Source organism: Falco peregrinus, chromosome 18 (assembly GCF_023634155.1).
Source record: "Falco peregrinus isolate bFalPer1 chromosome 18, bFalPer1.pri, whole genome shotgun sequence".
Taxonomy (NCBI): Eukaryota; Metazoa; Chordata; class Aves; order Falconiformes; family Falconidae; genus Falco; species Falco peregrinus.
The window spans coordinates 2103155-2238786 of record NC_073738.1 but is presented as its reverse complement, the minus strand read 5'-3'; the positions used below and the strand labels follow the sequence as shown (position 1 = coordinate 2238786).

Below are 135632 nucleotides of genomic sequence, written 5' to 3'. Positions count from 1 at the left end.
TTTCACTCCGGGTTTGAACCCCAAGGGCTCGGTTGCCCTAAGCCTGGGAAGCGCAGCCCTCACCGCTGGCTCCCTGGCACTCTCGCTTTACGAGAGCTGGGAAAAGTAGCTGTTCTCTCTTTTCTTTCCAGTCAGATGAGAAGACCTGTGAGGATTTAGCAGAAGGCAACTACTATTCAGCACCTCCTGAGAGCTCCTTCTCACCGCTGGATGAGGATGTCACCACCTCCACGTCCTCGCTCTTCATTGACAGCCTCACTACGGAAGGTAGGGGCAGGTGGGGTGAGCAGGGACGCCCCATCCTTGACGCTTATCCCCGGCGAGGTCTTTCACTCCGATGCCTCATAAAGCCAACTCACATCCAAATAAATACAATCACGACCCCATCTTTGAAGCGCAAGGGCAGGGGTGAGGACAGGAGGCAGTGGACAGGAGAAGGAAGGGCAGCTGAAGAGGTGGGACTGAGTGATGTGGCCAGGGGGGAGATGAAACCCTCCAGTGGGAAGAGTTTTACAGTTGCAGCGCAGCCTTCGGACACGTTTGTGAAGGTCAACAAGCAACTAGTCCCTGGTGGACAGACTCCCCAGCATCGTAACAGAGGTTAATACTGTACATCGAGGCTCGTGCTTTTAATGTGCCTGGTCTTAGCTGGTGGCTCAGGGCTGCCAGCACTCTCAGACTGGCAGTAATACAGCACAGGCTGGTGATTGCCCTCTGCTTGGGAACGGCGTTCGTTTCGGCATAGGAAAGCTCCACATAAGAACCCGAGTTTCCCTCGAGACACCCATGTTCTAAAGCTTGATAATCCTATTAACACAGGGCTGGCTCCTCAGATCCTAGCGGCAGGTATCACTTCAATTTTGCTGCTTAATAGTCCCTAACGCAAACTGCTAATTAGAATAAATAGAAAGGAACATTAGTAATTGTCCTTCAGCAATGGGAAGGAGTTGGGGGGAGGAACGGAGTGCCTGCCTGACAGAGTTGACTTTGAAAGGAGCAATTAAAGGAAGGGGGAGCGTAACACCACCACTGAGATTATTTTCCAACTCATTGCCAATTCTTGGAAAAAGAACAAGAGGCTTTCTGTGACATAGTCAAGCATGAAGTTAATTTGTAATCTTGGAAGGAAACAAACAGCCAGCTGCATCAGGCAGCGAACTTTATCTGGAGAAGCACAGCGAAGGAAGGAGTGAAGCAAAGGAGTGGACCCACCCCTCCGCAGCCTCCCCAGCCAGCCAGCCCTGCTCGCTGGATCTTGTGGAGATGTTTGTGGATGTGTCTGGCTCGCTGGTCATGTGTCAGTGCTGCAGCGAGCAAACGCGTGAGCCAAGCAGTAAGAATCCTGGATCAGGCTTTCAGCTGGACTCACGAGGTCGGTGATGTGGAGGCCATCAAGGCATAAAGCCTTGTACGATACGTCCTGGCTCTTCCGGAATGAGGTGAAGAACGGAACTGGATTTTGGGCTCCTGTGGAAGACAGCTACAGGGTAACACCCATCGATTTGGGATGTATTGGCGGGGTATTGCTGCAAATGCCATAGTCTGAACACAGACACCCACCAGGGCTGGGGCCTCATCCAGCATTCCCTGATTGTTCAGCCTTGCACACTGAGCATCCTTAATGACCAGTTTCCCCAGGTGTTTGTGCTCCAGGAAGACAACCAACCATAAGCCACAGGTTTTCACTATTGTTTTCTGTGTGCCTTCCTCTTCTGCCAAACTCAAGAAGTTTAAAATTGTCACTGGCCACGTAAGTGCTGTGCAAAGACGTGCATTCTGTCAGTGGCCCCATTACAGAGGAACAAAAGTGGGTGGGAAGCATGCAGAATATCATAGAAAGCTCCTAACTTTACTTTTTTTGCCTTTCTTTTCTTTTTTTAGATGATACGAAGCTCAATCAGTATGCAGGAAGCGAAGGTAAGGCCTTAATCTTCACTCTTGCCTGCTTACAGTTGTTCCAAGCGAAAACATGTTACACTGAAAGCAAATGCACCGGGGGAGTTGCGATCAGTCAGCAGGGTGGACAGGTGAAACCGAGATTGGAAGGATGTAATCAAGATAAGGCTCCTATTATCCTTACTCTGATTAATACCATTTCAGATAGTGAAAAGTGAGAGTCGGGACCAATCTGCTTTACCCTGACGCTGTTTGTCTACTTTTCCCACGTAGTCCTGCTGTGCAAACTAAGATGATGAGTTTCCTCTTTCTGTGTATTTCCCTTTCTTTGCAGTTTTTTGCATAGACACAAAGTCCTTTTTTTCTTTTGAATTTCCCCAGCTGTGACAAAGAGCAGTGTAAAATCCAAACATAAAAAGCATCCTTAGCCCAGCTCTGCCTTTTTTATCTCTGTTCCCTTGAATCTTTTCTCAGTCCAAGTCTGTGCGTCACCCCCGAGGGCAGGGAACCAAACTGTTGCCAGTAATGCTCTTACTAATTTCAGAGTATGGGAAGGAGCCGAGCCCTCTTCACCTGATGTCAGGTTTGCAAGAACTTTGGTCAAACCACGAGCCTATCCCTTGTACCTGAAATCAGCTCAGGGAGTTAAACTGGCTGAACTGGGTGCAGGATCAGTTCCTTTGCAGACATGGGGCCTTTGAAATGCATGATCTTCCCAGTTTCAGCCAAATTGCTCCCCAAATGGCTGGTAACGTCACTGTTAATATATGCCACATCCACCCTCTGTAGCTCTGTGCGATTGTATATTCATAGCCGAGGAGCGAGGGCAAGCTGGAGGGCTGTGGGTAAGACACACTGAGGACCCCACTCAGCATATGGCTAATGGCTTTCTATCAGAGTGAGCAGCCAATATATAAAGAATATGGATTGGAGAGGGGGTTACTGCATGGTGGTGGTTTAATCTTCTTTCAAACCAGCTAACTGCTATCAGCTGAAAGGAATGCTGGAGCTCAGGCAGCTCTCCAGTGCATCTTCCCTTCTTGTGGAGCCAAACAAGGGCAGGCCGAGTTGCTTAGTCAGCCATGCGGCGCTCTGGAGGGTCTCGCCTCGCTTTGCTTTTCTGTCCTTTCTTTTCCCGAGGTCTCAACACAGTTCGAGACTCAATGGAATCCTTTTTTTTTGCAGGTGTGGGAAGCAGCCTTCCTTCCAAGAAAGCAGGCGCCCCGATTCACACAGGTACTATCGTGGGGATCGTTCTGGCCGTGTTGCTCATTGCAGCTATAATCCTTGCTGGAATTTATATCAACAGCCACCCCACCTCCAACGCTGCCCTGTTCTTCATTGAGGTGAGTGGAGAGCCTTATCCCGGGCTGGTTTTTTCTTCCTGTGCTATCCACGCAAATCCTAACCTGCTAGAGGAGAGTGGGGAGCAAAGAGAAGAGGAGAGGGGAAACTTTGGTAGGGTTCATATCTGAGTTTCTTTTCATGGTCCTACAGTCACGGCTAATCCCCCAACCTCCAGTTGATGATGTTTTAAACTTAGGCTCTCTCCCTCCCACACTGTTTTATTTTGCTCCCTTTCACATGCTCCCTTTCACACATCGCCTTTTTTTTTCCCCGTGCAATGTTAGACTCTTCCACCTGCTTGCATGAGCAGTCGCCACGCAGCCTGGTTGGAGGGCTCAGTTGGAGCTATGGCATAATTGAGATCGCTGCCTTTTGAATTGCCCAGCTGGATTTTGTTGACTAAATTTGTCAGACTTTACTGATAGATGTGATGCCATCAGCTACTCTGGAAGTGGTGGCGTGAATGCTCTAAATGGAAGATTTTAATTCTCGGAAAGATAGGGGGTCCAGCAATCTCCATCTGCTGTTAAAAGCTAGAAGACCGCTTGGTGTAGGATCCCGAGGCAGTCAGAAGTGGGCTGAATCCTGGCACAGGAGCTGCTGCGGAGGGAGTGAGCAACACTAAGCCCTCAGCCTTTCCTTATCGCTCCCTGGCTTTTTCCTAGAGCACTTGTCTTTCCTCCATCTGCCCTGTTTGCAGAGACAGGCTTCAGAGGATTGATCTACGTGGCCTCTACCAGTTCAGTACCTGAGGACTTGGCAATGTTTGATGCATTTATCTACACACGGCTGAGAAGGGGCAATCGGGTGTGCCTGTTTTGCAGATCGAGGGGAGACACGAAGCTGACGTGTGTGTGGTCGCACAGGAAGCCTGTGGCCATCCTCGGCTGCTACCCTGGGCACAGGCTGTCCTTGTTCTGAGGTTGATGTGACATTGCACCTAAAGTTTCCACTTCCTCCCCGCTCTCCGTTTTAACCTTACTAGTGGGTCAGTTCAGCGAGATTGAAGCATTGTAATGAACTCTTTTAAGCATAAAGTGATTTTTAAAATTTTTTTTTTTATTAAGAAAAGTCAAACTTTCACAAAGACAGCATTGTTTTTATTTCAGGACTGAGTTTTCTATTTCCCTACAGGCTTGGTGTGAAAGGCTCTGTCATAGCTTCTGATGGGTCTTTGTTTCCATCCACAGAGAAGGCCACATCACTGGCCTGCCATGAAATTCCGAAATCACACCAACCATGCAACATACTCGGAGGTAGAGCCAGCCAGCCAGGAGAAGGAGGGCTTTGTCGAAGCAGAACAGTGCTGAGCGCTTCTACCCCTGCATCTCAAACCTCCCATGTCTCAAGTGTTGGAGTTGTCTGTTATTCTATTGCAAAGTCTTTCCCCTCTTGGAAAAGAAACAGCAAGTAGAGGAAAAAGACCCAATGGAGTATTTGAAAAGAATGAGTCAGGGCGAAGCGAGGCTGGACTTGCCCGGATTCCTCCTGGGACAGCAGAGCCTGCAGCGGTGGCAGTCAGTTCTGACATTGAACTCTGCCTGCAGCCTGGCACCGAAGCCCTGGATGTGGCGGTAGAAAAAAGTGCAGTCCATTTTTTAGCTTGGTGTGGGGTGTTTTTGTTTTGTGGTTGGGTTTTTCCTCCCACTATGTGCGGCTGACCTCCTCCCTCCTCCACCAGGAGCCTTAACAGGGGCAGCAAAGCAGGGGCAAATCTTGGTATGGGCAAAATACGTGGATGCCTCGAGCAGCAGGCTCTTGGGGACAGCAAAACCGATGCTTTTTGCTGCACACTGGCTCTGCCTGCATTCAGGAAAGCTGGGCGGGTTGCCTCTGCCGCTCTCCACGGAGAGGCTGGGTAGCTGGGGGTAGATGCTGCTGGTGGCCCAGGAGAGGCCAGGTTGGCTCTCCATCCCCTCTTGCCCAGCTCTGTCCTTTTCTCCGCTCTCCTCTTTGCCTTCTTTTGGGGCAGGTGACATTTAATTCTGTCTTTGTGGCTGAGAAGCCTTGTGCCCTTGTCTTTTTATCCTGTAGCTGGTCTTCTACCACCATGGCTTCAACTCCCTGCCCTCCTCTCCTTTCAAAGCAGCAGTTTCTTCCCCCTGCTCCGAAGAAAGGGAAACCTGATCCATTTTAAGGGTAAAACCCTGCAGAGGATTCACCTTCAGGCTGTTTGTGAGCCAATGGCTTTGATGCACTTTTTGGCATCTAATTAGTTTGCTAAATTACTAATGATGACCCTTTCTGTAAAGGAGACAGTGTGTGGAAAAAAATTCCTAGATTCCTTCAAAATATGTCCTAGCGGCATGGCTGCTAATTGAGCAGGAACAGAGTAGGTTTTGGTGGACAATGATGGGGACAGAGCGCTAGCCAAAGTAGTGTCCTCCCATGGGCTAAATCCTGAAGTAAATCCAAGCTCATTCATGGGCCTGTCACATAAATAAGGAGTGAACCCCTTCACACCATTGAAAATCTGAAAATCACCTCGTTAACATCATAGTTTTTAGAACCTGCTAAAGTCAGTGGAATTTTTTGTATTATTTTATTTTGTTATGTCTGTGACAGGCCCCTGGTCTGGATTTGTACCTACGATTCCAGAATCTGACCCTAATTAAGGGTTTCGACGCTAGACCTCTCAGGATTTTCTACTCCTCCTGTGCAATCAGAATTCAAGATAATCTGCAGAAATATCTACCCTACTTCCACAGACACCAGCCACAGGATTTGGCCCTAAACTGAGGAAAGCCTGTATAAAAAAAGAGAGTACAAAGTCCAGTGTAAGGTAAAATTTTCTTTCCCTCACCAAAAAAGGTGTTGGTTGTAGGGGACTTTTTATCTTTTTTTTTTTTTTTTTTTAATTTTCTCTTGATCCTCAGTTATTTATTCTGATAATCATGTTTGGTGCATATTTTATCCACTGGCTGGTTCAGCTGTCACTGCTGGTGATTACTGCCAAAGGCAGGGTCTGTCTAATTAATGTTTTCCTTCTCATCTGCTGAATTTATATAGCCATTAAAGATAAATATGGATGCTTTGTGGCATTTAGACCCCAGATTATACTTTCTCATACATAGCCACTAGGGAGACTTTTGCTGCATTTTATGGCATAAAGGCACCAAAATGCTCAAACAGGGTAAGTCAAATAGATCGTGCCAAGTTGTTATGGCCCAGACAGTCCCTCTTTAGACTTATTTAGAGGAAAACTTTATTTCCAAATAAAGCTTTCAACTGGAAAGGGTTTTTTAACCCCTGCTTCCCTGAAGCAGAAAGAATTCAAAAGGATGCTGTCATCTAGTTTTTGCCCAGAATCGATCTCCTTTGACATAGTTATGAGTCCGTAAGGAATTTTCTCTGGAATGAAGTCTCTTCAAATAATGCCCTTGTTTTTACTGTTTTTCTAACATGCATACACAGTAACAGCAAGATTTTGGGTACTCCTCTTCCCCCTCCAACCCTTACAAATGCTAGGTAGCATCCAAGAGTTCTGAAATGCTGCGAATTTCAAAGAAGGCAGGCTTTAAATAGTGTGCAATTGAGCTGTATAAATCACTGGTGTATTATTGCAGCCAGGATCAGTAGAGGATTCAAAAAGGATCAGATACTCAGGTGGAGAATAACAACATCCAAGTGCCACTGCACAGAAATGGCTGAGATATGTAAAACACCCATACTTTAGGGAAGATGTCAAGTTCTGAGTGTCTGGAGTAAAAAAGGCTTTTTTCTTTTTTTCTTTTTTTTTTTTTTCCCCACTAAGGAAAGAAACAAAACAAACCAGCCTATTCTGTAGCTGTGCACCAGATGTGCACCTTGTACCAAGGAATATGGTTTGAGGTATTGTCAGGTGGAGCCTTTAACAGCTCCAATTCATGATCTCTACAAGGTCTTAGAGTAGGTGAAGAAGTTACTGCCCATGGTCATGTGTGTGCTCTGAGCTGAAGGTTTGGATCTGACCAGCATCTCCCACTGCTCAGCCTGAAGAAGCAAGGCACTTACAAGCTGCCTTTCAAGGAGGAGAAGAAAAATACTCTGTCCTACCTCTTGACATGAGGTCTGGCTCTGGGCGCTTGAAGTTCACATCTGGGAAGCTCACGAGTCAGCAGGAAGCAATCTTTTCTGAATATTCTTTGGACGTAGCTTTGTAGTCGAAGAGGTTGGTTGTGAAATTCTGGAAAGCCCAATGGTAATGTTGCTGATGCCTAGAAGAAAGAGAAAAATGTCTTTACCAGCAGCAAGTACTGCTCTAAGGTTGAAGAGGAGAGTCTGGGTGCGAATATAATGCTGGCAGCACCACGTCAAACGCAGCAGGTTTGATATTCCTTTCCTATCAAACTCTGACTTCAAGATGCCGGTTAATCTTGCTAGTCTCAAGTGCTGAAACAAGAACATGATAATGGCGACTCTGGCGTAAAAAGAATTTGATTTTGCTTTTAATCATGTGGCTTCTCTAGCCACATCCGGAGGTTTTCCTCTAGGTTCTGATGAACCCAGCATTTGGGCTTGCTTCAAAGCAGACTGCATAATGTACATGTGTATATCGACCTGTGTATTTTATAGCTATAAAATGGGCTGGGGCTGTTAGCTGTGCTCAGTCCGTTGCTCAGCTGGTTAAAAGAAGATGCAAAACACAAACTGCTACGGCTCCTCATTTGTCTTTCCAAGCACCGTGCCTTGGCAGTTTGTGGCAACTGCTGGGCATGTCATTCGGGCATAAGGCAGCTGCCTGTCATCGGGCAGAAATTGGCATCACGTAGCTGCTGCCTGGCCACTCATCTGCGTTCAGCAGTTGGGAAAACACAGCACGGGGTTGGTTCTGCTCCCATGAAAGTTGGGGGCTAACCCCCACCCCATTCTTGAGATCCATAGGAGCAGGACTCAGATCAAAAAATATTCTTTTAATAACTAAAGGCCTACTTTCCACATACTTGAATTTACAGCACAGTTGGACTATTTTGAGGGACTAAAGGCACTTTAACTGTCTTTTAATGCAATGTATTTACTATGGATTATCTGCATGGAATACAGTCTTAATATTAAAAAAAATATCTTCCTTTTGGACTGCTTTGTTTTCAAAATAAAACATGCAAAGGATTATTGGTCATGTTATGTGAACTTCTAAGCAAGATGGGATTTTCATCATGTATTCTTTTAACTGACACTACAAGAATACAAGGATTTTTTTCTTTTAAGACATCCTTTTCTGTCTTGGTAATAACACATCATTATCAGGAGCTGTTCCCAGGACATATCTAGGATAAAACCTAATGTAATTGAGGTTTGAATTAAGACTGTAATTTTCTTGTTATATTCTGCTCAGCTTAAGTTGTTTTTTTTTCCCCCAGCCTTCTCAGCTTGAACAATGAAGTTTGCTTGGCCTGTTTGACTTTTTGACAGTAGTCAGGTTTAGTGATTTGATCTCTGCATTAGCACCAAATTATTTTTAAAATGTAAATCACTTTAAAGGTCATTATCTGAGACTTCGAGGTTAGCACCTCCACTTTTAGGCTTCCTTTGCTATTATACAGTAAAAGTATGAACAAATGGGCAAGAGCAGTAACTGAAAGGAGATAATGAACTGTCGGAAAAGGCCCATCTTGCAATTGGTTACGGTATCAATAGGCTGATTCCTGTGGGAGCTTTGATAGCACTGCTTCCATCAGTGTTACACCTTGAGTAGCTGCTAAGAGCATAGCCCGTAACCCTTTCCATGCGCTTACCTTGCACGCTGCTGCATCGTGTAGAAACATCCAAGGCAGCACAGAAATTGCAGCGATTCAGTCCTGCTTCTCATCCCCTGCAAGAGGCAAGTCTGAGCCTCGTTAGAGATACAACGGGGTAGATGGATGTTCACAGAGGCAGGACGGAGCTGTACTTAAGGCATGGGCTGTGGTCCAGGAGTTGCAAGTCTACGATAGTAAAAGCAGCTCCTGTTATCTCAGCTACTCATCTTAATATATGAACAGTAACACACCCTGTTTTGCCTGTGGCTATCTAAATTGTAAACTCCCCATCCTGGGGCTGTCTCATAGCACGTATATGTCCTGTTCTTGGTCTTGATTCTGCTCGAGAATCGAAATGCGTAATTTTCTAAGCATAACTTTGTCCCTTATGCCCTTCTGGAATGAAACACCGCCCCCCCCCCCCCCCCCCTTTTTTTTTTTTTAACTGCCTTTCAATGGTTACAACTATGTTGCAGTATTAGAAAAAGAAGTAATATACCAGCTTCTTCTCATTTCCCCTTCCACCTACCCAAGCCCCTCACATCATCCCCTCTTCCCCAGGAGTCTTTTACAGGTTGGGAGAAACTGTGCTAATACAATACAAACTATGACTGAATTTAAATATTTTAAAAGAATTCTGCTGTCCCGATGCCTTGTTCTATTTTTCTAAGCGGAGAAGTAGCAGATATATAATTAGAATATATATATATTCCATATATATATATACACACACTTATATGCAAATACTTCATAACATACAAATAAGAAAAAATGTAAATAGCTGTCAACAAATCGTTTTCATACCAAACAACATCTCAGAAACAGGGGGAAAAAATACCTTAGCCATTATGCAAATAAACAAGGGTTAGTACCCTGGAAATGCAACCTCAGGTACAACAGCATGCTGAACCATAATTAATAGCACTGAAAGCAAGTCGGGAGCAGATTGCTACAAAAGGGCCTGTGGGTGGTGGAATAAAATCTCAAATAGATGCACAGCTCCAGATCTGCACTTTACAAGTGCTGTGGAATTAAGCTTTCGTTACGACTGGGAGCAGGGAATTAGGGCTCCAGAAGTCCTCACCTGGTTGTATATTAAATGTCTTTATGCCTTGGGGTGCCTCACCTTTTCTCGGGGAGGATGGGAATAATTTCCTTTCTCACAAACAAACTGTAAATTTGCTGATATTTGTAGGATACTTACAGATGCTCAGGGGAGAGGTGTTTTCAAGGTGGGGTGGAATTACTTGCTGAGGTGACTGCAAGCATCATACACGTGTCCATCTCAGAAGCAGGTTTTTTTCATCTCTTATGCTCACTAAAAGAATTTAGAAATCTTGAGTCAGCTTTGGAGACGAGGAACGGGTGCTGCTGTAGCCAGCCTGTCTGACTGGAATACATAAAACACACTCGCCACGGCTGGGGTGGTGGGCAGCAGCACTCGCCCAAAGTGGGGCTCATAGAAATTCTAGAACAGGTTTTGGGGAAGCCATGAAGCTGACTATCATGCTGGGGTTTTTATTATCTTCCTGACACATTTTTATTAGTACGCATAAAATATATTTCTGGCCCATGGATGTGAGAAATAGATTTTTTTGTTGTTGTTGCATTTGGCAAAGGGAACTGTATTTCCACACCCCCTTCTCTATCTGACACACCAGCTCTGTGCCTTAGTGGCTGCTCATCCACCTCTCCCAGGAGGCTGCATCTGCCTCCCCATCACCAGGGCTCCACAAAGAGCTAAAATGTGCCTTCAAACATCTGTACGGTCTGCGGATCAACCTGCTGGGTGCTCTGGGTGCTTGGCAGGACAAAACTCAGCTGGTGCCTGCAGCAAGGGCTATCAGTATTTCAGGCAGGTAGTTCCATAGAAAACTTAGAGCACAACTCTTCTTACCATCCCTTAATCAGACCGAATTATAAAATTACTAATCAGAAGGCTATGCTAAAATCGCAGGGATAATGCCACCACCCACCCACCAGTTGCCTGCCTCACCAACCCCTGCTGCAGAGGTACTTTCCACCCTGCAACACTGGCTTCTGCCAGCCAGGTTTCAAACGGCTCAAGTGATGTTTCTGCCACCACAAATTACTATCAGAAGCTCCACATTACTCTCCTGAATGGCAGATAGGGGAAGATTAGAGGGTGGCATCATGTAGTGCGATAATTACCAGCGCAGCTCCCAAAAAGGCTCAACTAACAGGCTGGATCTAAGGAAGCAGAACACACCTGCACATTTCCATTCAGCTACCACGAGAGGATCTCTGCAATAACCTTCATCTCCTCCCACAGTTTTCTCATTACAAAAGGATGAGGAAGAACCTGTGAACCTAATTCACATGCTGAAAACTTTCCAAAGGCTGGGGTTTATTTTTCTTTATCTTTTTATACAACAAATCCTGGTTGTTCAGCAAGTAGGTCAGAGCAGGCAGAAATATTCCTTTTCCTCAGAAAAACTGAGCTAAATTTTGTTGGTCCCCTCCTCAATTTGAACTAAAGTTATAAAAACTGGCAGGTGGTTTTGTTACTTTTTTAAAAACCTGATAAATCTTCAGCATGTGCTGGCAGAATGCATGTAAAGCCCTTTTCCTCTGCACAAAATACATAACTCATAAAATTTCAGGCTTGCTGTGATAAAGATAAAAGAAAGCATTTTCTATTTGGGTTTGTGGTTTGTTTTTTTTAAGTACTGAAAAGAGCGGGTTTGCTGTTCTTTTAAGAATAATAGTGGGTTTCATGCTCTGCAACAAGCTGCATGCAAGTACCTACAGGCTTCCTGGTGCCTGCTCTTGAGGTTATTTCCATGACTCCACTTCGCTGCAGAAGGATTTTTAACTCCGCCAGCCTACAGACCTACAGACTAATAAGAAAACCCAGGGTGAGAATTTTTTAACTCCTTCACCCTTTCTAGTTGACGGAGGTGGGGATAGCTCAAAGTGCCTGACTGTCCACAAAGACATGAAGATCTACGATAGCTCCCGCTGATGGCAAAGCAAGCAAGTGATGCCTGGGGGTGTCTGACAGCAAGAGATGCACGAGTTTGTGTGTGAATGTCTGAGAAACAGCCTGTGCCACGAGCTTGGGCACTGGGAACACAGGACTGCTTAACATGCAGCTGTGAAGAGTAAAACAGAAGCTTGAAGCAATCATCAGGTTAAGGTTTTTAACATTAATGCTATCCCTTGTTACTGCACTTTCTTGGTATTTCTATGCCTCTGTTGCAGGCTCGATTATTTTCCCTCCCCAGACAGGACAGACGCCTTGGCTTCTGTGCAGTTGCTCCGCAGCTTTGAAGAGAATCTGCAACAGAAACAAGGTTTTTCTTGGTGTTTCTTCAAAGGAATAATAGGGCCTACCAATATGCTCAGCCTGAGAAAACCGATAAGATCATAAAGCAGAGTGGTATTGGCTGCAATAACTTCCTATCTGTTATGAAGCTTCCCATGGCTCAAACGGGTAATTATCTCCACGTTGTGCTGACAGGTTCCCATCTGTTTAGGGCAGAACATTGCATCTTAAAAAGAAGCAGAAAGGAAAAGCACCAGTTACACTCTGACAGGTTCGCTGGGCTCTTCAGAATACCAGAGGAACTTGATTGAGATGCTAATGAATTCCTAGTAATCCACTTCTTTATTTGTGCTGGTCTCTATTTCTTCTGCAAAACCGGAAGATGGAGAAAAGCTGAAGACAGGAAAAATATAAGTAATATTTGTAAGGAAGGAGCAGACTGGAAAACCTAGAGGCCAGATCCTCAGCTAGGATTTGGCAACGGCAGAGGAATGACTGATATGAGGTAAACCTTCGAAGGATGAGCAATATACACAGGGCACAAACCTGTACTGCCTTTGCATCCACCTTATCCACCCGCTTCCTTGCCTTGCCTCTTTCAGTCTTACATTTTCTCCACCCAGATGTTTAGTACCATCATCTGAGGCAGGAAGCAAGAGCTAGGGCTCCGGATTCTGCCTCTGGTGTCTTTCAAACAACCTTGAAGAAGTCCCTCGGCTCCCCCTGCTTCAGCGTGTTTAGGTAGGGCTTACCTCCTCCGCAGGGCACGCTACACAGCTCTCTGATTTAACGCACACAAAGTATTTTAAGATCCTTGGTTGAAAGGCACAGAGTGTTGTTAATTTGTCCCAGCCATCATCACTGTCCAAAATGAGCTGGAAAAGGCAAGGAGAAAATGGCAAACCCTGGCATTAAATCTACTTCTGCCCCACATGCCCCAGAGCAAGACATGTATGATCCCAAGAGGAACGAGGATATTCTGTGTGCTGGTGAAGATCCTGCCATGGCTCCTTGCAGGTTCAACAGGATGCCACTTCGGTTTGATGTTGCACAGTGAGGACATGGATGATGCAGCATCACAGAACTGCAGCGAGGATCAGAGCAGCCAGGCCATGTAGTAACCTCAGTCCTTTAGGGCGCGGAATGCATTAAATAATTATCTCTTGCTTTCTTCCCATTTACCTATCTTTTGTTAAATTTTCCATTCTCTTCTTTTTTTCCTTTTAATTCTTCCAGCTACGTCTCATCCATATCACTGCACAGTTCCGCAAGCAAAATAAAAATAAAATTTAACTTTGCATTTATAAAATTCTGATCAGCTTCTCAGTAGATCAAAGCCTTTCCAAGGTCTGGGCCAGGATGCTGGATGTATATATTCCTGCCCCTTCCTAGCCCTCTGCCATTCATCAGCCCTTCCACACTCTGTCAGCAGTCCCTAAATAGAAATGCCAGCCAAGGAAGGCATGGCGAATTTGTCCTGAGAATTCATTAAGAAGGATGATACAGCGCCTTAATTTGCTCCATATCCTAGCACAACACATAGCAGAGCTTGTGCTGGATGAGTCAACAAGCCCCCACTAATTATATACTTTTATCATTTTGTAACAAGCCTTAAACTGCTTTCTTCAAGAATAAATGAAAGGCTGCTTCTAAGCTCCTTAATAACATTTTAGAGTTTCAGTGAAACCTCAGGAGAGAATAAACATTTGGCAAATGAGGAAAAATTTTATTTAAACAGAGAAGAAATTTTACTGCTTAAGACTGCGTATGAAGTGACACAAAACTTGGAAGCATCGTGCCTTTCTTCTGCGGTTTATTATTATTATTATTATTATTTCCATTTTGTAATGTTTATAGTGCACTAGATGCTGTTCTTATTAGTCCTGCTCCTAGTGGTGCAATTTTTCCAGCATTCTCTTTCGACTCCCACCACATTTTATGTTTTGTTTTTATGCCCCAGCTCAATTCAAGAAACTGCAGAAGAACGCCAGCTTTCTGCCTGTTGCTCAATAGCTTTCTAGTTACTTACATCTAGCCCTTGGGGTGGCAGGGAAGATCTGAAGATGTGAAGAACGCATGTTCTAAAAGAAAGATCAAAAGAACACCTTAAATAATATATAAGGCCAGTTTTGGGAGGCTGAACACACTGGCTTGGCACACACCTCCTGTCCTCAGAGTAGTAAGCGCATGAGCAGGATGGAGGGGAGCAAGACACAATCCTGCCCTTGCAAAACCAGATGCAATTTGTTCAGGCATGACAGACTGCAGAGTGCCTTCGGGGACCCTGGAATCATCCGGAGCTGGACAGGGCCTCCAGGGGCTTCTCCAGCTCCCCACCCCAAAGCACACAAGTTTCCTTGCTTCTATGTTAACATATTCCTATCTAACCGCTCTTATTTCCCATCTGCACCCAGTTCTACGTTTAAACACAGGTGCTGATTCCCATTGCACGGATCTCCCGCGGTTTTTCCTGAAAATCATGCATGGGATTAATGAAATAACAACTGAAAACTGTGCTGTTTTAATAGCACGAAGGATTTAGATCTTGCCTACAAAACCATGGCAGAGGAATTTAACTACATGCTTAAACACTGCTTCAGTGACTTTACGGCTACCTGCCAGCTTCCTGCAGATTCAAGATGCCTCATGTGCTTGGACTCTTTGGAAAAATCCCACTAGCAACTGTCTGCCGTCTAAACCCCAGGTATTTGAAAAGCTGACTCCATCACAGTCCTGCTCTTGTCATTTAAATGTTGCCCCCCTCCCTGCCCCCACATTTCTGCCACTTGACAGTAGCAGACACCAGAGCCAGAACTGATATTTTTACCGAAGTTACTTAATGTTGCTCACACGTTCAGTGTAGGCAGGGAAAAGATAAACCGGGTACACAAGGCAAAGCCACTCATGCATAGAATAAGCTGTTAGCACTTTAGCAGAGCCATCACCATAGTTTATAACTCAATCGTACTTTTTTCCTTATTAGCTTTCATCCCATCATCTCAAAATGGTTTACAAACATTGACTAGATTACAGGGCCACAAAACAAAAAAAATAAATAAATAAAAAATTCCACTGCCACTCATTCAACCAATTTAAAACAAACACAAGATAATACTTTTACCCCACAATGCAATTAAACTGCGGAACTCAGTGTCACTGTTGCTAGCATTAATTATGCCAATCACTACGTAGTTATACGTATTTATATAGGTCCACCACTGCATATTAAACACAGGAGCCTGAAACAAACCACTGTCAGGCTTCAGAAAACTGCACCAGGAGGAGGATACTCCATATATATCCCATTTTATTATACCCTTCCCACAGGCAGTGGTATCTGGGAACTACTAGAAACACTAATATTGGTGTAAATAAACAAATAGGGCAGTCTGACATTCTTTACTCCGGCATTCCTGAAATGCAACTCGTTTTGGCAGGACACAGGGGTGCAAACCCTCAAAACCGTTAGGAAAAATCTCTTCACGGGAAGGGTGAAGCCCTGGCACCGGCTGCCCAGGGAGCTGGTGGAGTCACCATCCCTGGAGGGGTTTAAAAAACGCATGGATGCGGAGCGGAGCGCCGTGGTTTAGTAATGAACCTGGCGGTGCTGGGTTAATAGTTGGACTTGACGATCTCCAAGGTCTTTTCCAACCAAAACGATTCTATGATTCTAAAACAGCAACAGGGGTGAGGAGAATGATACCTTACTGTGTGTGACAGAATTGCTGAAGGGTTTACAGAGGCAGAATGCAATTGTGTGAAGAGATAGTCAGCCGTTCCCAGATGGAAAAAGAAACAGGGACAACGTAAGGTCTTTAGGCGCTACCTAGCTGGTGCTGCTCAACTGAATAGTCAGACTACGCAGAAATGCCTTGGAGGCACGTTATTTTTGTACACTTTTCTAATTCACCTTTTCAGCAAAAATACTACCATCGTGGTTACATCATCAAGGCATTCCCGCTCTCATTGCTCTTAATTTAAGCAGCAGTTATCAGATGAGGCCACATCATTATATTTGGGGTTGATTTTTGTTTTGTTTCTATTTCAGTTTCACTAAGTTCTTCCTTCAATAAAGTTCCAGAAAAATAAACAAAACAAACGAAAACAAACAACTGCCTTTCGGGGAAAAAAAATATGAATAAATACTAAGGAAAAGTCTTTTAAACCAGCTGCAGCCCTCTGCTGCCATCGTATGGGAGCTGCTTTTGGAGCAGCAAGAAAACCTCTCTTGAGAGGTGCAGTTAACTAACCCCAGGAGAACTAGTTATTTATAGTCATCTACTTCAGAAGCCGAATTTGTAAAAAGAAACAGTTATTTTAAAACACAGTTTGTGAGTGAATACAAACTGTTTACTGCTCTAAGAAAGAATGGCAGCTCGCCGTGGTTTTTCCCTGAGATTGCAGCACCACAGAATGACGCAATTTTAGTGTAATGCAATAGCGTGTAACGGCTGCACGGCGATCAGTAACTACTCCTTGTAGCACAGCCTCTGCTACCAAGAGTTGCAGGTGGTATTGTGGCACATTTTTGTTTTACAATGCTACAGCTTTGCTCCTAGACATATGTCATGGCATGCTGACTTAGTGTCGTGATAGCTTTCCACCGCACCGTGATATCCATGCAGGCTTCACGGTCCTGCGTGAGCTCGGCCCACAGCATCACGTAGCGAGAGGCACGCTGCAAACTTCTGCTCTGACATTAGCACACGCCAGGGCCCGGCAGCGTTGCTTGGGATCACGTTTTCCCTCAGCAGGTTGAAGATGGAGCTGGGTGGGCCTGGTCGGGCTGCGCTAAGGGGTGGCACAGAGAGCTGGTCACGGCACAGACCTACTGGGGGGGGAAGCCCTGCTAGGGGGGAAGAAGAAGCCCTGGGGTGGGGGGGGAGCCCTACTGAGGTGGAGGCGGGGGGGGCGAAGAAGAAGCCCTACTGAGGTGGAGGGGGGGGGGAGGGGGGCAAAGAAGAAGCCCTACTGAGGTGGAGGGGGGGGGAGGGGGGCAAAGAAGAAGCCCTACTGGGGGGGGGGGGGGGGGAGGGGGGCGAAGAAGAAGCCCTACTGGGGGGGGGGGGGGGGGGGGGGGGGGCGAAGAAGAAGCCCTACTGAGGTGGAGGGGGGGGGCGGGGCAGAAGAAGCCCTACTGGGGGCGGGAAGGGAGAAGCCCTACTGAGGGCCCGCAGCGATGTTCCTTGCGGTACCCCACACAGGCCCCACCGCACCTCACGGCCCCACGCCAGCCAGCCAGCCACCCCCCCCACCCGCCAGCCAGGGGCCACCTCCCCGGGCCTGGCAGCCCCACAGCCGACGTGGCCCGGCCAGGAGGGGGCTGCCAGCCGCCACCTACCGCCAGGGCCGGGCCGCGCCTCACCGCGAAATGGAGGCCCAGCCGCCGGCGGCCTTAATTATTCATGAGGGGGCGGGGCAGTGACAAGCGATGAGGGGCTTTCAGCCCGGGGGGGCGGGGTCTGATTAAATATTCAAGAGGAGGGCGGGGACAGGAGGGCGGGGACAGGAGGGCGGGAAAGCCCCGCGCGCGAGGCCCCGGCTTCCCGCCGCCCTCCCACTCCGCGCTGCAAGGGGCAGCGGGCGAAAAGGCGGGAAAGTCACTATTACAAACAAATTACCACAAAACCCCACGGAGAGGGGCGGAATTATTAAGAATACTAATGACACGCTACTGGAGCAAAATATTTGTGTTTCCTGTAGCGATTTCTTCCCTCCAACACGCAGGTGACTGCCTTTGGCCCCATTGACAACCACCTCCCTGAAGCTGAACTTTCTTCTTTTTTTTTCCAATTTTGCAAACATTTCCACTGCCGACTAAAGCACACAAACACAGGCAAGCACGCCTGTGTGCACCTGCCTGCGGTATATACCATAGATACTCAAACCCTCCTTTAAACCCCAGTAGGGAGTGTGGCTTGACTGAAAGCTTTAAAAAAAAATAATTTTCAATAATAATAATAAAAATAATGTATTTTTCTTCACACACACACCCTGGGACACGGGGTATGGTGCTCAGCAGGGTCTGCTTGCCCCAAAGCCCCCCACTCCTCTGCTGTTCCCTCAGGCAGCCCAGTGGGCACTCCAGCCAGAGGTGTTTGTACACAGGATTTTTCCTGAGGTAAAACATAGCTTATAAAGCATTGTCTGTAACTAGGCATCATCTGCAAGACCTTCTCTATTAACTATGTGTAGGTTTGGTTAGGTTAACTATGTGTAGGACCCCGATTTCAGCCCTTTTGACTGAATTTTGGCGGGCTGCGGGGAGAGGGGCTGCAGAGGGCTGAGAGGAACGCGGCCTAGCTGGTTGTTTGGCCTAAAGGTCTGTCATAACCCAGCTAAATCCAACCCAAAAACGCAGGTAAAAGGCCAAATACAACTCACTCCAGCAAATACTGCAGCCTGAGGAGCAAACTGAGGGAAATAAAAGCAGGTGCTGGCATTTTCCTTCTGCCTCTGAGGGCTGAGCTGAGCCAGCCCTCCCTCACAATAAAAATTCCCCCTCGCCAGCAGCAGCAGGGTCAGGATTCCCTGAGCTGTGCTTTCTGCTCATGCTTACTCACTAATTTAGATGCTTACGGGACTGGTTTGTACTACCAATTTGATGTAGAGCCTTTAGCATAAATAAAAATATGTTTTTTGTAAGTTGTCGGTGTAGACCATGGAGTAAAAAGTACCAATGTAACTCCATGGCTGTGCTCAGTGCTTTAAGCTTTGACATCCTTCACGTGAAGTATGTTTTTATTAGCACTGACAAGTTAAAAGAGAAAATTTAAAAGAAAAAAAACCCCAGAACCTAAAAAATCCCCTGTCAAGTTAATATTTGAAGCAATTCATTTGATGCTCTTTGTGAGGAGGCAGGGAAACTGAAAGGTTCCAAACCAATCTCCAAAGTAAACAACCTTTTACAAGAAATGTTTGCCAAATGCTAACAGGAGGCTCAGAGAAATATCAGGACAGAAGTGCATCCATTAGCAGGAGTTTAGCAACTGCTTAAGGACAAGAAACATTCAAATGGGGTTGAAAGTTGATGTTTTCTGCCTTGTAAACAAATTAGCTTATAGCAACAAATAAGACGACCCTTATTGGCTAATATTATGAGTTTAGCTTGTTAAATATTTAACATTTACCTTTCAATTTCCAGTCTGGATTAAGCAGTTCTCTAAACAAGTGGTATCCCAGCAGCAGATGGAGATGCACAGACCATTGCCTTGCTCTGGCTGAACTCCCTAAGAAATAAAAACCACATTAAGTCAAAGATGAAGCAAATGGGAGCTTTCAGTAGCCTCTAAGCTTTGGCTTTGAAACTTGATGTTTTACTCCTTTTTATTTACATTAATTTTATCTAGCTCTGCTCTAAATTAAAATAGTAGTAGTCAATTCAACTTCAATCAGATTGAACAGAAACAGACTGGAATTGGCTGAGTACTTCTGAAAACCTCCCTTATGGCAAAGTATTTTTTTCTTCCATATAACAGGATTGCAGACCCAAGGTAAGAGTTTCAAAAAACACTTAAAAGATGCCATAAATCCTTACAGTACTGTCCTGCTAAAGACAGCAAGGGGTGTGAGGGAGGAAAAGAACATATCATAAGATTGCAACTTTATTTCTAAAGTATGAATCAGAAATACGTATCAGATTTAGCCTGTTGAACAAAGTTTAGTGGTGCCCTTTTTAAAAAAGGGAGTGGAGCTGCTTTGTGTATTGTACACAAGGAATTTGCCTTGAATCCACAGTTGCGTGTATAACATTTCCACTGACTTCAGACTTTGCTTTCTTTGCTTTTAGAAGATAAACACTTTTTCGTATAACAGTGTGTTGATCTATAGGTGGTTTCTTGATTGTTCTTAAAGGTGTTACCTCACTTTTCTGTCTCCTGCCTGAGCAACATAAAAGCCTAATGAAACACTAATTTTAGGAGCAGTTACGTTTGCTCATGAGCCTTGTGAGAGTTTAAACTATCAGCTTCTTTAGCTAGCTAGAATTATACCATACCTAAAATAAAAATACTTCCAGTGAAGTATAACTTCCTTAAATGTACAATGCAAACTCTCTCCAGCATGCAAGCACAAGCCAGCCAAACCCGTTTGTAACACTTTTAATGAAATGCCCCGTATTCTTCCAGTTGTCAGTACAAACAGTGCTTCCATTGTGGATGTGGTAATTTTGCTCAGTGCCATATTAGAGAGGTCTGGCTTGCGTGCTTTCGTAATAAATATGAAGGATGTTTGGAACTTGTTTTCTGTAATTTCGGTAAATTTTTAATCTTTGAAACAATGAGGTCTATTCTCTGAGTGCATTTCCCACTGATGGTAACTGGGATGTTGCACTGCAGCTTGGACGGGTTCCAGTTATGTTACTACCACCACTGCTGCCAGCTCTTGTAATTATACTGCAGCACTCGTTCTGTTTGGCAATCTCCCTGAAGCCTCAGCTGCTCGAATCAAGAAATAGTGTGAAAAATCTCAGTTTAAAAAAAATATTTTTGAGAGGTAGTGAGTCACTAACTCTCATTGTTGCCTGACAACGTGAAACATACCTATTCTAGAGACTCAGAAGCCAGAAGGCAAATCAAAAGAACATATTTACTGATTTTTTTAAAGCTCATTACTGTTCAGACCCTCATGATTTTGGGAGAGCCTGGCTCATGGAATTTTTTCACATAGCAATACTATATAATTTCTTTTTGTATCACACATATAGTCATTATATGAAATCAACCTAAATGCTGCAAGAAAAAATGGTTTGAACTATCACTTTGTTACTGTTAATCTTTTTTTGGTCATACACAAGCATACATATAAGTAGTTATCACTCTAAAGGCATCAATAACATGAAAATAATTTCGATAACATCTCTATAACTTTTTCAGGTTCAATAATAAGTGTAACAAGTTAGAAGAATGTTAATTACTGTAGCTGGTACCATTGCATGTACTTCCTCAAGAGTTTCCTTTTAGAACTGTTTTCCTAACTTTATGACATCCCCTAGTGCTTTTATTTTTTCCTCCTCTAAGATCAGCTGAATACTTCACTCTCCAAGACACAGAATTAGAAAATAATTTAGTAAATCGCATGTCATTGCACTAAATTCAAACAAAAAATTATCCTGAGCATATGGCAAGATTTTCACACTCCATCACAGTGTCCACAGTGGAGTGATTCCCTCTTAGCCTAGTTTTGGATATAGTATTTTCCTCCTCTGAAAACAGGACTGTCATATTTTCTCTCCAGCTTAAATTTATGGGACTAAGGGAACAATGCCGTCCACTGCAGGGAGCAGCTACACCCTGATTCCGAACCAGAAATACAGACGCAGTAACCGTCGCTCCAGACAGTGCTGCAATGTCTTGGACGAAGATTCCCAATCTCTGTCAACACTTGGCTATTTTCAAACACTTCCATTAGAGATCTTTCAAATGGTATTGAATTATCTTTCAGGTGAGACTCTAATAAGAAAAGGTATTACTTCCAATATCTGAAAACTACCACAGAAGTTTTCCATTTACAAAAAGCCATTATTATTTAAAATGTTTAGCTTTTATCTGGCTGAAGTCATTTTACGTGACTTATTCTCTGAATTTTCAGCTTTTATGTATGAAGAACCAAATGACCAAAACTTAAATGATAACTATAAACTATTTGAAGTGGGTTTTGCCTATTATGTGTGAAAATTATTCCTTAGATCTGTTCTTTTCTAATTACTACAGTTTGTTGGCAAAGGAGATAAATGGTAATTAAATTTCATTTTATTTGTAAATCTTATTTCTTGGCCTATTTTTGAAGTAAGATAAAGTTACTGACTAGCAATCAGCATTTTTCTTGCAGTAAAGATTTACAAGTATACCGGTTTTTGCTTTTTCAGTAAAGGATATCAGCCTGCTGAGCATGGTATCGAAAACCATCAGCAACCGCCTTATTAATTACATCTCAACCCCATCAGGAAACCGAAGGCTTTTATTGCAAGACTTCCATAACCTTGGGCTACCTGGCAAGAGAGAAGGATCCTATATTTTAGAGCACTACAAATCTCTAGGTGATCCTTTAATGCAAATGGTAACAATTAGAGGAGAACCAAACTCGCTTAAAAGGTTTCTTCTGTTATATGCATTGATCGGTAAAATGCTGAGGATGTGGCCCAAATCATTTGCGCAGCTCTCTCTGAAAGTGAAGTTCCTCACCGTGCCAAAGAGCCCACTCAAATACCATTAACTGGCAGGGGGAGGTGGGAGGAATTACCTGAAGCAATTCCAAAAGCTCTTAGTTATGGAAAAAATAATGTATGTTCTGCCTCCCCTATGTTGATTTCTTCCCATTAAATGGTAAGCAGGGGCTGGGCAGAGGATCAGTTCTCAGTAGTAGGTGTTTCCAAATTTAGTTTGTTTGGACACCACCACTGGAAATTGCAGCAGAAACCAAGGCTCCCAGGCCCCACACTAGCTGAAGGAATTTGGCTGCCTGGACTGCCTTCATGTATCCCTTCGGAGCAACTCACATTCCTCAGTCTGGGAAATGTAGCTGCAGTACTTAAACCCAGCCTAATTCTAAAGTGACCAACAACAGTTGCCATCAGAAAGACTCCTCGATAGTCTACTTGAGATGTGTTACAGATGACATTCCACTTAGAAAAGAAGTATGCTCATCACAAAAATGTTATCACAGTTGTCAGTGACTAGCATTCCCTTGGGCAGCTTTGTATCAGAGTTCAAAGGCTGAAATGGGCATGAAGAACACATTTTCCTCTCACTCTTAGCTTAAGGGCAACGTGAAAATGCCTACACTTCTGCTGTCATGGTATACCATGTGCTAACTAAACCCTTTCTGCGTGAAAAGATTCACCTGTTCTTTCTTTCAGCTGCTCAGACCTTTTTTTGGCGCAGCGTAATAGAAATCCAAACCAAATATCACGGGTTCGATGGTAATGAAGAGTGTGGTACAGCCTCAAATTCAAAAGTGTTTGCTTTTTAACTTTTCTGCTAATTTTAAAACCACACTGATTCTAATTCATTCTAAAGCATTCTATCAGAGAAACAAATTAAATTAAGACATAATTTGATCTAATTACTGTTACCTATCTGATTAAAAAAAAAGTTGTTTATTTGACAGAGAATAAAATGATGCCACAGTTAGATGCAGAATTGTAAGTATGGTTTGAACTCAAGACATTAAATAAAAGGCATACACAAGGTAAAGGAACACTGTTAAAGTAATTTAGACCAAAGACCTCCTATTGTAAGCAAGCCATGTAGGCTTTGAGGTATCTTAAAATAATCTTAGTGGTTTGTTTTTAAAATGAAGCCTGAAACCCCTACAATTCTTAAAAAAAAAAATATCAAAATTAGTTTGGGCTTTGTAGTAATCACATACAAAATGGCAACAACTTCTTTAAATGGAGGTGTGAACCCATTGCTGTAGCAGGCCTAGTAGTAAAAACATGACATATTCAAAATATAAAGATCATTGGCAATATCTGTCTCATCAGTGGAATGCTCAAGAGAACGTTTTTGGCAAGAGGTTAGTTACAAAATCAATATTTACTTTACAGCAGGAAAGACAGGACTCAATGGGAAAAATTCATTCCCATTCAGAGAGCCTGATCAGGGTCTATGTATTACATAAATCTCACTTGAACTTGGAGGGGTCTGGCTCCACTCAATTCCATGGTAAAAATGTTCCAGTACTTGTAATTGGGTCAGAATTTCAGTCACTGTTTAAAATGGACTTGAGCTGTGAACGATGGTGGCACTGTCCTTCTGCACAGCGAGGGTTTTGCTGTGTAACACCAGGAACAGTACGTTTTTCTCAACCCGTTTTACTCAATGTAATATTTGCAACTGATCTGCAACTACACTGTCTTAACGGTTTCAACTGTTCTGCAGGGAGTTCTCTCCAAAGTCCAATCTAGTCAATAGAAAATTGACTTGACTGAGCTTTGGACCATGTCCTAGCCTGATGAATAAATTCTGTCTGTCATGTAGGAATGCTACCGCACTTCTAAATAAGGAAAGAGTCAATTTAGAACCACGGTAAATGCATAAAGTAGTTTTTTACATTGGAGGAATTATGTATGTTTTGAGAGACTGACAATTCAGACAAAAAAAGGCCCATTCCACCGCTGCCCCCCCCACCCCCCGCACATGCTCTTCACTGAATGTCTTGGTTAATTAACAAACGAGATGTATATATTTTATTCTGGTAAAAGTTTTTGAAGAGCAGGTTGTTAACCCATTTTCTCTCAGTACTATAGAAAAAAAACTGCTTAACAAACAGCTGTTCCACACTATAATAAACTCCAGACTTTAACATCCTAAACACATACCGGTTCGGTCCTATATAGGAAAATAATTTTACCTCTTAGCTATGTTTTACATTAACACAGTTTAGAATATTTTCTTTTTAGAGCATGTGGCTATCTTGAAAAAAGTTTTGGAAGCTTGGCTTTCCATGATGTAAGGGGAAAACCAGCGTTCCCCAGGGTACTGTTAAAAGAGGTGCAACAAGTAACATTTATTTCCAATATTTTTAACAGCTGTAATTCTAAAACCAATATAGTAATTTTAATAGGGCTCCAACTGTGATGAACAGGGCCTTTAAAACAACACAATAAACAAGTTATGGCATAAGTTGCCATACTCCCTGACAACATTTATTTAGTAAAGGATGTCCCCTCTACAAAAGCATATCCATCCCTTCTCCAAAGCACCGATTACTATTTGTGCTGCTCTTTTCACCTTGCAGTAGCAGCTTTTCCTCACTGGTGCATGCATGCATGTGATGTGAATGCTTAAGCTAATTCAGCGACGGATGTGCCATGTATGTATACTCATAGTCGTGTATGTATTCATTTTGTTCACAGGATTGTTGCTTAAAAGATGCACGCTTCTATTACCTACCAAAGATAGGCTGAAGTATACACACAAGATTCTCTCAGAAGTAAGTTCACATTCCTTTAACTGATGTTTCGAATTGTCCCTCGCGCTTACAATATGGTTTCTATAAGGCAGCCACTAGCTGAATTGTGCCTTTTACTATCCTTTTGCTGGAGTTCATTACTACTGTGTAGTATTTATTGATTTGAAATCAGTCTCTTTTTAATAACAGAAAAGCCTAAGCCAGCATATTGAACGCAAGGCTGTTCTACCGAGATTTCGTATTCCAAGGCCTGTGGGTTTCAGTTTGGGGACTACCAGAAATTCTGTGAGAGCACAGCTCTTCATAGAAACGTTACCCTCCTGAGAACAGGATTGCTCCTCTTAGAGACATTTTACACACCCGTTTGACCGCAGTTTTGAACTTAATGCTGAGCTCTAACACCTAAACACTCTAAACCTAGGCACAGTAACTTGTTTCCTTATACAATAAGGGAAGGGAGCCTTTCTGTAACTCTCTAATCGGTATCGAAGTACACAAGCAGGACAGAGCATTTTCGATCACAGGAATTAGCTTATGGGCAGTGACAAATTACTAGTGTTTTGCATTTGCAGGTTTCCTGTTTTAAACTTAACGGGTGTCCGAGTCCTTTGCATTGTTTAGGATTACAGTGCTATGGGGTGTTTTTACAGGTACAGTATCTTTATGGAGAGAAGGCAAGTATTACAAATAGAAAAGAAAATTAAGATAATTTTCTAAATTTGTCTGCGTTTTTGCAAGATACTTAGAAGCATAAGATGGTTTTGAGCCTTGGGGTGTAGCAGGGGAAGGTATTTATTCACACAGTTCTCTGAATTTCCTTTCTGGTTGTTAAAGTTGCTGATGTGACTCTTGAGAATTGCTTCGTCTGGATTTCCCTACCAACCAGTATGGATTTTGATTAGTGATTTATTATCTAAGAAGACATGGGAGAAGTGCAGCATTTTATTTCACAGCTTCAAATTCACAACTCAAGAGCAGAGATGTTTTAGTTTAAAAAGGAAATGGCTATACACATCATATGCCAGAATATTTTTGTTAACTTGTGGTAGCTTAAAATTAATTAAAAATAAAAATCAAAATCAGTGTCAAATGAATTAGTACAGCAGGCTACAGCTTATGTACTGTAATAACTACTGTGATTGCAAACATGCAGTAAAACACTACGGGTAGGACCTTTTTAACACTACTTGAGGTATTTGATTGTGAGGTGTTAGAATTGTCGTAATGGAGGCTTTACTGGAGAGTAACTTTGTTAGGGAAAAAATAAAATCTGCAGAAACAAATTCTGTCTTAGAAGAACAGGCATTTTGAGCACATTTTAAATGCATTTAAGTCATAGAAACTTGTGCATACAGGTCCTGTATACATATGCAGCATTAAAAAAAATTATTATCTTTCTGTGGTTTAGAGTTACAGATAATTATTTGTGCTGGGACATTTGTCTTTGTAGCAAATACCTTTGTGTACTTTTTCACATAAGGTTCAAAAATAAGGTCTTGGCCCTGAATGTGGAACAGCATTAGCAGCTTTTGATTCTGGGCTGCAATAAGCTTAAGTAAAACCCCTGCCATAACATACAGCACCTCTGCAGCAGATAATGGTTTCCCTGCACTTGTCAGGGAGATGCTGTGCAGACACCACACTCCAGGTATGACACCTTCCCTTTCTGCTCTTCTAACAAATTGCAGGACAGACTGTATTTAGCTAATGGGAGAAACGGCATTGTGACCTAAATCTATGGCTCAACAGCTTCATTTTTACCCCCTTTCTTTTGCCATCTTCAGATCCTAACAGCAGGCTGGGATGAATTAGAGTGCCACCGGGTTTTTAATTTCCTCTGTGAGCTGAGCAATTTAGCCCATAAAGTACAGACAGTTGTCAGCAGCAAACCAGGTAATCATCAAAGCAGACAAAAGTTCTACAAAATCAAAATGTGCTATCACAGAGAAGGTAGAAAGTGGATCTTCATTACTGCAAACAAAGTGTGTCTAGAATTGAGAACTTTTCAGCTCAGCTAAGCCTTGTAGTGCCAATCCTTTCCTGACTCTCACGTATGTTCTCTTAGCTCTGATACTACGCGGAAAGTGGGCACTCTAAAGCAAATACTTGGCTTTCATATAGATGAATACAGCTATCTTTTCTTCAGTAAAAGCAAAGATAAATGCTTTTGTCTTTGACGCTTATCCTGCAGTGAAGAGGATTATCTTGAGAGGTGTTTAGGTTTTTTTTTTAATCAATCCATTATCAAACCAATGCATATGTTATGTATATATGTAAACAGTAACATGGACTCGAAACTTCCCTACTGTACACCAATGCCAGTGAAATCAATGGGAATGAAACCAACACAGAAATAAAGCGATGCAGTAAAAAGTTAGGTTTAATATTTCTGGAACACTGATGTGGCACGTGCCTCTCAAGAAATTCTCCTGTTACCCAGCACAGAACTAGGTATTTCTGCGGAATACTTCGTACACAGCCACATACACTGTTCCTCTTTCCACTTACTGATGCCAAAAACCAGAAACCAAAAAACGTAGCTGAGCGCCCTTGAAGACATGCATGAGTTACTGCAGAAAGGTATCAGAGGGCGCATCGATAGATTCTGTGACCTGAATTAGTGCAATGTACCCAAAAGAGCCAGACTCAGGAAGTAACAGCTGAGAATTTCATTAAATCCCCCTAGATGTTCTTAGGCAGCTTTAAGAAAATCGTTCTTTCTCTTCCTATGAAAAAAAAAAAAAAAAAAAGAAAGTGATCATCTGTATCATGCAAGGCTTAATGGATTTATAATATCTGCATTCTTTTACCCCAGGAAGTGCCCGAAAGCTAGAGCTGCGGATAAGGTTATACTGTCGTAGCGTCTTGTTGAACCACTGGAATCGTCGAAGTGATTCTGCATTTTGGTTGACTCGTATTTTAAAGCCATGGCCTATGGTTAATCAAGCTCGCCTGCTGTATATCATCTTTGGACCAGTGTCCTCTCTTGACGGCGAGTAGTCTGGGGGGGTTAATTTTCAAAGTCTGTTGCCTGAGAATGAGGTTTCCTCGCAGGATGCAGCATTTCTGAAAACTGAGCTTTATGCAAATAAAGTGTAATTATGTTGCCTAGAAAAAAATAATTCTGCTTAACCAGGCCTCACTAACATACATAAAATACAGAAATTATATATATGTGTATTATATATACACACACCCATATATATATATATGTTATAATTCAAGTGAAGAAATTGCAGCTCTGTTCCTCTATTCTCCCCTGCTTAGAGTTAGCTCAAATACACCTCAAAGCAGTATCTGTTTCCCTGAAGAAAAGCATGTTTTCTTACTTAATTATTAGACCTGGGTTTCTTTAAATCACCCTTTGATTCATGCTGCAGCTACCACCGTCCCTACTAAAATGACGTATGGAAAAAAAAAAAAATCTCGTGTCCCAAAGACGGAGTTGTGTTACCTGAATTCCTCTCCTGATTCTGCTGCAAGGCCCAGTTTAGCACCTTCCTTGTTTTAAAAAAAAAACAAACAAATTACATTGTCACTTAATAGCAGTTGTGATTAATATATTGCTCAGGACATGTGGTTTGGCAGAGAATGATAGAAGGACCAACAGATGAGACCAGTCTGAAAGGTCTAGCAGATGCGATTAAACTGCTGTACGATACAGAAGCTAGAGAATGGACAGCAGATGATGTTATCAGTCTTGTGGATGAGCTGTCAGGTGTGTTTTTGCCTTTGTCATTAACCCATAGGATTCTGCGATCGTGCCCTCCAAATCTGGCAATAACTGTGTTTCAGACGCGCAGGTGCCTTGCGAAACCGACTGCCATATTCCTCACGGTAGCTGTGGCATAACTGGAAAAGTCGTTACCCTTGGAAGCCAGGCAGTAGCTGGGATGAGAGAGACCCAGCACTGCTTACAAATTCAGGCTGTCTTTCCCCACGGTGAAATATTTTAAGAATCTGTGCAGGCCTTTAAAATTCAAGTCTTGTCTAGCCATTATTAAGGAAATGTCCAAGCTGTCTAAGCTGAAAACATAATGTTTGCTCAAGCCAAAATTCTACTGAACAATGTTAATGGCTCCATTGAAAGTTAGTTTTGGGTGAGATTGTATCACATAAGCTGTCGTGAAGAGCTCTAACTGTATCGCCAGTAGGAATTGCTTGTATGAGTTCATCGCTGCAATTGTATTCCAGAGGGTATCCCCTCACAAATTCTGGGTCAAATCAAAGCCAACAATTCATAAATTCACACCTTCCAGAACAGTTATTATGGCACTCCTTTCTTTTTGTTCAAAGATCACTAAAATTCTGTTTTATTACAAAGTCATTCCCCGGGAGTGGCTCATGGAGAACAACGCTCGGCTTCTAATTCTGAGTGGAAACAGCATTTGCTTCACTTTCATGGCCAGTAAAGCTGTGAATGGGAGAGCCGTCGAGTTAGCCAGGCTCATGGTCTTCCTGGCTTTGGTGAGTACTACTGAACAGAGCAGGCTCAGCCCTTCTGTCTCCTTACCCCGGGATTTGCTTTTTCAGACTTGAAAAGTTTCCCCACCTACTCCCACACACCAGGAATAAGTCCAGCAGAAGGCTCGGGACTCTTCCACTCCCTGGTCCTGTCTGGCACATCTCTGCCAGCCAGCAGGCCTGTCCTCGAGCAGTCCCGCTAGCAGCGTCTCTGTTAACAACGCAACAGTAAGAACAACCTCTACGTCCTCGTAACAAACCCCGATTTTCCAGGCCACGACTGCTACTGATCCAGTCATTCATTAGAATAGTTAATTCTACAAATTAATCTTGCCTTTTATAACCTTATGCTCCTCATGAAAAGCTTGTTTCTAATATTTCCTGTCTACGTCAGGTCTGCGAGAAGGACCTATACTGCATGGACTGGGCAGTAAAAATGATGCAGAAGGTCTGCAAAGTTTTCAGCACTCCGGGGGAGAGAAACAACTTCCTGCAGTGCGTGGAGAACGCCTTTGCCCACATGATCATGGATATGTTACAGGCAGTACTGTCTGGTAAGCCCGCGGGTCTGCGAGCTGGGACAAGCTCGTTAATCAGGAGCTGGCACTGACCGAGGCATCGAGCGAGGCAGCATGGCCTTGCAGCCTGTCCTCCCTCCATCCTCCCCAGGCGGAACAATATCAGAGCGCCTCAAGTTCTTTTGGTAGCGTAAAATAATCAATCAAGTGTCAAAACTGGGAGAGACATTTATTTTAAGCGTTCTCTCTTGTCTAAGAGATTCCTAGTCCCTCCAGAGCACTGGGCCCGAGGTCCTTTTGGGCTGTGCCTAAACGCAGGCGCTGAGCAGCCGCCAGCCGGTTCAACTCCAGAAGCTGCAGTTGCTCCCTGTCCACAGCTTGTCAGCCTTGATAAAACCTCAAAACTGATTACGATGGCAAGCTGTAAAGATGAACAGCCTGCTCACTTAGGACAGATTTTTGTCTTAACGCACAATTGTTCTTGTCCATCTTTGGACAAGCTGGTGAAGGAATTTTGGAGAGAGTCGCCTGTGTTATCTCACAGCTGTCCTGCCATCAGGTGCGGTAGTTGATGCCTCATAAATCTAAGCAGAGGCTGCTGATTCAGCCTCTGCTGAAAACACTGAATGAGTAAGATTTATCTCCTTTAGTGTTAGTAATAATTTAAAAAATGTTTTCTTTGGCCTAGTAGGGGATCGTGATGAAGAGGACACCAGCTTTCTGAATTTGTTTCACCTTATAAACGCACAAGCAAACTTCCATAAAGAAATCCTGTACCTGACCATGAGAAACACCACCACCCCCCCTTGATGCTCTGAATTTTACCAACTCTTGCTCTACTCCTGCTGGATTTTTCTTCCTTTTTTAAAAAAAAAACATTTGCAAAGCAGTGCCCAATTAAATTTTAATTTTCCATTCCAGTAAGAGCTGGAGTGGCAGTGGGAGAAGCCAGTGACATACATGTCAGACCAGCTGAATGAGCTCATGGAACCATTGGGGACCTCTGAGCGTTCACAGTGGAGTTGTGTGTGTTTTGCTCCTCTGAGGCTGCATTAAGACACGCTGAGGAAGCAGGCTGGGGGCCTCTCGTTTGGGAACATAAACCGCATTCTTTTCCCACTGTGTATGTTTGCATACACAATAAAAGTGACATGGTTTTCATGTTTGATGTGCATACACAAATTGAAGAATGTTAGCTTAGTTCAGAACCAAAAACATTTTGATCTTTTAATTTTGTTTTCTCTTGGGAATCGGAGGAGAAAGAGACAGACATAATTAGAGAAGCACAGCCACATTTTTCCAGGATCTCTCTCGCTAACTCTTACATTCTGCGACAGAAGTGCTCCGTAGATTGCACATGCAGTTTTAGCAGAAAGAGGTGATTCTTGAAAGCAATTTAACTGCTTTGATCAAGCAAAGCCATTTTCCCCCCCTCAAACTACAGGTGCCTTTTAACCATAAAGCAGAAGAAACTTCAAATCCTTCTCCCTGCCCAGCCTCATAACGGAACTGTTGAAGTGTATTTGCCTTTATAGGACTTAGCTAAGTTGAAGACGCACGTTAAACACACATAGGCTAAGATCACCATTTCATTGACGTATATAAATGTTTGCTACTTATAAAAGGTTTTGATTTTCTGCTGTATTGCCTTCAAAACAAAAGTAAGTAACACATAATAAAAAGCACTTACTTTACTGTGTGTTGTTTACAACTTGGCTGTTTTCTTCACATTATTAAATAGCCGCCTTCTCCACCTGAACTACTTCCCAAATGTTTTAGTGTTCCTTCAGGACCAGATTTTAGCTGCAGGGAGCCAGGTTTCGCTTTGGAAGCCGGTCTTCAACTGCTGGAAACAGCTAAAGTGGTACCAATTTATCTCAGCTGCCCCCACCTTGATTTCATCAGTAATGACCTGACAGCAGCTCTGTAATGATCTGCTTGGAAGTTTGCATGTTAAAAATTCTTGTGACATTTGTTGAATGTACAATTACAGGCAGGATTTGACTACATTAAGGAGTGGATATGGGATATAAATTTGCTGAGGATCTTTGCAGTGTGCCAGTAGATGGCAGAGGTGAAACCTTGCCTGAGAGGAGTGTCTGCAAGCAATTCCTTCTTACATCCCTTTTTTTCTGGCTGTTTGAAGGTTATGTTGAAGAGCACCCTGCAATCCTACAGTTGTGCTGCAGCTACGTATTATTTCTGAAGTAAGCATGATGCAAGACTACTTGTCTGCTACCTAGCCAGTGAACTGAATGCCTCCAAAGTGATCCCTAAGGAACTCAAAATATGAGGAGAACACGGACTCACAGTGCATAGAGTGACAGGGAAATACAGCCAAGAAGCCGCTGAGGTGGAATGCTATGGCCCAGATCGTTAGCTGTCCCTCCCGTTATGCACAGGAATCGCTGCCGATAAATAATCTCCATAGCTGGAATCCAGAAGAATAGAGTGGAGCCTTGAGCCACCGCATCTTCTCAGCCCATTGTATTTCTGGTGTGTAATGCTGCTTCGCCGCGCTGCCACACAAAGACCACAGGGCTGGCGAAGCTTCTCTGCCTGTCTCATCTCCCGGGACCGAGGACACAGCGGCAATAAATTACAGCCCGTTACAAGGGATGCCATTATGTGAGCGCAGCAATACAGGAAAAGTAAGTTCTTTGATTCACTGGCAGCAGTCAACAAAGACGAAATGTCAGCTCTGCTGGCACTAGCTCGGCCTCACAGCAGATCCTTCAGGAATGGAAGTTTTACTTGGCTTCCTATTGTGAATTATTGATGGCATTATTAATTATTATTAACTGCTTTTTTTCTTACATACCTAATAGCTCAGCAAGTGTTTGGTGTTAGTTTTTACAGCATTCATATGTCCACCGGTGTTTCCGCCACATGAGGACTTTCCTCCCCAAAGGATCAAAGCTCAAACCCACCCCAGCGGTACTTCCCAAACCAGTTTTGTTCCAACTGGACAATGTTCCAGTTCCAGAGGCCTTGCAGCCTCCTTTTCCAGTAGCACCCTCTGATGGGCTCTGGCAATTAAACACCACTGGGCTAATGGTGTCCAGGTGGGGAGCCCTGGGCAGCACCGTGCGCCAGAGGAGCTGGGACAGTGATACTTGACAAAATGGTGTTTTTCTTCTGCTGCCAGATTTTAACTGCTGCCGTGGGGAGCCGATAAAACCCTCCCAGGCTGAGAAGCAAAATTCCCCCTCCCGTGCCAGTGTAGCTCTTTTCAGTGCTGGGCTGCACCCTGACTGCAATCTGAGCTGCGGAGAACCCTACCCCATCTGCTAAAGAGCTGTCCCTGTCTGCTGCGGCCCTTTGCCTGTCTGTGACCACCTCTCCTGCCTGGCGTTTCAATCCCATTGCAGGGCTGAGTCGCTTCACCTTCCAGCACGGAGCTGGCTGATTTGGGACATGGAGGAAGGGATTGTTATGCATAGCTGATGCATTTGTAAGGCCCTCTGAGGGGAGAGGAGCCTTCGAAGTAAGAGAAAATTATTGTTCCTGGTTTCACACTCAGCTGAGTTTCCATTCCATGCATTCCTCGTTACTCACTCTCTCTTAATCACTGCAGATGTTGACATCAGATACAGACTCACGAAGCGGAGGTTATTGAGAACATGACTTATGCCTGAAGAAATTCCTCCCAGAATATTTCAAGCTTCTGATTTTCGACTATATTTGGTGGTGGAGAAAGGAGCAGCTTTTCTGCATCTCCAGGGCTCAGCAGTGTGGGACCGCCCTGGGTAGCTGGGGCTGAGGCTGGTGCTCTGAGAACACGCTCGGGAGCAAAGACACCAACTTCGTGTTTCTCCCAGGAGTTTTACTAACAGGAAATTGCAGTGTCAAATATTCAGCTGGCAGCACTAACCGCATCCAGCATTCCCAGACTCTGAAATCCTTCTTCTTTCTGTAAACACCGTCCTCTGAAAGTCTTACCCACCAATTCCCATGCACCCTGGCCGTGCCCGGCACAGCCCCTGCTCTCCCTGGATCCTGTTATTGGATGGTGCCATCGTTAACTAATGGGACACGAACAGTTTTTCCCATTACAGATGTTTCAGGTGTTTATTGCTTAGGAAAAAAAAATATTGCAGGGAGAGGCCAGGCATATGAATATTTTGTCTTCTAGGAGGATGAAACTTGCAGCCTGAAAACCCCATTGCGTGTGACTGACAGTGTAAGGGCAGGGATTGATGCGGGGCTTCATAAAAGGACAGGAAAAATCCTCCTGATGCCCCACATACCTTCCCAGACCTCTCTAAGCTGGGGGAAATTAAGCTCTGAAATGTTCTTTCCATCCCACAGAAATTTCCATCCTATTAAAAATGTTCCTTTTTCTGTGCTGAGATTAACCGAGACCTCCCAGAGTTTCCCTGTACATCAGTGAGGGACCTGGTGAGGGTGAGCCACAGCTCGGGCAGGGCACAGCCTGCTCCAGATCCCTGATCCGGAGAGGATCCAGAGAGGATCAGGGACCCCTCTGGAGCAGCTGCTCATGCTGGGGGATGCAGAGGTGTCCTGGCACGGGTTGCTGCTGTCTCACCGCTCCCAGGGCTCACAGACTGCCCCGTGTCCCCCCGCAGAAGCGGGGTGTGCTCCCGGAGCCGTGCGTGCCCCAGCCCTGCAGTCGATGCATGGGGACGCCTTTCAGCAGAGTCAACCCCAGCGGACACGTTCGCTCTCCCGCATCATTCCTCTTTATTTCATTTCCTTGAACGGTTTTCATTAAAAATATAACTGCTTTTCTAAAATAAAACTCGACCGACCGACCTCGGAAGCGCTCATCCCAAGGGGCTACGCCACACGGCGGGGGGCAGAACCCTTTGTATCCCCCTGGGATGAGGCGTGCGTCACCGGGATCAACCCATGTCTCGGCAGCGGGGTGTCACCTGGCAGCCCTCTCCCCTGCCACCCCATTGTCCCCTTTGCCCCACGTGGCCGCCCCGCTTGGCCCCCTCCGCAGCGCCCCGGTGCCAGCCCAGCCACGGCGGCTCGCTCCCCGTTTGCTCGCAGAGGGTTAACGCTTTTCCAGAAGGCTCCGAGGGAGACGGACAAGGCGGTGGCTGTGGAAGAGAAAGGAGAGGCTTTGAGAGCTTCGGGACATGCCGAGATGGTGAAGGGTGGGCATGGCAGCGTGTGGGAGCACAGGACGCGGCAGCAGCCCCCCCTCCTCCCGGCGTGGGGGGGCAGAGGCACTGGGAACCCCTCCCTTTGCCTCCTTTAAAATGATGCAACTGGGATCCCTTCTTGCTTCTCCCCTGAGCTGTTTTATTTCTCTCCCTCTTGGGCACAAAAGGCCCAAGTTCGTGCTGTGGCGCTATCAAAGCCAGAGAGCAGCTTTTCCAAATGGGGAAGGGCTGATAAACCCGGCAGGGAGAGCCCAGCAGCCACACAAGAGCTGCCGCACGTTCAGCGGGCTGATTTATATAAAATCATGTGGCCTGATTTATAAAATCAACCCTGGTGCCCTCCTTCCAGCCCTGAGCAGGAAACAGCTCGGCTGCCTCGGCCAGGCGGAGGGAGCAGCAGCCAAAGAAAACAGCATTAAACCCCAAATCATCCCCTCTCCCCCCCGCTCCCTGGACATGTTTCTGCCCAGAAATTAAATGGGATGAGGAGCAATCGGCTCACCTGGACGCTGTTTTGCTTGCGAGGCTGATGCTGAGCTGCATCTTCCCCAGCATCGCTCTAGAGCATGTAAATGATGTAGGAGAGGATCACCAGGCCGATGATGGCAAAAAACATCAAGATGAAAATATCCAGCATGGTGGGGCAGGGGCTGCCGGGCCCCCCGCAGCGTGGGAAGGGGATGCTCGGCAGAGAGCCACCGCTTGGCTCAGCGTCCTCCCCTCCCAGCCGGAGCACAGCTCGCTCTGCTCAGGGTGGAGAGATGATGCCGGAGCTGATGGAGCTGCTTTCCTGCTTGCTGGAAAATAAAGGGATAAACACAGGCGGTCAGATGGGACTTCAGCCTCGCGCGGGTGGCGGAGCGCTCGCTCAGCCCAGACCTGCGAGCTGGGCTCCCCAGGGGCGCTGCCTGCTGCGGGAGGGTTGTTATTTTATTTATAAGCACCAGTTTATTGGGGTTTATTACAGTGATGTGACCCCCCCTGCCCCCCGTCTGCAGCTGGGAGAGGGCCCACCCTGTGGGGAAAGCAGCAAAAAAAGAGCTTTGGCCATCGCAAAGCCGTGTCGATGGGTCAGGACCGCTCTGTGCTCTCACCTTTCAGGGTCTGGTGCTCCTGGTGTACCCCAGCGCCCTTTGCCTTCAGTGGCACACCACCTGCTTCAGTAGTTTAAAGCAACAGTTTCCAGTGAGCAGCTACAGCCATGGAGCCTTTTTAATTCTTTTGGCTAGTGCCGCTGAGGCAAATAACATCCTTCTCCACACACCTCCAAGATTTTCTTTTCCCAATGCTAAATGCCGTAGTCGCTGAAAATCCCACCTTGAGAGGCTGCAGTGGCCAAGCCAAGGAGTCGCCCGCTGTGCTCTGAGCACGAGGGCTGGCTGGGGTCCGGGGGACCCGGCTGTCGTGATGATGTGGTCCTGGAGAGACTGGGAAAAGCTGGGACCTGGTGCCCTTGCTACGCTGCCCACAGCAAAGTTGACCATTTCCCTGGATGGGTCTGGTCTCCGGAGCAGCCCCCGGCAGAGCTGAACCCCAGCAGATCCCAGAGCCATGCTGTAGCCGGCGTTTGGCCTCCAGGAGCAAGACCCCCCAGTGGGTCAGCAAGCAGGGAGGCATCTCCTGACATCAGCTGGACACGCTGCAGCGGGTCCCTGAACCCTTTGAGCACATCCCTTGGCTTCAAGCCATGCAGAGAGCGAGGGACGGACCAAGAAGCTGCATCCCAGGTCAGTTCCCAGGGATGCCAGCATTTCCCACTCCCAGGGAAGCCAGGCAGAAGCGAGGACCCCAGCTCCGGCAGCCACCCCCAGACCTGAGATCCCCACCATGTCCCAAGGGAGCAGGAAAATGGCCAGAAAAGCGACCACAATCAAAGCCAGCACAATTGGCAGGTAAAAATTATACTTTTATTTTTAATTCGAGTAAACCGGGAAGAGAATTGGTTGGTTTGTTCCATTCGATGGTTTGGTTAAAAAGGCCAAATAATGTTTTTTCTTGGTGGGTGCTCAACCCGACGGGAAGGAGTACACAAGGACAAACCCCAATCAAGCGACGGATCCGGAAGAAAACACGTTCTAAGCTCAGCATTGAGACGCAACCAGGGAAGCTGGGATGGACAAGGTCTATTTTACACGTGATGAGAAGCAATTTAGCTTTTAATTACTTTTTTTTTTTAACCATCTCATTTATTTATTTATTTTAAATACAGATTTAGGTGCTTTTCAGCTATGAAAAAAGGCAAAAAAGTGCATAAGTTGAGAGAAAAGGCAGAAATCAAGCAGTAAGAGGTTCGTTTCCCACGGCAGGGGAGAAGGGGCAGGGCATGGGAGGGGAGAATTAGGACAATGGTTTCAAGGTAGCATTAAAAAAAGGTCTGTATACCAAAACCTAATTGCCTGTGTGATTTGGTCCATTAAAAAACGGTTTATTCACATTGATACGCCCCCCCCATTCCCAGACAAGAACGTGATTAAGAGGATTAGCAGGGAGATGCAGACTGCCCCCCCCTCCAGCCCAGCTGCCCCCTCTCCCTTGCTCTTGTGCTTGCTTGTTTTAGCACCAACCGGGATTCCCATCCCGTAAAGCCCATCCCGGCTGCTCTGGGATCCCGCTTTCACCCCGAGGGGACAATGGTGCCAGGAGCCCCCGTTACTCTCCCCGCTCCCGCTGGCTGGGGAACAGGCCAGGAGCAAAAATGCTCCCCTTTCCCCGGCTCGTGCCCTCCCGGCGGGTCTCTGCCCTGCCAGGAGCCCCCTCCCCACCAGGACAGCATTTGCTGCGGCAGCGCCCAGCTCCGGTCCCCCCAACCTCAGCACCAGCCACAAACCAGCCCTGCAGCCCCATGAGCTTTGAGAAAGGGAACTGCAAGTGCGAGGCAGCGGGATTCTTTCTTCCTCTGCCACACAGTCCCCAAAGGAGGTGTCCCCAAAACAGAGCCAAGGAATGTCTCAATTCAGCTGCTTTGGTCCCTATATTCCCTTTTTTCCTTTAGGAATTAGCAAAGGCAGCAGCTTTCCCATGGAAGCATCCTGGCCCCATGGCACAGCCCAGCAAGGGGACGGTCCCCTCCGGCTGCCCCGTCTCCACCTTCCAGGCACAGGGCAGCGGGAGCACCAGAGGCAGTATGAAGGCATCACTGCTGCCCCAGCGTTCGGCTTCTGTGACCCGGGAGAGGAGCATCCTGCTCCTGCCCTCCCTGCACAGGCTTCCAGTTATGCCCCTGCCCAGCTCCAGGACCTTCGGAGCACAAAAGAGAAGGGGACACGGATGTGCTTTGAGATTTTGGTCCATGATGTGATCCCAAAAGCCACCGCCACTGGGTACCAAGAGGTGCAGGGTGGCTCGGGGTGCCATACCCCAGTCTCTGCCACTCAAGACCAAGCTGCGGAGGGGACAGTCACCCAGGATGGTCCCCAGCACGGTGACAGAAGGGGAGGACGTTTCACACGTGGCTCAGAAGAGGCAGAGGGATGGAGCTGATCCTGCTGGCTCCCCAGACCATCTACCCAGCAGGTGGGGGGCTCAGGAGGGTTCCCAAAGCCCAGCAGCAGAAAGAGAAAAGCAGGAAGATTCTCGGTGAATCTGGTGAGCGACCACTGCTAAGAAGAAGAGGCTGCCCCAGCACACGGCGCCCAGGAGACCCCCAGACCCTGGCCCAAAGAGAAATCTGGTGCCGCAGGGGGTACATGAGGTCTCGGTGTCGCAGTGCTCCCCCCTCCCAGCCCAGAGGAGTGGGGAGCTCAGCCCAGCTCCAGCCCTCAGGTGGGAGCAGCAGCCTCCAGGTGAAGCAACGCTGCGGCTACTCCTTCACCTGCGCCAGCACAGCCCCAGCTCGGCCCGGAGGGATCAGGGAGGGGGAAGGAGGCAGCCGGAGCCCCAGGTAGAAGTAGCGAGAGCCGCCTCCAGGGATGCCCAGAGCAGCCGCTCTGAATCCCAAGGAGAGAGAAAGATTTTGTGTAAGATTTTGACTGTGCACATTTTTAGGACTAAAGGGAGCAAAGACCGAATGGAAACGCTGCACAGAGGAGCTGGGAGAAGCAACGGCACAAGCCGGAGCGGTGCAGGGTGGAGGCTGCCAGCTCATCCCTCCTGTCAGCCCTTGGGACGAGCATCCCTCACCTCGTCCAAGCAGGCATCGCTGCCCTCTGCCCATCCCTGCCAGAGCGGGGGGAATTTGGTCCTAACAGATGGTCTCCTCCTCCCTTTGGTGAGGTCCCGGTGACTCCGGCTGCTTCCCCTGGCCAGGAAATGCTGGAGTGCACAGGAAGGCTGGAGAGGAGGGGGACCGAAGGAGAAGGAAAGCTGCAGTGGTTTGGTCTCTCAAGCCCCCAACATCCCTTGCAGACTGTCCCTCAATCCCGACAGAGCTAGAACAAAGCTAAATTGGCAAGAGAAACTGGAGGCAGCTGCAGAAACACGGAGTAACCGAGATGTCAGGACGTGGCTCCGGCGGGCGATTGCCAGAGCACATGGGATAAGGGATGCTGGGGCAGAGAGACGCGCACACACACACACACACACACACGGGCCGGCGCAGGCTGGGGGCTCGGCTGTCAGCCACGTGCCCTGTCCCCTCCCGTGGCTCAGATGGCCTCCACGTAGTTGGCGGGGAGCATGCCTGTGTCACCCGTGCGCTCCACCGTGCCGTACATCCACCCGTCGTCAATCTGCTGCACGTTGATGATGGTGTCGCCGTCCTGGAAGGAGACCTCATCCTCGTCAGCCGCGTTGTAATCGTAGACAGCACGGAAACGCTTCTGTGGGGAGAGAGGGGTCAGTGGGCACAGACCCTCCCCACCTCCTGCCCTGGACGAGCAGAGCGGCCACCTACGGGGGGTGTCCCAGGGCGAGGAGCCACGCTGAACCCCACGCAAGAGCCATACTGGATCCAGGAGGTTGTTACTGGGCACTGCGCAGGGATGCTGGTGCCAGCTGTGGCGAGGAGAAACCAGGCACCCAGCATCACACACGCCAGCCCCTTCCAAACTGCTCCTCCCCTGCACAGGAGCGGGGGGCAAGCAGAGCAAACCCTGCCCCACCGGGGGGGCAGTGTGGGGGTGGGCGCTGCGAGCCCCTGGCTGTACTCACCCCCCCTCCAGAAGCCGCGTTGCGCTGTGTGGAGGCTGGTGCTGCCGGCTCCTTGTAGCCGTAGGACTGAGACGACGGCTGCTGCTGCTGGTAGACTGGGGGGAGGGGGGGAAGGATTGGGCCATTAGCTGGTGCTGGGACACGGTGAAGCCCCTCGTGAGGAAGAGCCGGTTGCAGCCCCAGCCCCCCAAGGGCCATGCACCAGGGCAGGCTGCAACACCCGCAGCCCCCCCGCCCCCGCCGCCCCGCTTACCTGGGTTGCTGGGTTGGATGTGATGAGACGGCTGATGCTGCTGCTCTGCAGGTCTCCGGTAATTAGTGCTCTCCTGGGAGTTCCTGCGCTCTGGCTCAGCACCTTCGCTGGGACTTGGACCCATCCTGCTCCTCTCGAACTCTTCGTGGTATTTTATCTACAGCGAGAAGAGAGAAAGGAGAGGTCAGAGCGCAGCTGGGACAGCCCTGCAGCGCCAGCCATGAGGCTGAGCCCAGCTCCAGCACCAGCTCCCACAGCCCTTCAGCACCAGGAACATCCTTCAGCTTGTCCCAGCTCGTTTATTTTTGCTACCAAGGACTCAGCACCAGCCATCTCACAGCCTCCCTGCCGGGCCCTGCGGGTTTCTGCTTCCCCCACCTCTCCCCAGACCAAGGTGACATTTGCTCAGACAAATCTGGGGCACGGGAAAAGGGCTGTTTAAGTGGCCTGTGGGTGAGAGAGGTGATTTTTTTCCAGTCTGGGTAAGATACAGGCCCCCAAGCCCCCAGTTTGCAGGAGCACAGAGAAAAAGCACCACTGGGAAGTGCCCCCTGCACTCACTGAGTTCCGAATGTGACTCCCCAGCCCATCGCCAGGTACAGCTGGCACGGTGAAGGTACCGCTCCAGCATCTACCCCCAAAATCTCTCTTTAACCCAAGTGTGAAAGGGCCTCGGGGGGTTTCGTTGAAGGAGGCTCAAAGCAGATACCACCAAAGACACCAGCTGCATGGGACTAAGCCCTCCCCCACAGCGCGCAGGGTTAACCCAACTGCCTGGGCGTGGGTGTAAAAATTAATAGCCACTTGTGTTAATGAATGCATTGGCATCGGAAAGCGCCTGGAGCCCATTTGGCTGCTGGTTAAACAGTTATTTACTGAAAGGCACTACAGCCGGCGCTCTGCAGGGGCAGGAGGCAGAGCCTGGAGCCCAGCCACCCTCCTGGGAAAGGAGAATTCCCAGGGGAGCACCCAGCTCCCCCAGCCGGAGCAGGGACAGCATTTCCCAGCGCTCCGAGGCTCAGGCTTTGCACAGCTCCACTGCCAGGAGGGTTTTCCCCACATCTGGGATCGTACTGACATCCCCCAGCCAAGGATGGTTTGGGGCACCCCTGTGCTGCGGAGGTGCCCATGCCCCAGCAGGTGCTGCCGTGCTGGGCACCCCGCTTTGCTGCCCGTGGGGCTGCTCAGCTGCACCCTGGGGTGGGAAACGCTGGCTGCTGAGCCAGGCTTTCTGCAGGGGGGGGTTGTTTCGGTGCCTTTATTAAGTGGGTCACTGCAACCCCAGGCTGGCAGCCAGATGCCCATGGGGAAGCTGCTGCTACTGTGGCTGAGAGAGGGAAGTGGGATGAGCGGAGGGACACGGGCTGGTTTCATCTCTCTGCCGTGTTATTTAATGCCCCCCCAAACCTCTACAGATTCCCTCTGCCAGCTCCGACTCCACGGAGAAGCTGCCCCCAGGGGAAAATCTCCCTGCCAGGTCCCTTTCCCAAGCGGCAAGCCTTCTCCAGCCCTTGCTGTCCCGGGGTTCGGTGTGCCGATAACATCCCGGGGCTCCCCAGGGAGAGCTCAGCGCTTGCCAGAGAACCGCACAATGGGATCAGGAGAGGGAATAAACAACCTCCTCCTGCCCTGCTGGGTATTCTCATGTTTGTGTACGTGTGCGAGCTCCCACTGCGGGTGCAGGCAGGATCCTCCCTCTCCCTGCCAGCCCAGACCCCCCCTCCCCTGGACCCCCCCGGGGGGAGCAGCCAGCAGCTCCCACCCCAGGGGCTTTGTCCCTAAGGGAAGGATGCTGGAGGATGGAAAAGCGAGAGCAGCTCTGGGCACTGCGGTGCTGGAGGCAGGAGAGGAACTGGCAGAACCACCTGTCGAGCGGATGCCCAAGAGGTTTCTCATGCAAAGCTGCGCTCCAGGGGTGGGTTTCCTGGTCAGGGAGAATCCAGCCCTCCCAGGGTTTCACAACAGCTCCTGGGCTGATAAGGAACACACATTCCTTTCACCAGCGGCTAAAGGTTAATTAACTCCCTGCCTCCTGCTGAAGGCAAATGCTGCTGGGGGCTCGCCGGGGGGCGGGGGGGGGGAGTTTGGGCAGAGGACAGACCTACCCCCCCCCTCCTTGCCGCACCCAGTGCCGCAGCTATACGTGCGACTGTGCATCTTCCTCGTTCACCATGGCAACACACAGCCGTCCACATCCGCCACGCACCGCACCACCAGCACCTGGGTACGGATGGAGGCTGCTGGCTGAAGCGCAAGCTGCCGGGCCAGCTGCTGTTGAACTTGGCCATGGCTTTAATAGCATTTTTGGAAATGGGAGAGAGCTGGGCCTTTTGCAAGCACAGGACAGAGCTCCCCTTCCAGAAGGTCCAGGGAGGATGGAGCCGCTGCTGTGCAGCCCCCAGGCATGCGTCCATGTCAGCGCGGGGGCAGGATGATGGCAGGAGGGAAGCTGCACCTCAAGGAGCTCCCTGCAAGGATGCTCTGGTGCAGGGGCTGCCACAAGCCGTGGGCTGTAGGTAGGAAAGGGGATGCTGCTGCCTGTCCTACCTTCTGGGCTGGTGACAGCAGGCGGTGGGACCCTGGGGACTGTGTGCAGCCCCGGGACAAACTAACAGCTGCAGCGGCCAACGCTGCCGACAGCTGGATGGCTGGAAAGGGCTTTGCAAGAGTCAGGAGGGGTCAAGGCAAGTGGAACCTGGCAGGGGACAGTCACAGCTGCAAAGGGACAGGAGGAAGAGGTGTGCCTTTGGCCAGGCTTTCCACACACCAAGACAAGGCAGAGGGAGCACAAGAGGGGCTGGAGTCCCTCGGGGGAGCAGCGTGGGGCTAGCACCAGCGAGCCTGGACCATGCAAGTCCATGCTGGGGGTGACAGTGACAACCAGGGGTGGCTGGGACTGCCCCTGGGCCACATTCACTCCCCCAGATGCCACTTTCTGCTGCTCCCCTTCTTGTCACAGTCAACGTGGGCTTGAGCACCTCAGGAGAAGCGAAGGACTCGGACACCCCTCTGGACCCAGCTGCAGCACCGGCCAGCACGGACGAGCCCAGAGAGGGGTGAGAGGGTCACAAGGTGCCTGGGCAAGTGGGTTGAAGATTTAAAGTTGCCCGGTTTTTGAGATGCTGCAGCCTGGCGTGCTCATTAGAGGCCATCAGCATGCGGGTCCGCTCCCGGCTGCGTGGGCAGAGCCCCCCCAGCCTCCTCTGGCAGCAGGAAGGTCACGGCAATATCACATGGCGAGATTAGAAGCTACTCACGTTGCTGATCTGATCCTGAGTCTTTTTGATTCTCTGCAGCTCCGGGGTGTCAGCCACCACGCTGAAGCCTTTCCCCTTGTTCTTCTCAAATTCCTCCTTGTAGCGAATCTGGGTACAAACAAGGGAAAAACAGACTTAGAAAAGGAGGAAGCTGGCGTGCACAGCAGTGGATTCAGCAGCGGACCCTCACGCCGTGACCCACACGCTACACGAGATGCAGCATCTTCTAACAGCACCTCTGCCTTGCTCAGGAGACACACCCCCCCCCCCGACATACCCAGTAATAGCAAAACAGGGCATTGCCGAGAGCTGGGACAGCGTCCTATGCATCGGCTGATCTTGTTTCTCTTTCAGCAGGGGCTGGGGTCATTCTGATTTATTTTGAATTTCCTGTGGGCTACAAGTGTGCCCAAGTCACGTGCCACGGAGCAGTTGACCCGTGGCAAGCTGCCTGCTCGAAAGCCCGTGGATTTTATGAGCTACACCCATACACAAGCACTTCCACATCAGGGGACATTTAGCTACCTCTGGGAAGGAATACACCCAGAAGCCCATAATAAAACCAGAGGGTGGAGGCTGGCAAAACACAAGCATCCTTATTTCTGTTTGCCAGACACTGACATCAGCATCCCTTCCCATCACACCCAGGAGCTGAAAAGTCCCAGTTTTGTTTGCTTTTATTTTTTTTCCTTGTTTTTTTTTTTTCCTTCTTCTTCTTTTTAATATAGCTCTATATGGCTTGAAGACTGAAGCATCCAGCTCTCCCAGGAAGGAGCCAACGCAGCAGAGCCATAGCCCAGATGTGCCCCCCAGCCCTCAGCAGCTGGAGCTCGGCACAGGACCGCTGACCCCCCCACCCCCCCCCCCAGGTCACCCAGAAGCAGAAGCAGCTTCTGCAGACTGAAACCCGGACTCGAGGGCTCCAAGAGGGAAGGAAGCAGCGCCCAGCTGCCTGATTTTCACATCTTTGTATGTGAAAAAAAAGCAGCTTTGCTGATTTTCAGATGCGAGCGGCCAGAAAGATGCCCCGTTTTCACGGGGGGGGGGGGGGGCGGCGTGAAGCAGATGTGCAGACTGACACCCTGACCTCCTCCATCCTCTCGGTGGGGATCCAGCCCTGCACCCATGGCCTGCAGGAGCTGTCCCTGGCCCACCTAGGGAGGGAAGAGCAGCCTACAAGTGCCTGACCCAGGGGTTCACCCCCCTGGAGCTTGTCCTATGCACTGCAGACAGTTGGATGTTCTCATTAAAATTAAAAGGTCACCACCGCCTCGCACGCCAGCAGATCAAACCTCCAGGCTCCTGTGCGAGCAGCAGGGACAGACACAGCAGCCGGGCTCCACGTGGGACCGATGCTCACCCCCTCCCCGGGCTGGTGGGCGGCTGTGGGGAGGGGGTCAGAGCTGCCAGCGGTGGGAGAAGCAGAGCAGGAGCTGCCTTGGATGGAACACGCTGGGAAAGCAGCCGGTGCATCGTTCCCCCCAACAGAGAAATGCTCCCCAAAGCAAAGGGGCCAGACTTTGGGGTGTCTGGCCAGCACAGGCAGCTCCCCGTAACCCTTCCCATCCCACAGCTGGACGGCAGCCTGTCAGGGGGACGGTTGGGAAGCCAGGCTGGCCCTGCAGAGACAGAGCCTGCAGGATGCAGGCTGTGCTGGCAGCTTGCGTGCCGTGCCAAGATCAAGCTTGGAGGCAGAGAATCCAGCAGCACGGCGGGGGAGGCGGGATAAAGCTGATTTCATCCCGACGCGCACTCCTACGGAGACACTCCTTCAGACCTCACATATCCGCCTCCCATCCAGACAGCGCGGCCAGCTGGGCCTGGAAACACCTTTCAGGGGAAAGCTGCCAAACATTTTATAATATTTTCTGGAGAAGCCAAGATGCACCTCTGCTGCCATCTGGGCTCTCCTAGAGCTTTGCCAGGCTCTGGAGTGGGACCTGGCACAGCGAGCAGGAGCACCTGGGCCACACTGCTGTGCCCAGGTCAGCCCCCTCCGGTGCCGGACCCAGCCAGCACCCCACTGAGCAGGTCCTGCCCCTTCTCTGCTCCAGGACAGCACAGGAAACAAGGGATTTCCAGGGGAAAAGGCTGTGGTTTCCATTCTGCAGAAGGGCTGCAGGCTCGGGCCAGCTCTGAGCATCCCACCCCTCAGCTGGAGCTGGCGGGCGGGGGGCTCCGGGACCACCGTGCCCGCAGCTTGGAGGGCTTTGCCTGGAGCAGGGAGGGATGCCAGACACCAGCACATGGGGGCTCACTGCTGGCTGCATGGGTTAGCGGTGCAGATACCCCAGAGCTCGGTGCTCTGCTTGCAAACACAACATTTTCCCTTCCCGACCTGCAAACCAGGAGAAATTCAAGCTTCGGAAGCGCATCAGAGCCCCTGCACCTTCTTCCCGGCCATGCGGTATCACAGAAACCCTTAGGTACGTGGCTTTATGAGTCACGTTAGATTTCTAACTCTAATGTAACTTTAGAAAGCAAAGGCTTAACAAACCAGGCTGCAGAGCCCACCCTGGGAGGATGTTAATACAACCAAGTTAAATACAACCAAGACGACAAAGCACAGAGGAACACCAGAGACCGATTTCAAGGTAGAAGTCTCCTTTTGCTTGAAGCAGTGAGAAGAAGAAGAACAAAAAAACCAAACCAAAAACCACAAAACCAAAAAACTTTTGCTAGCCGGGGGGTAAAGCACACATCTCGAACATCACCCGTCAGGAAGGCACAGCCCCAAGGTGTTAAACATCAGGCATGAGGAACCAAACAGCTGTGACATAAACCCCATGACACACACCCAGCCAGGGGGGGTGTGGGGTGTCAGGAGGGGGTGACTCAGCCCCACCACCCCGCTTTGCTCAGCCACAGCGACAGGGGGGCAGGGGGAGCTGCGTTTGTCCTTGATCCCATCTGCTTTCAGGAAAGGCTCTTTCCCTTCCGAGCTCTGCAGCCGAGGTGCGGGATGCTGGCCCCGCCGCTGTGCTTGGGGATGCTACGCAGGAGAAGGGGGTTTATCCTGAGGTGGGGGCACTGGGCACGTGTGCTGGCTGCAAACACACTGAGCTGTAAGAAATCCAGGCTAGAAAGGTAAAAAGCCACGCAGGCAGAGGCTCATTGCAAGCTTTTATCCTCTTATATCCCATCCATCTTCCTTAGTTTTGTTGGGTTTTTTTACCCCTCTAACTTTCAGGATACTGGTAGCCCTAAAAAACTGCCATACGGGGATGCCCGACAGCAGGGTGGACCCGATCCCGGAGCCGTGGGGCAAGATGCTGGTACGTGGGGGCAGATCTCACCCCAAACACACCCCCAAGGCTCGTGCTCCCAGTCAGTTGGGGTTCCTGTACCCCAGCACAGCGGGCCATGGAAATCAGAGCATGGCCCAAGCATCAGGGCAGTGCGATGGGAGGAAGCAAGGGAGGCCACCGGGCAGGCACGCTCCCCGTCAGCACGGGGGAATTGCAATTTAACCGGATCCATGGCGCTTCCAGGCTTTGGCACAGGAGTGGCCAGGTCTTGCCGGGCTGTGGCTGCCACCAGGGCTGAGCGAGGCGGATGGGGAGAAGGGGGGAAGTGTCCAGACAAGGCGCCTTTCAGCTTCTCCCTGCCCTGACAACAGGCACCGGGTTGTGCAGGCAGGAGCCTGGCAGGCAGCGCCGACCCGCAGCCCACGGGAGCAATCCTGCTTCCAGCACAGGCTGCCCTCGGAGAAGCACGAGTCCTTGCTCCAGCCCCGCTCCCAGCACCCTGCTCCCTTTGCTCCCTTGGAAAGGCGAGTGCAGGTGACCCTGGGCGACGAGGAGGGACAGAAACGCGGGGTTCGGTACACCCCACCGTGCTTTCCCAGGGCATGTGAGCACTGCTGGGAACTGGCTGGGTGCTGTGCACGGGGCTGCGGGGACCAGCGCTCCTGCTGAGCCCCCAAACCCCCAAACCCACCCCCCTCGCTCTGGCTTGCAGCTGCCTCTCATCCACACGCTGCATTAGAGAGCAGGGTGATGCAGACCGTGCTGTAACCACACCTCATCCCATAATAATAGTAATAATAATAATAATAAAATGGGATCCATCATTAATTTCCCCGGAGAAATCACTCCTTTCGCGATAGGAAGGAGAGCGATAACTCAGGCATCCGCGTGCTATCCGCGGGGCGCCGGAGCACGATAACCCCTTGCAGGTCTCAGCTCAAGCACATTAAACCCCCCCTTGCACCCACGTCCCCACCAGCAGCTCCCCGAGGTGACAGGAGGGACAGCAAAGGGGGACCTGCCTCCCACCCCACGGCACCCCCCCACCCTCTGGCAGGAAGGGCAGCACCCAAACCCACCCATCGGAAGAGTTTGGCAGAGGAGCCCCAGGATGGGAACCTGCAATTTTCTTGCCACACGTGGGCTGTAAGAGGCGGCTGCAGGCGCAAAGGCTGTCACTTCGGAGACTCATTTAGCCACACAAGACATCATTAGCCAGGATCTACCGGTGACCGGAATGGGATACGCCTTCTCAGCAGACACAAATAACCGAGGGGTCGGGAGTGGCATGGAACTGCTCCGGCTCAGCACGCAGCTGCCCATCGCCACGGCCCCGGTGAGCCGCTGGCTTTTTCCGTCACACCAGGGTGGATGGATGGATGAATGGATGGATGGACAGTGTATTTTTGGTGGGAGGAAATAGAGAATCAGCCTCTTCAGGGTCATCCACAAGGAGAGCGGTCCTCCAGCCCCATGGGAGCCACGGGGCTCCAGGGGAACAGGCAAAACTGCTGGGGAGCATCACGCTTACCACCAGGGAACAACCCCCTAGCAGTTCGGAATCCCTTGCAGAGGACACAGAGCCAGCGATTTCTCTTCTCCTGCTGCCAGCCACAGCTTCTCCAGAGGGACACAGGCTCAGGGTGAAGCCTCGCACCCAGGACCAAAGTCAGCCGGGGCTGGGCTGACAAATGCAAACTTGACAGCAAGATGCGACTGATCCCGTAACCCCGATCCTACTCCACCAGGAATCACCGTACTATGAGTTCCATGTGCCGAGCTCTGCCCGTCCCAGCAGCCTTAGCCAGGATGCGCTTTGCAGGTGACCAGCCCTTCTCCACAAGCCTTTCCCTCTCTCACCTAACAGCTCCAGCTCATCCAGATCATTTTGCAAGACTGAACCCTGCTGCCTGTTCTGCAAGGGCTGAATTGACCTATTCCCATCCCCCAGGGTTTGCTCAGCTCCTGCAATTAGTAAGAAAAGATTGTCAATAAACCAGAGTGCTTCAAGAAATACAAATGTTTGCTGCTTGGAATGTAGGAGACTCCCTTTGTAGGCAGAGAGGAATTAAGATCTTATCTGAAGTGTGTTTAGGATCCATCCTGCCCAGGGCTCAGGGAGATCCAGCCTGGCAGTTCCCACCTGGCTCAGCTTTGCCACCTCCCTCCCACCGCTCCGGCATCCCTCCCCGGCCCCTCCGCAGGCGCTGGGTCAGCACGCAAATGCAGCCAAGCACCCTCTGCTCCCTCGCATTCAGAGAAGTCCTACTTTTGCAGCTCATCCTGGTGGGAAACCAGCACCGAAGAGGTGGGGTGCTGGTATCTGGCAGCCTGCATGACCCTGCCTGCACCCCAGCCCCTCTTCCGACATGCAATTCCGACTGCGCTATCCCAGCTCCAGTCCCCAAGTCCAGGAGACCACCTGGAGCTGGGCATGGCTGCTTCTCCCCCAGGGACAGCGGTCCCGATGGCGTTTTGGTTGTAGTGACCGACTTTTGGAGATGCAGGCTCGAAAGACTAAGACCCCCCTGCCCCCTGCAAGGCAGCTGGCTCTGCCCCCAGCCACCTCCCGCACAACACGAGGAGCTGAAAGTCCCCAGCAGCTACAGAAAAGCCCAGGCAGCAGAGCACACGCCCTCCCCAGGGTCTCCTTTAATAAGCAACAACTAATGAAGAGCCTGAATTAATTGTAAAAACAGCACCGGAGACATCAGACCACTCAGCGCAGCGTTATCTCGCTGGTTCCCGAGAAAAAGCAATGGTGTCCCCTTTTTTCCTGCGCCCTCGGGACCACAACGCCAGCCCCAGGCTGAGCTTCGAGCCAAGCTGCGCTTGTGCAAGCCAGGGAGCTGTTGTGCAACTCGCTTCGAGGAAGAGACCTTACAAAAGCAGAGGTTTCAAAACTCGATGCCAGCTGCACCGGCACCACCGGCTCCATCCGCTCAAGGTGAGGTCCTGAGGTTCCCCCTCCTCCGCTGCCGCGGGGTGCACTCCCAGGCAACCTGCTTCGCAGCTCCTGACACTCTCAGGCTAGTGGGAAAAGCACGGTCGCCCACCGCATCCTTCACAGGAGTGCACTGGTCCCCCCCAAACCGACTGCTCTCCCTGAAAACGCCACGGCAGATCCGGAGCTGCCCTCTCTCCGCCCAGGACCAACACCGAGCTGAGTCACCGCACCTCGCTGGCAGCGCTCTGGGCAGGCTTTCTGCCCCTTTTCAAAGGAAAACAGAAATTAAACAGATACCCAGAAGAGTTGCCACATCCTGCATTCTCCTGAGAGATGCTGACCCCAGCTAAAATTGCAGCCAGATGCGTTTTCCTCCGGTGCAGCGTACGTGGAGCGCACGCCCGCCGCTCCGCGACGTCAAAGCTGGTGACAACGGTCCAGGGCATCATCTCAGATGCTTTGCCAACAGCCTCGCGGCAAAGTCCCACCAAGGATGGGCACCCCCCAAAGCTGCCCTTTTCTGTGCTAACCTCACCCTTCCAGCAGTTTCTCTGCAAAACTGATGCTCCCATTTCTGTTCTCCGTGTCTGGGACAAGAGAAGGCAGCCAGGGACGGCTCCTCGGCCACCCGAGGGACCAGCTCCCACCGCAGCACTGGGAGTTACCGGCGCCTGGACCCAGCCCGCAGCCACCCATCCAGGCTGGGGACTTTTGCTGATCCAGGGACACCTTCAGGGTCTAAAATGGGACGTGTCTGGACAACACCCTTCTCAAACAGGCTCTGCTCTTCCCACCAGAGAAAGAAATCCTTATCTGCGCCAGTCCTTATCCCTTCTATCTGTTTATTTCTGCTTGCCGGAGCTTTCAAGCCCTGCAAGCTTTGGGTTTACCCGAAATACCCGCCTAGAGAGCCAGCGCCTGTCCACACGAAGTTATTTTATTTGCTGTTTCACCCCATCGTGTGGCTGGATGTCAGCTGGGAAAAGGTAAACTGGTGCAAGGCGTGGACTGGGAGAAGCGGACTGCATTGCACTGGGGGGGTCCCAGCAGCCACAGATGAAGGGACCCGACGGCGCTGAGATGGGTGAGACCCAACAGGAGGGACCCACCGCCCAAACCTCCCCCGTGCGAGGCTGTGGGGAAGCACCAGAGCACGGGAGGCCGGCGGGCGATGGGGTGAAGCACGGTGGCCCCCGGGGTGAGGAGACCCCCACGCTCACCTGGCTCTGAAGCTCGCTCTGCTGCTTTAGGCGCAGGTTCTCGGGAGTGTCTGCCACCATGGTGAAGGACTGCTTCGGGTAGTGTCTGCGGAGGGAAGGGAGATGGTTAGCCACGGCGTGCCCACGGGCACGCTCACCGCCCTCTCCCACCCACCCCACGACCAGCACCCCCAGGAGATCCAGGTGCCCCCCCGCCGGAGCATCGCAGCGAGGGGCAGCGCAGCCGGGGCTGTGGGCACAGTGACACGCAGGTTTGGCAGGAGCCGTCTGGGATGACGGGATTTCTCACCGAGCGCCCTGGCAGGTGCCTGACACCTTCCCCAGCCCATTCACATTCCCCACCAGTTCCCTCCCAGTCTCCATACACTGGCTTAAGCTAAACTTCAGTTTTATCAAAAGAAAGGAAGGGGAGGGTTGGGTTGTTTACACCCCAGGGCACAAAACCATTCCAGGTTTCTCCTCTGATTTCTGGAGAGACCTTAACACATCTTCAGCGTTTCATTAAACACTCCTCGGGGTAACTTAGTCCACGCAAACGCTGCTAACGCGCTGGTTTACAATGACTTTGAAGGCTCAGAGGGCAGCAGGGTGGTTTCACTTGCTTATTTTACTGAAGTTTCGGCCACACAAGCCTCACTTCATGGTTTCCTGGTGCTGCAGAATATCACAACCCTGGCATAAACCAAGCTGGCGTAACTGTGCCCGTCTTGGGGCACGGGCTGTGCTACTCATCCGCTACTCATCCGTGCCAGTTCGGGGTGTTTGGTGGATCCATAGGATACGCCTGGAAGGGGAGTGTAAGGCAGGAGACCTCCGGCGTGGTCTGGCTACGAGCCAGCAGCTTTACTGCTCGGGTCCTGGTCCTTCAGTCGGGGTCACATCCTGCATCACAGGGTCAGTCCTGACACCGTGGTGCTTTACCGCTCAGGTCCCGGTCCTTCAGTCGGGGTCACATCCTGCATCACAGGGTCAGTCCTGACACCGTGGTGCTTTACTGCTCAGGTCCTGGTCCTTCAGTTGGGGTCAGCTCCATCCTGCATCACAGGGTCAGTCCTGACACCGTGGTGCTTTACCTCTTGGGTCCTGGTCCTTCAAGGGGGATCAGCTCCACCCTGCATCGCAGCGGATGCTCTTGCCCGTGGTCAGATCCAGCCCGGGCAGCCACCCTGGCTGTGTCCACACACACTGCAGAGGAAACAGTTTGCAAGAGGAATGTTCCCAGCTTGCTCAGCACCAGCGGCCGCGGAGGCAAAGCCCTCAGCACACAACGCTCCCCAGGAAAAGCCCAGAGAGGAGATCTGACACGGAACAGATGGCAGCTGCTCTCCCGGGATGGCAAACCGAGGGCACCCCACAGCAGCACTTCGGGCTTCTACCGCAGGCAGACAGCAAGAAGGGGGAAAACTGCCTTTTGAAACTGGCAGGGGTTTCTCCTTCACGAGGCTTCCAGCAGGATTCCCAAACTGGGTGGCGGGACCAGACTGGGATTTCAGGAGTCACTGCCTAGTGCGGGAAAGCAGCTGGGAGGCAAAGCCAGCCCCAGCCCCTGGATGCACGGGGCAGCACATCACGCTGCATCTGGGTTTCACTGTCAAATGCACGGAGAATTTCAAAAACCTGGAGAAATTCTCTCCCAAAGCCAGGCGATCCTCCTGGAAGAGGTGCCCAGAGCTATGCGGTCCTCCCAGCACAGACCGCAGCCCTTCCCAGAGGACAACTGGGGGTGGGGGGTGTCTCACCCACTCTTGGGGGTCTGAAGGCTTTGTGCCCCACGCTGACACCCCCGTTTCAGGGTGTAAGTCGCCCAGCTGGTGGCTGAACCAAGCTCTCATCCCAGTGCTACGCAGCAAACTGGGATAGCTGCTCCCATCCCTTCCCAGGCCACACGGAATGGCTCTTTGTGGATCTCAAGCAGCCCCTGGGCTTCTCGCTTGTCTCCTCCAGCCTTAGCAGTTATCTATTTACAGAATCAGCATTAGCACCTCTGAGCAAGGCTAATTACGGCGTGGTCAGGCCTTGGAGCAGCGCAGCACCAGAGAGGCAACCACAGACCTGCAAGAGCAGCACATACCTCAGTCAAGCAGCAATGCAGGAAACTCCGAGAATAAAAATAGCTGCCTCAGCTTCACTGAAAAAATAAAGAGAACCCCCCCCCACCACACACACACACAGGCAGAGACCAAACAGTGCAGATGTGGTTTGCAGAAAGGGGAATGAAAAAAAAAAAAAAAAAAAAAGAGAGAACTCAGCAAGCAGCTCTTGCCTGCTCTCTTCCCCAGTGCTACTGGCATGGGACCCCCCCCCAGCCAGCTTCCCAAAAAATTGAAACACATCACTACCCCCCTGCTCCAGATGCCTATCCTGCTGGACATCACCTGCTGCCGTGTCCTGTCACCAGCATCCCAGCTGCTTTAGGGGAGCGGGGGGACCCTTCTGACAGGGACCAGCCCCCCCTCATCCTTCACCGGCACAGGGGGTGGGGGATGCACAGAGGATGCGGCCGTACCCACACCGTAAGCCTAAACAAACCCCCCACAGCCCCCCAAAACATCCAGCAATAAGATCAACAATGACAAGAATCAGTTTTATACAAACAGATCACCGGCTGCTTGAAGGATGCGGCTTAATCTCTGTTTAGATTAATCTGATTAGGGGGGATATAATACTGTGAGTCCAGGCTCCCTGCCCCACTACCTTCAGGCACTGGTGTGTCACAGCTTCACACTGGGATGCACCATCACAGCCAGTGCCTCACCGAGCTGCCGCCCACTTGCTGCCAGGAATTCCGGCGTCAAGACTCCGATAAGGATAAAACCGATTCCCCAGGCGGGTCCTGCGCTCACCAGGAGCGATGGACAGCGGGAGGACCCCCCCCCTCCAGACCTGGGCATGGGTTTGCTGTTGATTTAAGGCATTTTGGCCACGGTTCCTGCTCTCCCAGTGCCACTGGAGCATGGGTGTCTGGGTGGGTGCTGCCCTGATCCCCCCCCTCTGCCAGGCACCTCGGCAAAGGCTCGGCTACCGCCGCTGCTGCAGGGGTGAGTGATGCTTTAGAAGCAACAAAACAGCATAAGGCACCTTGGGACCAAATCCATCCCAGCTGCTGTCTGCTGCCGGCAGGGATGAACAGTCCGGGGGGGCTGGCAAGACAGGGACTCCATCTAAATAATGCTGGCCCAGCTTGGGCTCTGGTGAGCCAAGATTGCTCCTGCGAGGGCTGCTGCACCCGTGTGAGTCGCTGAGTTGATGCATCCGTACCTTGAGGAGACGGCACGGAGGGAAGCAGGTCCTTTTGGCATTGCAAAGATGACAAAACCCCTTTGTAGCAGCCGAGAAGCCTTGGTGGCTGAGGGGGTTTGCATGTAACAGCCCCCCCCCCCCGCCTCAAGGGGGGCCGCACCTCAGCTGCTCCCAGGGACAAATCCTTCCCCTTCCAAAGGGGCAGCGCCACGTTACAGCTGCGGGGAGGCTGGTACCTGCTGGGCAGCCGGGAGCAGCCACCATCGGCAGGAGACGGGCATTGGTTTTGGCCAAACCCAAGTGCCATTAGGCAGCTGCTGGGGGAGCTGGGGCTTAATTAACAGTAGCGCTAATCCAATAAGTGCACTACCTCAGCTTACAGGGGCATGAGAGGACAGTCCTGAGAAGTGTCTCTTGTTTTAGCCGAGTTGCCGCTCGCATCCTGGAGCCCTTTCCTGAGTTTCTTGGAAGTCACTGCCTCACTCACGCCAAGGGCAAAGAAAACAAAGCCAGCTTGGAAGTACAAACAGCTCAGACCCCAAATGCTCCCCCCCCAGGTCACTAATTCTCTATTTGCAGAGCAGGTCTGGAAGGCAACGGGCTATGCAGAGCAGCCCCAGACCTGGCTCCAGAACGGGAACAGAGCTCCATCCCGGTCCCACGGGGAGAGCCAAGAGCCATCACCACCGCCCGGGGTCTTTGCACATCCAGAGGATTTTCCTGCTGCTCAGCAGCAGCTTTTATAGAGATGCCCCATTTTAACAGCCCCATCCCCTGAAGGGTGCTGAGCTGGGGGGCTGCAGGCAGCCCCCAGGCTGGCAGGGAAGCCACACAGTGGGACACACGGCTCCTGCAAAGGGCAAATGCAAATTTTAAGTTGTGTGCATCCCCAGCCAGAGCTGCATTTACGGCTCAGCCACGGCCCAGGAGCTCCCGTACTATCTGCTGGTGCTGCCAGTGGAAATCATCCCGTTGCCGTGGCAACCGCATCCCATGCCCTGGGCATGCTAATAACGCTTGGGAGAAGACAAGAGTCCCCAGCAGCAACCTCCAGATACAAGGAGGAGGGAAGCCCCAGTCGGTGCGAGGGCTGGAAATGAAATTCATCCCCGTGGAGAGCTCACAGAAAACTGAAAAGCCACGGTCATTGGGAGAAAAAAAATAATTTAAATAAAAAGAAATAAAAATAAGCTGCAAGACAGTTAACAGCCCCGCTGCTTGCATTTACAGCAACACTGTGCCCACAGCCGCTCTGCCCTGCTACAGCTGCAAGGGAGAGGAAGAAACAGCCATAGACTGCACAGACCGAGCTGGAATGAAGTTTCTATTTCTGTTTGATTTTTGTGGAAAACTCCCAAGGATTTAAGGCAGCTCCTTGAGCCCCCACGGCCCGGTGTTAGCGGGCAGGAGTAACCTGTCCACCTGCACCAGGCGTACGTAGGATGAAATGCACAAGTTGAGCATCTCCCCCGAAGATTAGGCATCGCTTTTCTGCCCAGCTCATGGGATCTGCCTGATCAAGAAAAGGCATTTCAACCCCTAGGGAATTTAAGGCTGGGAGATCCCTGGAACAGCCAGCCCCCCTGCCCAAACCAGTGCTTCCCCCTGCCCAGCACAAACACAGACGCCCAGATCCCTGCCACACACCAGAGAGGGGAAAACTGGCTCCTCTGCGTGAGAATCAGCCACAATAAGAGTCAGCAATAAATTAAATCTTAATGAGAAGGCAGCGAGCGAATTGCATTGGGTTGGGAGCGCGGGAGGCGGCGTGTGCGTGGGAACGGGGCACCCGCGGGATCTGCAGGGGGGGTGGGCTCGTCCCTCCTGGCGTGGGGATGGTCTCCTGGCGGAGTGGACCCGCTTCTCCCCCTTCTCCCAGTGGAAAGGGAAGGAGGAGCAGAGCTGTGGGTCCTCGCTGCCCTCCCCCAGCCTTCCCAGAAATAGGTCTTGGCTGGGGAAGCAGGGAAGGGGGGAGGGCGCTTATTGCTCAACCTGCCTCCCTCTTTCAGAAGCAGCATGAGCAACGCACCAAGGCCACCGCTGCGAGCACCAGCCATCCCCACCACCAGGCACCACAGCCCAAGCTGGAACCAGCAGGAATTTCTGTGCCGGCCACGGCAGCTTCCACTAAGCACCGAGCCCAAAGTCCACGGAGGAAGGAGGCTGCCTGCCAGGAGCCGCAGGAGGGACCATGTCACGAGAGCTCGCCTGGCCACCCTGCCAGTGTCACACTGGTGTCACGCTGGTGTCTGCTCCGGTGACATGGGCACACCTGCCCTGCTGCCCTTCACTCCCTCCCTCTGCTGCAGCAGCACTTGTTTCCCAAGTTGGTGCAACAGGTGGAGAACTGTGCAGGGAACAAAAGTCCCATAAGAGAAGATGGAGCCCTGAAGGGTCCTTAGAAAAAAACCACTCTGGGCTCCGCAGGCTCTTGGTGCAAGCAGCTTGAGATGACAAACGGGGCGAAGCCGCTTCAAACCATCCCTCTCCTGACAAACTGCAAGGAAATAATTAGTCCCACGCACCCTCAGATGTGACATTTGTGTAAAGTCTGCTGCTAAGTAATAGCTGTTCAGGCAAAACCAGTAACCTTTCAAGAACAAACGGGAGCCAGGGGAAAATAAAATAAAATAATAAAATAAAACCCACCCATGCAAGCTACCTGTAGGGAGGTGGCCCCGCTTCTGGCTGACGCTACAACAGCATCTAAAGGCTTTGCTCCTGTTTTGGCAGGAGCGTCACGGTGTTTTCCCCGCCGGAGGGGATGAGGAGGGAGCCAAGTTTCAGTGGGTCTCAGGGACCACCTGGTGCTTTGCAGCTTCGTCGATGCAGCAGTGGCTGCGAGGCAGGAGGGATGAGAGCCCAGGCAGGACGAGCAAGCGTCGAGCCCTCGGCATCCCCCCCAGCTGCTCCGCCACCCCGGCAGAGATGCGTTATTTTAACAAGTGATGGAGAGGAGCCTGCTGGTCTCGGGGGCAGAGCCGCCAGACAGCTGGTGGCTCAGCCTCGCGCTTCGGTGTCTCTCCTCGCAGACACCGCTGGCATCCATCCTCCGCCTGATTAGAGTTGAACGGATGGGACACATGGGATCCCTCCCCCCACCCGATCCCCCCCGCCGCGGGGGGCTGCTGTCAGATTAAGCCAAGCGGCACGCGAGTATGTGGGGCAGAGGGACACGTGATGGAGCTGAGGCTCAGGGCAGCATCGCCAACGTCGCATCCTTGCTGGGAGCTGGCAGAACCCCCCCCCCTTCCCTCTGCAGCCCCAGGACCTCGGGTGATTGCACCCAGCAGGAGAGACGCTAAGAAAAGCCACCCCAGATTTCACACGCTGCAGAAGTCATCGAGCAGCCAGCTCGGGGGGGGGGGGGGGGGCGGGGGGAGCACAGTGACAGCAAGGGCAGCCCCACTTCCCAGCGGCTGTTTGCCCCCCCACCCCCCAGAGCCATTTGCTTTCTGCATCCACAGAGGGGGCAGCCACTTGGCACCCCCAAAACCCCAGGGCACACGGGTCATCCTCCAAAGAAAAGGAGCGTTACGGCCCGTAGCAGACCCTGCGTAGGTGCCCTTGGCAAGACACCCCGGCGAGGCTGCGCCAGTCCAGCCGCAGCCCCCAGCCGCGGCGGGGTTTTTTGTTGCGTTGCTAAACCAGGTCAGTCGAGTCTCCTCCAGCCAGATAGAGCCCGTCTGGCTCCCGCATTAGGAGTTCCCCGACCGCAGCAACTGCGAGGCAGATGGGAGCGTACCCCGCTGCTGACGGCCAGGTTCCGTGCATCCCTCCCCCCGTCTCCCCCCAGCATCGCTCCGGGCAGCCTCACGCTGCCAGGGCGGCAGGAGCCCACCCAGCTCACGGTGAGGAGCCACCAGCAATAGCTGCACCACCAGAGGCAAGGCTACATTAGAGGCTCTTCCAGCAGAGATCTTCTAGAACGCCAACACAGCCCACCCCTCCCCATACACCCACCGGAGACAGCCCCATATCAGCACTGGGGGCTCAGTTCTGTGACCCCTCAGCTGATGGCACCTTGGCAGTATTTTCACCCCCCCGGACCCCGAGGTAAAGGGTTTGCCAGTGATCCCACTTCCAGACCAGTGTGACTCCAAGCACTTGCACCCCATCGCATCCCAGCCCTGCCCTACAAGCAGCATCCACCCCCCAGCACTGCCTTCCCGGGAAGCCAAGCGGCAGCACTTGAACTTCGATTTCGGAGCTTCTCAAAAGCTGGAAACAGAGTTAAACTTCTGCAAGGAATAGCCTGGTGGGACACGGCTGTAAAAACCCGCTGAAGCACAGCATGGCACTGCCCAGCCGCTCTGCAAAGAGCCAACTGATGCAGGTCTGCTGGCTACGGGATGCGGACGCTGCGTCTTCAGCGTGACTCAGACACCCGTATCTGTTCTCCCAGCGAGGCGAGTTTACACCACAGATCATGTGTGAGATGACTGAGTGTTTAGAAGAGCCTTTCTGGCTCAACGTGTCGCTTGTAGGCAACACAGGCTGCTTGCAAGCAAGTGCTTTTGGCAGACTTGTCCAGGGAGCAGCGACACAGCCTTCACCACTGGATGCAGATACACCATTCCCCCCCCGCCCCCCGACACCCCCAAATCTGCAGCCCCCAGAGGTGATAGTCACCTTTGTGCAGCTGCACCAGGGTTTTGGGAAAGAAGAGTTAAACAAGGGAAGCAATCAGCTCTGCTCTGCCAGAAGGCTCCCAAGTTCACATCCTGCCTTTCAAAGAGTTGCTGATTCTTGGGGACAAGCTAAAAAAAAAATAAAAATAATAAATTGTTCTTTTTGTTAATAATAAAGGCAGCATCATGCCGCTTGCATAGGCTTTTTTTTTTTTTTTTTGCATTGCAGAGGGCTTGCAAACATCCTACTATCAAAGAACAGGCTGCGAAGAACGACTTCAGTTCCTACCAGCATTTTCAGGGAAGACGCTGCCAAAATGGCTGGTCCAGCCCTCCACGTGTGCAGCTGCATCCTTCTCCCAGCATCTGCTCCCAGTCCGCCTCCAAACTGGCTTTGCACAACCTAAACCCGGAGCACAACTTTGCAGGACACCGTTCCCCAAGGACCCCCCCCTTTGCCCACCCAGTGTACTGGGGCCAGGCTGGCACAGGGCTTGGGGGGGGGGCCTGGAAAAGCAAAACCCCATCACTACCAGCTCCAGCGTGGCTGGCTACGTGGGACAACAGCGGTTTTGCTCTTCTCTTGATCGGCACGGGCAGCTCCCACCTCGCCCCCCTCCCCAAAAACTCCGCCAGCAGCTCCCAAGGGTCCCGCACACCCGAGCAAAACCCAGCCTGTTGTCACAAACCTGCTTTAATCCGGAATGGAAAGATTACAAACGAACACAGGGGAACAGGGATTGCCAAGCTGTGAAGCCAGAAGTCACTTCTGGCAAGAGCCCCCCCGCCCCCATCACTGAGCCCCCGAAGCAGAGCAGTGCCTGTCCCACCCTCCCCCCCATCGCTGTTTCTGGGAACAGAGCCGGCATCGCAATGGAGCTGGGTTTTTCCACAAGGTTTTTTGGCCCCGGGCATGGATAAGCAAGTTTAGGAAAGTCAACATTCATCTGCAGCCTTTCCCCCCCCACCCCGGGCAAGGTCGACGCTGGGCAGCCCTTGCTGCAGCCTCAGCCCAAGCCCTGCTCTCCTGGCCTGGGGGGCACAGAGGGGCTGCCACCCCCCTCACCTGGGCAGGGCTGCCGAGCCCTGGGGTCCTGCCCAAACCCACCAACCCCCCTGGGCTGGGTTTTGCTGGGCTCTGGGTGCAGCAGGACTGTGACAGCGGGAGGACCCCAGTGCACCAGCGCTGCACACCCTGACCGCAGGGAATAGCGTTCTTGGAGAACAAGCTCACTCGCCATCCGCTTCGTCAGGGTGGTTCAGTCTCTAACAATAAGCAGGGACCAAACACCTGAAGCAGGAGCACGTTCCCCTGCTCCTCACTCCAGGAGCAGTTGAGAAACGTCTCCCAGAAGGGTGGAGAACACCTGGAGCTATTGGGAAGGAGCAACGCGGCAATGCAGGGTGAGGAGTCACCTGCACAGAGTCACAGTAAGATTTTTTTCCCCTCACTCTCCCCCTTCCAGAGGCTTCATCCAAAAAAAAGAAACAAAAACCAACAAAAAAAACCCTAACAACTTTGGCTTCTGCACACCAGGGCATCACCAGTTAAAGCTATCACGCTGGGCTGCAGGGAGAATCAGCCACGGAGAGGTGACCCCCACGGCTGGGCTGGAGGAGGGCACCAGAGCCCTGCAGAAGGACTTTGGGTTTCCAGGAGGAAAAGTGTCACGGATGAGAGGTCTGTGGCATGGACAGCACTTGGAATAAGCCCTTCAGAAAATCAGACACTCCACCCTAAAGCAGATTCACTGCTATTTCCAGCCATTAAATCACAGCATTCCCATACCCCACACCCCAGAAGATGCACCAGGGAAGCCCTTCCCCCAGTGCAGGAGCATCCTGCATCCCCCAGCAACTCCAAGCCATGAGTTGGGGGGGGGTCCTTGCCCCTCCCCCATACAGGGATGCCAGCTTGCATCTACACCACAGCAAAAAGCAGAGCCTGCTCAGAGCTCCCCGGCACGCAAAGTGTGTGCAGCGAGACAGAAAAGCAGTTCTCATCCAGAAACCCGGCACAAATAAAGCACGGGATAAACACCTGGACTCCGTCCCAGCAACACAGTTGTTCCCCTTTCCCTTCCTGCCCCCCCCTCCCCCCCCAGCTCCCTCAAAACTTGGAAGATCACTTTATTAACGTAGTAGGCTGCTACCAGATGGAGCAGGGACGAATGCCAAGAACGGATCTCGCTGGCTCCTTGCAGAGCTCAGAGCCGCTCGGTAACTTTTTCCAAGCGAGTTAGCCCAGAGGTATTGGACCGCTCGCGTTGTGCGGAAAGGCAAAAATTTTAATGGTGATAAATCCACCAGGGAGGTTCTTTGGGTCATCCGCAGGAACTGAAGGTTTCCCAGCTCCCGTTCGGAGGTGCTGTGCCCAACGCCAGGTCTAGGGAAGCAGCTGTGGAGCCAGGAGCTGCTCCCCGATCCCTGACTCAGTGAAGAGGAATGTCAGCCCCGAGATCCCAATCCCTCGGGATATCCCCGCACGCCCACCGCCACGCCGGGTGTGGGTTCTCCGCAAGGCACGTCAGCTCCTTGAAGGCAAGCTGAAGGCACGCAAGCACGGCAGATGGAGACAGCAGGGACCCTGCCGACACACCTACGGAAGATATTTTTGGCAGTCTTGCATCGCCTTTAGCCCCTTTTTGAGGAGAAAAAAAAAAAATGCAGTTTAGGAAAGGGGATGCGGAGATGCAGCAGCAGCACCGGGATTGGGGTTTCCTCGTGCTCTGCACCGGCAGGGCAGCCGGAGCCAGGACTGTGAAGGTTTGTGGAGGGTCTGGATTGGCAGCATCACCTCCGCGCGCAGGATCAAACAAAGGATGCTGCATCTCAGGCCAGGCTGCTTCTCCTTGGTGGGGGAGGAGGGACTGCTGAGCAAGGAGGCCATTAACTTCCTGCCAGCTAGGCTGCAGCGGTAAGGAAATAATAGTAATAATAATAATAAAAATTAAAAAAAAAGCTCTAGCACTGTGGGGTGTGCAGGCAGCCCCTCTGAGCAGCCACGCTCCAGCAGCTGGGGATGCATGTGCGCAGCCAGAGATGCATCCAACAGGGCAACTGCTTGATCAGCAGCGCAAATCCAGGCAAAGGAACAGCTCTGGGATAAAGCCCAGCCTCGGGTCTCGGCTAGATGTCCTCCAGGAGAGGAGCAGGACATCCTGGTCACCAAGACGGAGGCAGAAAAGGAGCTTCTCACGCTGGATATTGCTCCTTCTCCCCACCTGGGCACAGCCCTGTGCCCAGGCGTGTGCCAGCTCCTCTGCATCTCAAGCGGCCGCGCTGCCCAGCGATGTCTCTGAGGATGCAGGTGAAGCCTGAAGTCCCCCCAGACCAAACACACGGCTTCGGATGCTCAGACAGGATTTCCAAGGCCCCGGCTGACGCCGCACACCGAGCTGCGGTGAGGCAAAGCGCAGAGCTACCAGCCACGGGGGCTGTCTGGGAGGAGGGGGCAGAGCCCTGACCACCTCCATCGGGACTCAACGCCGATCCCCCAGCCCGGCCAGCGCAGCACAGCGCTCAGCTGTGGATATAAACCTATATACAACGCACATTCGGGAGCAGCTGGTCCCCTCGGATGCGCGGGCAGCCTTGCCTGCCCTTTGCCGGCTCCCCCCCACCCTTCATTTGCAGAAACCCTCAAACTTCACCGGGGTATCGCCCTCCCACCCCTCAGTGCTTGTGTCAAGAGGTGAGCCCAGCCTCCAGCCCACAACCAGACACCCCAGCACCCAGCTGAAGTCAAAAGGGGGACGGCGAGGAGGGTGAAGAGAGTGACATCTGCCACCCAGCCAGTTCCCAGTGCCGATGGGCACGGAGAGAGCAGCGGGCAGCGTTCACCAGCCACCTTCTTGAAAGGCTTCACACAACTTATTGCTGGGGTAACATCAGATAGGGAGGAAGCCCAGCCCTCTTCCTCCTGCTCTCATGAAGAAAGAAACTCAGGAATTTGGCAGAAGGCCACGGCTCAAACAGAGGGGACCCTGTGCTAAGGCATGTTCACAAAAGCAGCCTCTTCCCTGCCAGGATAAACGTTGCTTTTCCACCCCCTCCTCGGGAGATAGAAGAGGTAGGTTGCCCCTCAACTCCAACACCAGCCAGAGCTCTTTGGCAAGGGTGGGCTCCCCCGGGGCTGCCCTTTGGGGGACACACTCCCCCCTTGCCTGGATGGTTCCTCCTTCCCAGGATATTCCCTTCCCAGGATCTTCTGGGGGGCAGCAGCTGGGAAGGAACCAAACCCACCCAAACCCACGTTCCTCTGCCTAGAGCATCTTTCCCTTCTCCCCACGCCTGGGCACCAGCACCTTCCAGCCTCCACCCCGGCAGCTGCTGGAGGCAAAGCCTCCCCATGCCAGCAGCTCTCAGCTGCTCCTCGCTTCTCTCTAAGGCACCGCCAGCTGAAGTAGGGAGGAGAAAACATTTCACACAGGTTTCTGAGAACATCCAGGGCTGCCCTGGGGTACAGGCAAGGCAGGCAGCTGCCTCCTCTTCAGGGAGGCTCTCAAAGGGTTAAGACAGCAAGCCAGCATCAAAGGGAGCTCTGGAGCAGAGGGGGTTGAGAAACTGAGATGGGTCGAGGTTGCGCAGACTCCTTGGAATCTCAGGAATTTCCCATTATTATCCCACTTCCCTTCCAGCAGCCTGGAGGGAGGGAGCACCAGCACAGGACCCCAGCCCCAGGACCAGGGCCACCAGGGATGGTGGCACATCCCAGAGCTGGCACCAGGCTGCCCACCGCCCACCCACCGCAGCACGCTTTGGTTCGGGGCGCTAAGGATCAATCGCTCAGGGTCTTCTCTCCTCCAACTCTCCACAAACCCGGCTCTCAAGTTCCCACATCCCAGGCTGGCTAGACCACCGTGGTGGGCTGAGACCCCCACACAGCCACAAGCATCCCTCTAACCAACAGTTCACCCCGCCGGTTCCCCCCCTCATACTGCTCCAGGAGGTTCCCCATGTCACCTCACAAGCTGGAGCTCTAGTAGCTCCATAGTAACTACACCGAGAGTTACTTCCTACTTGTCACACGATTGCCACCCTGCATTTCAGGCAACACCACCACCCGACACTCGAATGCTCCAAGTCCTCCTCTCAGTTCCACAGAAATTCTGGACTTTGGACAAGCCACAGGCACCACCAATGCCCGATATCAGCAATAACCAACCTACAAGGGCTATACAAGCAGGAGGGTTTTACTAAGGCGCCGTAGAGCCGACAGTCTCACCACTTCCCCCTTTCCTTCGACATCAGCAGGGTAATACCCATCTTACAAGGATGTTGTCAGGATTAACGTTTTTCAAGTACTCCGTGAACTACTATGCAAGGCCTAAGTAGTATTATGGTATTTAATTTTCTTTCCGACAATCGTTAAGGTATAAGCAGCAGCTAGAAAAAAAAATATCTTATTGCCAAGCTGCATTATAGACGTTAAGAAACACATCCCATCCCACCCCACCCCCCCTCTGCACACAGGGGCACATCTCCTCCCCCCCAGACACCCATATCCAGCTGGGGGGGGGGGGGGGCGTACAAACACCTTTTTATTTCCCTTTCTTTAAGGGGACACAGATTAAGTTCAACTCCACGTAAACGCCTGCCTGTGTTTGAATTTTTTCCACCCTTTGGCTGCCCGAGCTGGAGAGCAGCATCCAGCTGGCATTTAAGCCTGGAAAAACACCGTTTTAATATCAGCATTAATTGGCTTGTGCGACCCCTTTGGCCAGGCTTCACAAGCACCCCCAGAAAAACGCCGCAGAGCAGCCGGGAAAGTGTTTTTGCAGAGGACGGGGTGCCTGGCACCCCTCATTTCAGGGTGTGAGGGGTGATGCTTAAGAGGGACCAGGGTCCATCGGATGCCTCCAGCATCCCAACGCTTTCCCAGCGGCCACGGGAGCAGGTAGCAGAGACTTACGCGTTGCAATACGGCTTCTTCTCGTAGCCCTTGTAGTTTTTCATGTTTAGGGTCATCTTGCAGGTCTCGCAGTGGAAACATGCTTTATGCCAGAACTGGAAACAGAGACAAAAGAATCGTTAACACGAGTGACTTGCAAAACAGGGCCACGTCCACTGGAATCGCACAATTTCAGCTCGGCGGCGGCTCCTCCAGCCTAGAGACAGCAGCCACGACCCCTGCAAAGCCTGGAGGACAGACAATATTCTAAGACACCAAGTAAATCTGCCCCCCTAAATGCTCCCAACGCGACACTTGTTACGTGCATTTATAGCAGGCATCTTGCTTCCTTATCTCCAGACTGGGAATTGATAGGCTGGGGCAGATGCAGGAGAAGGGTCCTCCTTGGGAATGGACACCAGCCCTGCCCCGCAGAGGGAACGGCGGTGGTTTCCAGGCTTCGAAGTTGCTGCTTTTGGGTTTTTTTTGCTGCTGTTAGCCAAGAGATAGCCAGCCGAGCAGGTCAGGTAAGGCTGCACACAGACACCCAGCCGAGGAGCTGGAGACAAACGTTCTCACCAGAAGCAGACAGCCCACCGGTCCTCACCACAGATCCCACCCTCCCCATGAGGTTAATCCCAAACCTGAGAGTCCCCGAGGATGCAGGACCACCCCTAGCACCCCTCATCTCCCCCTACTCCTCTAGGGCCACCCTTGCCAGGGCTGCAGCCTCGCAGAGGTGGGGATGGGGTGACAGCAGCAGGGCAGGGGGACTGCTGTGAAGGTCTGTTTTGAATCCTCTCCCCCACCACTCTCGCACCAGCACCCTTGGGCTGTCCTGTACCCCCAGCATCACTCTCCTTTGAGCCACACTCAATGCTCCAGGCTAAAACCACAGCCCCCAAAATTCAGATCGCCACCCTACGGAATGGGTTGCAGCACCTAATGAACGCTAAGGAAGTAGTTGGGAGTTTTTCAGGCTACTCTTAAAGAAATTATTTCTACTTGGCATTTCACTGGTCCAAGCGTGGACTGGACTTCGAGGCTGGAAGGAACCTGGTGAAGAACAGCTCAGCCACCGAGCAGCTGTACCCCAGACCAAGGCTGATGCCCTGCAGCCCCCAGGCAACCAGACTTTGTGCTGGGCTTTGAGGGGTCCGGTGTGACACCTTGGGGACCAGTCCGGGCACGGCAGACAGAAAAGCACCCAGACAGGAGCCACGCAACAGGGAAAGTACAGCCTGGAGCAATGTCTTCGCTCATTCCAGGTAAGGCAAGTCCTGCCCCAGGGTTGCCTTCCCTCTTCCAGCAAGCACCTCTGCACAGCACCTGAACCGCCCAGCATCCCCTGCGAAATCAGGGGAAGAACAAGCCCAATGCCACGCTGCCAGCTCAGAACATCAAATAAATGACAATTGACAAGCCCACAGCATGACACCCAGGGATCAGCCTCACACGCATTTACTCCGCAGCAAGCAAGCAAACCCCGGGAGAACAGCTGGTGGTTGTCGCTGTAGTTTCTACTACTAAGCTTGGAAAAAATAAAGTCATTTCCACCACTGCAACTACTGGCTGGGTCTGTGTTCCTGCAAGGAGACTGCGAGAGCCAAGGCTGAGCCCTTGTGCCACCTACCCACAGGTACCACACCCCGGTGCACAAACACGGCCCCGGCTCTGCAAGGCAATGACTCAGCCCAGAAAGGACAATTTACCTCCTTCCAGTTGCTCAGAGCAACGTATTTGTTCTTTTCCTCTAGTTACACAAGTTCTAGAGCTTGCCACTAACAGCGAGGGGGCTTCTAAGTGCACCACGCACCGCTCCGTACCAACGCCCTCATCCACATCCAGCCTGCGCAGGATTATTTTCCTCCTTCCCAGCTTTCAGACTCTTTAAGGACACAGAGATCAACAGCTGAACCCCGAGTTCTGCAGGCATCTGCAAAGTTCCAGCCTTTCGGTTGAGCTACGGCCGCATTAGGGGTAATTAATAGACCTCACCCAGCCTGTTGGCCATCCATCGTGCCATGAGCTGTGGGTAAACACCAGGGATGCCACTAGAAATACACAGAGATGAGCTGACAGCCAACACTACTTTGGAGCCTCCTCCTCCGAGGAATACCCAGGCTCCCAAGAGCTAAGGACTATCTGGCAAGGCCAGCTGTCCCCTCGCCTGGGGCAGCCTCCGCAGTAAGCACAGCAGAAACAACAACAAAAAAAAATCAACAAAAAAACCAAACAACAAACCCCAGCCAGAGAGCAATTAGTGCGTATTGATGCCTGGGTTTGCATTAGGCACTGTTCAGCAGGGGGGTCTCTGTGCCAGGGCTCTGATGAAGGAGACTCTGCACCCTGAGCAGATACCAAGAGCAGGACCCCCTACCTCCAAGTCTTGCTGCCACTAAATTTTGTCTTTTCACTGGTGCTGGATCCATGAATCCAAGGCAGCACTAAAGGGAGAGCTGCAACACTGAGCTGACACAGGGGACCAGCAATCACAGAGGCTTCCAGTAACGCTACTGGAAATAAAGCTCGCCCTCCCAGCACGTCTGTAGGGAAAGGGGATGAGTTTCAAATCGGTTTTTAGAGGACCATTAACGCCTGTGCTTTCCAGCTCCCAAGTCTGAAGTGCTCCCAACATCTGGAGGCGATCCCAGGTACGACTGCACCGCATCCCGGCGGGATGTACTCTGCGGGAAGCGCGCTGGCTGCGCTCCAGGCAGGCTGCTCGTGGAGGGATGGAGCATTGGACAGCTTTGCCACCCACGGCAGGCTGGGACGTGGGGACAGAGCTCAGAGCCCACGGTACGTGTTGGTGTAGCCATTTACTACAGCCACGCAACACCCCTCCACGGAGCAAAACCACTGCTCCACCGCTGGGAGCATCGCTTGAGAGTTGAGGGTGAGGGGGGACTCCTGGGGCTGGGGGCAAACCCTTGCTGGGGTTTAATGCACTGTAACAGCTCGTTTAACTCGTTTCAGAACTCATCTGACATCAGCTTTACGTGGGTTCAGCAGCTGCAAGCACCAGCGGCGCAGGAGATGTCACTTCCACAGCGGAAGCGGGCAGCTCACCCAGCACCTTCTCTAGAGGGCTGGCGGTGGGGGGAGGGGAGCAACACCCCTTCCCCCAAGGCCGAGCAGGGCATTTGCCCTTCGCCTCGCAAGGTGAGGATGTGAGAAGTGAAGCAGCAGAACTGGCCGGTGGCGTTCAGCCCAGCCGGAGCTGGCAGTGGCGGTGCAGCCCGATAAAGCAGCAAGTTCTTCCTCCTACTTTCCTGTAAATCTCAAAAGGAAAAGGGACCCCCCCTGATGTCACTACCAGGATAAAACCCAAACCCATCTGGCTTACCGACACACTGGTGCATGCACCGAGAGCGTCGCCACCGCCGCATGCATTGCTTCCCCTCCCAGCAGCCCTGCACCGCTGCTGCGGTTCAACTTCAGCGACGCTTACGCAAACACCACCAGAGCCGCCCTTTTGACTTTGCTCTGGGTAGAGCGAAAACAGGAGGGCAGCCACTCGTCACACCGTGCTTATCTCTGGCTTTTATAGGAAGTGGCGAGGCTTTTTTTTTTTTGCCCCCCCCCCCCCCCCCCCCCCCCCCAGCCAGAAACCCCAGAAAAATTAACGCCGGGGCAATTCGTTGTTTGGTTAGGGGCACGCTGTATTTCCAAGGCCGCCCGTGCGATAATTTTGAGGAAGGGGAAGCTAAGGAGACCCCCTAGAAGTACAGGATGATGCCTGCAGCCTCCTGCCCTCTTCCAAACAGGCGGGATAGAGGGGCTCAGCATGCTCAGCACACCGCTGCCAGGTCAGAAGCGGCGCAAAACCCAGGCTGCTGGCTGTGGAATCAAGGGGTCATCCCCCCCCCCCCCCCCCCCCCCAATTCCCTTCCAATTATCCCTGTTGGGATACCCCGCAGCTACTGGGGGTCAGCACAGGTTGCAGAAAAGCAGCCAGGACAATCCCTGGGACACAGGGCTGATAGTTCAGCTTCAAACCATTCCCAGCTTCAGGAAGAAACATCATCTGTTAAAAATGCGAGCAAAAGGGGCTGCTGGAGCTCAGGAATGCCACTGCCCAGATCCGCACATTCTTCCAGTTACTTTTTTTAGTCCCTAAACTGGTCATCCCAGAAGCCTGAAGAGGAGGGGGAGGAGAGCAGCTCAGCTCTCCAGGAGGGGTTAGTTGAGAGGCAAATCCCATGGGAATGGTGCAGCACAGGGGATGGAGACACCACCACCGCCTGCTCCACCGGACCTCACCTCACCAGAGCTTTGTTCTTGATGGGAAAACATTAAAAAAAAATAAATAACAATAAATAAAAAAAGCCACTCCAAAGCGCTCGCGCCCCGCGTTAAGGCAGGCAGCAGAAAGTATAAAGCTTGAATTCTGGAACACAGAAGTATCAATTGGGGTGGAAGATTAAAAAAAAAAAAAAAAAGAAAAAAGAAAAAAAAAAGAAAAAAAGAAAAAAGCTCGGGTAATGCAAACCAGATGAGGTTCCCGGCTTGAGGGGAAGCTTTAAACTGTTGCTTTCCATCAGCCTCCGCAGCCGCCTTCCCGCAAGGCTGGGGCTGCTGCTGCTTTTAAATTATTTAAAAAAAAAAAAAAATAAAGCCACGGGGAGCGCCTGGGCAAAGGGCTCCCAGTCCCCTGGTGGGAGGGGATGCTGGATCCTGGGGGGAGCGTGGGGGGTCCCCCCCGCCTCAAGCAGCTCTCTAGGACTCTCTGGGTGGGTAACGTGGAGATGCCCCCCCCCTCCTCAAAAGCGAGATAATGATGATGATGATGGAGGAGGAAAACGAAGCATCCCACCCCCGGGAGACCTGGCAGCCGCCGCCAGGGACCCTCCGGGTAGGCAACGTGGAGATGATGGAGGAGGAGGAAAAAAAAAAAACCCAAAAAAACCTACAACCATCCCACCCACGGAGAGCCGATCACCCTGGGTGCTCCCCCTCCGTCCGTCCCCCCGTCCCCCCCCCCCCGCGTGCCCCCAGCCCCACGCGTGGCCACTGACCTTATCCAAGCAGTTCACCTTCTCGGTGGGATACACGATCTTGCCGCAACGGGCACAGTTGGGATTCATGGCTCGACCCCCCCCCCCCCCTCCCCAACTCCTTCCCACCACCCGCTGCTGCCGCTTCTGAGCCGCCGCCCGCTTTGCCGCGACCCTAAATAGGCTGGGGGAGGGGGGGTGGGGGGGGTGGGGGGGTGGGGGAGGGGCGGTGGGGGCGGGGCGTGTCCCCACGCAGCCGTACAGCCTACGTTTGTCAATGGGCGGCGTGGGCGGGCGCGCTCCCGCCTCCGGGGGTGCGTGGGCACGTGTAGCGCTTTGCAGGGGCGCGCAGACACCCCACACACACACCCCAGCCCCCCACCCCGTTCCATGCTCGTCTCTGCGTGGAACGGGGTGGGGGGGCTGGGGGGAGAGGGGTCTGCCCACGCGTGGAGCCTTTGTAAGTGACCACCCGGCGGCCTTATTGGCAGCTGGGGGTATAGCTCAGTGGTAGAGCATTTGACTGCAGATCAAGAGGTCCCTGGTTCAAATCCGGGTGCCCCCTGAGAATTAAAATTTACTTTTTTCTTTATTTAACTCCACATCCACGCGTGATTCCTTATAATTTTAAGCCGGTAAGTGAGTGGAGAGCTGTGGTGGCGTTGGGGGAGTTGTGTCCGCAGAGCTGCTGCGTTGGGCTGAGTCGCTTCGAGGGGAAACACAGTTTTAATAAATAACAAGTTATTTTTGGTAAAATGGGAAGTGATCCACAACAGGCGGGTCACAGACTTGCGGGGGGCGAGAGGGAGCACCTTGACCTCTGCGTCTGTACCTCGCGCAAGTCCAGTTCCCCACCAGCTTTCAACTTTTATTGTATTTTTATTGAAAGGCAGCAACGCAAACGTGAGCAGAATCCTCCCGACCTCTGTCGAGCGCAAGTCCAGTTCCCCACCAGGTTTCAATTTTAGTGTATTTTTACGGAGCAGAAGCCTCTCAACCTTTCCAAGCTGCAATGCCGTGGGGTACCGCACACCCCGCTTCACCCAGGTTCTCCCTGCCCGTACACCACGACACGTAGCATCAACTCCGGTCAATTCAGGTTATTCCGTTGCAAAAACCTTCGTAAGAACGTTAATTCAATTTCTATTGGGAGATAATGACACCTTAATTCTCTTTCCCGGAGCATGTTAGAAAAGACCGAAGCTCAGTAATCACTATTTGCAAGCAGGCTTTAATAAAGCACACCCACATCAAACGAGGCTGCGCTCGGCTCTCTGCCCCCTTATTCATTTCAGGATGCGGCTTAAAATTGGCTTCCTTCGTTTGAAAAGCAGCTTATCTGATCCTCTCACAAAGGCGCCCACTCCTTCCCTTTTCTGATCACCTCGCCCAACGCTTCCCAGCCCCCCGAATCAGCCTCCCACCCTTTCCTGGCCCATCGCAGCTTAAAATAAGATGAGCTTTTCAGCTTATCCAGCTCTTTGGGATGCTGTGGGTGGTTTTTTCCTCGCTTGGCTCGGGAGAAGCTGTGGGGTGAGGGAGGCTCTCCATCACCCCGACGTTTTGGGTACAGTGCAGAGAAGCTGCTGCTGCTGCTTCCCAGGGCTGGCTGAGGGCATCACTCCCCCCAGGCCCTGCTCCAGCCCCAGCTTTTCTTATTTTTTTTTTTCTTTTTGAGAGCTGCATCACTCCTGGTGCCCCAAGCACCCATCTCCGGTGAGCTGCACCATGTCTGGTCCCCCAAGCACCCATCCCTGGTGAGCTGCATCACTTCTGGTGCCCCAAGCACCCATCCTGTTGATGGGTGACCTCGCCGCGTGACCTGCGCTCTCCTCCTGGTGCCTTCGCAGGGGTGATGGGTGTGAGCTGATGTCCTGGGACCCCACGGCAGGAGCCACGCTGGGTAGCGCCGCGTTACAGCACCATCACCTCGTTACGGCATGTAACGGCTGGGTACCTGCCTCTCATTAGCTGCAAACCACACAGTTACCGTCAGCGGTTGATTATTGCTGTGAAACGACGGGATATTTTGTTGCTTTCTGAAGTTATTCTCTTACATACATATTTCTCATTTTTTGCTGAAGGCTGGCAACATTCTTTCTTGTTTCTACGCGGAGCACTCAGAGGACCAGGTATATGAAATAGTACAAGCAGCATCACTTGTGCTTTCCTCCTGATATTTGATTTAGGTGATAGCTGAATAATTAAATAAAAATTATAAATATTTTATATACATATATATATGAAAATGAAATATATATATTATAGATAGATAGATGTAAAATATATAGCCCCCAGGCAAAAATCCCTTTCCCTTTGGGGTGCAATAACCCTGGATTGTGCGGAGTCGCTGGGGCTGAAGTAGCCGCCTGGAGGCACGAGCCAGCCAAGGGCAATTCCTTCTGATAAGGCAGAAAAATTCCTTCCTTGCTGGCCCCCCCTTGCCCGCGGGGGGCTCCTAGCCCGGCCTTGGCCGGGCCCCCCTGGGACAAGCGCACCCGTCCCATCGCCCCCCCTGCTCGGGGGCTGAGAGCGAGTGTCCCCCCCGGGCCGGTGGCCCCCGGGTAGCGCGGGAAGGCGGCGCGGAGCGCAGGGCTACGCGCCGGGGGTATAGCTCAGTGGTAGAGCATTTGACTGCAGATCAAGAGGTCCCCGGTTCAAATCCGGGTGCCCCCTCTTTTAGAAAACGTCTCTATTTCTTTTTTTTTTAATTCCCCCCCCCCCCGTGCCCCCTCCGGTTTAGAAATTTTCGAAAGATTTTCCCCCAAAATTACGGTCCCAAAGCCTCCCCGTGCCCCTGGCGCGCCCCCGCCGTACCCATGCACCCGTGGGGAGCGCAGCCCACCGTGGGGCGGCTGCCGCCTGTCCCCTCGCGGTGCTCCCGGTACCGGCGGGAGGGGGGGGGGGGGGAGGGGGGGCGCGCTCCGCTCCCCGTCACCTCCGCGCGGCGCCGCGGGGCCCGGCCGCCACGTGAGGCGTGCTGGCCTTGGCACGTCACTTCCGGCGGCGCGGCGTACGGGCATATCCCGGCGTGCTCCGCGCCGGGCCTCCTCTTCCGGCCCCAAGATGTCCAAGCGAGGTGAGCCGGGGGCCGGGATCCGGCTCCATCCGCCGTCCCGCGGGGCTCGGGACCTGCGGCCGGCGTGGCTGTCCCGCTCCCGAGGCGGCGGGGGGACTGTGGGGACGGGATGGGGGGGATGGGGCGGCGGAGGAACGGGATGGGGGGATGCTTAGGGGACGTGGGGGTGGGGCCTGGGATGGGGGGGCTGGGGAGACGGGGCGGCGGGGGGACGAGATGGACACTGGGGGGACGGGGGGGCAGGATGGGGGGACAGGGCGGCAGGGGGACGGGATGGGGGGACACTGGGGGGACACTGGGGGGACGGGGTGGCGGGGCGACACTGGGGGGACAGGGCGGTGGGGGGGGCGAGATGGGGGATAGGGTGGGAGGGGCAGGATGGTGGGACGCTGGGGGGACTGAATAGGGGGCTGGGGTGACAGGGAGACAGGATGGGGGGACACTGGGGGGACAGGGTGGGGGGAGGATGGGGCAGCAGGGGTCAGGCTGGGCTGGGGGACGCTCCGTCATTCGGCTCTTAATTCTTTTCTCAACCCGCAGGACGCGGCGGTTCCTCCGGTGCCAAGTTCCGCATCTCCCTCGGTCTCCCGGTGGGAGCTGTGATCAACTGCGCCGACAACACGGGTGAGCGCGGCTGCGGCCCGGCTGGGAGCCCAGGAGCGCAGCGGCGGGAGTCGGGGAGCTGCCGGACATGGGGCGCTGCCGTGCCGCTGCTGCAGCGCTGCGTACCGGCACATCATCCTGCCTGCCCCGTTCCGTTTAGGCAGGGTTAGACCGTCCACACGTTTGCCGGTTACATCGCTGGGAAGCATCACGTTGGTTCATTTCCCAAGAATAAGCGGCGCTGCGTTAATTAAGCATCACACATGTTCCTTACAGGTTAAGAAAACTTCTGTGGGTCTCAAACACCAGCAGACCCCGAGCTGGACCTCAGTTATTATTCCCTAGATGGGCTTGTCTTGACCACATTTCAGCTTCTTTTGGCAAGTTGGGTTTCAAATCCATCTTTGCAAGGGGATCTTTCATTTTAGCTCCTTCCTGGAATCACAGATTAACATTCCCTTAATGATATAATGTGCAGCTAACGTTTGCTGACGATTATCCATAAAAGTTATAGTGAAACAAACAGGCTGTAGTAATTGCACTGAAATGAACACAACAGGGTGGCAGCGGTCAGGAGACACCTGCTGTAATGCTGAAGGTGTTGGAAGAAGTTTGTAAAAAACCATTTTCCTTCTGAAAAGCTCTTGTTGGGTCTGTGCTTGTGGCTCAGTGAGATGTTGTGGAAGGAGACAGCAACGGTATCGCTTTTGGGTGAAGCGGCAGCCCGTGCTGTTCGCTTCAGTCGGTGATTCGACACGGGAAACGTCTTCCTGGATGGCCAGCTCTGTTAATGCCGGGCTTCTCTCCGCAGGTGCCAAGAACCTGTACATCATCTCCGTGAAGGGGATCAAGGGACGCCTGAACAGGCTGCCGGCAGCCGGCGTGGGTGACATGGTGATGGCCACCGTCAAGAAAGGCAAACCAGAGCTGAGGAAGAAGGGTGAGTGCGGAGAGGAGCGGCGAGTCCTGCCGCACCGACGGGCAGCTCCTGCTGCAAGCCTGCCTGCGCTGTAGTGTCCCTCATCCGAGGGGAGCACGGTTCCTCCCTCAAACTGATCAGAAGGTGGGCCCCGAATCTTTGGAGCGTCACCTCCACCCTTCTGAAAAGCACTCGTTGGGTCTGTGTGCAGTGGCTCGGCGAGTTGTCGTGGAAGGGCAGAGCGAAGACATCGCTTTTGGGTGAAGTGGCAGCCTGTGCTGTTGATTTCAATCAGCGGTGTGACATTCGGCCGGGGGGGGAAGGAGGTCTGGTCCTGCTCTGGAGGGGAAGGGAGGAGTGTTTGCTGAGTATTGTCTGTGAATGGATGGTATATTTAGAAATAAAGGTGGAAAAGTGGAAAAACGCTAGATTGTCCCAAGCGTGGACGCAGCTGTAAGCATTACACGATCAGTTTTAAGTCTATTACTGACTATAAACTGTAGCTTCTCTTAGCGAAGCACTGCAAATACACCGTGCAGAAAACCCTACGCTTGTGCACTGCATCAGGTGCTGCTGCAAAACGGTTCCCCTGGGGTATCTGTTCCCAGGACCGTGTGCTTAACGTGATGTTTCTGATACCAAGCTGTTCCTTTCTCTTTGCAGTCCATCCGGCGGTGGTAATTCGGCAGCGAAAATCGTACAGGAGAAAAGACGGGGTGTTCCTCTATTTTGAAGACAACGCAGGAGTGATAGTAAATAATAAAGGTGAAATGAAAGGTACGGACAAGGATCCCGTTACGCTGTGCAAAAGGGGGACATGGAGAGGGGTGGCAGGTCGGTGGTGCTGGTCGGAGGGCTGCGCTCTCCTGGGCAAAAGGACCCAGATTCTCCTCGGAGGGTGCGATTGGGTTGAACTAGTGTTTGTGTAAAAATGCTGCCCTGAAGCATCTCTGCACCTACTCGGGCCCCTAACGCGCTGTTGTCTCTTTCTTTCCCAGGCTCTGCAATCACAGGCCCTGTGGCTAAGGAGTGTGCGGATCTGTGGCCCAGGATCGCCTCCAATGCAGGAAGCATTGCATGAACGTGTTCATCTCTGTAGAGATAAAATAAAAGTCCTTGTACCAAAGAAGTAGTGTCTTTCTTGCCAAAGTGCTCTCCTCTGCTGAGCAGGACGAGTGTGACGATGAGGGAGTTAGTTCTGGGAGGTGTTTTTACAGAACTCTTGTGTGGATGTATACTTTGAGCAGGAAAATGGGATTTGGAGTTTTAATATCCAGTGATGAGTCTTTTTTTTTTTTTTTTTTTTTTTCTTCAGGCAGGTTCCTGTACTAGTGGAAAATAGCTGGAAGGGGGTTGCACTGGAATGAGTTAAATTTCAGCAATATTGCCTGAATTGATCCAGTTGATGTATGCAGGGATAGAAACTGGGCGGTGTCTATAAAAGCCGCTACAAGAAGCCTTTGTACAGAGGCTTGCCAAATTGTAGGTCTGGAATTTTCTTCCAGGGTGGGCAATTTAACCGCTTAGAGATACTGGTCTGATTCGAGGGGGAGGGGTGTGGGTGTGGGAAACTGCTTGAAAGTGATCTGTGCCTTGAGCTGTGGAGTTGTGGCCACTGGGATCTAAAGAATGTTTCTTCGACCTTGCTGAAGTCATGCAAGGACACATCAAGCCCCACTGCTGTTGGCTGAGGTAGTGGCTGAAGCACGTGCCTCAACCTTCCATCAGTGGTGAAACAGGTCGCTGATTGCTAATCGCAAGTAGAAGGTCTGATCTGAACTTGCAAGATCAGCTGAAAAGCTTCGAGGTGGGAGTTGGAAGGTACGTCTGTGCAAAAGCTTGTGCTGTGTCAAGTCGCTGGTGGTTTTCCCGGTGTTCCTCTGGCTGCAGCAGAGAACGTCTGGATGTAAGCTGCAGGTTGGCGTGTTTTGTGGTGCTGCTGGAGGGGCAGGGAGGCTGCCTTGGACCTGGGCTTGCGGGTGGAAATCAGGGACTTTCTCCTGGATATCGTGGCCCTGGTGCCCTGCTCTCAGCACTGGCTGTGACACCCAGGTCAGGGAGCCCCTGGTGTGCTCCGGGCTTCGATCCACCCTGGCACATAGCTGATCCCACAGTCACTTTTCCCTTTGCTTAGAGATTCCTGATCCTTCTCTGCTATCCCTGATGCCTTTAGAGCAGAGGAAGAAGGGTGGTGAACGGACCAAAGACTTGGAGTTACTTGTAGCACAGACACAAATAATGACGTACAAGAGCAGCAGGGTCTTGCAGTGATTTGTAAAGCGTTTTTAAACAGATCTTTGGCCTATCCAACATGAATCTGCAAAATATTGTGCCCTAAAATTTGTTTCTTGAGGCATTCCCACTGGATAATGTGCTGTGTGTTGGCAGCAGCTGGAGGGGGGGGAACATGGAAAAGGATTTGACACGGATTGAGGGCCACTCTCTTCTCTCCAGGCTGTTCCACAGAGCAGGTGAGCGAGCGGTCGTGGCTTCTTCCCAGCAGACCTGGAACCCCTGGAAGGGTACAGCGGGCGCTCGGGCTGTCGCCGCAGCATTCCAGACCTGCGGCTGGAGTTGATCTCTTTCCTTCTGAGCGGTGGCCATCTTTCCAGTCCGGTGGTGATGAAGGAGCTGTTCCTCAGACCTGGGGAGAGATGCAGAGACCTGCTTATGAGTAAGGAACCACTGCTAGAATAAAGGTCTTTTCCCTTGATCTATTTTAACAGCTTGTGCTGGATTTTTGATGTGGGAAGACTCTTCCTCAGGCAGAGCACGGCACGGTAGTTGGATGAAGCACTTTGGGTGTTTCTTTTTTTTGGTGTCCCCTGCTTTTGGGCTGCCAGTCAGAGAAGGCAAGAGAGGCTGTGGGCAGGGAGGGAGGTGTGGCAGTAGTGCCTCTGCGAGGCTGGTGTGCTGTCTAATGGCAGGGCACACCTCCGAGACCAAAGAAAGGTGCAGCCAGGTGCCTTCAGCGGTGTTTTGAAGTCAGTGTTTCCGAGCAGTCTTTTTTTTTTTTTTTTTTTCTCCTCCACAATGGGATGTTTTTGAGAAAGGTAACCCAGGTATCTATGAGCTTGGCAGCCAGGAGCCTGGTTTTTAAGTGTTGGAAAGAGACCTGGGGGGAGTGTAAAGGCAAAAGGCAGGGTAATGAGAGGGCTGGCGCGCGTGCGAGGCAGCGGTGCAGGTGTGGCGAGGGCAGGTGGTGGAATGCAGCCAAGCCACCTCGTCACTGCCCAGATGGAGCCGTACCGGGCAGCCTTGTGCAGGTGGGGGTATAGCTCAGGGGCAGAGCATTTGACTGCAGATCAAGAGGTCCCCGGTTCAAATCCGGGTGCCCCCTCCCTTTTTCCCCCTTTTCCCCCCCCAAAAAAAGTGGGTTTGGAGCTCCTTGTTCTAATGCTTTTCCCATAAACTACCTGCAGGCTCTGTCCTCTGGCGGGTGGCTGGCCAGAGGGGGAGAAGAACATTCCCACAGGAGCAGTGGGGTGTTTGTGAGGAACGAGAGGAGTATTTCAGGAGAAGCTGCTGCTTTTGCTGGGATTAATTAGCCAAGCTGTGCTATGATACTAATTAAGGAGAGCTGCTAATGAAGAGGAGAACTTGTGCCGGGGAGCCATGCCCAGGCAGGGGGTATAGCTCAGTGGTAGAGCATTTGACTGCAGATCAAGAGGTCCCCGGTTCAACTCCGGGTGCCCCCTCCCTTTCCACTTTTTTCTTGGAATTTTGGGATGCATGGTCCCTGGAAGGTGAACTCCCAACATCAGCTCAACCTCCTCTCCTATTAATTCTTCTGTCACGATACAGTCAGAGCTGGAAAGGGTGGGGAAAAAGGTTCAAAGACGCTAAGGCAGCTGCTGTGTCAGGTTGTGGGGTACTCAGGTTGTGGGGTACTCAGGTTGTGGGGTACCCGGAGCGCAGCCCACCACGGGGAGAGGACACGGAGCTGCAGAGAAACTGGGCCAAGGTCACCTGGGGAACGAGGTATGGAGGCGGCATCTGTCTTGTGCTGGAGTCCGATAACTCCATGTCTTTTCTGCTGTTTTGTTTTGCAATTTCTGCAGCAGGATGTGATTCCTGTGGGATCAAGGTCAAAGACCGGGGAAGAACAAACTAAATGTTTTGTTGGTGGGTTGGCAGGGTCTGTGCCAGGGGGTATAGCTCAGTGGCAGAGCATTTGACTGCAGATCAAGAGGTCCCTGGTTCAACTCCAGGTGCCCCCTCTTTTTCATCTCCTGCAACCGTCCTTTTGCCAAAATTTTGGGCACCAAAGGATGGGGAGCTCTTCTGGGCTCTTGTGAGTTGCGCTGTGCAGGGAATGCAGGTACCTGAGCTCCGTTAGTGAAGGACCCGAGGCCCTGACTGTTTGGAAACTGCAGGGGTTCTGCACTGTGTGAGTAAGTCCTCCCTGTGTGTCCTTTCCTCTGTTAATTCTGTGTCCTAATTGTATTTATCCCATGTAACTCCCCGTACAGCCTTTGGCAGGCACATTAAGGGGCAGAGGGGGCTGTCGAGTCAAAGAGTCAAAGCAGCGGGGCTAGAAACCTCATTTTATGCAGAAACATTTTAAAAATCTCCTCGCGCAGGCGCTGTGCCGGGGGGTATAGCTCAGTGGCAGAGCATTTGACTGCAGATCAAGAGGTCCCTGGTTCAACTCCAGGTGCCCCCTTTGAATTGCCCTTTTTCCAGGGAAAAACTGAGGAGCATTCCTTGCTTTTAGCTCCGCTGGGCTCAGGCTGTGCCCAGAAGGACCCTCAACTTCCATATGTAAGATACTGAGCGCTCATCCTAACACTTCCTGCTAAAACCATTACCTGTGACGGTGATGAAGCAAAGACATAACGTTCCCTGCTTGGCCCTAACAGCAATTGTCGTTTTCATCGAGTTTGGGTGCATAATTACACCCTGTCCACGTGTATTTGTACTCCAGATTGTATGCAGTAACTTTCTGTGCCCAGTTTTGCTTGTACGTGAGCGTGCGGAAGAGGGTGCCGGCATATAGCACAATCTGAGCAGTGGACGGGAAACCTGCGCTGCGTAGTAAGATTTTTATTGCTCCTTGTAGTAGCTGTAACTCAGGGGGTATAGCTCAGTGGCAGAGCATTTGACTGCAGATCAAGAGGTCCCTGGTTCAACTCCAGGTGCCCCCTCTTTTTCTTCACCTGCAACCGTCCTTTTGCCAAAATTTTGGGCACCGAAGGAAGGTGGAGGCCCGTGCTTGGCTCTTGTGAGTTGCGCTGTGCAGCGAGGGTTGCTTTCTGAGCTTCAGGATCGGAGGTGCTGAGGCTGTGACTGTTTGGAAGGTGCAGGGGGCCGGGCAGTGTGCAAGCAACTACTACCTGTTTGTGTGTACTTGGCTCATTTCTCTGTAGTAATTGTCTGCATACACTTTGGCAGCTACACTAAGATGCACGGGGTTTGTCAGGTAACAGTCTAACCAGTGGACATACTCGCATAGAAAAACAAGATTATTTTAAAAATGTCCTCGCACAGGTGCTGTGCCAGGGGGTATAGCTCAGTGGCAGAGCATTTGACTGCAGATCAAGAGGTCCCTGGTTCAACTCCAGGTGCCCCCTCTTTTTCATCTCCTGCAACCGTCCTTTTGCCAAAATTTTGGGCACCAAAGGATGGGGAGCTCTTCTGGGCTCTTGTGAGTTGCGCTGTGCAGGGAATGCAGGTACCTGAGCTCCGTTAGTGAAGGACCCGAGGCCCTGACTGTTTGGAAACTGCAGGGGTTCTGCACTGTGTGAGTAAGTCCTCCCTGTGTGTCCTTTCCTCTGTTAATTCTGTGTCCTAATTGTATTTATCCCATGTAACTCCCCGTACAGCCTTTGGCAGGCGCATTAAGGGGCAGAGGGGGCTGTCGAGTCAAAGAGTCAAAGCAGCGGGGCTAGAAATCTCATTTTATGCAGAAACATTTTAAAAATCTCCTCGTGCAGGTGCTGTGCCTGCTTGTAGTAGCTCCTAACTCAGTAGTAGTAGCTCCTAACTCAGTAGCTCCTCATAGTAGCCCTAACTCAGGGGGTATAGCTCAGTGGCAGAGCATTTGACTGCAGATCAAGAGGTCCCTGGTTCAACTCCAGGTGCCCCCTCTTTTTTCATCTCCTGCAACTGTCCTTTTGCCAAAATTTTGGGCACTGAAAGTAAGTGGCTGCTCTTGGCTCTCGTGAGTTGTGCTGTGCAGGAAAGGTTGGTTTCTGAACTCCATTATTGCAGGTACCGAGGCCGTGGCTATTCGGAAACTGCAGGGGTTCTGCACTGTGTAACTACTAATTGTATTTATCATATGTAACTCCCTGTACAGCCTTTGGCAGGTGCGTTAAGGCGCTCAGGCGCTATGAAGTTGAAGAGTCAAACCAGTGGACACAAACTTGTCTCTATTCCATGTAAACATGTTAAAAATCCCTTGTGCTGGGGGGTATAGCTCAGTGGCAGAGCATTTGACTGCAGATCAAGAGGTCCCTGGTTCAACTCCAGGTGCCCCCTCTTTTAGCTCGTTTTTCACCCTTTCTGCTTCCAGAATCACCTCACAGAGGATGGAGAGAGTTTCTTAATCCTCCAAAGTCTTGGAAATCACTTGATGATCTGCTGCCAAGCACAAATTCAGACTCTGACATTCTCCTCCTCTCCTGAATACTGCATGTACACACAACTAAGGTGGCTCAGTGGAGGTGCTGCTGGTCTAGTTTTTCCTGTCTGAGTAACTGCCGTTAATTTAAACAGCAAACAGCAGGGATAACGCCGTTCTAGAGGCAGGGATCACTGCGGAGTTGCCTTCTGAAGGGAGCTGGGGCAGTGATGCAGGAACCAGCTTGTGGTTGGGCTGTTGAGATGCCAGGTGGCTGCCTCTCCCCCCCCCCCCCGCCCGGGGGCTCGAACCCTGCACCTCCGGCCCCGCAGGCGGATGCTCTGCCCCTGAGCCACGCCCCCGGCGCGGGGCCGGCTGGGTGGGGGTTGAGGGCGGGGGGGGGCGGGGGGAGGTGGCTCAGGGGCAACGCGCCGGGCTGGGAACTCGGAGCTCACCGGTTCTAACCCAGCCCCGGGCAGCGCCGTAGGCAACGGGTGCACGGCGGGGCTCTGGAAACGCCCCCCCCCCCCGCAGGAGCAGTTTGAACAGCGTTAGCCTGAGGAAGAGACATCACTGCACATTCCTGTCACTGTAACGCCCTGCCAAACCTGCCCCGTGAATAATTACGTGCTATTCAAATTATGAACCCTCCTTTCCAGGCACTTTTTTGGGGTGGCTTCTACTAACGTCACTGGAAACGTACTCACATCTTGAAGCCAGTGAAAACAAACTGCTTGTTCATCTTGCGAGTAGAATAGTGTGGACAAAGAATGATTAAGACGATGGAGCCTTACAGTGGGAGTGTTAGGCTTACAGTTAGGCATTTTGGAGGGAGGGATTTTTTCTTTTTTCTTCTGCTGAGCCCGGGTGGCCCCAGAGCCGCAGCCAGCAGCCGGGTGTGTTCAGCAGGCAGAGCCGCTTTCACACACACCAACGTCCTTCAGCCGCATGTGGCCGAAACCTTTGCACGGCGACACCCCAATTTCAGTTACAGCCCCCAGGGGTAGAGACCACTGATGTGGGAAAGTAATGAAAACAACCTGCAGGCCCGGTCACTGCGGCCCCGGGCCTTGCCCCTACGGGACCGGCGGCGCCTGGAGCTCCGCACCCGCAGGAGCGGGGAGCCCCGACTCTCCACGCCGTTCAACCGGCTCCGTTACCTGGGCAGCTCACGCTAGTGCGCTCAGTCTTTCCGTTTTCCCTAGCGAACGGGGCCCCGGCTGCGCCCTGCTCTGCTCCGCTGCCTTCGGCCGCCATCTTGCCGGCCGCCCTCAGCGCCGCGGCGGAAGTGACGTGTTCGCCCCACGCGGCGCGGAACAGGCGGTGGCGCGCGACTGTGACGCACTTCCTGGCCCGGTAGCGGCGGGGAAGCACTCGTCCGGCGGCCGCGATGGGGGGAGGCGACCTGGTGAGGAGCGGCCGGGGCTCGGGCGGCGCTGAGCTGGGCTGTGAGGGGCGGAGGGCCTGTCCCGGGGCTCCGGGAACCGGCCGGGGCGCGGGCGGGCGGGCGGCGGCCCCGGGACGCGCGGGTTCGGCGGGGCCTGCGGCCGTTCCCCGCTCCCAGGACGCGCGGGACCTTCGGGGCCTACGGCCGTTCCCCGGTCCCGACGCGTCTCGGTGGGGCGGGACTGAGCGGGTGGAGCTGTCCGGGCCTCGACGCCGGTGTGGGAAGGCTGCGGGCTGGCACGGCTCGGAGCGGGCCCTTCCCCAGGGCCGGCGGCTCGGGCAGGTGGCCCCCCATTAACGGTGCCGGTGCGGTCTCTTCCCCCCCCCCGCGCGCCCCGCAGAACCTGAAGAAGAGCTGGCACCCCCAGACGCTGCGCAATGTTGAGAAGGTGTGGAAAGCCGAGCAGAAGCATGAAGCCGAGCGGAAGAAGATCGAGGAGCTGCAGCGGGAGCTGCAGGAGGAGCGAGCGCGGGAGGAGATGCAGCGATATGCTGAGGATATGGGCACTGTCAGGTGAGGGGGTGCGGGGGCCCCCCAGACCAGTGGGACCCAGCCCTGGCTACCCTCGGCAGGGCAAGCACTTGCTGATGAGGTCTTGCAGGTGCTCCTGGTGCTCCTGAGAGCGCCGTGGATTTCGTGGCCTTGACAATGAAATATTTCCACCCACCTTCATAAACCACTGCCTTAAAACGTAGTTTTACAGCTGTAAGAAGGAAAATAAGATGGTCTTATTCGCAACAGGAAAAGAGAAGAGAAGCTGGAATGGATGTACCAGGGTCCTGGTGGCATGGTGAACAGAGAAGAATATCTTATGGGTCGCCCCGTGGACAAATATGTCTTTGAGAAGACAGAAGACAAGGATGCGGGCTGTTCCAATGAGACAGGACTTCTCCCAGGCTCCATTTTTGCCAAGACAGGTGCCAATTCGGTCCTGGATATGGCAAACAAAATCCGGGAGGATCCACTTTTCATGATAAGGTACTAAACGATGGAGCTGAAAGCAGGGGTAGAGGAGGCAAAGCATCAGTATTAGCAGCTCGCTAACAACTATCTTATTTATATTTGTAAAGACTGCTGTTATATGTTTCTCGAAAGCTACATCTGCCTGTTTGTGAGCTCTAGGCTGTAGGTGGCAGTCCTGGCCGTGGAGAGGGCACTAGCATCTTACACGACTGGTAGGGTTTTTGGTTGTGTGTTCTAGACACAGCAACGGAACATCAAATAACATATTTGAGTCGGTTTGCTGCTTTGGGGTAACTTTGCTGATCTGATTTCAAATCAAAGCTTTTGTGATCTGAAGGAGCTGGTGATCATCATACAGGTCATCTAGCTGTAAGTTGCTAAATACGTACGGCAAATGCAAAGATTGTTATTGCACATTGGTTCATCCTTACCAGCTTAGCTCACCCTTTTATGTGTATGTGATTGTGTCTGCTCTGAGAGTTCAGGCATTCAGTAACGTTGTAGGCAGACTGATGGTAACAGAACAAATTTTTGTTTACCCTACTATGTGCACTCCAAAGTGGAGAAGAAAAGGGCGCACTCCTCCTTAGTTGCATCTGTGTTGCCAAATGTACAAAACTTGCCTGTTTTCCTGTTTTATATGTTTTTAGAGCTTGTGCTTGGTTGGTATCTTTCACAAAAATAGTATGTTTTCACTTGTTTGACAATAGTAACTTTTCTTTTCTGCTTTAGAAAGAGGGAGGAGGAAAAAAAGAGAGAAGTTTTGAATAATCCTGTTAAAATGAAGAAAATCAAAGAATTGGTAGGTGTATCTCAGTACTTCCTTACAGACTGAAAGCACAGAAGACACTGGATCAAGGAGAGGATCATAGGTCAAAGTTAGTGTTATTTAAGATAAAGAGCTAAGTTCCACTTCCTGATTCTTCACAGAAAAACAAAATAAATTCAGCTTCCTCTAATCCTGATATAATAGAACAAGGTTCTTTATCAGTTGCTCAGCAGGAATTAATTCATCTTCCTTTCAAGTTCAGTGTTATTTTACTCTTCCTGCTCTTCTGGTGTGCTTTTTTTAAGCTAGTGGTTAATTGTTGATTTACTACCTCAGAGTGATTGCAGACATAGCATTTGACATGAGCTGGTACCAAACTGACAGTAGAGAAAACTCCCCTAGTTTTGAGAGAGGACCTTGTAAAATGGTTTAGGTTTTGTTCCAGGAGCCTTTCCACAGAGAACTTTTGTTACTTTGCCTTGTGATAGTGACTGCCCAAGTGTAGACGCAGTAATTATTACTAATGAAATGGTCTTTTGCTTTATAGCTGCAAAACAGTTTAGATAAAAAAGAGAAAAAGAAGAAGAAAGAGAAGAAGAAGAAGCACAAGAAACATCGACGTCGCAGTTCTAGCAGTGAAAGTGACAGCAGTGATGAGGAGCGAAGCAAAAATAAGTATGTTTTGAGGTTTTATAGTAAAAAAAATTTGTTTGTTGGTTGTCTCGTTTTCGTGTCTTCTTCAGATCTTCTCGTTGAGTCTTTTTTTTCTGATTAACACTATTATTTGGCCTAAATGTTTCTGTGTTGTTACTTCATTGGTTACATCATAACGTTATTTTTATGACATTTTGGTGTTAAAAAAATATTCCTGAATTTATCTGCTCCAGAAGTACTATTCTGTTTTCTCTTTAGGTCTCAGAAGAGGATGAACAGTTCCTCCTGGAAACTTGCTCCTTCCAAAGTCCCAGGATACGGTTTACAAGTACGTTTCACACCGCTGTTTGGGTAGCAAGTGCCCTGAGTTAGGGAAGAGCAGGAGTTCTGGCAGTTTGTTGGAAGACTGCTTCACCAGCTAGAAGAGGATTGTGAGGGGGACATGATATAATAAAGCTTAAATTCAATTTGGAGCCATCTAAGTCTTGAAACTGAAGTTGTTCAGATCCTGGTAGCACTCCTATCTGCTCTGAATTCAAATTCAGCTTTATTTCGTTTCTCTTCACAGAGTTACTCATCTGTTTAAATATGCTGCTTGACTGCCTTGGCACTTTAGTTTACTGAACATTGTACAGAAATAATCTTTTAGGACACAGGTGTTAATAATGCAAACCTAGGGGGGAGATAAGGTAACCCAAACCACAGTGTACACTCCTTCCTGCACTTCGCCTGGTCTGAGGTCTCCTGTCGTCTTCCATCGTTATGCTCTTACATCTCTCCTGAAAGATACTTTTGAATTCCAGGTTAGAGACGCAGACCAGAGCCACAGGTCTCGGAGCTCTCCAGCTGCCGGCCAGGAACGGGCCTCCCACAAGCACCGGCATCGCTCCAGGTCCAGGAGCCAATCCCACTCTCCTCAGAGACGCTCTAGCAAGAAGAATTCCGAACAATCTGGATGCAGGGGGTCAAGATCTCCTTCTAGACACAGTAAACAGTGAGTGTGGCTAACCTGGATAACGTAAACCTAGGGCTGCTGGTGGGTTCGTTCTCTAGAATCAAAATCCCTCTTAGTCAGTCTCCTTCTACCACATCAGTGTTCTGGTCACGTTGTTGCTCGGTTCTGGGTGTAAAGGCAGGAGCTGTGCGACTGTGCAAGAGTGCAGGAGTGCACAGGTTAGCTCCTGGAGGGGACGTGGCACTTTTCATTTGGGATACCCTCTTTCTAGGTATCTTTCAAATATTGCTTGTAATTGTGCTTTATTTGGGCTACCAATTCTCTTTAAAAGGTATTTATAATTGTTGAATTATCCTTACTAAATGCCAATAAAATGAGGTTCCGGGTGCGTATTGTTTGCTGATGAAATAAAGAAAACAGAGTGAAAAACAGATGGAAATTTACAGTACATTAAGAGTCATTAGAATTTGTTTTCAAAGCAAACAGGGAACAGTCATGCAGATATGGGAAATACCTTGGTGTCAGAATGTATACAAAAAATCCGGGGAAGGTTTAGAGGTGTGATAACGTATGTTCATCTGTTCTAATAAGGGTATTTCTGGGTTACAGACATAGTCGGGAGGAGAAAGGGAGAGCTAGAAGCCCTTCCCCTAAAAAGAGCTATCGACGCCAGCATACTCCAGGTTACACAAGGTGAGCAAAGGATGGAAGTTGCCCTGGTGATTTTGAAACAGCTGGGTGTAATCTGTGAACCAAATTTTATTCTGTTAACTAAAGTAGATTGGCTCGAATGTCCAGAAAGTCGGACAGAGAGTCCTAAAGTGCTCAGTTTGCTTGATTGTTAGTTAACACCTTGGACAGCTTCCCAAACCAACTCGCATGGTTGCTGGTTCTCCTTGTGTCTCGCATCACTGTGCAAGGCATTAATGTGAAGTCAGTCTTTGTCCGGTGGACTGTTAATTGGAAGCATTCTGTTTCACTGTCTTCAGGAAAATATGACCTTGACAGCATCATCTTACCGGACAATTAAAAACTAGAAGGCTGAAAAGAGCGAGAAAACAGACTTGCTAGGGGTATGGTAAAGCAGAACATTTAGACATGTACTTACCAGCTTTGCTGACTGGCTACCGAAGGAAAAAACTTGTTAAACACCCATAGTTTTGGGGATTGTAAATCATCCCCAAAATTATTTGGGATGTAAATCATCCCCAAAATGAGGGGGGGGGGGGGTGCAGCGTGCTATCCGTTCGCAGCAGTGGTGTTTTTCTACACAGAAAGATCTCGCCAGAGGAACTAGAGCGTAAACGCCAGGAAATGATGGAAAATGCCAAGTGGCGGGAAGAGGAGAGAGCAAACAACCTCAGGAAACACCGAAAGGAGGAGGAGCTGGAGAGAGAACTGGAGAAACTCGACTCCCGAGATGGAAAGTTCTTCAAGTGAGTGTCTTTTATCATCTGCTTTTTCATTCAAGGGAAATATAGGCCACAGCTTCTGAGGAGCGAGTGGTGGCCTCAGTGTTTGAGGTGTTTCAGATTATGGTAGAAGATCCCTCTCTACTGTATTTTACAGTAGAACTGGTGACATCTTCTGTTCTCAGATTCTCTCCTTAACCCAAAAGATAGCAATTTTTATGATGGCCTTAGTAGTCAGAATCGGAAACCAGTCATCACTTATATTTTTTTGCCTACCTGTAGAAACGCCTAGTAGTATTTTACACGCAGGTATTAAAAAGTTCTCAGTTTTCAGGAGTTTGCAACAGGTTTAGACTGGCAATTCCACCGGGAATCTGTGTACCCAGAGCCTTTGGGACTGAAACCTGTGCTCAGCAAGAAGTAAGACCGTTTCTAAACACACTGTGGTAACCTACAGTCCCTTGTGCACGTGGCAGGCAAAGGAAGCTGGAGTGGCACAAGGCCTGGTGGGGGAAAGATCCTCTGGCAGCATTACGTATGGCAGAGCTGCTGCAGCACGGTATTCTCCAGGCTCTGTAAATTCATCGTAAATAATAAAACTTAATTCCTGAAGCTGCCCAGAGCTGAGATCCCATAAGGATGGCTTAAAATCACAGTAGATTTTTCTCCATAAGTGAAATCTCTTGTGGAGAGAGATTAGTGTGTGTTTCCCTGTGCAGAAGCAACTGGTTGAGCCAACACAAACTTTGTGTTTATTGGCGAGGGAGGTGGGCACGAGGAAATTCGGCAGCAAAACACAGCAACGTGATCTGAAGTAGTAAAAGAAAGCAGGTGGTCACAAGGATCCCTTCTCTCTCCTGTAGCTAATGTAGTCATTTACAGCGTGAGCTCTGGCATTCGGGCTCCCCAAGGACTGCTGCCCTCAGTTCAGGAACACGTTGCTTTTCCTTCGTTTGCTTCACAGAAAGCAACCAAGTCCCCTGTGCCGGATGCGTTTGTAATTAACGGTTAGTTATATTTGGAAGACGGAGGAGATTTGAGAGCTAGTGAAAATATATTTCTGAGCACTGACCTTAAATGAGGCGTTGAATCTGTTACAAGCCAAACTAAAAGGTACTTGATTCTTTCAGTGGAGGCTTCAATAGAAAATTGCTGGTTTCTATGTTAATTTTGGTAGATGACTTGGGGATGGTGAATCCTGCTAGAAGTGATGTAATGTTTGGAAAGAGATTCTGATTTCTTTCTTTGGTTCAATTTTCTGCAGTCGCTTAAAACTGGAGAGTGCATCTACTTCCACCCTAGAAGATCGAGTGAAACGAAACATCTACTCCCTTCAGAGGACTCCTGCTGCCTTGGAAAAAAACTTTATGCAGAGATGAAACTTGGTCTTCCTCTGCTCCTATGCAGGAGTTAAATGGATGCTGATTCCCAAAGGTGAGAGACCTCCAGCACAGACTCGCTGCTCCCTACAGGAACAGTTTCCATCTCCCAGAGAGGCGCTGGATTTCTGTGCTGCAGCCCACAGCGTGTTCCGAACTTGGGGCATTTTGAATACATTTGTAATGAGTATGACCTTGCAAGCAAACCTTTGCTGGAGAACTCGTGAGCCTTTATATTCTATTTTTAATGTATTGCCAGGTCTTTTCCTTCTCTCTTCACCTTGACTGGTATCGCTTTTGTATATTGTTATAACCAAATTATGCCAGCTGGTAACTGCTTTCTACATCGGGCAGATTGTCCGAGCTCTTTGTGTGACAGAGCAAAAAGACCTATTTTTGTTAGTACTTAAATATCAGAGCAGAACAAATTGACATGCACGATAATTTCATGGAATTTGATAAAAGTTACGTGAGTAACAGACAAAATCCTGTTCGATAACTGTCACCGTTTCAGATGTGTGTTTGGAGTGTGATCTTAGATGAGTCTGCAAAATATCTGTAGCCGTTACTTGGTTGCTTGCAGATTTGAATGGGGTTTGACCCAAAGGAGGCTGCTTCGAAGGGAAACGAGCTGATACAGCAAATATTTCTCTGGGAATTTGTAATGTAAGTAATGTGTATATGTACAGCAGTGTAGATGTATTATTATTATTTTTTAAATTAAGAATTTTACTGTCATTTTTAAACGTTCTTTGTGGCTTTTTGGGGGGTGGGAGGGACAGGGGTGAGCACCCCTGTCAAAGGGACGGGTGTGTGAGGGCCTGGGAGGCGGTGGCTGCCCCTTGGCGGGGTTCTCGCGGCCCCGGTACCGGCGGGCTCGGCCCCGCTCCCCGCGCAGCCCCGGCCCCTTTCCTCGCCCTTTAAACGGCGGCCTGTGACGTGCGGAGCAGCCCATTCATAATTCCAGGCGCCTCGCTGCTTATTGGCCCGCTGGCAGCGGGGCGTGGTCTGGGCGGGTACGTCACGCCAACTGGGCGAGACCATCTCCGGGAAGAGGAGGAAGGAAGGAGGCTTTCTTTCCCCTCCCTCTCCCTCCGCCCAGCCCTGCCCGCTGTTCCCTCTCTCAGCCCAAGCCGTGCTGCGGTTCTTCCCGTTCCTACCGCACGCCGAGCCGGAGGGAGCCAGCGGGCAGCGCCGCGCTCCCACTCCTTAGCAGCCGGGGTTCCCCCTCCTCGGCGGGGACATGGTACCTCCCGCTCCCCACCTCCTCAGCCCTCCGCCATCTTGGCGCCTCCTCAGAGCGGGGCCGGAGCGGGCTCGGCCGGCCGTGGCGGCTCCTCCTCAGCGGTGGAGCGAACCACCGCGGGGGCGGGGGGGGGGGGCGGGCAGGGGGAGGCGGGGACAGAACCACTGCGGCAGCGGCGGGGGGGACGGCGAGGGAGAAGCTAACGGGCCGAGCCGGACCAACGGGCAGGGGCTGACAGGGGCGGGCGGTACCACTGCGGGTGGGGGGGGGGCGTGTGCCTGGCCGGGCGGAACCATGCGGAGGCGCTGGTAGGGGGGAACCCGCGGGAGGGGGTTCGGTCCGGCTCCCGGTGCCGCTGCCGGTCCGGCTCCGCCATGGCCTCGAACTGCGCGGGGGGCTCGTCGGCGGGGGGCGTCGGGGCGGCGCTGGGCTCGGCCCTTAGCGCCAGCAAGACTAAAACCAAGAAGAAACACTTCGTGTGCCAGAAGGTGAAGCTGTTCCGGGCCTCGGAGCCGCTGCTCAGCGTCCTCATGTGGGGGGCCAACCACACGGTGAGCGCGGCCCGCAGCGGGCCCTCCTCGCCCCCTCAGCCGCGGGATCCCCCCCCCCCCCGCCGCCCCCCGGCCCGGGCCCTCCCCAGCCCCTCGGGACGGGGCCTTCATCCCCTTCATCCTGGGCTTTCCCCCTCAGACCAGCGCCCTCGCCCCCCGGATCGGGCCCTACCCCCCCCTCTCTCTCAGGCAGGGCCTTTTGCCGCCCTCGCCCCCCCGGATCGGGCCCTCCCCCCTCTCCCTCAGGCAGGGCCCTTTTCCCACCCTCGCCCCCTGGATCGGGCTCACTCCCCCAAACCCGCTTTCCCCCTAAATCGCAGCCTTCCCTCCCCCCTGGCATCCCATCCCTAATCCTGGTCCTTCCCTTGGATCCCCACTCCCTGGCACCCACCGCTGGGCCAGGACCCCGCATCCTGCTGGCCTGGGGGATGCCCGCCCCGTGAGGAGGCTGCCCCTGGCCCTGGGGGTGCCTCTCTCTCGGGTTTGGGACTCCTTCCCCACAGCATCCTCATCCCCAGGCAGTTTGGGTCCCCTCCCAGGTCAGGGTGTCCCCCTCACACATCGCCTTCCTCACGCCTGGGGTGGCGTTAGGCTTCTCTGCTGCTAGACACGGCTTTGCCAGAGCAGCCTGCCCCCTCACACCCACCCTGTGTCCTCTCCCCCCACCACCCTTTCCAACACTTCTTCCCCAACGCCTCCCCCCCCCCCCTCACCCCGGACCAGGGAGGGGGAGCAATACCCTTTCAGTTTGTGTCCCCTTGGTGTAGGGTGCTGCTGCCCTGGCACCCCCCCTCTCTGGCACCAGGGACCCCAAGGACACCCATTTGACACCCACGGCGCTGTCCCCTGTCGCAGCCCCTGGTTTTCTCTCTGGGGCAGCCCCTATGGCCCTGTTACAGCAAGGGGACTCCCACGTGTGATGACCACGAGGTCCCACATGCGTGGTGACAATCCTCCTCAGCTGGCTGTATGAGAACAATCACATGTGTCTCTTATCTCCATCCCAAAATACAAAAGGGTCTTTTTGGCCCCATCTGCCCAGCCTTGTCTCGGTGTGACTTTAGGCTTCAGCTAGCAGAACTCTGGCCATGTGTGTCTCCTGGACTCTGCCTCAGTTTCTCTGGGTAGTGGTTGGTACAGGTCTTGGGAGGGAGCTGGGAGAGGGTCCGTTGGAAACGTCTGTGGTGGCTCAGCTCTTTAATCCATCCGTCTTTATTTTTTTTCTCTGGAAACTTCTCCCTCATCTGTGATGGCAGGCACAAATCTTGTGCTGGAAAGGAGGATTGATTTTACCATGGAATATTCAGGTGGTCAAAGAATTCAGAAACCTCATCCCTTCAGAAATGAATACGCTTTTAGGGCTCAAAGGCACCTCTTTCTCCAGTGGATTAGTCGATGTTTCCTAGAGAGTGAAAGGGATTTAGCCTTAAATCTTGCAGAAACAAATAGCACACAACCAACAAAATAAATTAGAATTGCATTTCTAGCTTCTCTGATGATGGAGTGAAAGCTTCCAAATGTAGTTCAACACAGCGCTGTCTTTCTGAGTCAAAGGATGTTCCAAGTGCTTGCTGCTCAGAGCCTTGCCCAGGAAGCAGGATAATGAATTTAATCAGGCTTTGATCAGTGGTGCTATTAGGAGCCCTGAAGAAATGGAAATTGGTGGGATTATTCTGAATTTCATTTGGGGCTTCTTAGGGACAGTTGTTACTTGGTGGCAATTTTTTTCTTTTTTTTTTTTTTTTTTTTGTAGCTGTCTGGGTAGGATGAATCTGGCAACTTTTTTAGGCACTGGATGAGGACAATGTAACTTCTGGGGCACTTGGCTGTGAAATACTTAGGCAAAGGGGAGAAGGGAAGCTGGTAGTTCTGTATGAACGCTAAGCTAGTAACGAGATTATCTTGGATGCACGTTATGAAGAAATTGGTGCCAGAAAGGAGGACCATATCTGGAGGGCAGGGAAGAGGGTTAGAAAATTTCAGCTATGATCTCCTCATCCTTGGACACGCATCCAGGGTTTCCCAACAAATTCCTGCGAGCCTGTTTTCCCCTCTGCCACCGCTCTCACTCTGCATTTGGGTGAGCCTTGTGAGTGCCTAAAGGGTTGGTGGCTGGTGTGACTGTGCTGCAGAGCAGGCTGTGAGCTGCGGTGGCTTTGTTCACTCAGCACGTGAGCAGCTGCTCATCCTGGTCTGCGTTTGGGAGATGATGTTGGTGCCCTGGTTATGTGGGAAGCAGAGTTGCTTACGTGCTTCCAGCAGATGGTTCTGGACAGTTTAGAAATACTTTTCGGGAGTGCCTTTGAACTTCATTGGAAATCTCGGCGTGGGGTGGGTGGTGTGTTTAATATTTTGCTCCTGGACCAGTATTAATAAAAGGAGGGGTGAATCTCTTGGCTGTATCTGTGGAGCCCTGCCTTGGGATCCCTACAGTAGTAAGAGGAGAAAACAGCTATCAGCACAGCCACAAGGTTGTGCCAGGAAGATTCTATCAAAAATACTTGCATTCGAGATGAACTTTTTCATGGACAAATCAAACAACCAACCATTTTATGCAATCCACCATTTCTGTTGACTGAAGAAATTCCCTTGGGTCCATTAACTGAGTCTGGCAACAGTTTGGCCCTGCCTTGTATTTAAACAAGCTTGTTAGCAGCTGGTGTGAATACAGGCAGTGATGGGTCTGGAGAGGATCAGGAGCAATGATGTTAGCACACCAAGAACAGGAACTGGTTTCTGGAACACAGTACTGAGCATTTCTGTTTAAACAGCGAGCTGGGTCTTGGCTGTCCTGGTGGTCCCCAGCCAGCATTTAAACCACGTGAATCGGGATTGGGCTGTGGCTGGTGTAAGCAGGGCCAAACGTGGGTGGTATTAGTCTGACAGCTAAATTTTGAACTAGAAAACCATGGAGGGGAGGGGAGAACTCATGCAGATAGGAGAAAAAGGTGGAGTCTCAGAGGCTCGAGAGACTCATCCTTGCTTTCTGAGTTTTCTATAAAGCACTGTAAAATTCAGCAAATGTGGAGATGGTTCCCGGGGAAGCTTTGCTTGCGACTGCTGTTGTCATGGCATTGGAAGAGGAGATGCAGCTCCTTGGTGTTGGTTATGCGCGTGTTGCTCCATGCACGTTCTCCACACCCTGGCTGGACGCGTGTGCATGGGAGCTCGCCAGCAGCGGAGGAAAAGTTGTGATGGTTCTGGAAGGGAGAAGCCATCTCGCACTGAACAGCAAGATGAACACAGCAGTGTTGTATGATGCTCTGGAAACCATAGAAACGGTTGTACGGTGCTGATTATACAAGGCCCTGGGATCCCAGTGAGTTCGGGGGTTGTTGGAGAGGTGACTCTTGTATCCGCTCATTAAATGAACAGTTGAGTTCATATGGACCATGATGATGCTTCTCTAGGTGGTGGTTCATCGACTGGAAACAACCCCTGGAGCTCTGTGTATGTTGGCAGGAGCAGAGGGTAGGCATAAACAAATCCCGTTTTTGTGGAAATGGGTAGATCTCTTCTGTTGGCTGTGTGGATCTCGCCCGAGGCAGCCTCCTGCGCTCCAGAGGCTCCGATTCCTGGCTGAAGCACCAGCCGATCTCCTAGGACCTTTAGGAGTGGTGCCAGCCAGTACAAAACACAGCTATTTAGCATTCAACTGAAATAGCAAAATTGGGATTTGCAGCACGCTTCTCCCTTCTCTGCAGTGTTGTTTTTGGTGTTGCCATGTTAATTCTAGCCAGAGCAGCATCTGCCACATATCAAATGTTGAAGTCCTATAAATTGGTACTGGCACAGGGTAAACAGCATGTATTTGTCCTTTCCAACACTTGCTGTCTGCTGTGGCTCTAATTGACCTCTGGAGAGTGCAGCATATGGTGATGGTGATGATAGCCCATGTTAATGATCGAGGCCAGTGGCTCTGAACCTTCTTCTCCCAGGACCTCCTGTTAAAATAGGGATTCCAGGAGCCCTTTTGCTTCTTGGGGAGTGGAGAGAAAAGGTTTTCGTGGGTAGTTCAGCGAGGAGAATGGGGCTCAGTTGCTTGCTCTGCCACTGACTCATGTGGCCATGGGTAGGTCGTTTAACCTTTCCATTCCTCAGCTGACCTTAGAACCGGGGGAAGCAATAGCTTTGTCTACCTGCGAGTGGACCGGGAGGATGGATGCTTTGCAGTGGTCCTGGGGCTGTGCTGATGCGATGGGTGACGGGCCTGTGCTGGCGGGGCAGCAGGGTAGTGCTGACTGATTCCTCTGCCAGTGACGCAGCGTTGTGCTGCAGCTCTGTCAGGACACGGGAGTCCTTCCCAGCAGGTTTCCAAGTACTTTGTTTGGGAAGAGGTGGGTTTGCTGTCACTAGGGGATGCTTTTTTCCCCTCTTAAAGCATGCTGGTATCCCCAGAGTGCTGATAGAAATTATTGACTACAAGATTCATGCTTCCAGAGCATTGCATGGGGGGTTTGGTTAGCTTGGATACTGATTAATCATGCTCTAATTCATGGAAAACGGTATTTTTTTCTCAAACCGTTGCCCGGTTGCTCTATTGTGTTAAGCAGCAGCAAAGTTCTGCTGCAGATGTGGGTTTGTCTCCATGCTAGTTAAGATGATTTTGCTATGTGTTTCTTTTGCCTACTTCCCCAGAGTACTATGAAGTTTAAGTAACGCTTACAAAGTACTTTGCGATGCCTGATTGAAAGGCTTTGAGAGGGACAAAGTATTTTTATTTTCCTGAGCAAATTCCTGTTGTAAAGAATCCTAGAGAGTAGACTCACACACTCCATCATCTGGATCTTGTTAGTAAACAAATTGCATTTTCCCATCAATTTACTAATGGTAATTGCCACTTTGAGGCTACAGTCAGGTTTTGAAACAAAATTATGCCTGGCCCATTCGTTCTAACAGCTGTCCCTGAATGACACAGAATATTGATGTGTCTCTTATTGAAAAAGGAATTGGCTTTGGTGAGGAAGACAAATTATCAACTACAGATAAACCCAGAACTGTACTGACTGGTGTTGCTCAAGAATTCAAGTAAGTGACCAGGAAATAAAAGCTTAACAGGCAGAGGGGAGGTGGTATTTTTCCAGCCCTAAAAGGCCAGGGGTGGCTGTAGACTTCTCAGCAGCGTAGGCAAAAATGAATTTTGCTGACTGAGGATGAAGGGCTTGGCCACTCCTGCAGGGAGAAAGGGGGAGCTGCTGGCTGGCGAGCTGGAGAAACACAAGAGCTGAGCTGGCTGCTCCTCTGGGTGCTGGGCAAATGGAAGAGGAGGGTGGCAGCTGCGGCTTTGGAGAGGTGAGGGTCTTCCCTCCCTCACCTACTGCTGTTGCCCCAAGCCCCGGTCTCTCCTTCAGTGGCATCTGGCTGCCTTGCCCTCTGCGGCTCTGGCTGGGATGGTGGCTGGTGTGACACACCAGGTGATCTGCTGCCCTTCCTCTCTCCTTGCTGAGGTGACCTCCAGACACACCGGGCTGCTTGCCTTGCTTGGGAAATTGCTCCTTTGTTCTCAGAATACGGTGAAACCAGCAGAGAAATGTGAAGCATCCCTTTCTTAGGGCCCCTGCTGTTGCCTTGTGAAGTCAATGGGTTTGTCTAAAATGTGTCTTGGTTTTAAATCCTCTGAGCTCCACTGAGAGCCTCTGAGCCTGGTGAGTGGCTGAGCCTTTTGTGAGGCTGTCGGGCATGTGCCATTCACGCTGGCTCTGACCTGGGGAGGGGCAGGGCTAGCGTCTTGTGTCTTTCTGCAAGATGCAGGTGGCAGTGGCAAAATGCGCTTCTTAATGGTGCTTTGAGCCCGGATTGGTCCCTGTCAGGTTGTCTGTGCTTTCTACCCAGTGGGGGAATAGAAAACTCCTGGCATAAGAGTACTGTGCAAAACCAGAGGCTTATTTCCAAGAGGATTCAAAGGCAGATTAGATCTAAAAAGCTGGATGCCTTACAGAAAAGCAGCATCCTGCTGGGTCTGGAGACAGATCCCTGGTCTGAAGAGCTTGCACTCTAAATTAGCCAGTCTTCACTTTTTCCACTTTGGGGACCTTTGTAGTGGAGGTATGGAAATACCCCAGGCGCAGGCTGCTGTGCAGCACGGACCTCCCTCCGCAGTTGCTGTGCTTCTCAAAGTAGCCCGTGACCCCTGCGCCGGGGGGCTGAGGTGTGTGGCTGCGGTGCTGGCTGCTGCTGCTGCACCTCTGCTCCCTGCAGCTGCCTCTTCCCCAACAAAGAACCAAGTCCCTGCGGCCAGCCCCAGGAATCTCCAAAGGTCCTGGTACGGGCCAGCTTTCTACAGCTGGTTGACATCTTTCTGTGGGAGACAGGCGGGTCAGATCCGTGGGAATGGGCTCCCCGGGAGCCAGGGGCTGCTGGGCACCTCATCGCTATGCACCTTGCTGCGACCTTGCCTTCTGTAGCATAAATACAGAGACACACACACACTCTGCTATATATATATCTCCTGCTACACGCCTCTCCCTGGGGAGAAGGCGAGAGAGCAAACATGTGCCAGGCGTTAGTCACGTTGCTCTCGGAGGCTGCTCAGATTCCACCATGATAAGCACAGGAGAGGATCCCTGTAGAGCAGTGCTGGCCACTGCTTTCATTTGGGCAAGGTCTCCTAATCTCTCCCTTGGCACCATGCTGCAGGAGCTGGCCCGATAAGCCTCAGGAAGGGGAACTGGATGCTGAGGATTGCACTCGGAGAAGGGAGGGTTTGGGATATCCCTTTTCTAAGTGTGGGGGCTTTTCATTCCTCTCCCTTTGGCATCCTGAGGAGAGCATCAAGCACGGGAGTTGCCGTAGGAGCACACAGCGCACATCCCTGTTGCTTGAAAAACAGATGGGGGGAAAAAAACAACCCTCAACAACAAAAAAAAACCCTAATTTGCTTTCAGACTGGTGTCAGGAGCGGAGACCTAGCGGCCATCAGACCAAGAGCTGCCTTGTGCAGTGGAGGGCAGGCTGGCAGTGCTGGGGCTAGAAATGGCCAGTTCAGCTCTTCAGCAGTCCCCAGCATGAACCCCTTCCTTCTCCCCGTCTCCTCTAGAGCCGGAATCCCGAAGCATCCAGAAAGCTCTGCTGTGCGCAGCTGCTTCGGCAGGGGAGATTTTTTTGGCTGTTGTCAGGCTGTTGTATCTTGGGAAGAGTCAGGGCATCTTTTAAATGAGACGAGGTATCCTTGTGCACCATTTCTGCCAGTCAGGAGAGTTGCAACAGGTACAACATTTGCTTTGAGGTTTCTGCTTTGGCAGAAACGAGGACATCCAGAGACGGCTTGACATCTCACTTTGCTAACATTTGTGTCTGAATTTCTGGCAGGGAGGAGACAATCTCCACATCGCTGTTCCCTCTCAGCCGTCAGCACCCTTCCTCCGCTCTGGAACAAGCTGATAATAGCTTGTTTGTGCCTTACCCACTGCCGAGAAGAGGGCTGAGAACAGGCGTGTCTAAGGAGCTGTGCTGTCGGGCTTCCCCTCCTGTTAGACAGCAATAATTAGTGGCTCGAGGCAGCGCCTCTTTCTTGATACGGAATTAGCTGTTTTCTCTTCCCCCCTGCACCCGGAGGGGAAATCACTGCATGGGGCTCTCTGATACAGGGCACCAGGATCTGGGAGATCCCTTCCTCACCTTTCCTCTCTTCTGGCTGCGGCTCGAGGAGCAGGATAGAGCCTTTGGCTTGAGCCGCGGGTATTGGCTCCATGGTGATTACCAGTGATGGGAGGCGTAGGACATTAGTTATTCATTCATCTGCCCAGCGTTCTCCATATATCCCAGAGCACTTTATGGGAGTGCTTAATGCTCCTTGGTGCTGCTATAAGGTAAATACAGGCCAGGGCTTTAAAGAGCACCATCTCTGCTCTTAATGGAGCGGTGGCCGGTTTACTTTCCACTTGTCTGTTGTGTGGGTTGGCTGTCTCTGAAAATAGTCATCTCTTTCTCTTTGCAGCGTGTATGTGTCTCTCTTGCCAGTCTGACATTTGTTAAATCTGATCTGTTTTTTCATTGGTAATGATGGAGAAAGGATGTGAAAAATACCTACCTCATCAAAGGCTTGCTCATATAATTAGACAGCTCGCTGCACGTCTCCAGGGCTAGGACCTCCATGGTCATTGCAGAGCTGAACTGTGCCACACATCCTGCTGCAGAATGGCTCCCTCATGCCTCCTTTCATCTCTGCCTCCTCCTCGGAGATGTGGCAGCAGCTCTTTGGCCAGGATTGTGTGTCCTGTTACATGCAAGGAATCCCAGAGCTGGAGTCCGTTTCCTTAGGCCGGCGGCTCAGACCCTGCTCCCAGTCAGCAGAGAAATGCTGCGTGCTTTCCAAGTGTGCTGGAAGTCACTTGACCTGCCGAAGATTTTGGTGTTGGGAACAGACCCCAGGCCTGACTCCCAGCCAAACCCCGCTGTTGTCAGTGTTGTCTGCTTCTCTCCAGCATTACCTGCTTGGCACTGTAATTGTGGGAATGGAGTTGTAATGAAATTGCTTCCTCAATCCAGCGTGTTAATAGCAGTTCAATGTGGTGGGACTTACTGTGTGATTCCAGTGAAGTCCGTGTGAATGAATGACACTGGGGCCGTCCTCGGAAAAGGCAGCTCAGAAACGTGCTGCCTCTTGACCTGCTCTTGAATGCTGGCACAGCCTTGTCGGTGTGCGGGCTTGTCTGGAGCAGGGTTGCCAGATACAGTCCAGAGCTAGGGGGTTTTTTAACTTTTTTTTTTTTTTTTTTTAACGTTGCTGCTTTTGCTGCTGGGTGCTGTAGCATGAGCCTGTCTGTTCAATAGTAGCTGAACGTTCATTCTTTTGCTTCCCTGTATTCCTGTGGCTGCCACACATGACTAAGGAGCAAAAACAATCTAGTGGGGTGACTCATCCCTTTAGAGAAGGTGGGATAAGAGCAACAAGAGACAGCGAGCATGGAAACAGCATCTACAAGGGAGCTGTGCTGTGCTGCACCAAAGCTACCCAGAGTCTGTTCTGGGTGGCCACGTTGAAGTCTTTGGTCATCCATGATTTGTAGCAGTGACAACTAGTTGAGAAATTGGCTGATGCAACATTTCTTAAATAAAGGCAAAGGTGATTTCCTTAAAACGTAACATCTGCTATTTCTCAGTCTTAGGTTTGTCTCGATTCTAAGCTGTGTCTTGGAGGATCAGTGGAAGGTGAGCAGATGAAAGAGCCGAGGCTGGCTCAGGAGTACTCACCACATGACTGAACGAGATACTTCTGTGGCTTGTAACCACAGCATTCTCCAGGTTGCTTCAGCACAAGTTGCTCTGGAAGTCTGATGGGTTATATTGCTTCGAAAACAGCTGCTGGGGTATTTGGCATCCCCTAAGTCCATTGACGGTAACTGCAGGGCAGTGGTGCTTGGGGTTTGAGTCTCTGTTTCCTTTCTCTTTTAGATCAATGAACTCAGCAATGTACCCGTCCCTGTCATGTTAATGCCCGACGATTTTAAAGCCTACAGTAAGATTAAGGTGGACAATCATCTATTCAACAAGTAAGTAGTTGCTTCCCAAGTTGTTTGTCTCTGTCGAGAGAGCTCTGTCTCTGAGCTCTTTGCTGGGGGGGGAACTGGTGTGGGGAAGGCCTTTTGGTTTGTTCCCTGTTGTAATGCCAAGAGGATCTGGTATGGTTGGACACATGCCCCAAGTCTGTGCCCTGCCCAGACCACTCAACAGGACACGGTGAGGGGTCAGTCTGTCCCTGAGATGCTGTTTTGTGCTTTGGTTTATATCCTTTGAGTGATGAGAGGTCTGGTAAGGCCAGGCTCGGAAGTGGCACTGCTACAAAGCTAGTTACACATAGATATTCGCTGGGCTGGGTAGATGACAATATTTTAGAGTTCACAAAGTAAAACTTGTCCAAAGCCCTAGGGCCAGAGTTCGCTGCACATCTTGGTTATGCACAGAATTGATGCAGGACTGTGTCTTGACTCCTGCTGTGGCTTGCCTGCGTGTCCTGTCCTGTCCTGACCAGCAGAACCCAAAGCCCAGAACCGTGGAGGAGAGGGCAGGAGCTTGCTCTCCGTGACCTGCCAGGTTCCTTGTCCCTTTGCCTGTTCACAGGAGGCAGCTGTGAAGCTGCATTATACCCCTGGCCCATGGGGTTTGTATGGAGTTACCCTCTTTTCTCAAAAGATCAATTTTTGGAAGCTGGTTTAAAGCCACAGTTGTGACTGATGCTCGGAGCCGTGTTCTCCGCCCTGTCTCTGCGTGTGTGCAGGTCTGCGGTGCTCCCTGATTAATGCTTCGTTTTCACTAAGTTTCACAGGGATCAGCTTTTTGAGAGTGGGAGTGTGATTCAAAAGTTTGTCTTCTCTGGCACTTACAATTTGCAGTATCTGCTCTTCCCTCTTCTCCTACATAGATTTTAGTTTCCCACGTATTGGTGCAAAGGATTCTCATTGAGAATGAGCTGACAAAATCTCCCACTGAGTCCAAGCGGGACCATCCTCTCTGCTTCTTCCCACTGGGTAGGATAAGAGCTGTGGCAGGGAGTAGATGCAGCATCCCTCAGCAACGGGGACCGTTGTCTGTTGTCCACTGAGTAGATGCAGCATCCCTCAGCGACAGGGACCGTTGTCTGTTGTCCACTGTGCTGTGCTCTGCCGAGGCCTGGCACCAAAGCTCGCTCTGTAACGCGTGGGTCTGGAACATGCCAGACTGGAGCTGATTCACCCTCTCTCCTTTGCGTTCTGGGTGAAATGGTTTGTGGTGTGTTGACCTTTCTTTTGACGCACGAGTGATCTGATCTGATCTGAAATCAGAGCCCCCCCCTCCCCCCCCCCCCCCCTTTCCTCCAGCTTTTCATCTTAAAACAGTAACAGTGTGTTGCAGGGGGCAGCTGTGTTACTGAACAGAACAAAGCAACAAAGGAGGAGGAAAGAGAGAAATTATTCTGTCAGATCTGTGCTTGTGACAGAGGAGATTGTTCTGCAAGACAGACATCCTTATCCAGAGAGCCTATTAGTCAAAAGCTGGATCCTGCAAGCATTTCTATGAACAGGTGACTTTTGTAGGCATTGAGAGAAACAAGCTACCCCACTGGGGGTAAATACTTGCAGAATAGGGCCCTTGCAGGTAGGAGGGGGCTTGTATATCCTGGGGGGTTATCGGTGAAGTGGGAGAAGAATGGAGTTTGATTTCACAAGCGGATCATTGCACGAGAATTACCTTTTCTGCTTTGCCCTAGGGAAAACTTGCCAAGTCGCTTTAAATTTAAGGAGTATTGTCCACTGGTGTTCCGAAACCTCCGAGAAAGATTTGGGATTGACGATCAAGACTACCAGGTACCGTCTCTTCTCTCCCTGTCCTCCTAACGCCTTTCCCCAGGACAGAATAACCAAGCTGGCAGAGAAACTATGATACCAACATTCTTGTGTGGTCAGTTTTTATGGATTTATAGTCGTGGCTTGAATGGTTTTACCGTAACCCTCAGGGCCCACAGCAATGGAGTAGATCTTGCTGTGCCCAGCACTGGGCAATTGCAGAATGAGAAGTTAGTTCCTGCTCCAGAGAGCTTACAGTCTAGGCATAAAATAAGAGGCAGCAGATGGTTGCAGACAGGCAGGAGCTGGAGGATAACAATGATCTAGTGCAGAACATCTGCAAGGAAAATGAGTCTGTTGTGTTTTTACAGATTCGGGTGCTGCTTTAAGCAAGTGTTTGCGCCAAGCATTGGTGCTGTTGAATTGGGTTTATCAAGCTGGCTGCTGCTTTGGGATGTGTTCCCTAAGGCCAGAGCCTCAGGCTTGCCTTGGAGAGGAGAGACATTTTCTTGTATTAGTGCTGCTGGGCTTAAATCCAGTGGAAGAGAGATGTCGCAACTCTTGCTGCTGCTGCAGCAGGCCCACCCTTCCACACACAGCTCTTACTCCTGTGCATGCAGGAGATGTGTAGTAGCAGGCTGCTTAGAGACCTCTAAGCACGAGGGGAAGCCAGTGCAGAAAAAGAGGGTGGCTTTGATAGCTGCGTGGCCTTTGGCGGGCCAAGTGTTAGGTAATTAAACCTAGTAATCTTTGGCACTCCGCTGCAGTTGATAAAGGCTGGCGATGGGCCAGCGCTGACGGGTCGAGGGCTTCAACTAAAATACTCACTAGAGAGATACTACCCGGAGAGGCACGGTAGCGCTGGAGCGGTGGGTGAGTGGTGCAAGCTTCTTCCTCTCTCTCCCTTCTTTGCTTTGCGTGTGAGCCCGGCCGTGCTCCCCACTGCCTGTGTTGTGGGGAGAGGAGATGGGAGCAGAGCTGTTCCTACTGATCCCACCAAACTGCTCCCTTCTGGTATTGCCTTTGTGTGTGCCCATGTCCACATACATCTGTGTATACTCCCTCCCCAAGCGTGTCAAAATTCTCCCTGATTATATCTAGATTATTGCCTGATCTCACCCTGTTTCAAGGTTATAATGAAGAGATCTGTTTTCTTACTCCAGCTGCATGGCTCATTGCACTGGTGAGACACTGGATCTACTTGATCCAGTTTCTGGTGTCATGTGATATGGGACAAGGAGCAGATGTGTAGCACCTGCATCCCATCCTCTGCCTCTTGTTCCCAGACCGAGGGGGGAGCATGCTGGCCCTGCTGTGACGAGGAGTGACCTCTGAGGATACCGGGGTCGGTGTTTGAGGCTTTTTGCTTCTTTGTGTAACTGTGTTTCAGTTGCCTGTCTCCTGACTGCCGGGCCCGTCCTGCTCTCCTGCCTCTTCTCAGGTGCGCTGAGCACTCTGAGGGACTTTGCTCAAAGTGAGACATTTTTATCAAGCAGAACTGACAGTTGTCTTTGCTTTTCTTCTGCAAGGGGGCCCGGCCATCCCCAGGAGGAACAGTAAGTGCTGGCTGCTGCCTGTCGCAGCCCTGGTCTGGGTGACTGCCCATCTGCTGACAGAGCGAGCTGAGCCCGGCGTTAGGAGGCAGGTGGTGTTCTTTGTGCCTGTGTGTGCTCAGTGCCTCGTAATTACCTGTGAGCCATGAGCTGCACACACAGATCTCTCCTGCTTGTGATGGAAGATCTCTTTTTATTTTCAGGACACGGCTGCTCAGTCCATGCTTTTCTTGAGCCACATGCCTGTTAGATTACTAATTTTGGTTTTTCCTTCCTGCTGTCAGGCCCGTTCTCCAGGCAGCGATGGCGTTTTGCCAGGAGGAGCAGTACCATTCCCTCCTGGTCTGTTGACGGTAGCTCATGCCATGTGGCTCTTGAAGAGACTGCTTGGCCAGCAGCACCCTGCCCCCGGGGCTGGCTGTACCACGGAATGAATTTGTGTGCTGGCTTCCTCCATACCTGCATGCAGTGAAGTCATTAGCTCCTAATTATTTTTGTCTCCCAGTCCATCCGCTGCAGTATCTTTTAGAAAATTGTTTCTCAGTTTCTTTTAAGAAATTATGAGAACGATGTGAAGTAACTTATGTAGAAGCATCCACAGTCTTGTTGGTTCTCGATACCTGGTTTATCATTTACACTTTACCTGTTGTTCTGAAGGATTACTTCTCCCATCTCTGGGGTAGAGCAGTTTGGCTCTTTAAAAGACATAAAAAAGTGTCCGGCTAGAACAGAAAGCAGAAAACATCCATTGAGCTAAATTCAGGTGGGTAAAATGTGATGGCTTGAGTGGGAGTTGAGCCAGAATGCTAAATATAACACCCAAACTGTGGAAGAGGTGGGAGTGACAGGAAGGGAACGAAGTAAACCTAAGGGCTGTGAATTTAGTTATGTCCATATGTGGTCACAATTTCTGCTTCCCATCTCCTCTAGAAGAAAAGCTCTGTGGTTTTGAGGTGAGGAGTGATTAAACCATGTAGCACAGACTCGTTTGCAAATGTCAGCGAGAAGCAAGGGTTGGTTGGGTTTTTTTTTGTTTGCCTTTATTTTCCTGACGGTTTCTAAAGCCGTTGGCAGGAGTAGAGTTTTTCCCCTGCTTCATTAAAGTTTTAAAAGCTTTAAATGCTTCATTCTGAAAGGAAGCCTCTCGGCTCACTTGCAGCGTGACATGGTAAATCCCTCTTTCGCAGCAGGCTCTGCTTGCCTGCATGTCTGCGGCTGCAGAAGAGCAGACTCCCTCTGCTGTCTGCTCTTCAGAGAGCTGAGGGGAGGAGGGACCGGTGTATCTAGCAGCTAAAAAAATGCATCATGAAATGCATCGTCCAGCCCTGAGCTATCCTGCAAGATACATCTACCTTGAGCTAAAGACCTCTCTCCAGGTGTCAGTACCACTGCGTTTCGGAGCACAAGTCTCAGCTCCCCGCATCTGCTTGCACCAGTGGCAAGGGAATGCTGGTGAGAGCCTGCTGGCTCCTGAACAAACGCTGGTGGCTGGGCTGGTGGAGTTGGAGGGCATTTGCTGAGAAGTGACGGAGGAAACAAACAGCAGACCGGTGACCTGCTTGGCTTTGTCTGGAAGGTGTGGAGAGCGGTGGCTCTAACAGTGGGACCAGGCTCACAGCAAGTGCCCCTACCTGGGAAGAGGTGTCAGAACAAAGAGCTCGTGCTGTGGCTTGGGGAACGTGGTAGATATTTGCTCTGTAGTTTGCATGGGATTTTCCAGTTGTGCCGCAAATATGCAAAGAAGTGCAATGTTTCGTTGCTAAGGGTAGAGACAGGGATATAAAGACAGATGCTGCTGGTTGTCGGAAGAACAACCAAGCTATTTATACTCACAATCTTTTTCATCCTGTTCTAAGAATAGCAGAGGCTGAGAGTTTCAGGATGACCTGTAAAGAATTCCCAAACAAAGACTTTTGCTAGTTCAGGCTGCTTTTTGATGAAAAGGCGGCAGGCCATTTCATTCATCTTGTTCTGGAAATACCCTGGCAGTTCTTAAATTTCCAGGAGGAAAGGCTAAGAAGTCTTGGCCTGTGTATACTGCCTCTTTAAAAACCCCTTAGTAAAAAAATATTTAAAAATGCATGCCAGGTGTTGGAATAAAACATGTGAGCAAATAAAAGGCCCAGATGAAAGCTCTAAACTCCATGTCCGGACTGCTAAACAATTGGGTTAACCTCAGCAGTGCTGAGCACTCAAGGATGCTTGTTTATCAACAGTCACGAGCGGAGCGTGTTTGCAAGCGTGCTCTGAAGCTAAGCCAGAACACTGTCACAGGTACCAAGGTGGACCACAAAGTCCCTGGGATGTCTGTTGTTCCAGAGCCAGATTGTGGCGCTGGTCCTGGTCACCCACTCTTTCTAGGACTGCTTTTCTTTCTTGTCCAAGGAGGTGGCAGCTTCTCCTTCCCACTTTTTTGTTCTGCTTCCCTCAGAACTCGGTGACGCGAAGCGCCCCAGTGAACAGCGACAGCCAGGGCCGATGTGGTGCCCGGTTCCTCACCACCTACGACAGGAGGTTTGTCATTAAGGCAGTGTCGAGCGAGGATGTAGCAGAGATGCACAACATCTTAAAGAAGTACCATCAGGTACGGTGAGTCTGGAACCCTGGGAGGGGAGGTGGCAAATGTCTTGGGGAGCATCTTGTGATTTGCTGGGGAACTGGAGCTTGGATTCACAGCGCAACCTAGCAGAACTTGCAAATAACTTTTACAGAAGAAAACAGTGTTCCTTAGCATCTGAGAACCAATTATGGCACAGCTGCCTGCTTCTTCACGGTGCTGAGCTCCTTCACAGCTCACCTTGTTCCTTCCATCAATGAATTATGGATCGCTGGTACCTGAGATCTGTAAACATGTTCCTAATTCAGTCCTTTGAGTTAGACTTTCCAGGGGGACCAGGGAGGAGACAGTTACATGCAGCAGGGAAAGGGGGGCAGAGTGGGACAGCTGGAAACATTCTACCCTGGTCCACATTATCTGCCAGTCCATCTGCTCTTTACTTTCAGATCACTCAGGTAACCACAAGAAATGAAGTTAGCTAGTGCCAACAACACTCACCCTGCTGAGACTGAGCAAGGACGTGCGCGCTTGGCCTTTTACAGCAGGCTGGACACGCACACACAGTGGGATGTTCTGTCTCTGCTCAGGGCTGGAGGATTCTTACAATGCCCTAACTTGCTTTTCTTGAGACCCTAGAAGCCATTTGCAAGCCTCCTTTCCTTTCACATCGGTGTCAGGTGGCCGGAACTGGAGGCTTCGCTATCAACTTCTTGCTGAGCTTGTGTTCTGCCAGAGAACAGTTTTGTGTGACAGTACCGTCTTTCTCTGCCCTTCCTTTCCCCGCTCTCCTCCAGTTCATAGTGGAGTGTCACGGGAACACCCTCCTGCCCCAGTTCCTGGGCATGTATCGGCTCACGGTGGACGGAGTGGAAACCTACATGGTGGTTACCAGAAATGTATTTAGTCACAGGCTGACTGTGCATCGGAAATACGACCTGAAGGTGAGGGTTTGGAGGACAGTCATGGAGCCCAGAGCTCCTTTTGCAGAAGGGTGGGCGATGGACTTTGTAGCAGCTGCTTGACAGGGTCCTGGGGTTTTGGGTTTTGTTCAAGGGATCAGGTTTCGGGGGCTCTGGATAGAGCTTCTCTTGAGGCTCAAATGCTTTCCCATCCCCCCATCCCAAGTGGCCTACGCTACACCAGGAAGATCTCTAAGTCTATCCCAAGCATGAAAAAAGGGTTGAGCACTTTTGATTGAAAAAATATTGTCATTATTTTTCTGTATGGAAGAATTAAGTGGTGTCAGTGAATTCTTTGGGAATATGAAACATCATGCAGCAATGCTCTTTTCTTTATTCTTTTATCAGGGCTCAACAGTATCCAGGGAAGCAAGCGATAAAGAGAAGGTATGGACCACCCCTGGCCAGCCTTTCCTTCCTCCTGGTGGTTGGAAGCAGGTGGGATCCAACTGACTTCCCTTTTCCAAAGGGGTATTGAACAGGGGATATTAATTGGGCCCTGAGTGATAACCTGATTTTGTGCCACCTTTCAGGCTGTGCCCGCTCTTCCTGCTCTGTTATGTTGACACTACCAGGAGTGGGGGGAGCTTCCTGCGGGACAATTCCACAAGCACCAAAACCCTCATTAGTGCCAGGGTGTCTTTATGGAAAGATTTCTCCATAGCACTCCCCGAGTACCAAACTGAGTCAGATCAGCAGTTAGCTTTCACATCAGGTGCTTTTATAAACCGGACCAGGTCCTCTCAAATTCTTTGTGCTTCTCAGCGTGTTCATCAGTTTGGTTCCTGGTGCCGTTAGGGGAACTGGCGACTTAAGAATCCTGCCCCTGCAAAACTTTGGCTGTGACGCTGCCATGAAAAGCCCTGTTGAAATCACAGCAGGAACTGATGGTACTACGTGTTTTGCCCCTGGGATTTTCAGGTTTGGGACTGCGGAGTAAGTCTACTGCAGCCTGCCCTAAAATTAGATCTCTGGCATGAGCCAAGGAACTTCCATTTACACGGAATGCTCTGGCGTCAAGGCACGGCTTCATCGTGCCCAAGTGTCTCCGGCTTGCTGGCTGTTTATTCTCTAGCTTTTTCTGCTTAGGCAGTTTGTCTCAGACCATTCATATTAGAGCTATATAAAGCTACCACATGCTCGTATGTCATTCTAAGAACAAAATAATTTAATTCTCAATTGCACAAAGGGGTTGTATGTTCTTCCATATCCCTGAGGAGTCTTCAGGGGCTGCTGCAAGCAGATTCCTCAAAAAGCAGTGGTTTTAATTTTTTCCTCGAGTCTTTAGGGAGGGAAGCATTTTTTTTAATTTTTTTTTTTCAAGCCTTCACCCCTTGCTCCCCCCCCCCAGGTCAGAAGCCAACAAAATGAATTTCTTTTCTATTCTGGGAGCTGGTCGGACTGTCTCTGGCTGGAGCCCAACTGTCAAAGCTTTCAGCCTGCAGCACGTCTTCCCGGCAGTCTTTAAAGTTGAGTTGCTCTCCGTGTCTCCCTTCAGTTTCCCCGTAGGTGCAGCTCAGCACGTGGATTCGCTGGCAGATACTGTGCTCTGCCTGATGCCGTTTTCAGACTTAGTGGACAGGCCGAGCCACTTCACTAACGGCCCTGATGCAGCCCCACACTTGACGAGAGTCTCTGTGCAATCCCCATATTGCTCATGGATCTGGGTACAGCCCTCCCCCAAGAAGCAGGGGGGGGAGGTTGGACAGTTTGACACAGGGTTTTTGTTGCAGGCCAAGGATCTACCAACATTCAAGGACAACGACTTCTTGAATGAGGGTCAGAAGCTGCACGTTGGAGAAGAGAGTAAAAAGAACTTCCTTGAAAAGCTGAAGCGGGACGTGGAGGTAGAGTTTCCCGGGGGGCAGCTTTTACTTTTGTCTCCCGTGGCTGGATCCTCACTGTGGCTTCTGTCACAGGGACTGAAAAGCAAATCATTCCTGGATCAGTCAAGGAAAAATAGTCAGGGTTATGCTGTTGGCAGTGGGCATGTGAGCCTATGTGTCGATTCTCTGAAGTCTAATAAGGGTTTAGCTCTCGCTTCAGCCCTTTCTTAGGGAGATGCTGGCAGGGTAGGACTGAGGATTTCAGATCCCACGTGGATGCTGCTCTTCTCACTCATCGCTTTCTCCCAGTTTTTAGCTCAGCTGAAGATTATGGACTACAGCTTGCTGGTTGGGATCCACGACGTTGACCGAGCAGAGCAGGAAGAGATGGAAGTGGAGGATCGGGCAGAGGATGAGGAGTGTGAGAACGATGGTCTTGGAGGCAACCCCATTTCCTCCTATGGCACCCCCCCTGACAGCCCGGGCAACCTCCTCAACTACCCTCGCTTCTTCGGGCCTGGAGAGTTTGATCCTTCTGTCGACGTCTACGCCATGAAAAGCCACGAAAGTGAGTATTGCGGAATGTTGCCCTGAAGAAGGTGTGGAGGGCAGAGGAGGTGTCCCGTGGTCTGGCTGGGCTAAGTGGAGTGGGAGGACTGTCCGCAGAGAGAGAGAGAGAGAGACCCCGCCGAGTGTCCCCCCTTCGCTCTGCCGTCCCTTGCTGCGGTTGGTGTGAGGTGGAACCCTAGAAGTGATGCTTGGAGAGTAGTGGCGTGTTCGGAGGGCGCGGGGGCCTCTGGTGTGCTGTTTCCAGTCGTTCTTCTCTGCCCTCCTGCAGCCTCCAGCTGCCTCGCTTTCTCTGCCAGTTGCATCAAAACAGACCTGCCATGTATTTCTTGAGGAGGAGGCTGCAGCTGGGCTTTGCTCTCAGCTCAGGGTGTGCTAGCAACTCTCTTGCCTTGCTAGGTGCCCCCAGGAAGGAGGTGTACTTCATGGCCATTATAGACATTCTTACGCCATATGATGCGAAGAAGAAAGCTGCACATGCTGCCAAAACAGTGAAACATGGGGTAAGCAGCGTGCCACCCGCAGGGAGGATGGGCTTTGGGGCTTCTGCTTTGCCTGCATGCATATGTGTGATGTCTCCTGACACTGATTTTTCTACCAGTATGGAAATTCTCCAGTGATCCATGCCCAGGAACAGCTCTTCCCTCACTTACAGTCTCCTCAGACTGTCTTGGAAAGGCTTTCCCTCTGGCTGGTTGGAGATGACTTTAAGAATTTATGTCCCAGTTTGGGAGGTGCTCCGTTTCCCTGCTGTGGCACTAAACAGCCTCACAGAGCAGGAATGGACTGGCTGCAGGGAGACACCCGACCCTGTCCCTTTCCTGCGGCCAGTCCTGTTCCCTGACAGCAATCCTGAACTTCCCAAAAGGACTTGAAAAGGGTCCAGGTTAGCGAGCGGGACGTGGAGTTTTTGCATGCTCCTTCCAAATCTCCTCTAAACCACGAGGGAACAAAGCCAGTGCTTTGTCTTAGTTGTCTGCAGAAGGTCCAGCTGGAGCTAAAATCGGTTTCCTTGGGGATCTCTCTAGACCTCTCTGGATGTTTTTTCCTAGAAATCACAAGTTGTTACGGGTCTCTGGCTGTGCTGACGTGGTCGCACCCTGCCATCCTCCCTCCTCCACCCTTTGCAGCGCTGCAGGGTCTGCCCTGCGAGGAGTGTGTTGTGACTTCTCTCTCCTCTCTGCCTTGCAGGCTGGGGCAGAGATCTCCACCGTGAATCCAGAGCAGTACTCTAAACGCTTCAATGAATTTATCTCAAATATCCTGACATAGTCACCTTCAGCCTTCAGCGAGAAACGAAGAGAAGAGGGGCTACTTCCAAACAGAGAATGCAGCCTGTGACACTGAAACAGACACTGTAGCAGCATGTGGGGTGTGCGTGTGTGTGTGCGTGTGTGTGCGTGCAAGGGTGAGTGTGTGGCACTGCGTGACTTCAGAGAAAACTAATCCTAGGTGCACCCTCCAACAGTCCACTTGACCCAGGTGGAAAAGTGGGTTTTTATGTTACAGAAGTGCCCAGACATAGATTTGAGGGCTTTTTAAAACAAGAAAAGTGCATTGTTTCAGCACTGCTCTTTCTAATGACATTTTCTCCTCTCTGATCAAGAGAATCCCATAGGGATATGATATGTGGCACTGTATAGAAGGGGTCGCTCTAGATCACATTCAGTGGGAGTGAAGCAGTGCCTGATTCCACAAACTACTACTATTTTTATTTTTTTTTTATTATTGGACTGTCTTTACCAGAAAGACATACAAGCCCTTTTATTTCCCTCTTGGTAGTAGTTGGAAGGAAAATAGCTCACCATTTCAAGGATGGAAAATATTACTCTGATAAGAAGGAGTCGCTGAACTTTAGGTAAATTCAGACTGGGACACTTTATATTTTTTGGTTAATTTAAGTAACAAAATTTTTTTTGTAACTGCACTTGATTTACAAGAAAGACGAGGGAAATGAACATCTACCAAAGATGATCACTTAAAAAGGTGTTAACTCCTAGAACCTAAAAAAAACAGTGTGAGAAGTAGTAGAGGCATTGAACAACCTCAGATAATAATGTGCTCGGACCCATTGTGCTTTAAATTGGCCAGCTATGAAGATTTCATAAAAGAAAAAAAAAAAAAAAAAGGCATTTTTTATGTAGATTTGGGATAATATTTGACTATCTGGAACGTTTCCCCGTCGCACCTCAGTCAGGAATTGCCGTGTCTCTTAGATTACAGTTTAACATCGCAGTTCTGCCAGTGTTAATCTAGCTAATGTTCAGTCTTCCTTACTTGCCCGATCTGCAACAGGTACTTGAATTTGTTTCCTGACAGAGGTTCTTTGGTTAGTTGGTTTCTTTTTTAAATGGCAATGTGACTTGCACACGAAGGAATTGGACTCGCTACCAGTGGGGAGTGCTGGGAGCTCTGACTATGGAGCAAGTTCCACTGCTCAAGAGGACTCGGGACTTGAGCTGTGATTTTTACTCTTCTCTGCTCCATACCCCTCTCTTAAGCGACAGTCAAGGAGTGGAAATGTTTGAACACTTGCGCCAGATTATTCCCCGCCCCCCCCCAGGAATTGGAACCGATTTGCGTGACTGAATAACGTCCTGTTTTGTCTCCAGAATGCTTGTAATATTTTTCACAGCCAAGCTTGTCAGGCTTGCTTTGGGTTTTGTTAGCTCTGCTGCACAACAGTTACAGATCTTTCAGTTCTTTTTTTAATTATTTTTTTTCCTTTTTAAGCAGGATTTAGCGTTTTGAACAAACCTTTTGCAGTTGAAACATGTTGCTTATCTGCCTTGAAACTGTTTTCACATATGCCTTTGTTTCGGGAATACGCTGTTTCGAATGTCTGTCCTGTGCTGTAACGCGTGCTACAGTTTGCTGTGTGGAATTTGGTCCTTTTGAGAGATAACTGGTGCTCATCACATCCTGGTAACTTCCCTCGACTAACGCTAGCTCTGGTCTGGATTCAGAATGTGGGCTTGAGGGGGTTTTTTTACGTTCATACCCACATTCACGATGTGAATCCCACAGGTCTCAACTTTGAAGGGGACAAAAGGGGGGCTAAAAAGTTTCAGCCCATAAGAGTGCACTGTAAATAGAGTCTTGAAGAAATCAAAAGTTAATATTCAGGGTCATAATGGGATATGAATCTTTTTATTCGTTCGTGGGTCATTCCCTTTGATACGGGACAAATTTCTTCTGCCACTGGCGTCCAGTCCCTATTTTGTGTGATGTGGGGGCTAACACACCGTTGTCTGGGAGGCTGAAGAGTCTCGTGTCTTAAGGTGTGTAGCTGGAAAAGCCACAGAACAAATGCAGCTATGAGAATATGTTAAAAAAGGGAGGACTTAGAGGGTATTGTCAGCTTAGTTTTGTGGGCATTATATTGGTTGCTTTTCTCTTAAACAACAAGCACTTAAGTTTACTATCAATTAGAAATTAAATACCAATCGCTTTTTATTCTTGACAGTTTTAAAATTCTGCATTGAATCTGCAACTTTGGCCTGGTAAGTTTGCCATTCTCCTTTTGGGAAACTAGCTTGTACCTTTTAAACTGTTGATCTTTAAATCGTGTATTTAAAGAAGAAGAGAAAAGGGGGGGAGGAAGAGAGAAGGGAATGAGTGAATTGCAGACATCCTGCAATGAGACACTACAAAACAAACAACCCAAAGAAAGTAGAAGAATGACGCTTGCGTAGCTAGGCGGAACAGTCTGATTCACTGGATTTCATAAACAGGGACGAAATTAAAATGCAGTTAGTTCCTGCAGCGATCTACAGTAAAGCCATGATACTAAGGGCTTACGAGCAGTTAACTAGTTGTGATTTCTTATTCCACTCCAAACAAACTCCTGGGAGAATTAAATTGGCTGTCCCTGGCTCAAGTGATATGATAAGCCCCATAAACTCTATTCACTTTAGCACTTCCCCAATTCTGCCACTTCTGTCAAGTTGCCATACTGTGTGTATTAAAGTAATTAAATGCAATTTTCTCACTTAATGATGTATTACCCAGGTATGTAACTTTGTTTAACATAAGCATTTTGTATATTGTTTACATTTTGAGAGGTAGCATTACGTTAAAAATGCTAATTTTTTGTTTCTAGACAGTATTTTTATTACCAGAATAAGTGAAGCTGCAAATATTTGATTTGTTTTTAAAAGGGACTTTTTCTTTCGTTTTTGTTGTTTTGATTTCTTTTTTTTTTTAATCTTGTTTTAGGTCACTTTTTTTTTTTTAACTCAAAAGTATTTAAAAGGAAAACCCAGCCCTTTCAATTCTGGTTTTACAACTGCTTTGTGCTAGTTCGTTGTCTGTTTCTGGTGTGAATTTAGTTCTAGTTCGCTGAATGTAGATATTTCTGTCTGTAGCATGTACCCCGTGGAACACTTTACACTGAAGTGCATTTGACTGAAAACCACCCTCCGCTGAAAGAGTTGTAGTAGGTAGGCAGAGCGCTCAGATGCCAGTCAGGGTGCAGGATTTTTCAAGAAATCGCAGTGCAGTTCTTTTGTCAGCTGGAAAAGAAACCGTAGCAGTGTCCGAAGGCAGGGTGAGTTTGTGTGAGCAGCCAGCTGCGGGGTCTGTGGTCCTGCCTGTACTGAGGGTCTCTCTCTTTCTGTTCACGCACCTGATCTGGCAACATTTTAAGAACTACAGACTGCTTTGAACGTAGAGAACTGACATCTTGCCTGTTGAAATAGCTCCTACAGTGTAAATGAGAGTGGGGAGAGGGAAGGCAGAGTGCAGAGTGACGGTTCAGGTGCTGTTCTGCTCCAATAGTGCAATAAAAAAACACTCGAGAACACGTTGGGTGACCCTTTAGTAGGAACCACGTGTTCTGGAGGTCCCGGGCAGCACCCACCCTGGGTGTCAGCGCTAGGGAGAGGGCCTGGCATTTGCTTTGTGTGAGAACATCAGCAGGAGTTCGCTTCTCACAGCAAGGAGCGGTGGGATCCTTCCCTCTGGTCTCGTACACGCCTCTGCTTGACCTGGTTTTAATTGTGAAATCTGTGATTGTGAAACTTCATCACAGGGAGAACTTCTGGGGTAGTAGGTGACTCCAGATTTCCTGCATAGACGAGGCTGTACTCCCACTTCTGAGAATCCTAGCTTTGAATTGGATTATCGTAATCAGCAAGAACACTAAAACATTTCAATCTTTATTTCCTTTTCTGGGCGGAAACTCTTGCTTTCCCCTCTGGAGTGCTGCCACGGCTCCCTTCAGCGGGGACATCAGCTGGGGACTGGCCTCTTGGCCCAGGAAGGCACCAGGCGAGGTTGTGTTGTAGTTACGAGCTGTTGTTTGGCAGGAGTTGTGGCTTAGCCTTGACGGACGAACGCCCCCAGTCCTGTGACTACTATGCAGTCTTTATAGATGCCTCCCTTCAAGCTGCACAGAGGTCGGAGTGTTTAACCTCCAGGTGGTACGGACCTTGCAGAAGTCAGTGCGCATCCTAAACTTGGTTTGCAACACCGCGTAACCGATCTGAGACAGATCATCCTTACAATAGCTCCAAAAAAATAAAAACAGCCATCCTCTCCCCCGTCCGTGTCTTAACGCCCCATTTCAGGTTTGCCTGTCAACTTCCCCTACTTCTGCAGAGCCGTTCTCCAGTATCCGTATTAGCCACTACCGATTGTCCTTGCTCTTTGAAATTAGTATCTCGTGTAATAGTGATGGCAAAGCTCGGGGAACGCAGCTGCTGGTCGTTATTTTTAGTGGTTTCTGGTTTTACCACTCAAAAGTTGTGCTGGTCTTTTGTTCAGCTGCACAACGCTGAAAGCAGCTGGATTGAGTCGTGTCAAGTGAGCGTATTACACAGGTCACAAGGGTGGGCAGGGCTAATCAGTGCAACTGAAAAATGTGAATAAATTAATCTAAAACTAAGGAGAGAAAAAAAAAAAAGCATTCTAGGTTTTTTCACTGCTGTTTTTTAAATAGGAATTTTAAGTCCTCTGTGCTTGTCTGTTTGCTAGGAGCAGTTTGAGACACTGTTACTGTTTTGAAATGCATGCATGTTACAAGATGAGTCTCCAACCAGAGAAAAATAAAATTAAAACTTTGTGTACATCTGTTCCTTACTGCTGTCCTCTATAAAGCGTCCTAATGATCAACCGTTACTCCGTGACATGCGTGGTCGTTTTAAATCCTAGATAAACCACAGCTGGGAAAGTCTTTTTATACGTGCCTGTGAAATGGGGGGGGGGGTTGTCAGTCAGAACTGATTTTACCGAGTCCTGGATATTAAGAACCAATTAAGATTTGATGGGAAAAGCTAATAGTGCCATACCGCCTGGAGACGCTGCTGCCTCCCTGGGGCGCAGCTGAAGCTCGGTCACACGTACACGTGTACTGAGGGAGATTAGTGTAGGTGGCTCAGAGAGAAAGGTAAGCCCTGCTACCGGGTAAACCCCTGTAAAATCCAAGCTCCTGACAGCTTTAGAGATGAGAACTTAATCCTCGCGTTCAGACGCCAAGAAAAGGAAAGTTCACTACAATGGTGAGTTTTATTTAAAAAAGTTCCAAGCAGACTGGGATGTGAAAGACACGGGGAGATGTGCTGGGCTAGTCCATGCGAGCTTTCAGGGTCCTGGTGGTGATCTTGTCTTTCTCACTAGAGGGGGGAAAGAGAGAAGACTGTTAGTAAAGCCGCATTTAATACCTCTATAGAGATTGTCCCTTCATTAGGAAGGTGCTAATTAGGTGGTTTGCTAGTGCAGGCAGGATAGTTTGAACTTGAAGGCAGCCGTGCCAACAGAATAAATCCCACCCTCCTGCCGCTTTGCCCCCGGGGAGCCCCAGCAGGTCCAGTAAGCAGCAGTGCCTGGGACGCTGTAGGGAAACGGCACCATGAGGAAAATAAGCTGCTTCCAAACCGGGTCGGATTGCAGAGTCAGGATGTTAATGTTGCATCCAGCTGCGGCAAAGAGCATCCTCTCGGCCAGCGCTACCCGTGTGTGAGGAGTCACGCTCCTGAATAGATGGGAATGCAGCCAGGGAATCCCTGTGCAGCAAGAGTCTAACTCAAGGATTCATTTCCCATGGCTCCTGCAGTTCTAGCAACAGCCACAAACTGCAACGCAGAGCAGCCAGGAGAAATAACACGCTGAGAATGGACAAAACATTGCTAAAGATACTGCTGGAGGGGAGCAGGATTAGGGATAGCCTGGAAACCAATCCCTTAACTGACTTAACGCGCAGCTTGTTAAATTCTACCTCTGTTCTGCAGGAGAAGAGAGCAGCACTTACATTATGTGTACTACCACGCCCATTCCAGAGATGGCATCTCTGTCCACTGCATTCAGCATGGCCTGCGAGATCGTTTCGAAGAGATGATCGGGTTCCTGAGGAACAGAAGCCATTTTAGTTGGTGTAAAAACTGAATCTTGAGTCATCGGATGTCATTCAAACCCCAAAGTATCATCCAAAACGCTGCAAGTTACAAGCTACAGCCTCTTTGTTCTCCTGAGGTCCTTTGGGAAGTACCAGAGGACAAGAGCTTTTCATCCAACCCGCGTCTCTCAGGTCCCGCGGTTCACAGCAGGAGGCTGGATCCAAGACTCAGCCTGGCCACCCCACTCACCATGTCGGGCTCCCAGAGGGACTCGCACATGCCGTACATCTGCTCGGAGCAGGTGCCGCTGACCACAAAGTCATCGGTTATCATGGGGCAACCGATCAGGTCTAGGGAGCAGATGAAAGGTTCGTGTGTTACGGGGTCCAGCCCGGCAATGACTGGCTCTGTGTAGTAAGGTCCAAACCTGTGAAGAACAACACGGTATAGAGCAGCCCAGCCCCACCTCGCTGCAGTTCCACATCCCATCTAAACATCCATGCCAGGGAAACATCCCACAGATGCTTCTGGTGGGGGGACCTTTCAGGCCGACCTAAAAGCACCCTGCAATGGGTTTAGCATGGCAAACTGAACAAACTTGTATTGCTACGGGGTTATTTTAACAAGACTCAGCATTCTTTTGCAAGGAAGTTGAAGGTAACATTGTTGCTAGGTTAAAGTCCCCTTTTGCCACGCCACAAGCAGTCGTTACAGGAGCCCTCCTCAGCCTCCCACCTCTCTAGAATCAGATCAGCTCCAACAACCGCAGCCTTCACCGACACGTAAACCGCGACTCCGTTGTTTGACAGTTACCGTCTCTCATAGAGCAGATTGGAAACCATGCTCATAAAAGTCTGAGGTTTGATCTGCCTGCCTTCCTTCAGCTCGTAGAGATTCAGCCTGAACTTCAGTCTCTGGGCACTGCGAGAGATGAGAGTCAGTGTTAAAGCAGAAGCAGGTTCCTTTTCCTTCACCCAGTGTGTTCTACTGCACGCTGACCAGCTCCTGACCCACACCTGAGGCAGGTAGGTATTCCAGATATACTTTTATATCCAGACTCCTTTTATACCTAAAGTCTTAGAGGCGATGTGATCTTAAATCACATGCAGTTTTATTTTTTAAAAAATCCCCACTGAAGGGAGACCAAGAAAAGGAGTGCTGGCACTCAGCTATTATACCCCCCCTACAAATAGAAACATTTATGCTCAGTATAAGCTGCCACTTAAATCTTTATTGTAAATATGCCTGGAACAGGTTCGGTACAGGCACGCAGGCCAGGAGGGGGTCTCACTTACACCGTCTGCACATCCGTGGCCAGTCCCGCCAGTCCAATATACAACCTTTCTCCCATAGGGAAAATCTTCTGGAAGTCTGTGGTCACCATCTGCGCTTGGATGCCAAACCGCCGGTCCGCAGCGATGGCCACGCAGTTCTTCCCCTTCATGGCCATGACGGCCCCGCCGTTATAGGACATAATAGACTGGAACAGAGAAGGGCAGCAGGTACGGCCGGGCCGCGGGCTGGGGGGGGAGCTGCCCCCGGGGGACCCCCTCTCCACCTGGCCTGGCCCTGCGCCCCCACCCCGGGGGCGGCGGGGGGAGCCATCACCGCTCTCCCTCATGGTTTTGACTTTAATTGTTTCTGTTCCTGGGGGGACCCCTACACCCCCACACACAAACACAGCGGGCTGCTGGGGGCCGCCGCTTCCCGGCCTGAGGGAAGGCCCACGGGGCTGCAGCACCGCGGGAAAGGCCTCCAGCCCACCCGCCTCCCCCGCACGGCCCCAGCACCCACGGGCCTCATCCTGCCGGGCCCAGCTCCGCCGCCCCCGGCCCCGGCCCGGCGCTCACCATGGCGCCGGCTGCACAGACCCCGCCAGGCCCCGCTCCGCTGCTCCGACCGCACCGCGCCGCACCGCCGCCGCTCCCGCCTCCCGCCGCTTCCCATTGGCTGCCGCCCCGGCCTCCCGGCCAACCGCCGCTCGCTATTGGTGGCTGGTCCCGTCGCTGGGCGGAGCTGGTTGGCTGCTGCGGCGGCGGGGAAGGAGGGGGAGAAAAATGAAGAGTCATAGTGAGCGGGGCATGCCGGGACGGCGGCGGGCCGCGCGGGCGGGGCGCGGGGCGGCTGCGCAGCTGGAGGGGGGGGGGGGGCTGGAGGAGCTGGAGTCACTGGGGTGCGCAGCTGGATGTGCGCGCGAGGGTCATGGCGCAGCTGGAGGGACACACAGGCGATGGCACAGCTGGATGTGCCCGTGGGACGTGGCACAGCTGGAGGGATTATTGCACAGCGGGATGTGCCCATGGGACGTGGCACAGCTGGAGGGACAGGTAGATTATTGCACAGCTGGGTGTGCCCGTGGGATGTGGCACAGCTGGAGGGACACACAGATTATTGCACAGCTGGATGTGCCCATGGGATGTGGCACAGCTGGAGGGACAGGTAAGATTATGGCACAGCTGGATGTGCCCATGGGACGTGGCACAGCTGGAGGGACACGCAGATTATTGCACAACTGGATGTGCCCGTGGGGACGTGGCACCGCTGGAGGGACACACAGGCTGTGGCACAGCTGGATGTGCCCGTGGGATGTGGCACAGCTGGAGGGATTATTGCACAGCTGGATGTGCCCATGGGACGTGGCACAGCTGGAGGGACACACAGATTATTGCACAGCTGGATGTGCCCGTGGGGACGTGGCACCGCTGGAGGGACACACAGGCTATGGCACAGCTGGATGTGCCCATGGGACGTGGCACAGCTGGAGGGACATGCAGATTATTGCACAGCTGGATGTGCCCATGCGATGTGGCACAGCTGGAGGGACACGCAGATTATTGCACAGCTGGATGTGCCCATGGGATGTGGCACAGCTGGAGGGAGACGCAGATTATTACACAGCTGGATGTGCCCATGGGATGTGGCACAGCTGGAGGGACACGCAGATTATTACACAGCTGGATGTACCCTGGGGACGTGGCACAGCTGTAGGGACACGCAGGCGGTGGCACAGCTGGATGTGCCTGTGGGGGACATAGCACAGCTGGAGGGACACACAGGCTATGGTACCAGTGGCACCAAATCGCTCGCTAGATAAAAAATACCCTCACAGGCACTTGCCAGGTCCCTGCCCCTCTGCAGGATGTGCCACGACTCGTGGCTTTATCGTGCCAGCACTTCCCAAAGAGATTTTTTTTTCCCCTCTGGGGTGACCTGCTGCCCCTGGCCCCACAAGTCCCTGCCCTGGGTCCCAGAGGTGTGACGGTGGGCAGTGGGTGGGCAAGACCCCAACACCCACCCAGGCTCTGCACCACAGCGTGGTGTGCGATGGGTTTCCTGGGGTTTCTAGTTAAATTCAGCCAGATTTGGTCAACTTTTCCCAGGGCCCAACAGAAGGTGCCAGGGCTGTGGAGCACTGAGCTGGTGGGAGATACCGTCAGGCAGGTCCCAGCCCGGCCAGCCTGTGGTGATCCCAGCTGTGCCACGGGCATGCGGAAACAGGCATGTGGGGATATGTGGGTGCCACAGGCTCAGGGACCCCCCAGTGCCACTGAGTGATGGGTTGGCCGTGCCTGCCTGCCACCTCTGCGTGTCCCTACAGCTGTGCCATGTCCCCACGGGTACATCCAGCTGTGCAATAATCTACCTGTCCTTCCAGCTGTGCCACGTCCCATGGGCACATCCAGCTGTGCCATAGCCTGCATGTCCTTCTAGCTGGGCACAAAAAGGGATTTGTGCTCTGTGGAGTATTGGATTTCCTTCCCCAGCCCCTCTCTTGCCAGCTCTCCCCTGGCCTGGAGGAGACGGGATTAAACGTTTCGTTCGGGGGAGTGATGTTGTGCCAAAGGGAAAGAGATCCATGTGTTTGGAAACGCTCTCAAACGCAGAACGGATCAGCCGCCTGGTTTCAATGAAAACCCCTGGCTCACGCGGGGGCTGTTGATCTCCCCAGGACCGAGCCTCTCCTGTGGCCACCATCGTCTTGGAGTGTTTTCCATCAGGATTGAGGCAGGGGCCACATTCTGCCTGGTGGGAGCACCCCATGCCGGGAGAGAAGGAGCAGCAGAGCCCGCCAGGAATATCTCCACAGGCATTTTTTGGCAGCGCCTGGATGCCCCGCAGTCCTGGCCGTCTTGGGTGGCAGTGGGGAAGGAGAGGCACGTTCCCGCTGGGCACCATGGCTCTTTGCGCTTGATCCCAGCAATCCCACTCCCTGGCCTGGAGAGCCCCGACATTCCCCAGCCCCAGCGCCACCGGGCTCAGCTGCTGGAGCATTTTGTGGCTCTGGGCTTTTGAAACAACGGGGATCCTCCTGGCACGGCTTTACGCCCTGCGTTAAACCAGTAACTTTGTTATTGCTGGTATGAAAATAACATCAGGGCAAGCGGGGAACAGAAATAGATTTTACAAGACTTTGTAAGAGAGGGGAACTTCGGCAATGCAGATTTTGGACCCCCTGCAGCTTATTTTTAACGCAAAATACGGACTCTAGATGGAAACAGGCTGTCACACCCGTGCTCCGCTTATAATGTCCCAACACATCGTGTCGCTTCTGGGAGAAACTGTGGAGCAGAGGGGGCCACAGGCTGAGCAGAAGCGGGTTTGTTCACACCAGGGGCTGGTTTCCCCCTCACCCAGCACCTTGGAGAAAGCTGTGAACTCACAGGGGCCACATCCTGCCCGTTCGCACCTTCTCCCTGTCCAACTCTGCCTAGTCCTGAGGGCAAGGACCACCCCAAGGGAGCAGGGAAAGCCCCACCAAGGTCCTGAGCAGCTCTTTCCACAGTGAAATCCCACCCCACGGCGTCGGGGACCGGTCATCTCCGCCTGTCGCCCGTTCGTCGTGTCCATCCTCGGCCGATGCCACGGACTCTGCCCTGGGAAAGGGGGGGAAGAAAAAAAAAAAAAAAAAGGAGGGAAACAGATAAAGATTGCACCGTCCCTGGGTGGGCTCGAACCACCAACCTTTCGGTTAACAGCCGAACGCGCTAACCGATTGCGCCACAGAGACCGCTCTAGAAAACCCTGCCCCGGCCGCCGCACTCAGCCGGAACATCCCCGGGAGCCCCGCGGGGCTGCGCCCATCGGGCACCCCGGGACGCCGGGCACCGGGCTACAGGGACACCAGGACACCGGGCAGGGAATTAATGACACGGGGCGTTGGGAGTGAGCGGCCACCGACTCGCGTGGGGGTCCCGGCTGCCCCCTGAGCTCCCGCAAGGTGCCCCCTCCCCCCGGGACGGATCCCCCGCGGGGGACAGCGGCGCCGTGAGCCCGCCCGCTCCGTTCCCTTCCCTTCCGCTTTCCCCCCACTTTTATTGCTTTCCCGCTTTTTCCTTTTTTTTCCTTCTCTTCCCTTTTCCCAGTCTTTTTTCCCTCCCTACTTTCCTTTTTTCTTCCCTTCCTTTTTAATTTCCTTCCCTCCTGTTATATTCTTATTCTTTCCTTCTCTCCTATTCCTTTTTTCCTTTTCTTTCCTCCTATTCCTATTTTTTTTTCCATTTTCTTACATCTTTTTTTTCTTTTCTTTCATCCTATTCATTCTTTTCCTTTCCTTCCCTCCTATTCCTTTTTTTCCCTTTTCTTCCCTCCTTTTCCATTTCCCCCTTTAAGTCCCCCTCTTATTTTTTTTCCTTCCTTCCCTCCTATTCCTTTTTTTCCTTTTCTTCCCTCCTTTTCCATTTCCCCCTTTCTTTCTCTAAGTCCCCCTCTTATATTTTTTTTCCTTTCCTTTTTTTTCCCCTTCCCTTTGCTTCCTTTTCCACCGGCAGGTCCCGGGGAAGGTCCCGCGGGGCCCAGGATGCCCCGCATCGCCTCCAGGGTGGGAATTTCCCCCATTTGGAGCCAAAAATTGCCCCAAGGCTGGTAGGGGGGGGGGGTCCCGGGGCACCCCCCGAGCAGTGCCGCGGTGATGGGGACGCGGTAGAGGGGAGCGGAGCGGGGCTGGCACCGGGCTGGGATTTTGGGCTCATTCCAGGGGATTTTAGGGCGCTTCCCCTCCCCCCCACCCCGAGCATAACGAGGGGGTCGCGGTGAGGGGGGGGCGGCAGCAGCGGGGCTCTCCGCAAGCACCGGGGCACCGCCGCAGTGATGTCCCCCCCGGGGGGGGGGCTGTGTCCCGGCGGGGCGGGGCGGCGGGGAGTTGGGGGGGGGGGGGGGGGGGGGGAGCCCCAATCTCGGCCCCTCACTCCCCTCCTCCGCAACACCCCAAAGGAATGAGGTCACGTGAGGCGGGGCGGGGCCTGGCGGCGGCTGGAGGAGGGAAAAAAATAAAATAAAAAGGAGGAAAAAAAAATTAAAAAAAAAAAAAAGGAGGAGGAAGGAGGGGAAAAAAAAAAAAGAGGGAAAGAAAAAAAAAAAAAAAACAACTCGAGCGAGAGAAAAAAAAAAAGGCCCCGGCCGCAGCGCCCGCCGCCGCGCCGCGCCGAGCCGAGCCGTGCCCACCGGCGGGAGCGGGGGGGCGGCCGCGCCGCCGCCGCCGCCGCCGCCACCAGGTAGGGACGCGGTCCCGGGCCCCCCCCCCCCGCCGGGCCCCGCCGCCGGCCCCCCCGCGCCCTTTTCTCCCCGCGTTCAAGATGGCCGATGGCCGCCGCCTCCCCCCGCTTTGTGCCCGGGGCCGTGACACCCCCCCGGTGTGGGGCTACGGAGCCCTGACAGCCCCGCCGCCCCCCCCCGCGCGGACCCGGCGTGGCGTGGAGCGGGGTAGTGCGGGGGGGGGGGGGGGGGGGCGCGGCGGGAGCCCCCCCGAGGCGGGCGGGGGGCCGGGCTGTCAGGCGGCCCCGGGTACAAAGGGCTGCGGGGCTGCCCCACCCCCGGCCCCAAACCCCGCGTGTACCCCCCCCCAAAAAAAAAAAAAAGGGGGGGGGGGGGCTGCAGCTGGGCCCCCCCGGGCACAGCGCGGGGTCACGCGTGTCCGTGCCCGCACGCCGGTGCCAGGCGGGTGTCACGCACGGACACGTCGCACCGCCGGGACGGGGCGGGGGTGTGAGTGTGAGTGTGAGTGTGTGTGCGCGTGCCCTTGTGCGTACACGGGTGTGCGGACACGCGTGTCCGTGCCCTCCCCGTGGTGCTGCCCCCCCCACCCCCACCCCATTCCCCGCCACCGTTCGGCTCCTCGGCGGCGGCCGGTGCCCGGGTCCCGTCGGGGCGGCGGGCGCTGTCGGGGGGCGGCGGGTTCACGCTCCGGTGCCTTTTTGTCGTGTTGCCGGGGCGTGGGGGACCGTGGCCGCCGTGCGGTCGAGTGCCGGTTGGCGGGGGGGAGACGTCCCGGTTTAGTTCCCGGTTCCCGGGCTCGCCGCCGCCGGGGGCTCCTACGGGGAGGGGGCGGCCGGTTGGGTCTAAGTTACCGGTGACTTTGAAACGTCCTTCCCCGCCCGTGCGTGGTCCGGGGGGGATTTTGGGGATGGGGGGGGGGGGGGGGGCACACCATGCCGGGCCACCGCCCAGGGAGACAAAAGACCCCGAAAGCCGGGGCCGGGGGCGCGGGGAGCCCGGCGGCGGGACCCCTCCGGGTACCGGGCATCGCTGGTGGGACGGGGCGGCCCCGGGGGCTGCGGCTGGGCTGGGGCTGCGGCCGGCTCCGGTGCCCGGGGCGGGGGACGGGGCTTTGTTCGCCCCCACGGCAGGAAATCGCGGTTGTTATCACCCGGTTTATTAGAACCGGTTTGCGCCGGTGGCTCGGGCTCCCCCCTCCCGCGGAGACCCGGGCCGCCATTGGCGGCGGCGAGCACCAAAAGCAGCAAAATCCACCCAAAACGCGGCCCCGGTGTGGGCGGCCCGGTGCCCGGTGGAGCTGCCCGGTCCCCTGGCGGGGATCGGTGCGGGAGCCCGGGGCTGGGGGCTGCACCCCTCACCCCCCCTCCCTGGTGTTCTCCTGGCCGGGGGGAGCCTGGCAGTGGCCCCCCATCACCTGGGGGGTGCAGAGGGGTGGGGGCACCTGCCCGGGGGCAGCGGGGTGCAGGCGCGCTGGGGTGCCCCGCTGGGGGATGCCCAGGGGTGAGAGTTCAGCCGGGGGGGCTGGGGCTTCCCGAACACCCTGGTGCCCCTGGCCCCCTCTGCCAGGAGACCCTGGGGCTCGCCTTGGCTCCTGTGCCTCCATCCTCGAGGTCCCCATCTCCATGGTGTCCCCATCCCTGCAGCATCTGCATCCCGGTCCCCGTGGTGTCCCCATCTCTGCACACCTCCATCCTGGTCCCTGTTGTGTCCCCATCCCTGCACACCTCCATCCCGGTCCCTGTTGTGTCCCCATCCTGGTACCCGTGGTGTCCCCATCCCTGCCATCCCGGTCCCCGTGGTGTCCCCATCCCTGCACACCTCCATCCCGGTCCCTGTTGTGTCCCCATCCTGGTCCCCGTGGTGTCCCCATCTCTGCACACCTCCATCCCGGTCCCCGTGGTGTCCCCATCCTGGTCACCGTGGTGTCCCCATCTCTGCACACCTCCATCCTGGTCCCTGTTGTGTCCCCATCCCTGCACACCTCCATCCCGGTCCCTGTTGTGTCCCCATCCTGGTCCCCGTGGTGTCCCCATCCCTGCCATCCCGGTCCCCGTGGTGTCCCCATCCCTGCACACCTCCATCCTGGTCCCTGTTGTGTCCCCATCCTGGTCCCCGTGGTGTCCCCATCTCTGCACCCCTCCATCCCGGTCCCCGTGGTGTCCCCATCCCTGCACACCTCCATCCTGGTCCCCGTGGTGTCCCCATCTCTGCACACCTGCCTCTGGGGACTCCACGGTGGCCAAATGACCCGGGAGACCCAGGCTGGATCCCAGGAGAAGCACCGCAGGGATCGAGTGGGTTTGTGGGGCAGCTTCCCCAGGGCAGGTGCCTGGCCTGGGCTGGGTGTTGTACAGACACCCCCGCACGCACCACCCCCCCCCCGCGCACACACACACACACAGACGTGTGCCCTGGTTGCTCCCCGGTGCGGGGTTCACCCCACGTGGTGCCCGCGGTGCCTTCGCTGGGTGTCTCGGTGACCGGCTGTTGGCCGTCGAGTGTCCACCAAGGGCCTGGTGGTGACACCGCCGTGACCGCCTGTACCTCGGCTGTACGGGTGTTCCTGTGTGCCTGTGGGGAACGCGTGTAGCGCGTGCCTGTGTAGCATGTACCCCCGTGTGTGTGTCCCTGGAGGGGTGTGCGTGCGGTTGTTGCTGGGGGCACACCCCGCCACCGTGCCCACACTCATTGATACAAACCCCGGGTTTCATCTCCCCCTCGCCTCGGATGGTTGTAATAATATTCTGGCTCCTCTCCAAGTATCGAGGTTGCCATGGCAACAATAAAACTGCAGCGATTTCGGGCTCCGGCTCCAATCGTTTCCCATTGTAAACGTGCAAGTGCCCGAGCGGGCAGGCAGCAATTCCGCCGTGCCCCCCCGTGCACCGCCCCCCCCCCCGTGCACACCCACGTGCGTGGGTGCTGTGGATGCTCCCACGGGTGGGTGGCCAACACCAGACCCGGGAGTTTCTATAGAAACCGCCAGGCGGTGGCTGAAAATGCCTTTTTCCCTCAAACAAAACAAAAATACACTTTGTGTGTGTGTGTGTTTGGGCATGTGTGTGCGTTTGGGCACGTGTGTGCGCAGGCACCCCCCCCCAGGAGCTGCAGGCGAGGTGGGGGACAGGGGTGCTGTGGGGGACAGGGGTGCTGTGTGCCCCGCTCAGATGTTGCTCAGCGTGGTGGGGACCCCCGGGAAGATGTAGACATGAGGCAGGAGGAGCTGGCGGTGCCCGGGGTGGGGGGTGGGTGCTGCTTGTGCATCCCTGGGGCTCTGTCCCAGTGCTCCCAGAGCCACGTGTGGCATCTCGGGGGGAGCACCGGGCACCCCCACCCTGCCCTGGATTTGTCTGTTAAAGGGTGAAGTGGGTCCCGCAGGTCCCATCCTTGCACGGAGCAGCCGTTCAGGGGGTCCTGGGTGTTTCCCTGCAGGGAGGATCCCCCGCGGCGCTGCTCCAAAATGCACAGGACCACCAGGATAAAGATCACCGAGCTCAACCCCCACCTGATGTGCGCCTTGTGCGGCGGCTACTTCATAGACGCCACCACCATCGTGGAGTGTCTGCACTCCTGTGAGTGTTCTGGGTCCCTGGCTGGGGCCATGCTGCACCCATGGGTGCCCTGAGCCATGGGAAGGGTGGTCGTGCTGCACCCATGGGTGCCCTGAGTGGCCGTGCTTCACCCATGGGTGCCCTGAGCCACAGGAAGGGTGGCCATGCTGCACCCATGGGTGCCCTGAGTGGCCGTGCTGCACCCATGGGTGCCCGATGCCATGGGAAGGGTGGTCATGCTGTACCCATGGGTGCCTGATGCCATGGGAAGGGTGGTCGTGCTGCACCCATGGGTGCCTGATGCCATGGGAAGGGTTGTTGTGCTGTACCTATGGGTGCCCTGAGTGGCCGTGCTGCACCCATGGGTGCCCTGAGCCACAGGAAGGGTGGCCGTGCTGCACTCATGGGTGCCCAATGCCATGGGAAGGGTGGCCATGCTGTACCCATGGGTGCCCTGAGTGGCCGTGCTGCACCCATGGGTGCCCCATGCCATGGGAAGGGTGGCCGTGCTGTACCCATGGGTGCCCTGAGTGGCCGTGCTTCACCCATGGGTGCCCTGAGCCACACGAAGGGTGGCCGTGCTGCACCCGTGGGTGCCTGATGCCATGGGAAGGGTTGTTGTGCTGTACCTATGGGTGCCCTGAGTGGCCGTGCTGCACCCATGGGTGCCCTGAGCCACAGGAAGGGTGGCCGTGCTGCACCCATGGGTGCCCAATGCCATGGGAAGGGTGGTCATGCTGTACCTATGGGTGCCCTGAGTGGCCGTGCTGCACCCATGGGTGCCCGATGCCATGGGAAGGGTGGCCGTGCTGCACCCATGGGTGCCCTGAGTGCCCGTGCTGCACCAGGACCCTCCTGCGGTGCCCAAACCCATCCTGCCTGAGGTGTGGCTGGCGCGTGGAGCGCAGGGTCCTGGATGGGGCCCTGGCCCCGAACTGGTGCAGGGGTGTGGGGCGCTTTGCTGGGTGGCAGAGGGGCTCTGCCCCCCCCCCCCCCTCCGTCCGTCCGCTCACGCCGCGTCTCTCCCCGCAGTCTGCAAAACCTGCATCGTCCGCTACCTGGAGACGAACAAGTACTGCCCCATGTGTGATGTCCAAGTGCACAAAACCAGACCCCTCCTCAGCATCAGGTGAGCCGAGGGGGGTCCCCACGCGCCCCCGGCCCCAGCGCGTCCCCGAGCCCCGGCCCGTGTGGGTGCAGCCCTGCAGGGACCAGCTGCATCTCTCGCAGCGTGAAACCTCTGCGCCTGACCCTGCATCCCGCAGCAGTGGGGACTGGGATGCTCTCCGGGTGGAATGGGAGTGGGGACGGTGGGAGATGCCACCATGGAAGGGACCGGACTTGGGGACAGGCTGGGGCAGGTGCCAGCCAGAGCAAGGGCTGCCCTGTGCCCATCCCTCAGCATCCCGCACCGCAGGGATCCGTCCATCCCCACGGCCCCTCCGTCCATCCCCACGGCCCCTCCGTGCATAGATTAACCTGGGACCCCCTGTGCTTTCCAGCTGCCTGCTCTGTCCCCGTGGGGACGGTGCCGTGTCCCTCGGGGGACGCTGAAGGGGCGCCCGGTGGCTTCGCTGGGGAAAGCCAGACACATCCCATCACTTGTGGAATTGGCTCTGCAGGTGGTTGGCATAGAAACCATGAAAGGCTGTGATACATCACTCGCCTTTTTTTTTTTTTTTAAATCCTTTTTTTTTTTTAGCCTCTTCCATGTAAATCTGTTTCTGTAGTAACACTTTTTCTGCCCCCTTTTTTTTTTTTTTTTTTTTTTTTTTTTTCTGGTTCACTATGAAATATTTACACTCTGGCTCCCACAGCTCCCTCGCCGAAACATCCCTGCCTGTGTGCCGAGACGGATACGCAGCCGCCGAGCGTGGCTGCCACGGTGGCACCGGTGCTTTGGCATCCCGGCGGGTCGCGGTGGGGGGAAATGTGGGGTGCGTGGGCAGCGGTGCTGCGGTGGGTGGCGGGGGGTCCTGAGCCAGATGGGGTGCCATCGAAAACTGCACCGATGAGGGGCTGGCTTTCCCCTTGGCTTCCCAAACCGGTGCCGTGGTGCCGTGGCAGCACCAAAACACCCACACGCTGGGCATGGTGCTGAGGGTGCTGCCCATGTGTGGACCCCCAGCCCCCCGCCCAGCACCACCGTCCTGGGCTGAATGGGGTGGTTGACTCATGCAAGAGCAGGGACCGGCTGGTAATTAAGCTGTCAATCAAACGGCTGAGGTTGTTTTTTCATTAGCTTGCTGTAAATTATAAAGTAAATTCGCCGGGTATGTATTATAAATAAAATCACAGCGGGGCCCCGTGAACCGGAGTGACATCACCGAGGAATTAGGGATAAAAGACATAGCTGGGCTAAAAATAATATAGGGTACGGTCATTTGTTTTTCTTTAGAATAAAGGCCTTATTATTAAAACGGAAATAATTGCAGATATAATTTACTTTTCACCAGTCCCACTGCTCTTGCTTTGTTTTTGAGATATTATTTTTTTAATTCATTTGAGCTGCTGCTTTTAAATTGGCGGGGTTTGGAGCCCAAGCCTTCCCGCAAAATCCCATTCCCCGCTCCGTGCTGAGGATGGGATTCGAGTTTCCCCCAGTTCCTCCAGTGCGTTAGAAGATCCCACCTGGAGATACCCACATTTTAGGGAATCCACTTGGCTTTCCTGTAGGACAGCCCGAGAGTGGCTGCTCCCTGCTCTCCTTACAGCAGAGGGAACCGGCAGCCGAGTCCAAAAATAAAATCAGATGCAAATGAAAACTTGCAGAAACATTTGCCAATCTTAGATTTTATTTTAATTTTTTTTTAGATTCTTGATGAGTTTTTGTAATTGTTTTGACTACTGAAACGGATCCTGGCCCCAGAATCCTGCTGTCGTAATTCCTAGCAATTACAAGGATTTTTTAAATGGTTTTCTTGTTTTTTCCAGAGTTAACCCTTTGCGGTGAGCGCGGGAGCTGACAGGGAGCCGGGGCTTTGTACTGGGAGCTTACTGGGAGGGAGATGGGGTGGGGGGAGCAGCCTGCGGGCTGGCGGGGGGCACGGGGGGCAGGGCAGCTTTCAGCAGCCCAGGGGAGGAAGCTGCTCCCGAATCCAGCTGATTTCTCTCTTCTTTCCTATTTCTTTCTTTCCCCCAGGTCGGACAAAACCCTACAGGACATAGTGTACAAACTGGTCCCGGGGCTTTTCAAAGGTACAGCCCTGGGCGGTGATAACTGGGTGGGTTTGGGGGTGTCTGTATCTCTCCCCCCCAGTGAAACTGGTCCCCCAGCTTCCCCGCTGCCCACGCAGACCCCTGCCCGTGTCACGGGGACAGCAGGAGAACGTGTGGTCCCAACGGACACGGGGATGGGTCCATCCGGATAGCGCCCATCCCGGGGGGTGCTGCTGGGGGGAACCCCGAAAAGCAGAGCTGGGACCAGGAGCCGCGGATTTGCTTTCCGAGCACCTGCCCCTCCTTGGTGGGGGGCAAAGTGTGGGGGTCCGCAGGTGTGGCGAGCCCGAGGACAGTCGAGCCGCCGTAAGGGTGTTCTCCCAGCAGCGGATTTGCAGCCGCTTCGAGGGTTTTACTGGTACGACTGGGCTGCTCTTGCCAAAGCCACTGCCCTCACCGGGGCCGTCCGCACCGTGAGCGGTGCTCAGCGATCCGGGGTTCCTGGGGCTCCCCTCCTCGCACCCATCTCCCCCTTGGTGCGGTTTTTCCTCCCCCCTCACCTCCCTCCTCCCGCAGATGAGATGAAGAGGCGGCGTGATTTCTACGCAGCCTACCCCATCCTCCCTCTGGCTGTGCCCCCTCCCCGTGGTGGCTCAGCCTTTCCCTCCTTCTGCTCCTGCAGTTCCCAACGGATCCAACGAAGATCGCGGGGAAGTGTCCGAGCAGGACAAGGGCAAACCTGACAGACGATGAGATTGTCAGCCTGTCCATAGAGTTTTATGAAGGGTCGAGGTACAATTTTCTGGCTGCTCCACAGCCCCTGCCTCTGGGGGTTGTCAATAAACTCCCCCCACCCTCTCTCCCCGCTCCGGAGATGGAGCTGGGGGCGCCTGGCACGGCCCCCCGCTCAGGGATCGGTGTGTCCAGGGATGCTTGGATGGATGGAGGAGCACCCCCAAAGCTCAGCTCCCCCGGTCCCCCCATCCTGCATCCTCTGAGGGCGCGATGCCCCGGCATCGCTGCTGCCCTGGGCAGCTCCTTCCCGCGCAGCAGAGCCCAAGGGCTGCCCCATCCCGGTGCCTCCGAGGTGCTGCTGGATTGGAAACGCAGGGAATTTGGGCACGTGTGTGGTCAGGGGGGGGCGAAAGCAGAGCTCGGCTGGGGGTCGCTGGGTGTTTCCCCCCCTTGTCGCCCCTCCCGGGATACCCCCCCTTGGTGAGTGATTTTTTCCTCTTCCCGCCCTTTTGATTCCTCCGTCAGCTTCGTCCTGTGTTTGCTTTCCTCCCCACAGAGAGGAGAAGAAAGGGGACGGTGGAGAACGGGGACCTGGAGAAGGAGAAGGTGAGTGTGGTGGGACCGCGGCACGGAGAGCTGCGTGGCCAGCTGCCCTCCCCGGCTTTTGGGGTGGGGGTGTGGGGGGGCACCCCCAAACCACCTGGGAACTGCCCATTAATTGCACGGCGGACTCTCAGCAACGCCTCTCCCCCCCGGCCCCCTCCCGCTGCGCCCCCCAGAAGAACGGGGGTACGGTTCCTGCGCTGCCCCGCCGCGATGACCGTCATGCACCTGGCCAAGTTCCTCCGCAACAAGATGGATGTTCCCAGCAAGTACAAGGTGAGCGTGTGCCCGGGGCTTTCCCTGCGCTCCGCTGGGCTTGGGGGGGGGCGGGGGGGGGGCGGGGGGCGATGCCATGTCTCCATCCCGTGTTGCATCCATCCCCCGCTGCAAACACGCCGCGTTCCCTTGTTCCCGAATATCGCGGCTCTGCTGCGCAGCCTGGGCTTTGCATCCCCAGCGGGCGGGTGCTGGGGCAGGATCCGGCCCTTAAGGCTTGTTGCTGGAAAACCGAATTTGCTCCAGCTTCTGGCAAGGGCAGCCCCGCGACCCCCGGGACCCCCGGCAACCCCCAGTTTGGGGATGGCAAAGCCTCAATGCCCCAGGAGCGACTCCGGGGGGGCTGGCGGTGCCTCTGCCCCTGTGCTGGGGGGCTGACGCTGTCCCCTGCGCCAGGTGGAGGTCCTCTACGAAGACGAGCCCCTGAAGGAGTATTACACCCTGATGGACATCGCCTACATCTACCCCTGGAGGAGGGTAAGCCCAGCTGCCGACCCGTCGGCACCGGTGCCGGGGCTTGGCCGGGGGGAAAAGCCTGGAAAAGCAGTTCTTTGGGGAAAGGTTAGAGGCACTGGAAACCTCACAACGGCAAAGCTTAAAAATGGAAAAGTTAGAGATGGAAAAGCTTCAAAACTGAAGAACTCAAAAATTGGGAAACTTAAAAATGGAAAAACTTTAAAATTGGAAAACTTAAAAATGGAAAAACTTAAAAATGGAAGAACTTAAATTTGGAAAACAAAAATGGAAAAACTTAATAATTGGAAAACTTAAAAATGGAAAAACTTAAAAATTGGGAGAAAAACTTAAAAATGGAAAAACTTAAAAATTGGGGAAAAACTTAAAAATTGGAAAACTTAAAAATGGAAAGACTTAAAAATTGGAAAACAGAAATGGCAAAACTTAAAATTGAAAAACTTAAAAATGGAACAATTAAAGATTTGAAAATATTAATTGAAAAGCTTAACAACTGGGAGACCTTAGAAAGGGGAGCACCTCAAATAAACCCCAGGTGCCCCCTCCAATGCAGAGGTGTTTGCTCCAGCTGGGATTTTAGGAGGTGGGGGGCTTTTCCCCCCCCTTTCTGCAGGGCAGGCGGGAGGGCTGGTGGCCGGCACTGGGTGCTGCAGTGCCGTCGTGGCACGGGGTGCCATGGGGTGCTGGTGCCATGGGTCTGCTGCCTCTCCCGCTCGCAGAACGGGGCCCCCTGCCGCTGAAATACCGCGTCCAAACCCGCCTGCAAGCGGCTGAAGCTGTCCCAGCCGGCCCCCTCCGAGGGCACCAACACCAGCGGCGCATCCGAGTGCGAGTCGGTCAGCGACAAAGCCCACAGCCCCGCCACGCTGCCCGCCACCTCGTCCTCCCTGCCCAGCCCCTGGCACCCCCCTCCCACGGCTCGCCCAGCTCCACCGGTGGCAGCGGCACTGCCGGCACTGGCACCGCACTCAACGGCACCTCGAACTGCCCCCCGCTGCCCCCCCGCCAGCCGGTGCCCGCAAAACGACTGTCAACGGCAGCGCCGCCTCCGCCCTTGACCTAAGCACCGACCACACAGGGGACTCCTGGCTGGGTTTTATATATCTATATATATTATATATATACATATATAAATATATATGTGTACATAGGGAGAAAAAAAAATTATACATACTTATTTTCTATTGATTGACCAGATTAATTTAAAAATGCAAATAAGACACATAAATGTGGTTGAATATTTTTAAATGATTTTTTTTCCTTTTTTTTTTTTTTTTTTTTTTTTTAAATTTTAACTTATGTAAGCTGCATGCCGGAGCCGGGAGCCACGCAGGCACTGCTGCCTTCCTTGCTTATTTTCCCTTTTAACGCTTTTCACTCTCCTCCCCCATCCCTCTCCCCTCGCACCCACCGGGAGCGAGACGGGGCGGTGAGCGGGGACTCCCGGCTGCACAGGTAAGGGCCAAGCACAGGTAAGGGCCAAGCACAGAAGCCAAAAACTCCCGCCTCCCCAGCCCCGCCGTGCCCTGCATTATTATTTTTTTTTTTATTCCGTTTATTTCAGTTTTTTTGGCCACCAGGCTAAATAACATGGTGCCCTGTGGCTGGCTGGGACCACCGGTCCATTTGTTGGCATCGAGCATCGCTTGCTGGCGTTACCCACCCCCCTCAGTTTTGCTTTGCCGTGCACATTTCTGGTTCTGTATCCCTGAGTGGTCTCTGGACAGGCAAAGCCTCACACAGACGCTTCCCTTTATGCACAGTAAGTAGGTTCCTTTTTTTTTTTTTTTTAATATTTTTTCCAGCTTAAAAAAAAAAAAAATTATGCTTGCAACTTGGTGGCGAAGGGCTGGCCGGAGCAGTGGTAGGAGCACAAGCCCCGCGGAATATTGGTGTCTCCCCTCCCCGGGGCAGCACTGGGTGCCAACTCCGGGAAATTTTGTCTGGGGGCATCTAAACCATTGGGGGCTGCACTGGGTGAGTCAATGTGGGACCCAGGGGCTTCAAATGCCCCGGCAGGGGGCACGGGACACCCCCCCCCCATCACTGGCTCCCCGCTCAAACGCACGGCTTCAACACTGCGTTTCAGAGCGTTTCTTTTTCTGTTCTCCGCCCTGTCCTTCCCATCCTCTCCTCCTGCCCCCACACTGGGTTTTTAAAAAAAGAAAATAAAAAAAATAAGACTACAGTGCCTTTAGCCAGGAGGCTTCGGTGAGGGGGCGAGTGTGGGAAGGTGCTGCCGTGTTCTGGGTGGGAGTAGAGCGACACCGGCATCACCGCCTGCTCCGGGGAAAGGGACCAACTTTCTACACTGTCAAAAAAAAAAAAATTAAAAAAAAAAGCACATGAGCCCCAGGGAGCGCAGAACCCAGGGGTTTTCTCTCCTGCCCTTGCTGGGGAGGGGGATGAATGACAAAAAAAAAAGCAAGTGCCTGCAGCGCCTGGCCGGCACCCCACGGCCAGGCTACGGCCCGCCCGGCACGGCACGGGGGCGAACCAAAGGAAGGTGGCACAGGAATCGTATGACCAGCCCGACTCCAAAGGTCAGGAAACGTGGGATGTTGTTATTGTAATTTTTTTTTAACTTTTAATTCTTTGTTTTGAAGTACTGCATCCCCATCACGGATGTGACAGCGGCACCTTTGCTACAGCACAGCCCTGGCCGATGGGGTCCGGGGGGGTCCCCTCTTCTTTGCTCCCCATCCCCGGGCTGTGGCTGGACGAGGGGCTCAGAGCATGTCAGGGGGCTCCATTTGTCTCGACTTTGACACCCCCTTTTCTCCTTGTAAATAGGCCAGAATTAACTGAGGGAGGCAGCTGAAGTGCCTCGGTCTGGGGGTTGTGGGGGGCTCTTGGGGGGGGGCGTTTTGTTTTCTGTTTTTCCCTCTATGGTACAAACCAAATTGCTCTGTATGTTTGCATCCTGTATGACGTTTTAATGTCTTGTAATATATCCCAATATTCATATATTGTTCTCGGTTAAACATTTGTATAACTATACAGCTTTGTAAATGTAATAAATGCTGCAGACTGTCCTTCCCTTCGTCCGCTTGTCCAGGCGCCGCTGCCCGGGGTCCCTCCGTCCCGCGCTCTGATGGGCACCCCCAGCTCCGGCAGCACAAACCGCTCCTGAAATTCCCCCTTTTCCAACAAAATATTTTCTTCCCCAGCCATCCCTGAGCTTTGTTATCCTTGGCAGGGCCCCAGCGGGGCAGAAGGCAAAACTGCTGCCCCCGTGGGGGGGGTGAGGTTGGTTTTCTGCAGCTGGTGGCAACCCTCAGTGCTCGGTAATTAAGGTTAATTGGGTGGGAGCTGAGCATCTCATCCCCGCTGCGGTACCCAAGGGCTGAGCATCCCCTGTGGTCCCGAGCTGTGGTACCCAAGGCTGAGCATCCCTGCGGTCCCGAGCTGCCGGTGGGGCTCCATCGTTGTGGGGTGCAGCCGTGTCACGGCTGGGGGGGGGGGGGCTGTGCCCCCTGCACAGCCTCCTCCTTGTGGGTGCCATCACAGTAAGGGGGGGAGCGGGTGCGCTTGCACCCACAGAGCCAGACTGTGCCCCCCTCCTCCGGGGTGAAGCGCAGGGGGGAGACCCCCCGGGGCTGCTTTCTTGTGGGCGCCGTCACAGAAGGGCTGCAAAGCAAACGGGGAGGTAAAGCGGGGAGTGGGGGGGGTGGGATTTGGGGGCGCC

General features: G+C 52.2%; 8 protein-coding genes, 3 long non-coding RNA genes and 12 other non-coding genes across 28 annotated transcripts in view; 18 read left to right on the top strand and 5 right to left on the bottom strand.

Moving 5' to 3' along the window:
* The window catches only part of PLXDC1 (plexin domain containing 1), an 18267-nt gene extending 13701 nt beyond the window's left edge, over positions 1-4566 (top strand). Inside the window, 4 exon segments of the mRNA XM_055790102.1 lie at positions 132-267; positions 1882-1917; positions 3082-3242; positions 4434-4566. Coding sequence (XP_055646077.1) covers positions 132-267; positions 1882-1917; positions 3082-3242; positions 4434-4553 — 453 coding nt within the window. The 3' untranslated portion in view covers positions 4554-4566.
* A 40-nt stretch (positions 4567-4606) lies between these two features.
* On the top strand, positions 4607-8331 carry LOC129782636 (uncharacterized). Its single transcript, XR_008744685.1, has 2 exons — positions 4607-6025; positions 6998-8331. It is a non-coding gene; the product is annotated as an uncharacterized LOC129782636 (long non-coding RNA).
* Positions 7177-17618, bottom strand: LOC114010860 (uncharacterized). 2 transcript variants are annotated; one of them, XR_003552534.2, is made up of 4 exons: positions 17591-17618; positions 10165-10278; positions 8958-9146; positions 7177-7439 (listed from the first exon to the last, which is right to left on the bottom strand). It is a non-coding gene; the product is annotated as an uncharacterized LOC114010860 (long non-coding RNA). The 2 variants fall into 2 exon arrangements; XR_008744684.1 differs by lacking the exon at positions 17591-17618 and adding an exon at positions 14279-17097.
* Positions 17619-21509: 3891 nt separating this feature from the next.
* Positions 21510-30982, top strand: FBXO47 (F-box protein 47). Its single transcript, XM_005232705.3, has 10 exons — positions 21510-21690; positions 22115-22285; positions 25106-25182; positions 25734-25811; positions 26946-27054; positions 27977-28153; positions 28733-28879; positions 29486-29628; positions 30020-30179; positions 30835-30982. The coding sequence occupies exons 1-10, from the start codon at positions 21510-21512 to the stop codon at positions 30951-30953; spliced, it is 1362 nt and encodes a 453-aa protein (XP_005232762.3). The 3' UTR covers positions 30954-30982.
* Positions 30983-34828: 3846 nt separating this feature from the next.
* LOC114010855 (uncharacterized) lies at positions 34829-36181 on the bottom strand. Its single transcript, XR_003552530.2, has 2 exons — positions 35781-36181; positions 34829-35212 (listed from the first exon to the last, which is right to left on the bottom strand). It is a non-coding gene; the product is annotated as an uncharacterized LOC114010855 (long non-coding RNA).
* A 982-nt stretch (positions 36182-37163) lies between these two features.
* Positions 37164-70214, bottom strand: LASP1 (LIM and SH3 protein 1). Of its 2 annotated transcripts, XM_055789937.1 has the most exons (7): positions 70077-70214; positions 65077-65171; positions 51292-51376; positions 43877-43984; positions 40620-40776; positions 40367-40461; positions 37164-40035 (listed from the first exon to the last, which is right to left on the bottom strand). In XM_055789937.1, exons 1-7 carry the CDS (start codon positions 70143-70145, stop codon positions 39862-39864), a joined length of 783 nt encoding a protein of 260 aa, XP_055645912.1. In that variant the 5' UTR covers positions 70146-70214; the 3' UTR covers positions 37164-39861. The 2 variants fall into 2 exon arrangements, with proteins under 2 accessions (XP_055645912.1, XP_055645913.1); XM_055789938.1 differs by lacking the exons at positions 51292-51376; positions 70077-70214 and having other exon boundaries at positions 65077-65157.
* A 334-nt stretch (positions 70215-70548) lies between these two features.
* On the top strand, positions 70549-70620 carry TRNAC-GCA (transfer RNA cysteine (anticodon GCA)). The gene has a single exon. It is a non-coding gene; the product is annotated as a tRNA-Cys (tRNA).
* Positions 70621-72659: 2039 nt separating this feature from the next.
* On the top strand, positions 72660-72731 carry TRNAC-GCA (transfer RNA cysteine (anticodon GCA)). Its single transcript has one exon. It is a non-coding gene; the product is annotated as a tRNA-Cys (tRNA).
* A 308-nt stretch (positions 72732-73039) lies between these two features.
* On the top strand, positions 73040-75785 carry RPL23 (ribosomal protein L23). The gene is made up of 5 exons (XM_055789770.1): positions 73040-73134; positions 73675-73758; positions 74549-74677; positions 75320-75433; positions 75655-75785. The coding sequence occupies exons 1-5, from the start codon at positions 73122-73124 to the stop codon at positions 75735-75737; spliced, it is 423 nt and encodes a 140-aa protein (XP_055645745.1). The 5' UTR covers positions 73040-73121; the 3' UTR covers positions 75738-75785.
* Positions 74832-74964, top strand: LOC114010864 (small nucleolar RNA SNORA21). Its single transcript, XR_003552540.1, has one exon. It is a non-coding gene; the product is annotated as a small nucleolar RNA SNORA21 (small nucleolar RNA).
* A 2139-nt stretch (positions 75786-77924) lies between the features above and the next one.
* On the top strand, positions 77925-77996 carry TRNAC-GCA (transfer RNA cysteine (anticodon GCA)). The gene has a single exon. It is a non-coding gene; the product is annotated as a tRNA-Cys (tRNA).
* Positions 77997-78282: 286 nt separating this feature from the next.
* On the top strand, positions 78283-78354 carry TRNAC-GCA (transfer RNA cysteine (anticodon GCA)). The gene has a single exon. It is a non-coding gene; the product is annotated as a tRNA-Cys (tRNA).
* Positions 78355-78804: 450 nt separating this feature from the next.
* TRNAC-GCA (transfer RNA cysteine (anticodon GCA)) lies at positions 78805-78876 on the top strand. The gene has a single exon. It is a non-coding gene; the product is annotated as a tRNA-Cys (tRNA).
* A 374-nt stretch (positions 78877-79250) lies between these two features.
* On the top strand, positions 79251-79322 carry TRNAC-GCA (transfer RNA cysteine (anticodon GCA)). Its single transcript has one exon. It is a non-coding gene; the product is annotated as a tRNA-Cys (tRNA).
* Positions 79323-79731: 409 nt separating this feature from the next.
* On the top strand, positions 79732-79803 carry TRNAC-GCA (transfer RNA cysteine (anticodon GCA)). Its single transcript has one exon. It is a non-coding gene; the product is annotated as a tRNA-Cys (tRNA).
* A 354-nt stretch (positions 79804-80157) lies between these two features.
* Positions 80158-80229, top strand: TRNAC-GCA (transfer RNA cysteine (anticodon GCA)). Its single transcript has one exon. It is a non-coding gene; the product is annotated as a tRNA-Cys (tRNA).
* A 444-nt stretch (positions 80230-80673) lies between these two features.
* TRNAC-GCA (transfer RNA cysteine (anticodon GCA)) lies at positions 80674-80745 on the top strand. The gene has a single exon. It is a non-coding gene; the product is annotated as a tRNA-Cys (tRNA).
* A 322-nt stretch (positions 80746-81067) lies between these two features.
* On the top strand, positions 81068-81139 carry TRNAC-GCA (transfer RNA cysteine (anticodon GCA)). The gene has a single exon. It is a non-coding gene; the product is annotated as a tRNA-Cys (tRNA).
* Positions 81140-82521: 1382 nt separating this feature from the next.
* Positions 82522-89538, top strand: CWC25 (CWC25 spliceosome associated protein homolog). The gene is made up of 10 exons (XM_055789766.1): positions 82522-82629; positions 83009-83181; positions 83410-83646; positions 84364-84433; positions 84948-85075; positions 85313-85382; positions 85858-86048; positions 86619-86702; positions 87284-87445; positions 88686-89538. Exons 1-10 carry the CDS (start codon positions 82612-82614, stop codon positions 88798-88800), a joined length of 1248 nt encoding a protein of 415 aa, XP_055645741.1. The 5' UTR covers positions 82522-82611; the 3' UTR covers positions 88801-89538.
* A 798-nt stretch (positions 89539-90336) lies between these two features.
* Positions 90337-115388, top strand: PIP4K2B (phosphatidylinositol-5-phosphate 4-kinase type 2 beta). Of its 4 annotated transcripts, none has more exons than XR_008744621.1 (11): positions 90337-90597; positions 99991-100088; positions 101783-101879; positions 105843-105995; positions 106763-106909; positions 107276-107314; positions 108661-108774; positions 109063-109321; positions 109720-109823; positions 110512-112823; positions 113688-115388. XR_008744621.1 is itself a non-coding variant. In XM_055789765.1 (11 exons), exons 3-11 carry the CDS (start codon positions 100024-100026, stop codon positions 110590-110592), a joined length of 1059 nt encoding a protein of 352 aa, XP_055645740.1. In that variant the 5' UTR covers positions 90472-90597; positions 99699-99747; positions 99991-100023; the 3' UTR covers positions 110593-115388. The 4 variants fall into 4 exon arrangements, 3 of the variants coding, with proteins under 3 accessions (XP_055645739.1, XP_055645740.1, XP_005236631.2); XM_055789765.1 differs by adding an exon at positions 99699-99747 and having other exon boundaries at positions 90472-90597; positions 110512-115388; XM_055789764.1 differs by having other exon boundaries at positions 110512-115388.
* Positions 115389-115808: 420 nt separating this feature from the next.
* PSMB3 (proteasome 20S subunit beta 3) lies at positions 115809-118716 on the bottom strand. The gene is made up of 6 exons (XM_055789768.1): positions 118505-118716; positions 117950-118134; positions 117468-117575; positions 116904-117081; positions 116570-116664; positions 115809-115934 (listed from the first exon to the last, which is right to left on the bottom strand). The coding sequence occupies exons 1-6, from the start codon at positions 118505-118507 to the stop codon at positions 115886-115888; spliced, it is 618 nt and encodes a 205-aa protein (XP_055645743.1). The 5' UTR covers positions 118508-118716; the 3' UTR covers positions 115809-115885.
* Positions 118717-121588: 2872 nt separating this feature from the next.
* On the bottom strand, positions 121589-121662 carry TRNAN-GUU (transfer RNA asparagine (anticodon GUU)). Its single transcript has one exon. It is a non-coding gene; the product is annotated as a tRNA-Asn (tRNA).
* Positions 121663-122986: 1324 nt separating this feature from the next.
* Positions 122987-134979, top strand: PCGF2 (polycomb group ring finger 2). Its single transcript, XM_055789773.1, is given in 14 exon segments — positions 122987-123145; positions 126579-126718; positions 127730-127826; positions 129840-129895; positions 130433-130504; positions 130539-130594; positions 130596-130648; positions 130768-130773; positions 131148-131201; positions 131371-131470; positions 131867-131951; positions 132664-132698; positions 132700-132843; positions 132846-134979. Coding segments are annotated over 13 exon segments (1032 nt in total). The 5' UTR covers positions 122987-123145; positions 126579-126606; the 3' UTR covers positions 133008-134979.
* The last annotated feature ends 653 nt before the right edge of the window (positions 134980-135632 follow it).

Coding starts and splice junctions, on each gene's coding strand:
- FBXO47 (XM_005232705.3), top strand. CDS start 21,510: ATGCCGTCCACTGCAGGGAGCAGCTACACCCTGATTCCGAACCAGAAA. Junction 25,183..25,733: donor CACACAAGATTCTCTCAGAA/GTAAGTTCACAT, acceptor TTGCATTTGCAG/GTTTCCTGTTTTAAACTTAA. Junction 29,629..30,019: donor TCATGGTCTTCCTGGCTTTG/GTGAGTACTACT, acceptor TGTCTACGTCAG/GTCTGCGAGAAGGACCTATA.
- LASP1 (XM_055789937.1), bottom strand. CDS start 70,145: ATGAATCCCAACTGTGCCCGTTGCGGCAAGATCGTGTATCCCACCGAG. Junction 40,462..40,619: donor CATCCAACCCAGCAACCCAG/GTAAGCGGGGCG, acceptor CCCTCCCCCCAG/TCTACCAGCAGCAGCAGCCG. Junction 40,036..40,366: donor ACGCGGCTTCTGGAGGGGGG/GTGAGTACAGCC, acceptor CTCTCCCCACAG/AAGCGTTTCCGTGCTGTCTA.
- RPL23 (XM_055789770.1), top strand. Junction 73,759..74,548: donor CAACTGCGCCGACAACACGG/GTGAGCGCGGCT, acceptor TTCTCTCCGCAG/GTGCCAAGAACCTGTACATC. Junction 74,678..75,319: donor ACCAGAGCTGAGGAAGAAGG/GTGAGTGCGGAG, acceptor TTCTCTTTGCAG/TCCATCCGGCGGTGGTAATT.
- CWC25 (XM_055789766.1), top strand. Junction 84,434..84,947: donor TGAAGAAAATCAAAGAATTG/GTAGGTGTATCT, acceptor TTTGCTTTATAG/CTGCAAAACAGTTTAGATAA. Junction 85,076..85,312: donor GAGGAGCGAAGCAAAAATAA/GTATGTTTTGAG, acceptor TTTTCTCTTTAG/GTCTCAGAAGAGGATGAACA.
- PIP4K2B (XM_055789764.1), top strand. CDS start 90,421: ATGGCCTCGAACTGCGCGGGGGGCTCGTCGGCGGGGGGCGTCGGGGCG. Junction 105,996..106,762: donor TCTTAAAGAAGTACCATCAG/GTACGGTGAGTC, acceptor GCTCTCCTCCAG/TTCATAGTGGAGTGTCACGG. Junction 109,322..109,719: donor CGCCATGAAAAGCCACGAAA/GTGAGTATTGCG, acceptor TTGCCTTGCTAG/GTGCCCCCAGGAAGGAGGTG.
- PSMB3 (XM_055789768.1), bottom strand. Junction 117,082..117,467: donor AATCTGCTCTATGAGAGACG/GTAACTGTCAAA, acceptor TGTTCTTCACAG/GTTTGGACCTTACTACACAG. Junction 116,665..116,903: donor CCCTCTGGGAGCCCGACATG/GTGAGTGGGGTG, acceptor TCTGTTCCTCAG/GAACCCGATCATCTCTTCGA.